The sequence below is a fragment of the Labeo rohita genome, chromosome 20, assembly GCF_022985175.1.
Source record: "Labeo rohita strain BAU-BD-2019 chromosome 20, IGBB_LRoh.1.0, whole genome shotgun sequence".
Lineage (NCBI taxonomy): Eukaryota > Metazoa > Chordata > Actinopteri > Cypriniformes > Cyprinidae > Labeo > Labeo rohita.
The window spans coordinates 29,807,667-29,951,845 of record NC_066888.1 but is presented as its reverse complement, the minus strand read 5'-3'; the positions used below and the strand labels follow the sequence as shown (position 1 = coordinate 29,951,845).

At 35.8% G+C, this 144,179-nt stretch overlaps 2 protein-coding genes across 11 annotated transcripts; both read left to right on the top strand.

The window, feature by feature from the left end:
* Positions 1 to 25,091: 25,091 nt before the first annotated feature.
* tfap2d (transcription factor AP-2 delta (activating enhancer binding protein 2 delta)) lies at positions 25,092 to 121,908 on the top strand. 6 transcript variants are annotated; one of them, XM_051137791.1, is made up of 13 exons: positions 25,092 to 25,217; positions 29,451 to 29,521; positions 32,342 to 32,497; positions 40,619 to 40,671; positions 44,864 to 44,909; positions 53,321 to 53,436; positions 112,838 to 113,335; positions 115,341 to 115,401; positions 118,502 to 118,667; positions 119,656 to 119,774; positions 120,331 to 120,472; positions 120,774 to 120,887; positions 121,102 to 121,908. In XM_051137791.1, the coding sequence occupies exons 7-13, from the start codon at positions 112,871 to 112,873 to the stop codon at positions 121,316 to 121,318; spliced, it is 1,284 nt and encodes a 427-aa protein (XP_050993748.1). In that variant the 5' UTR covers positions 25,092 to 25,217; positions 29,451 to 29,521; positions 32,342 to 32,497; positions 40,619 to 40,671; positions 44,864 to 44,909; positions 53,321 to 53,436; positions 112,838 to 112,870; the 3' UTR covers positions 121,319 to 121,908. The 6 variants fall into 6 exon arrangements, with proteins under 6 accessions (XP_050993748.1, XP_050993746.1, XP_050993747.1 ...); XM_051137789.1 differs by lacking the exon at positions 32,342 to 32,497; XM_051137790.1 differs by lacking the exon at positions 32,342 to 32,497 and having other exon boundaries at positions 25,092 to 25,222.
* A 1,232-nt stretch (positions 121,909 to 123,140) lies between these two features.
* Positions 123,141 to 140,259, top strand: tfap2b (transcription factor AP-2 beta). 5 transcript variants are annotated; one of them, XM_051137796.1, is made up of 9 exons: positions 123,141 to 123,167; positions 123,789 to 123,945; positions 129,005 to 129,460; positions 130,584 to 130,641; positions 130,713 to 130,787; positions 132,165 to 132,384; positions 132,627 to 132,745; positions 133,252 to 133,393; positions 137,691 to 140,258. In XM_051137796.1, the coding sequence occupies exons 2-9, from the start codon at positions 123,943 to 123,945 to the stop codon at positions 137,992 to 137,994; spliced, it is 1,377 nt and encodes a 458-aa protein (XP_050993753.1). In that variant the 5' UTR covers positions 123,141 to 123,167; positions 123,789 to 123,942; the 3' UTR covers positions 137,995 to 140,258. The 5 variants fall into 5 exon arrangements, with proteins under 5 accessions (XP_050993753.1, XP_050993750.1, XP_050993752.1 ...); XM_051137793.1 differs by lacking the exons at positions 123,141 to 123,167; positions 123,789 to 123,945 and adding an exon at positions 126,685 to 126,789 and having other exon boundaries at positions 137,691 to 140,259; XM_051137794.1 differs by lacking the exons at positions 123,141 to 123,167; positions 123,789 to 123,945 and adding an exon at positions 128,295 to 128,633.
* The last annotated feature ends 3,920 nt before the right edge of the window (positions 140,260 to 144,179 follow it).

Genomic DNA, 144,179 nt, shown 5'->3' with positions numbered 1-144,179 from the left:
TCTTTCTTTTGTTTCTTCACAAAATGGGAGCTTTTCCTATTTTGAAGAAGTGATCATTTTATTTAAAATGTTATACACTTGTAATGTACCTAATAATTATATAAACTATATACATATACTATGTATATTATAAGAACTTTATCCACCTTTTTCTACCTGTAAGAGCGGGAAATTTGTACATTTTATGGGTCTGGCTTCTGGTCTAATCTGCGTCCAGTTATTTTTAGCTGTACAAAACAGCTGGTTTTGCAGCTTGATATTGCAAATTGGTGTCTTACCATATTATTGTAATGGATTTTCTTCATTTTGAGCACACTGGTTTGTAGCACAAACAGTTTTACTGTTTACTGCATGTTGTTGTTCTTCTCGTTACTCGCCTATTTCGGCTAGTAAACCGGAAGTCTTGCCCATAAGCTTACTTCGGCGTTAAAGAACAAGGTGGATATGATGCTAAACAGCTTTGTAGTTCGTATTTTTAGCTCTGTTTTTGCAGCACTTTGTTTTTATATGAAGTAAAACAATATATAGTATTTCATTATGACTGTTATTGCAATGAAACTTATTATATTCTAGAGATAATAACATAGCCCTCAGTCATAAGCAGGATATATTTATAATATAATATAATTATTTGAAATTGCCAGTTACGCTTACTTTTGGCATACATTATTTTTTTTCTTTCTTTTGTTTCTTCACAAAATGGGAGCTTTTCCTATTTTGAAGAAGTGATCATTTTATTAAAAATGTTATACACTTGTAATGTACCTAATAATTATATAAACTATATACATATACTATGTGTATTATAAGGACTTTATCCACCTTTTTCTTCCTGTAAGAGCGGGAAATTTGTACATTTTATGGGTCTGGCTTCTGGTCTAATCTGCGTCCAGTTATTTTTAGCTGTACAAAACAGCTGGTTTTGCAGCTTGATATTGCAAATTGGTGTCTTAACTAATTATTATTATGGATTTTCTTAATTTTAAGCACACTGGTTTGTAGCACAAACAGTTTTACTGTTTACTGCATGTTGTTATTCTTCTCATTCCCTATTTCGGCTAGTAAACCGGAAGTCTTGGCCTTAAGCTTACTTCAGCGTTAAAGAAAAAGGTGGATATGATGCTAAACAGCTTTGTAGTTCGTATTTTTAGCTCTATTTTTGCAGCACTTTGTTTTTATATGAAGTAAAACAATATATAGTATTTCATTATGACTGTTATTGCAATGCAACTTATTATATTCTAGAGATAATAACACAGCCTTCAGTCATAAGCAGGATATATTTATAATATAATATAATTATTTGAAATTGCCAGTTATGCTTACATTATTATAATTTGTTTTTCTTTTGTTTCTTCACAAAATGGGAGCTTTTTCTATTTTGAAGAAGTGATCATTTTATTTAAAATGTTATACACTTGTAATGTACCTAATAATTATATAAACTATATACATATGTATATTATAAGGACTTTATGCACCTTTTTCTTCCTGTAAGAGCAGGAAATTTGTACATTTTATGGGTCTGGCTTCTGGTCTAATCTGCGTCCAGTTATTTTTAGCTGTACAAAACAGCTGGTTTTGCAGCTTGATATTGCAAATTGGTGTCTTACCATATTATTGTAATGGATTTTCTTCATTTTGAGCACACTGGTTTGTAGCACAAACAGTTTTACTGTTTACTGCATGTTGTTGTTCTTCTCGTTACTCGCCTATTTCGGCTAGTAAACCGGAAGTCTTGCCCATAAGCTTACTTCGGCGTTAAAGAACAAGGTGGATATGATGCTAAACAGCTTTGTAGTTCGTATTTTTAGCTCTGTTTTTGCAGCACTTTGTTTTTATATGAAGTAAAACAATATATAGTATTTCATTATGACTGTTATTGCAATGCAACTTATTATATTCTAGAGATAATAACATAGCCCTCAGTCATAAGCAGGATATATTTATAATATAATATAATTATTTGAAATGCCAGTTATGCTTACTTTCGGCATACATTATTTTTTTTCTTTCTTTTGTTTCTTCACAAAATGGGAGCTTTTCCTATTTTGAAGAAGTGATCATTTTATTTAAAATGTTACTTGTAATGTACCTAATAATTATATAAACTATATACATATACTATGTATATTATAAGGACTTTATCCACCTTTTTCTACCTGTAAGAGCGGGAAATTTGTACATTTTATGGGTCTGGCTTCTGGTCTAATCTGCGTCCAGTTATGTTTAGCTGTACAAAACAGCTGGTTTTGCAGCTTGATATTGCAAATTGGTGTCTTAACTAATTATTATTATGGATTTTCTTAATTTTGAGCACACTGGTTTGTAGCACAAACATTTTACTGTTTACTGCACGTTGTTGTTCTTCTCGTTCCTCGCCTATTTCGGCTAGTAAACCGGAAGTCTTGCCCATAAGCTTACTTCGGCGTTAAAGAAAAAGGTGGATATGATGCCAAACAGCTTTGTAGTTCGTATTTTTAGCTCTATTTTTGCAGCACTTTGTTTTTATATGAAGTAAAACAATATATAGTATTTCATTATGACTGTTATTGCAATGAAACTTCTTATATTCTAGAGATAATAACATTGCCCTCAGTCATAAGGAGAATAAAGGCGATCTAACGACGGATTGCCTCATATTGGCGCAGCGTTACGTCACGTACAGCGCAAGTTTTGCGCACATTCATAAGCGGGGCGCTGTTTACCGAGTGTGTAATTGTATTCATAAGCACCCAGAGGATCATCCTGCTCCGCCGCGAATCCCTTGGTGTGTAAATAGGAGCGTTTCAACTCCTCAGAAGATGAACTACAAATATCGCCGTTGGACTGAAGCGCAACGGCTTCCCGATCCCATCTGAACGCGCCCCCCACCCTCCCCCTTCCTCACCAACGGTTCCGTTTCATCCCGCCCCCCTTCACGACGCAAGTTGTTTTCCCTCAAATTGCTCGTTTGCCATCATTTCACATTCCGCAAAACGTCGGCTTCATTAAATTATTTTTAAACGAATTAATTCCAATATTTTTCCAAACGAGCGTCACGCCTCTAGCCTACTTCTATATTTGCGTATTAATGTTGTTATTTGTGCAGAAAAAGTTTTTTGGAGCGCTTCAGAGATTTTGAACAGGAGTGAGGTGGAGAGAGAAAAAAAGTGTTTTTATCCAGATGCAAAACGGAGTAAAATGTAAATAGCGGTTGCGTGTCGGTTTTTTTGTTTTAACCTTCAAACGTCGTGAACCCGCGAGACGGGCGCCGCAGCGCGCGCTTTGATCAGCCGCGCGCCTTTTATGCCGTTTGACTGGAGAATGCGCGCGGTGCTGTCGGTACAAATCTGCCTCACACTCCTCACCCCGTCAAACGGAGAGATGGAGGTGAAAGAGAGGGAGAGAGAGAGAGACAGGTGGAGGGAGACACTTTAATCTCGTCCTTCTGCTCGCGCTCGCACCTGCAGAACCTCTTTCGCGCGCTTGAAAGGGGAGCGCGTGCGGCCCCCGCGCGCCTCCACGAGTTTAACGCGCCCGGTTACCGGCTGCCGCTGCGAGGCCACAATAACAAACACAAGCTGTGAAGAGAATAGCATAACATTTTAAAAGCCTCCCGCTCGGGCTCTTGGGAACCGAAGGTAATTGTTTATATAGGATAAATCTGTATTCTAAACCTCGTTTTGTGGGAATTTCCCGTTAGTAAACTGGCGGAGGATATAAAGAAAGAAAATTGTTCAGCTCAGATGTTGATTTTGTAGTTTCATGACTCACTTTCTCAATATTTTGTTTGCATTTGTCTTGGAATGGGTTTCAACAAAAAGTACTATGGTATTCTGTCAGGTAACTTGGAATAGCCTATGTAAACAAATACCAAGATACATAACACACCTTGTTTTTCAATGGGTAGTAAGATGTTTTCTGGTAATGTGTTTGACTTCCTGTTCATAAGCCACTGTAGAAGAATTACAAAGTGCAGTAAACGTTGCACTACAAACCATTGTGATCATAATTAAGATAATACATTAAAATAAATATGGTAAGACACATCAGTTTGCAATATCAAGCAGCAAAATAAGCTGTTTTGTACAGCTAAAAACAGGTAGAAGTATATGACACAGTGTGTGAATTATGCACTGACCTTTGACCCTTTAAAGTCATTTTTCAGTGTTTTTTAACCTAGTAAGCCTTATGGTGGTTAGTACAATTATCTAACTGTCAACCATAAAGAAGTATTTAAATAGTTCAAGTTTCTTGCTATTGTGAAATGTATTTGTAAATCATAAGAACTACTGTTGTTACGATAACCACCTTTTCGCAAGCATTTATTTAGCACACAATAGACTTAATTCTAACTTTTGTGGTTACTAAATTGTTTGAAAACTGTATGCTTAATTTTAACATCACCAACTTGTTTTGACTTTCTTTTCAGGGATTGGAGTCTTAAATGGACGGGTGTTTTGTTCAGCGAGATTGGTTAGTGTGAACTCAGATCAGTTTGTTATCCGAGTCAGGTTTTTATTACACTTACATGAGGGATAGGAATCCAAGATCAGCACTTTCACACTCAACTCACTTGCTTAGTTAATTTATATTTTTACACAGATCAGTTCCTTGTCTACATAATTATTAGAATTAGGCTGTAAAATATACAGTTAAACCAAATATTATGCAGACACCAGATATCATTTTTGATTTTTTTTACTAAAAAAAAGTTCATTTAGTAAACTGTGACATATTATTCCCAAAAATACTTCATATAGTGGACTAGCAGTAAAATTTGGGATCAGAAATTATTCAGACACTTTGACCTGACCATGTTTTGCTTAAGTGTTTTTTCTTTAATTGCTAATGCGACCTTTTACACCACAGACTGAACAAAATTAAGCATTGCTTGGAAATTGGCCAACAAAGTATTGATAGTTGTGTAAATATTGCCATACTAACAGTTAAGGTACATAGCTTTTTATGTATAGCTTTCTATTTTCTCTTAAGTTATCTGACATTATCCAGATGAATTAGTTCTAAGACAGTTTAACTCTGAGTTCTTGTCATATTTTATTAGCATTTTCTAAACTACAGTGAATAAACTGTGATAATGTGAGACATGTTGAAGGTGTCTGAATGCATTTTGGTTTGACTGTATAATCTCTGCCCCTTGTTTATTACATTTTTTGGCTAATTTGATTAGAAGCAAAGTTTAGGTTTAGATCTGTTCAAATCTACACAAAAAGTGCAACAGATTTCCACCGATTCAGTCTGACTGTTCAGATTTCCCTTTTAGAAGCATGCAGAATGCTGATGAACTTCCTAGTCGTTAAAAATCTAGTTTTGCCATTTCTGACAGCATTTACAGCACTGTTATGATATTAATATTGTTTATACCAATTTTCAAAGTCTGTTATATGTGCTGCGCCTCATGCACATTTATTTGCAGTCGACGTGCGATTCGTTGTGCATTTTATCCACAAGTAGTCCTGTACGGTTCATATATTTGACATACCGCAGTGTTTTGCGCATTGTTTCGTTTTGCTCTTACTTTGGAACTTCCTGTCTTCGGCTTGTTTGCCTTAAACACCCCAGAGAGGGAATAAACGATTTTTTCCCCGACTCTAATTTGTAAATTGCATCGATCGCGGCTGGCAGGAGATATGCCGGTGGATTCATACGGAGCGAAGGATTTATTTCATTTTTAACAGGGCGCTGACACAATTCTCATTACCGGACAAAAATCATTAGCAGCTCCACAGCTACATTCAGACAAATCGAGTAACTGTTAATTTTTCCGGCAAGGAGCCATGGGATCCGTGTGTGTGTGTGAGAGAGAAAGAAGGGAAAGTGAAAAAGGGGGGGTTGGATCTGGTGTGAAAAAAATATAATAAATTAAAATGGACGACATGAATTGAGCGCCGAATGTCAAACACTGTCAACAAGATGGCTCTCTGTCACGGGGAGAATTTGAGACATTAACAGCTTCTGTCATTCTGCTGACAAAATGGTAGCAGAGATTTCCCAGGGTGCCGAGATGACTGCTGGCGTTTGTCAACAAGCCGCTGTCAGCGCAGAGAGAGAGAAAGAGCGAGCGGGAGAGAGAAGGCATACACAGTGTCACTGACAGCTACCACACCAACATCCCATGAGTCCTCCTCGCCACCCAGAAAGAGTGCGAGGGGAGAAAGACAAGAACGGATGGAGGAGGAGAAGAGGGAGAGAGAGAGAGAGATGGATGGATGGATAGAAGGAGGGGTGCAGGTCTCTGGTGCACCTTTCATATAAAATTGCAGGAGGAAAATGAGCTGTCACTCCAATTCCCAGGATGCTTTGCTGTTTAGCATAAGTGCGCTGTGTGGGCTGCTGTCGGACAGACTGACTCAGAGAGATAATTAACTAAAGCTGCAGTTTTCCTCCTCTCCTCTCCCTCCCTCCGCCAGACGCCTTCTCCAGCACTCATCTGCATTTTTGCCAGAGGCGAGCGGTTAGCACAGGAGCCGGGTGGAGAGAGGGTAAGAAGCCAATTAGTCAGGTGGATGGATGAATGATTGACAGCAGGCTGCTACCTGAGTCCCACTCTACATTAATGCCACCGTGCTCGGCTCGGCCTCAAACGCGCACCCGTTCCCGTGCACGCGCCGGCCCGAGATCGTCGTCAGCTTCGTGTGCTTCCCGTCCTGTCTGTCTTGCTCTCGTCGAAACCTTTTGTGGCGAGTCTGAGTCTTCTTTTGTACCTTCCCCTCTCTCTCTTAAGCATTTCCCCGGATCTGTTTGTAGGCGTCGTTTAGGATGCCGAGGGCCGTATAACAATCGCGTGAACGTATGGTATGCTCTGTGATCTCACGCTGAGTCTTGACCGATGGAGACGTCTCTCAACAGTTGGAAGTGTTAAATAATGATTCTCATTCTTCAATAGATCAGATGCACTATTTCAGTCCAAATTCATGTCGAGATCGAATCCTGGTGTGAGCGTAAACTTTCACTGAACCGCAGATGTCCTGCGGAGTTCAGTGTGATACGATAAGTCATAATGTGTCTCTGGCTTTGCTGTGCCAGAGATAATTTCAGCCACATTTGTAGCAGACGACTCCTGTCCTGATATGTGACCCTGGACCACAAAACCAGTCATAAGGGTCGATTTTTTTTGAAAATGTATACTTCATCTGAAAGTATAAATAAGCTTTCAATTAATGTATGGTTTGTTAGGATAACACAATATTTGGCTGAGGTACAACTATTTGAAAAATGAAAATGATCCAAATTAAGTTCTTAGCAATTTATATTACTAATCAGAAATTATGTTTTGATACATTTACAGTAAGAAATGTACAAAATATCTTCATGGAACATGATCTTTACTTAATATCCTAATGATTTTTGGCATAAAAGAAAAATCTATAATTTTAACCCATACAATGTACACCCGTGCTACTTATGACTGGTTTTGTGGTCCAGGGTCACATATGGTTAAAATGAAAATAAAAGATCTGTGCACTTAGAAAAAAAAAAAAAAGGTATACAATTTATCACCAGGCCACTTTAGGTACTACCAAGTACACTTCAGGTAATACTGTGTACCTTTAAGATACTAATATGCACCCTGCAGGGGTGAAAAAGGTACAAAAGTGTACCTTTGAAAAAGATGCCGCCCTGGTGACAGCTTTTGCACCTGTTTTTTTTTTTGTTGTAATAGGTTGTAAGGTTGCGTGTAACGTCTAATTTTTGGCTTTCAGAGATGTTTTCAATAGCTATGTTTACGTGCAACCGAATAATCTGTTAATCAGATTAATTAGTAATCGGATTAATGACTCAATCGGATTGAAAAGCCTTTATGTAAACAAAGCAATCAATCCAACTGAGTTTGATCCATGTTGCATTTCAATCAGATTGAAAGAGGCAGTGTAGACCTGAAATAATCCAATCAATAAGAAAAAATCAAGCATGTAAATGCTTGAATCTGACTATTTTTTTCAATCAGATTCAAAAATACCTTGTGCACATGCACAATAATGCATATGTTTGATGTAATTTACATCTTAAACGCATGTGTGTTCATTTACTTCTTACATAATATAAGATGGTCAGTTCAGAAGACTAAATATTTGCTTAAAAAGCTCTTCTGACCTATATGTCAACTTTCTTTATAGATATGTCATCTGGTGACATTATTACGGTGGCTTCTTCAGTATTTAACGTGACACCAGGGTGCTGCACATGTGCTAAAGTTTTGCTCAGAATAGATGTAATGCACATGTAAATGAATATTTGAAATGGATTGCAAAGTGTAGGGTTCATATAAACAACATTCAGAATCTGAAATCAGTTTGGATTCCTTCGGATTGATTACCAAATGATGTATCAGCTGAATGATTGACACCAAGACAACAATACAGGCCACTGAACAGACTGTAAATCCATTTTCATTCACATTAAATTAAACATGGCATCTACGTGAGGCTTGATTTGTAACCTGAGGCTGATGGATACATAAAAACAATTGCGATTAAAAGTAATAGGTTTTAATTTAGACTTGATTCATTGATTAAAATATGTTTCATTTCTTCTTTTTGTCATTTTTTAAATTCATTAATGATATTGCATTCCAAGAAAATGTGGTATTAGTGGTATTATTAACTTTAGCAATCTGAGTAAATTTATAGTGCATACGATGTCTTACTTGGACAAATTGTTTTTGTATATACTTTATATTACTATTTATCTTTCTCATTAAAATGCATGATGAAAGAGAAAAAATTCCATCTCGATTTAGAAATAAGCAACCTATAAAAAAAAGAGTTTTTCTCTATAACGTTTGTGTGTATGTAATGTTCAGTTGCAGTCACCTCTGACAATTAGACATCACATACAACAGAATTCAAGTTATAGTGTGAAATCGATTACATGCATTAACAAAGTCAATATTTAATCAATCGTACGTGTTAATGCATTGCTACTTTGCTACTTTGACAGCCCTAGTTGTGATCGATAAATGTGTTACATAATGCACGGCGTGTTTTCAAACAAGACATTTCTAAGCATCCCTTCTGAATGTGAAGTTTCACACAAAAATGAGGCAATTACTTCAAAAGAGCATTTTTGCTGAGCACAGTGAAGCGTGTCAGCAGAACTGACAGAGCGCAGGTCCGTGTGAGGTCTGGTTCAAAATGGCTGTCAGACAGGGAGACCCAGCGTTTAGTGTCTGTTTATAGACGTTAAGCTAGTGAACGGAGGGAGGAGTGCGGATACTACACCTTAAGGGCATTTTTCCCTCTGGCATTTTACTGGCTGTGGCGTCATACTGCTAGCAGCATCAAAACACCGGCAGCCTCTCTGAGCTGACAAGATGAAGGGAACATTGAGAGGGCCGGCGTGTTTGGTGAGAGAGAACCACCAGCTCAGGAGATACTCAAAGCTGCAATACTGCGCTGGGCTGTTGGCAGACAGTCAGGCCATCGACAGACTTTGGAGCTCTTTTTTATGTGCAAAAAGTATTTTTATATGCAATTTTTGACTGCCAGTTTTTAGAGGTATGGTTCAGATTTGAATAAATAAAGCGTTGAAGTATGAGGGAGGTAAGTCTCCTATAGAGTAGGCCTGAGTAGAGTGTGCAGCTATGACCTTTGACCCCAACAGACCATCTGATATATACCAGACACAAAAATGGCAAGAGTTTAAGTGCTAAAATAACTTTTCATGGTTAATGCATGCTTGGTTAAACCAAAGAATGTTAACTGAAATAAATTAAAATATAAATGATTAAAATATGTTGCTTTAAATATGTTATTTTTTAAATGGAAATATGGATATTTTATTTATAATCATATTTTTTCGGCTTATTTCTGTTAATGTCATAAAACTAGCGAGCTGGGCCACTAGTACCACTGACCAGTGAGTCATTTACGCTGGAACCGCTCCGATTGATTCAAGCGATTCACTAACAAAAAAAAAAAAAAAAAAAACAGATCAACAGAGACATTAATTTTCTAATTTCAATATCGCTTTTAGAAACTCTGAATTAGTTGAACCACTGCATCACAACTTGATTAAATGTTTCGAAGCACTGCAAACCGGATCGCGAATCATTTGATGATTCAGATCGGGACTTTAAATCGCATATCGCCAATCATTTGATTTAGATCGGAACTTCACGTGTCATGAATCATTTGATTCAGACATTCAGAGCTTGTTCGAATCCACGATCTGAAGTGATGGTTCGCGAATCATTTGATTTAGATTGGAATTTCGGAGCAGGTTTGCAGATCTTTTGATTGAGTTTGAGGCTTCAGAGCGTGGATTGCGAATCATTTGATTCAGATCGTTACTTCGGTGCGGTTCGCAAATCATTTCATTTAGACTGGAACTTCGGTGCTGTTTTTTGTGAATCATTTGATTCAGATCAGACCTTCGAATCGCTTATCATTTGATTCAGATTGAGACATGCTGGTTTGCGAATCATTTCAGATCGGGTCTTCGGTGCGGGTTCGCAAATCATTTGATTCAGATCGGGACTTCAAATCACATATCGCAAATCATTTGATTCTTCAGAGCATGTTTGCGAATCTTCTGATTCAGATTGGGATTTAGCATGTATCTCTAACCTTTTTTCTGCTTTCTTTTTATATAAAACAGTACAAAACATTAAAGGCAGTACAGTTATAAAAATAAAACAAGAAAAAACAGAAAGAATACACAAATATAAATCCCTTAACAAAATTAACCGTGGTTTTACTGTAGTAAAAGTGTAGTAACCATGTTTTTAAGCTATGGTTAGTGTAACAAAATCATGGTTTAACATTAGTAAATGTGTTTTTTTTTTTCACTTTCAGAGTAAATGATGAATATAGAGATATAGAGATTTTTTTATTGCTCTAAGATTAACAGAACTTTGGATAGTTTCCATATACTGGTCTAGATCAAACTACCAAAAAAAAAAAAAAAAAGCTAAAAATGTAAATAAAATTGAAAGTTAAGCTATAAAAATAAAAGGCAACTTTAAATATTTATAAAAACTACAAAACAACTTGATTTTACATAATTTTCAGTGAGTTTGTCTGAGGAAGATGTAGAGGTTTGTAGAGGTTTGTAACCTGTTAATTTTATATAAATTTACTTTATTTAGTTGTTTATTATAGAAAATTGAAGTCACGTGTGCTAATTTTCTCTTTCAGTAAGGATTCCTCATCATCTTCTGTACTGGAAACCAAAATGTGACAAAACAAGCCAAGCAGAAAGCGTTGCGTATTTGAGCTGCAAGGTACAGTTTGGTTTGTTTTTCTTGATGCATTTTGCTTTCATAATAAGTTTTCTTCATTTCACCAACTTTCTCTCTTTAGGGAAAGTTGGTGAAATGAACAAAACATACTGATAGATTTACCTATTTTTAAAAAGACAAACAAAAAGTTATGTCTGTTTTTTTATAGCTCAAATAAGGCTAAAAAAGCAACAACAGGGTTTTTTTTCAGCAGTCGGTTGAATAAAATATGCTAAAAGAAGACTGTGAATGCAAGCGGTTCACTGACAAGGTGATAAGAGACTGAATTTTCTTATTTATTATTTTACCTGTAATATAATCTGCAAAACAAGATGTGCTCCAGACGTACGCATGTTTAGATGTTGCTTTCCACAGGCTTCTCTTATCATGTTGTCACTGAATTCCTTGATACCACTGTCTTATCAGAGCTTATTTTATTCATTGGGAAAAACACATAACAATGTTAAGGCATGTTTCTATTTTTTAAAAAGCCAAATCGATTAAAAATTCCTGTTGTTTTTTTTTTTTTTTTTTTTTTTTTTTTTTTTTTTTAAATAAATGGGTTACTGTGGTAACCCGTATTTGTTTTGCCCCGCACTAAAGGAAGTGATATATTCAAAGAAATTCATACTATATTTAGCAAGGATGTATTAAATTGATCAAAGATGATGGTTAAGACATTTATAATGTTACAAAAGAGTTCTGTTTCAAATAAATGTTATTCTTTTCAACTTTCTTCAACTTTTTTTTTTTCTAAAAAAAAAAAAATCAGCAGATTTAGAATTATTTCTGATGGATCATGTGACACTAAAGACTGGAGTATTGATGCTGAAAATTCAGCTTTGCATCACAGGAATAAATTACATTTTAAAATATTTTCAAGTAGAAAACAGTTATTTTGAATTTTAATAATATTTCACAATATTACAGATTTTACTGTATTTTTAATTAAATAAGTGCAGCCTTGGTAAGCAGAAGAAATGTTTTTCAAACACATTTACAATCTTACCGACCTCAAACTTTTGAACAGTAATGTATATCTGATTTTTAAATGTATCCACACATAAAAATGTGATTTTTAGAGAGCTGATCGACACTTTACATGTCAAACATGTGGCTTTTAAAATAAAATGGGCTGTTGTTGACTTCAAAAATACTATTCATATAGTATATATACTTTTTTTTTGTCTTGAATGCTTCATTTACTCTCATGAAGTGTTGGGAAATCTTTATTTCAGTTTGAAACGGTTCATTTTGGTGCCATTTTACTTTTTTGTAGCACCGTTTGTGGTCAGTAAGCCTATTCTGCTCACCAAGGCTGCATTTATTGGATTAAAAATAAAGTAAAATCACTAAAATTATGAAATGTTATTATAATTCAAAGTAACTATTTCTGTTTGAATATATTTTAAAATATAATTTATTTCTGTGATGCAATGCTGGATTTTTAGCATCGTTACTCCTGTCTTCAGTATAACATGATTCTTCAGAAATCATTCTAATATGCTGATTTGCTCAAGAAATGTATAAATAAATAAATATAATAAATAAATAGATTCACATTATATAAAACATGCTTTTGTTGAATTTTACTGTATTTTTAATTAAATAAATGCAGTGTTGGTAAGCAGAAGAGATGTTTTTCAAAAACATTAAAAATCTTACCGACCTTAACCTTTCGAACAGTAATGTATAGCTGATTTTTAAATGTATCCACACATAAAAATGTGATTTTTAGAGAGTTGATCGACACTTTACACGTCAATCACGTGGCTTTTTAAAAATAAAATGGGTTGTTGTTGACTTGAAAATACTATGTTTGTGATCTAACATGGCATAAGTGTTGTATAGATGGTAACCCTTATTTGTAAAAGATTTTACTAATCGAATGAAGTTTTCCATCTAAACATTATCAGGCAGCATCCACAGAGAAGAAGGTGTTTATGAATGAGCCCTAGGTTTTGTGGCCCTTCGGGCTATTATACACACAGCACCTTTTGGTATTTGTGAGAAGGGCAGCCTGTCGGCACCAGGAGAATGGACGAATGACAGCAGGTTTGCTGTTAATAAGATTTTATGAAAAGCAGAAGTAGATGGAAGAGCAGCCGTCATGAGGAGCTCTGCTGAGAGTGATTAACAGGAGGAAACAGACAGACAGCAGGGTTTATTTGCTCTGTGACTGCAATCACAATTGAAAGATGGCAATACTAAAAACACTCAATTTGTTTCAACCCTCATCTGGCCTGAACGAGATGCCTGTGCCAGTCTAGTCTTCCTCTGTCTGTGGAGAATATAAAATGATTTTAGCACTATGACACCTGTCAGGAGGACAGAGACACTGTTATATGAGTATAAAATTGAATCTTTTCAGTCACGGAAGTACAAGGCCAGTAGGAAAGAACGGGATGTTGTTTGTTGCGGAATATGTTGAGGTCAGTGTTGGGAGTAGCCAGCTAAAATAACCATGCTACTGTTTTAACCACATTTGTTTAGCAGTGTGACAGTAGCTCAGCTGTTTTCTTTTCAGAAACCAACTATTTTTAGTATTGATATAACATGACAAAACTCTCAGTTTTCATTGTTGTTTATATCTTGAATTTTCATTTCAGTTTGAAGCAGTTCATTCTGGCGCCAGTTTGCACTGTTCAAATGTTTGTGGTCGGTAAGATTTTAAAAGAAGTCTCTTTTGCGCACCAAGGCTGCATTTATTGGATTAAAAATACAGTAAAATCAGTAATATTATGAAATATTATTCCAATTCAAAATAACTGTTTTCTATTTGAATATATTTTAAAATATAATTTATTTCTGTGATCAAAGCTGAATTTTCAGCATCATTACTCCAGTCTTCAGTGTCACATGATCCTTCAGAAATCATTCTAATATGCTGATTTGCTGCTCACGAAATGTATTAATAAATAAATATAATAAATAAATATAGTCGCATTATATAAAACATGCTCTTGTCAAATGTTCCTTTTACTCTCAAGAAATGTTGGGAAATCTTATTCATTTCAGTTTGTTTTGGTGAAACAGTGTCTCATTTTACTTTTTTGTAGCACTGTTCAAAAGTTTAGGGTCAGTAATATTTTTTGAAAAAGGCTTTTATGTGCACCAAGGGTGCATTTATTTAAAAATACAGTAAAATCAGTAATATTATGAAATATTATTCCAATCCAAAATAACTGTTTTCTATTTGAATATATTTTAAAAATATAATTTATTTCTGGGATGCAATGCTGGATTTTCCGCATCATTACTTCAGTCTTTAGTGTCACATGATTCTTAAGAAATCATTCTAACATGCTGATTTGCTGCACAAGAAATGTATTAATAAATAAACAATATAATAAATAGATTCACATTAGTGTTGGGAAATCTTAGTCATTTCAGTTTGTTTTGGTGAAACGGTTCATTTCAGTGCCAGTGTCTCATTTTACTTTTTTGTAGCACCGTTCAAAAGTTTGTGGTCGGTAAGATTTTTAAAAGAAGTCTCTTCTGCTTACCAAGGCTGCATTTAGTGGATCAAAAATACAGTAAAATCAGTAAAATTATGAAATATTATTCCAATTCAAAGTAACTGTTTTCTATTTGAATATATTTTAAAATGCAATTTATTTTTGTGATGCAAAGCTGAATTTTCAGCATCATTACTCTAGTCTTCAGCGTCACATGATCCTTCAGAAATGTACTTTATACTTTACTATTACTGCTCAAGAAATGTATAAATAAATAGATAAATAAATATAATAAATAAATTTATTTATTTGAAACAGAAATCTTTTGTAACATTATAAATGTCTTTACTGTGACTTTTGTTACATTTAATGCATCCTTTTTTTAAAAAAAAACTTCTGAGATAATATTTATTTAAATACTTTTACTTTTTTAATGACCAGTTTTAAGTTTATGGTCCCAGATTTTAAATATCTGATTGCATAGGTTTAACTACTTAAATTATGAGTAGCTTGTGGCCTGGCAAACTAGTTTCAGGCTTTTCCCCCATTTGGTTCAGTTCGTTCCCCAGCTTGATATCACCTCCCTGTCCCCATTGTACTATTGGGTGTATCGCCGAATACTAGTACAGGCTTTTTACCACTGTAACTAGCTAACCCCTCAGGACGATAAGATGTCAGCATCACTGTTTTATTCATGTTTTGCAGCTTTGGATTTACCACCAGAACTTTACGCGCACTAGCATTTGCCTTCTGCCGATGTATTGATGCAAGAGGGCAATTTATTTGACATGCAGCTTTCAGAAATGCCTTATTATAGTAAAATGGCTATTTTTGCTATAATAAACATGACCTGGGACATGCAATTAAGCAAACAGTCACACATAGCAGTGCATTTCTACACAACCAACTGTAAACAACCATGCCAAACTTCAAAAGTTTTTAAGCAAACTTCAACTGCTTTCAGATCAAACCAAACGATTTGACCTCAAGTCCTAAAGCTCTGGTGTGAAATCACCCTGAAAGTAGCTTCCCCAGCACTGCTTGAGATGATTTAATGTGTGAACCGCCGCTTGGTTGCGGTTTATGTTGTACATACGGTATCTGTCAGTAAATGGGAGTTTGAGCCCCGGTGAAGGAGCTACAGTCACAAGAGCCGAGAGCTGTGAAAGCCTCCGTCGGGACGCGCGCGCACATACACACACTGCGCTGGGACACGGACACCTGCTCAATAACGAGGGAGAGGGAGGAGAGGATGGAGCGATGGTGGATAGACTAAATCCTTTTTTCCATCATTACCTCAGTCCCGGCCCAGCGATGGCTTCTCTTCAGAACACTCTCTGCCTTCTGCTCGTTTAATTAGTCTCAGAGCTGCTCTCTGTCTCGCTCACACACACTTTAGCTCTCAAATACACTTCTCCATCACTCCTGTAACCTTGCCGTACTCTGTTAAGTCAAAACCCTTCCTGTGTTCCCCGCATTTTCTCCATTTCTCCGGCTCCCTTAAGAAGTCGCATTATACAGCAGGATCCAAAAGTCTGAGACCATGTTGGAAATCGGAAATAAACAGCTTTAGGATTTCAAGATTTTAAACAAAGGAAAGTTATGACAAAATTAGAGAAACTGTTTGAGTTTGACTATTAGTTTTAGATATAAATGTAAGTAAATAAGTGTTATTGATCATGTGACTATCTGTAGCGATGGACAGATGATTTTCTTTGCTTTGAAGCTCAAGATGCTCTTTGGAATGTCTCAAATGATGCTGGAGAGTATGACTTCTTTTGGAAAGTCAGACATTTTTCAAAATAATTTTTCACTTAAATGATCTATCTATCTATCTATCTATCTATCTATCTATCTATCTATCTTTCTTTCTCTCTTTCTAACTATCTGTCGTTCTTTCTATCTATCTATCTATCTATCTATCATCTATCGTTCTATCTGTCTATCGTTCTATCATTCTATCATCTATCATTCTATCTATCGTTCTATCTATCTATCTATATATCGTTCTATCTATCTATCGTTCTATCTGTCTATCTATATCGTTCTATCGTTCTATCTATCATTTATCTATCTATCGTTCTATCTATCTGTCTATCTATCTATCTATCTATCTATCTATCTATCTGTCTATCTATCTATCTATCTATCTATCTGTCGTTCTACCATTCTATCTACCTATCTATCTATTGTTCTGTGGTTCTATCTATCGTTCTATCGTTCTATCTATCTGTCTATCTATCTATCTATCTATCTATCTATCTATCTATCTATCGTTCTATCTGTTGCTCTATCTATCGTTCTATCTGCCTGTCTATCTATCTATCTATCTATCTATCTATCTATCTATCTATCTATCTATCTATCTATCTATCTGTCGTTCTACCATTCTATCTACCTATCTATCTATTGTTCTGTGGTTCTATCTATCTATCTATCTATCTATCTATCTATCTATCTATCTATCTATCTATCTATCTATCTATCTGTCTATCTATCGTTCAATCTATCTATCTATTGTTCTATCGTTCTATCTATCTTTCTTTTCTTTCTTTCTGTCGTTCTATCTATCATCTATATATTGTTCTATCTATTTATCTATCTATCTATCTATCTGTATCAATCATTCTGTCAATCTATCTTTCTTTCATTCTTTCTTTCTTTCTTTCTAACTATCTAGCTAGCTATATAGGTTTCTGTCTGTCTGTCTAACATTATTTCTTTCCTTCTATTATTCTTGTCATTTCCTGATGGGCAGTTGTGACTCTCACTTTTACTCTCTTTACTGGCATGATTACATACTATTTTGGCAAAGCATCATTACAGAAAAAACAATGACCGAAAATATAATTAGGTGCCAGAAGTAGCAGTAAAAATAATAACATTCTCTGTTTCTGTCTCTCCGTGTGTCCCTGTGGTTCTGACCTGTCCGTACCCTCTGTTGAGACGGTTCTGTTCAGTAGGAGCATCGTCTGCTCCGGGCCGTCTGACCGCTCACCCCTCATCGCCTGGCCTCCACCTCACTCCACCATCTCTCGAGTTCATCCCTCCATCCGCTGTCATCGCTCTTCACATTCTTTGTTTTCTCGCTGTCAGAAATGCATAATTTTGAAAGTGTTTTGAGCTGTTTTGAATATCTGATGTTTTTAGCATATTATTAGTGCCTGGCGCACAGAGCAAGTGCAGAATGTGAATTTAAATGAGTTTAAAATCTGATCTGAGATCCTGTTTACTGTCGAGCTAAAACATTTAGCGCCTGTGTTCGCTCCGGCACTGCGAGGAAAGTTTGGGTAAATTGTTTAATGTGCAGGGCTGGAGGGAAAAGATCGCGAGCAGAGCGAAAAGCAAACAGAGAGACAGAGCTGCACTCCTTCAGTCTGTCTGTCTCTCCTCTCTGTTCTCTGCGTCTGAAAGAGACGCGCTGGTGTGATAGAGTTCACGCTGACAGCCTGACACCACTCATCTGTCTCCTGAGAGTCAATCATTCCAGACAGGTACCATTACTCAAACACACACACACACACACACACCCCAGCCAGAACGTGCACATGAACACACAACCAACAGGAAAGTCACTCTTTAGCATCTCTCACAATCAAAACAACACCTTGCATGTAAGTCACACACACATGTAGAAATGCATATGTGTAAATGATCACATCACACACATCTAACACAACTCAGATGTAAATAATGCAATTGACTTAACTTCATGAACACACCATTTTATCAAATGAATCTTTTTAGTGGCTCTCTGTGAATAATTTTTGATTAGTATCTAGGGATGATTTGTTAACAAAATGAATTGCTACAAATTTTGATCATTTATTTTTCTTCTGACTGCATTAATAACAGTTTCTCCACAACAGCAGTCTCCCAAGTTTCCTATAATGCAAATCAGATCTCAACAAGATGAGTTTGGGCCTTGTTCAAATTAAATTTGGATTCTGATGACGTTCCTGCAAATTATCATTGCATCAAAATCCATTTGGTATGTTTTGTTTTTATTCTTCATTTTAATTAAAAAGTACAGTGTCATGATGAAATATCAGGTTAGGATAGGTTTGTTTATATAATGCTTTATACAAAGCAGCTTCAAAGCAGCTTTACAGTAAATATTAGTGTGAGCAAATATCCGCTATTATTAGTTATTATAGTGAGCGGTTGATGATTAGTGGTTTTGTATTGCATTGTGGGAGTTCAAAGGGTCTTCATAAACAAAAGTGAGCAACTGAATTCCTTTCACTTTGTTATTATGGGTCATTGATTTTTTTTTAATGCTAAAAATCATTAGGATATTAAGTAAAGATCATGTTTCATGATGATATTTTGTACATTTCCTACCGTAAATATATCATAACTTAATTTTTGATTAGTAACATGCATTGCTAAGAACTTCATTTGGACAACTTGAAGGCGATTTTTTTGCACCCTCAGATTCCAGATTTTCAAATAGTTGTATCTCGGCCAAATATTGGCCTGTCTTAACAAACTATACATGTTAATCATACATAAATCTTAATTTTTAAAAAATGGACCCTTATGACTGTTTTTATGGTCCAGGGTCACAGATGTGACCCTGGACCACAAAACCAGTCTTAAGTCGCTGGGGTATATTTGTAGCAATAGCCAAAAATACATTGTATGGGTCAAAATTCTAGATTTTTCTTTTATGCCAAAAATCATTAGGAAATTAAGTAAAGATCATGTTCCATGAAGATATTTTGTAAATTTCCTACTGTAAATATATCAAAATTTAATTTTTGATTAGTAACTTTAAAGGAGATTTTCTCAATATTTTGATTTTTTTTCAGATTCCATATACTGAAATTGTTGTATCTCGGCCAAATATTGTTCTGTCCTAACAAACCATACATCGATGGAAAGCTTATTTATTCAGCTTTCAGCTGATGTATAATGCTCAATTTCAAAAAAATGACACTTATGACTGGTTTTGTGGTCCAGGGTCACATATTTAAAGAGACCATTTCGCTAGATGTAAACAACACTGGTCCAGAAGCACTTCCTGTTTTTTTGTTTTTTATTTTTTATTTTATTTCACATATACAAATACATCTTAAAGGTGCTAATGTAACATTTTCATCCAGTCAAATGTTATGTTGGTTGTATTTTTTTGTGATATTTGTGTAAAGTTAAAAAAAAAAAAGAAACAGGAAGTGTATCGGGACCAGTATGTTTACATCTGACGAAATGGTCTATATACAGTACAGTCTATACTGATGGAAATTAGATTTTGCTGCTATATTATCAAGGTAGCATTTCAAAACAAGGTGTTATGCCTTTATGTATGGTGTTCACACATATGCCCGTAGGGCATGACCGTAATGAGCAGGGCATAGTTATGTTCTCTTCCTCATTTTTCCTGTATGGTGTAATTTAGCATGACTAAAATGTTGTATTGTCCAGTCGACTTAATGATGAATTAATATGTAATCTCCTTTTAACAGGAGAAGCTTTCAGAATTGTTGTCAACACAATACTTTTATTATAGTGTTAAATCAGTCAAAATCACCAGTGTTATTGCAGTATGGTATTTTGGCGGGAACTGTGGGCACTGTGGTAAAGAGAGAGTGATTGTAAGTCCTCAGCAGATGTCGCTGTTGCCACAGTAATATTGACCGGATGTTTTTTCTCCACGTTCATTAACTTATTTACTACTTCTGCTAGTAGATTTCCCGGTAAAACGACTGTAAACAGACGTTGTGAACGGTAGAGACAGCTTCAGTGCAGCGCAGAGGCGCTTCCGCGGGCTTCCCGCCACCGTGAGTTTCAGCAGGCCTTACCTGTTTCGCGCGCTTAGCTCTTCTGACCCGGAAGCTGCGCGGGTTTAATTATATACGAGCAGCGGTTCGCGCCAGCAGGGGGCGTTACGAGCACACCGTGAACAAGCAAACAAAAAAAGTACTGTGATATTACCATGGTATTCTGTATGTAGATTTAGACCATCATGTATATGCAAGTAGTGTTTTTTTTAATCGTTTATAATATTTGGCCCATGAAATTGCGTTTGTTTTTGCTGACCTATTGTACCAACATAATGCCATGTTTGTTTTATGTACTTTTAAAAGTGGTGCAATGTTACTGCCATGGTATTCTTTAAGAAACGTGGTTTAAAAACATGCTACCACACAGTAACTTTGGTAAGTGAGGATATCAGATAAAAATACATGTTATTTTGATATATAATAGCTTATATTTTTTCAAGGTAGGCCTACATCCAAAGTACATGTCCAAACTCAACCACCTTGTTTCCTTACAATTTTCTGCTGAATGTAGCTAATGCTGACTTTATGATTGTTTTTGCCAATATATCATGCAAAAATGGTATATGCGCTCTAAAATGCTGGGTTAAATAGCTACAACCGAGCACTGGGTGAAGACTGGACAAACCCAGCAACTGGGTTGTTTTGACCTAGTGGTTCTGGGTAGTATTATATAACCCAACTATTTTTTAAAAATTACTTTATGGCTGGTTAAAAATAAAAACAACGTAGGGTAACGTTAAAAATCAGACCAATAATTACTAGAGGCATCAGCAATAATCAAAAGGTGAACATTATTACTTAATTATTATTTATTCAACTTAAATGTTAGTTTATTAAACATATTAGGCTAATGCATTTTAACGTCCAAGGTATTTTGGGTTCATTTTAAGCAAGAAATATGTTTTTTTTAAGCAATAATTGAGTTAAAGAAAACTGCCCAGAAGACTGGGTTAAACATTTAACCCAAGCACTGAGTCAAAACAACCCAGTTGCTGGGTTTGTCAATATTTCACCCAGCACTGGTGAAATAGTGTGAAAACAGTAATCATAAAATACCACAGTAATACTGTGTTCTCTACATTTCTGCAGCCACAGGCCTGGGTGTCTTTACAAAAAAGAGTTCAGCATTCATAACTCACAGTTTCACTGATTGAAATAACAAGACAAGCTTCATCCATCGCTTCCTGCCTCCAGGTGCAGACAGACACCTGAGCATCCTGCATGCCTCCAATACTTTAATTTTAATTAAACGCCTCTCATCACATCACGTGACGGAAACCGAATCTTTTTGTTGTTAGTTTGATATCCAGTGCAGTCAATTCTGTACTTGTTTCTCTGGGCAGCAGAGCTGTGTTCATTAGCGCCGGAGTCAATAGCAGCTCTTAACGCATCTCGCCTCAGATTAAAGGGTTAGTTTAGCATTCAAAGTCTAACGCGTGGGTCAGGACTCGCTGGCTGCCTGGATTACAAGGGTTAACAGTCGACTTAACCGAATCAACTTAACCAGACAATGCAGAGGATTTCTTTCCGCCTGATTATTCTAATATGCTTTAGATGACGGCTGGTGTGAAGAAGACTCTCGCTCTCACGCACGCGGCGCACTAGAAGACCTATAAACTTCCCTATTAGCTGCTTCAGTTAAAATGGCATTTGTGCAGTATTTTATCAGGCAGTTGACAAGTGAATTAGAGTTGGCTGTTAGCGCCGTTGAGCTTTATGACAATAGCCTTAGGGTCTCGCTAAAGATCGCTGCACCGCCCTGCTCAGCCCGCGCCGCTGCGCTCGGCGCGCTAACCGCTGACGCTCAAACCGAAGTGACATGCTGTCATAACAATAGTTTACAAAAACGTGAAGTTCTGCGTTTGGGCAGAAAAAGCCAGGGAGTTTTAACTTCTGCGTCTGTCTCTTTCTCTCTCTTTCCCTCTCGCGACATCCCATTTGCGCTCTGACAGTTTTGGGTGTTTTTATGTGTGCTAATGCTCCGCGCTCTCATCTCCCTCCATACATAAAATGCTAATACAGCGATCGTTATTTGTAAACGGCGCGCGTGTTTGTTTGGCCAGATTGGTTCGGGTTTGCTTTCACAGAACTGTCTCCCTCCATGACTTGTTGTAAAGGTAAATATAGTGAAATATTGAACAATCCAGCAGCACAAAAAATGTACGCGCACCAAAAAAAAAAAGTTTTCTATCTCTCACCAACACACAAAATACATCAAAGAATTGCTCTTTCTTATTGGTATTCTCTGAACACCTCTGAAGGTACTGAGGTCGCAGTGAGGTCTGTAACCCCTCACACACACACACACACACACACACAGGCTTACACAGTCCAAATGAATTCACACACTGTCATACACAAAGACAGACAGATGTATTGTATATTGTGAGTGTGTGTCTATGTGTGTGTGTACCTGGCTGCTCTGTGAAGTCTTTAATGGGATTTTGCCTCGGGCTGTTTTATTAAGATGTTGCTTTCTGCTGCCTGTGCAGCTGACACCATTCCCCCCCCCACCCCAAAGACACACACACACACACACACACATACATACACACACTCCCCCCAGACCCCACCTCCAAACACACACACACACACACACACACACACACTCACTCATCCCTCTGAAATTTCTGCCACACTGCAGTCCTCGCTCTCATTCTGAGGCCTGTGTGTCCATGTGTGCGTATGTGTGAGTCAGGGGTCGTTATTTTGGTGTGTATCTGTTTCTGAACATCTCAGGATCAGTTTAACTATAACTGTTCGTGTGTTTTTGATGGATGAGAGTGTGAATACTTAGGCCTAAATTTAAGATTCATGTATTTGAGTTGCATGTAAAATTTCCATCCATTTGGATTACACAGTTTTAACATAAACAGGCTTGATTTGGTGCATATTTGTCAATCTTTGTAAAAGAAACTGGTCTGATTTCTGTAATAGTACTAATTACACACTAACACACAGTAACCAGGTTTATACGTGACCCTGGACCAAAAAACTAGTCATAAGGGTCATTTGTTTAAAATTGAGATTTATGCATCACCTGAATAAATAAGAAAGCTGAATAAAAAAGATTTCCATTGATGTATGGTTTGTTAGGATGGGACAATATTTGGCTGAGATACATCTATTTGAAAATCTGGAATCTGAGGTTGCAATAAAACCAAAATAATGAGAAAATCACCTTTAAAGTTGTCCAGATGATGTTCTTAGCAATGCATATTACTCATTAAAAATTAAGTTTTGATAAATTTACAGTAGGAGATTTACAAAATATCTTAAGATATAATATCGGGATATATTAAGTTTTTGACATAAAAGAAAAACTGATCATTTTGATCCATACAGTGTATTTTTGGCTATTGCTACAAATAAACCTTGGTACTTAAGACCGGTTTTGTGCTCCAGGGTCACAAATATGCGTCGCATTACGTTTAATAGTTTATGTTAAAGCTGTGTAATCCAAAAAAATGGAAATTTTATATGCAGTTCAAATACATTTATCGTAAATTTAGGCCTAAATATTTCTGTGGTGTGGGTTTAGCTGTATTTGGTGACTGGTTTCTGGTCTGTAGTCACTGTATTTGGCTTTATATAAATCAACTGTGGGCCTAATTTACATAAATATGTTGGTTTACTTAGATATATTTTGTAACAAATTAGCTGATAAACAATAGGGACATTCTCAGTTGTGACAAATATTCATGAATAATTAGCTCTTAAAAGGATCCTTTAAGAATTATAAGTTCAGGGTTTATAGGGTGGTAATAATTAGCATTAAATTTATACTTATAACTAAGTGGTAGTGAGGTCAAATATGAGGTCATACTTTGGATGCAAATTTGCCCGCTAAATCTTACAAAAAAAAAAATTTTACATTTACATTTATGCATTTGTCATAATATGTGGGAATACACACACACACACATTTAAAAAAAGGGTTTAGATTCGTGTGGAATAATTATCGAAGTCTATTATTTCTTTATTTGGATGTTTAAATTAAGTAACTTTAAGTTAAATTAAGTTTTGTTTTTTTGCAAATTTTAGGAGTTTGGGTTTAAGTGCATCTCTAGTGTTTAGAATTAGTCTAATATAAAATTAACAGAATTGTATAATACATCCTCATTTAGATACATTTTCAATATAAATTTCCTTGCTTCAAGTCAAGCTAAACCTGACAAAGCCTCAATGCATTTTTTGTTTTGTTTTTTGGATTTTTTTTTTTTTTTTTTTTTTAAATTGCTGCATTTCACAAATTATTGCAAATTTAATTAAACATCACATTTTGCAGTAGAAAGACTAAAACAGTATTGCATTCTTTTCAAAAAATGAAATGTTTACAGGTAGGGTTAGGTTTAGATAGCTAAGTAAACTGTGTGTGTGTGTCGTCACATGGAGTGGACTTCAAATGACAAAAGCAGCATGCTATGCATGTGAGCATGTGTGTGCATGGCTGCCGTGTCAGGCTGATTGTGCTGTCAGGGTTCGAGACGCTCAATGAGCTTCCTGTTTGTCTCGCTCTGGGCACCATGTTCATCTGCAGACACTGACTGAGTGCCCTGTCTCTCTCTCCCTCTGTCTCTCTCTCTTCTCTGCTGTATCCCTGAGGCCTATAGATTGTGCAGAGCATCCTGCATTCAGCAGCTTAAAGACACCGGGAGAGACTGGAGCGGGGATGGAAAGGAAGGGACACGGCAAAGAGTGACAGGAAGATGGAGGAAGAAAAGAAAAGAGTGCATAACAGGAAAAAAGGTTCAGTTAAGCTCTCTAACACACACACACATACACACACACGGAGCGAGTTTGCTGGACACTGATGCTTTGTGACATCACAGCACTTTGTCTGATATTTTAAATATGAGGTTGAGACCCCGGTCAGGGGCGGAGCTTCAGAACAAACACACACGCACATATAAACAAGAGACAGACTACAGAATGCAATAGTAACCACCCCCTTTTTTAGTGGCTTTGGCTCTAGAAGTTTTTTTTTTTTTTTTTACATTTATTTTGCTTCATGGGGCTTCAAAGTAATAAATCAGCTCAACAAGATCTTAAACTGACATTACAAACTTATATGTGAAATATATTTGAAGATGCAATGCAATGGTCATCCCATATAACCACTGTGAATGATGTAATTGAGTCGAAAATGGCAGTTGAATAAAAAAAAAATATCAGCTTTGATTGACAATTATTCACTGTAATTATAAAAAACATTATTTAATTTTATTTTTTTTAGATATTATTATTATTTTTATGGCCAACTTCAGATAAATAATAAACAAATTCATTTAAATAGTGTCTAAAATAAAATAAATATTTTGTATAAAAAATATAAAAAATACAAGTGGAGAATATTTAAGTTTTTTTTCCAAATTTTCTTTCTTTTTCAATTTTTTTTGTATTCTAGAAAAGTTGTGACTTTTTCTTTTTTTTATTGCACTTTTTTTCTTTTCTTTTTTCTTTTTTTTGATGATTTGTACAGGTGAAAGTTGGTAGTTTTCCTTTACCAAGAGACAGTTTGTGCAAAGTGAAAATAGAAAATATCATAGCTCAGGGTAAAAACTGTAGAAACCAATAGAAAACAAACAAACGTGTGTTTGTGCTGCAGTAATTCACCTGGGACCTTTGATTGACAGCTTGAGGGGGCGGGACTTGGACTGACTGACAGTCATTAAATGTCATTAAGAGCAATTAGCAATTAATACAGAAGTTGCTAATCCATGAAACAGCCGTACTAATGAGCGTATGACAGTGTGCGTGCACACACACACAGTGACTGGTGGAGACTCGTCAGAGGAAGAAACATCAGTCAGTATCGATTGTGCTTTAATTTCTGCAGTCAGCCTTAGGCCTCAATCACACGCCACGTTTACAACTAAAGACACACAAACACACCACATTTAAACAGGAGCTTAGCAGAAACACACACCCATGTGATGCGTCAGACTTTGCATTACTGTTATTCAGTCCATTAGTTTAAATATTGGAGGGAAAACATAATTTTAGAATTCCTTAATAGAAAATTCAAAAGAACAGCATTTATTTGAAATAAATCTTTTATAAATAGATTTTAAATATTATTTAAAAAAAGAAAAAGAAATTACATATCTCCTTACATGGTAGTAATAATGTATAATTATTTATAGTAATAAATAATAATTATTCTATTATTTAATTTTTTATTTATTATTAATTTTGTCACCATTCACCTTTAAAGTGAGTGGTTTTTACCATGATGATTTGACTAAATACATTTCATTATCAAAATGTACAAAAATACAATGATAATAAATATGGTCACTGATAATAAGTGTTTCTTTTAGAGCATCAAATCAGCGTATTAGAATGATCATGTGACACTGAGTGGAGTAATGATGCTGAAAATTCAACATTGCATCACAGGAATAAATTCTATTTTACAATATATTCAAATAGAAAACAGGTATTTTACATTGTAATAATATTTCACAATATTACTGATTTTTTCAAAACTTTATAGATTTTTAAAAAGATTTTTTTTATCAAATAAATGCATCCTTGAGACTTCTTTCAGAAACATTTTAAAAAATGGATCTGTAGTACATATGTGTGTGTGTCAGAGAGACGAAAAAGGGTTTAAGCATAAAAACAATAAGCTGCTTTAACCCTTAAACTGTCACCGTCCCCTCTGTGGGACGCAGTTTACTTCACCATATTACAAATAAATCCTAATCTACTCATGACAAACTATACATCGCTGGAAAGGTCTAAGACTCCTAAATAGATATTTTATGTAGGAAACGTAATAGATTAATATATGTCAAGAGTGCAACTTAAAAAAATCTACATCATAACATGAGTTCTGACCTTTGTCACAAAAGACTTTCTTCGTCGTCTTTTTCCCTATCACGTTTTAGAAATCATAAGAATTATATATAAGTCCAAAACTTAAAATCTCAAAATTCATCCTTTGAAAGGCATTTTAAAATCAGACATTGCATTACCATGGAAAATGTATATCAAAATCATATTACAAAATGTTTTCATTCATGAATTATAAAAATTGAAGTCTGGATAGTGCATTTTTATGTCTGTGTTCAAAAATGGGTGTGATAGTTAAAGGTTTAAATTGTTTTTCCAAAAAAGAAAAAAAAAGTTTTCTGTAAATAAATATCATACATTTTCTCTAATTACAGAAGACACCTACTAAAATGTCATTCAGTGTAACAATCAGGCATATTTACAACAAAAAACAATTTATGACATATTAAAAGATGAATTACTTTCACCCCAAATATTAATTAGCTGTAATACTACGTTTTTAAAAATTTCCTAGGTTTTGCTAATTTGTCAGTAAGATTTTTTCACTCTTTTAAAACACAATAAAACACACAATATGTTCCCTTATTCTTTTATATATTTTAATACGTACAAGTCATGTTGTTTGAATTTGTACATAAATATTGTGTTACACTGAATGACAATGTAACATTATTTTAACCAAATATTGTCATTTTATTCTCCAAAACTTATTTGAAACCTTAAAAGTAGTTACATTTAATGTGCTTTATGGACATAAAATCAGTTTTGTAAATTTCTTTTGATGTGGACATCTTAACATCTTTGACCTGTGTATATATTTATACGTTACAACGGAATCCATAAAATCTATTCAGAATTTTAAATGGACATTTATGCAGTATATTTGTATTTTTAGACTATTTGTATGACAGAGTTGCTCTACGTAAAAAGTGTTCATCCTCACTTCATTTAGGATGCTGCCTATAAACTAGCACACTAGATTTTGGAGTCTCTGGATGGATTTGTATCTTACTATTCATGCCATATAAAGATATTGCAGAAATAGTAGTAGTAGTAGTATGCTTAGCCAGTCTCTCTCCCTTCGTCTCTGGGTCTTTGTCTTTCACTTTGCCTTTCCGCTAGTTTCTGTCAGGATGGTGTGAGTGAAACGGAGGGACGGGAGGAAGAGATGATTACAGCCGCGTAACTTTGGAGCAAAAGGACAGCGAGAGACGTTTCTGAAGCGTTGAAGGAGATCGGCGCGCGAGAGAGGGAGAGGAAGCGAAGGGTCGATTTATCTTATATTGACAGGAGCGGCTTCAAACGATGACCTTGAGGACTAATGAGAGTAAATGAGTGAAATATTTTTCACTTTTAAAAAGTGAAATTATAATCAAATGGAAGCCTGAAAGATGGACTAATGAGCTTCAGCGATGATGAAAAGCGTGCGAGCGAGCGAGCGAGGGATACAGACTGATAGAACGAGAGAGAGAGGGAGGTAGTCGTTTGGCAGAGCCTGCAGTGTCAGGCCCTCACTCCTGCCATCTCATTAGCTGACCTGACGACTGCCTGATTAGAATACGTTTGATGAAAATTTCAAGGATTTTTTCCCCCCTCAACATTCCAAATTTTTTGCTGTGATTTAATAAATATTGCACTACTTTTTTTTCGAGACAGAGAAACTAGGAGGTAATTAATTACGATTAAAGCAGTCTGAAGCGAGTTGATTTACCGTCATTATTCGCCCCGAAATCAACAAATATATTCAAAACGCGGAGACAGAAATGGACAAATATTCAGACGCACACATCCACAAACTAGATGTTATTTCACTCAACACAAACTGAATTTGTACCCTTCGTAATTAATTGACATCTTATTTCAAGCTGTCAAGTTTGTTCTAGATGCTTCGTTCTTTGGTGTTTTCATGCCTGTTTGGAAAACAGCTTCCTGTGCGTTAGTGCCACCAAATGGCTCAAATCTTGTTTGGTTGCATGGCGTTGAATTATTCTTGCTAGGGTGGATTTGATGTTTGTTTGGTGATTTTCTTGTTGAGAATTTAGGTGACCACGAGGAACTGTTGCTTGTTTTTAATGCTCTTTTTAGTAAAGTAAAAACACTAATGTGCCTTTAAAAACTGTTTTTGAATCAGCTGATTCAAAATTTTGTAGAATTCACTGGAAACTTTTTTTTCTCTTTCAGATATTTCCATTTTGCTGAAAACTGCAGGCTTCAATAACCATGTGAACCATCGTGTCTGATCTGTTGTTGAGGTAATCATTTAATATTTATCCACCTTTAAGCAGCACATGAAAACTTCAAACTCACATATCAGCACACAGTCCTTATACACTAACAGTCAAAAGTTTTTGAACAGTAAGATTTTAATGTCTCTTCTCCTCACCAAGTCTGCATTTATTACATCCACAGTATACCAAAACCAGTAAAATTTTTTGAAGTATTTTTACTATTTAAAATAACTGTTTTCTATTTGAATATATTTTAACAGTATACCAAAACCAGTAAAATTTTTTGAAGTATTTTTACTATTTAAAATAACTGTTTTCTATTTGAATATATTTTAAAATGTGTTTTATTTCTGTGATTTCAAAGCTGAATTTTCAGCATCATTACCCCAGTCTTCAGTGTCACAAGATCCTTCAGAAATCATTCTAACATGCTGATTTGATGTTCAAGAAACATTTTTTATTTTTTATCACAGACACACACATGCATTGGGGTCAGTAAAAAATGTATACTTTTTAGAAATTAAAGTGACAGTAATGACATTAATAATGTATCAAAATTTATGTTTCAAATAAATGCAATTTTCTTTTCTTTTTTGTCTAGATTATTTAAAGAATCCTAACAAAAAAGGTAAATATTAAGCAACACAACTGCCACACTGTCAGAAAAAAAAAGGTACAGCGCTGTCGCTGGGGCAGTACCCTAAGGTACAGAGTGAAAAGGTACAAATATGTACTTTTAGAGTACTAATATGTACCTTTAAAGTACCAGTATGTCTCTTTAAGGTACCAGTATGCACTTTCAAAGTACTAAAATGTACCTTTAAGGTGCTAATATCTACTGTTTAGGGGTAGGTAAGGTACAAAGATGTACCTTTTCACTTTTGTACCTTAGGGTACCGCCTCAGTGACAGAACTGTACCTTTTTTTCTGAGAGTGTATGATAATAAGATTTTTTTTGCAAATCAGCAAATTAGAATGATTTCTGAAGGCTCATGTGTTGTTAAGTTAATACTTTTATTAAACAAGGTGCATTGAATTGATCAAAAGGGATAGTAAAGACATTTATAATGTTACAAAAGATTTCTATTTTACATTAATGCTGTTTTTTAACTTTCTGTTCATCAAAGAATCCTGAAATATGGCTAACACAAAAATGTTAAGTAGCCCAACTGTTTTCAACAACAATACCAAATGTTTTCGAGCAGCAAATCAGCATATTAGAATGATTTCGGAAGAATCATGTGACACTAAAGACTGGAGTAATGATGCAGAAAATTCAGCTTTGTATATCAGAAATAAATTTTATGATATATTCAAATAGAAAAATGCAGCTTTGGCGAGCATGAAAGACTTCAAAAGCAGGTCATATGGTATTTTAAAGTGTCCTAATATTGTGTTGGAGTCCCCTACAACAGGTTTAAATGCATGTAAGGTCAGAAAACGTAATTTCCTCAGAATATACATTTAATATTAGAATCATTTTGCAATGATTTCGAAACAATTCATTCAAAGCAGTTCTGAGCTTAAGGTCTGTAAGTCTATTGTGATTGGTCTTTCCGTATAAAATGTAAGTGAATCTATTTTTAGTAAGACAGTAATATTGTGGTTTACCTGAAAACCTAAAACTGCACTAGCACAAATATTAGCACAAAAAAGACATTTTGAGCACTCAGCTGAAAATGTACACATAATGTATTGCAGGTTGTGGTTCGGAGATGCTTGTCAGTCCAAACAAAAAAGGTACAGACTTATCTTTCATGGACAAGCATTTAGCAAATTGCGCACTGAACTCGCCAAGTTTACAGAAGCAGTCCTCTGTAAAATGACAAGCATAGAAAAAAAGGTTTGAATTGTTTTGCTATGGTATCGTAGAAAAAAAATGAATTTTAAATACTGATTCTTCACATCATCTTTCGGCAATGAAAACAAAACTTGCTTTCGCAGGCAGGCAGAAATTATGCTTATATATTACCTAGTGACGTATATAGGTAACAAGATTCGAAAATATGACGACTCGTTAAGACGTTTCAGAGTTGACTCTTTCGTTATTTATCATGCGCTTTTTTGATTAACAGCTTTGCAGACTGTTTACATTGAAGAACAGCTACGTTACAAACTGCAAAAAATATATTTTTTGAAAACCCATTGTAACCCTGGACCACAAAACCAGTCTTAAGTAGCATGGATATTTTTGTAGCAATAGCCAAAAAATACATTGTATGGTTGAAAATGATCACGTTTTATGCAAAAATCATTAGATATTAAGTGAAGAGAATGTTCCATGAAGATATTTTGTACATTTTCTACCATAAATATATCAAAATATAATTTGTGATTAGTAATATGCATTGCTAAGAACTTCATTTGGACAACTTTAAAGGTGATTTTCTCAATATTTTGATTTTTTTGCACCCTCAGATTTTCAAGTAGTTGTAGCTCGGCCAAATATTGTCCTATCCTAACAAAACAACTGTCAGTTGAAAACTTTCAGATGATGTATAAAATAAAATTAAAAATGTACCAGCTTTAAGCTAATTCTGAGGATCAACCCTGAAAACTACACATTGGTTGTTTTGTTTTCATCTTTAAAGCTGAAATGCGCCTTTTCTAACTTTAAAATAGTTTAATTATATGCAGTGGTACTGGCTCAGCCAATGGCGTGGGTTTGGAGGCGGGGCTTTCTCGTTGCTGACGCTGGCATTCGCTTCACCTTTAAATCCATTCTCGATCACAAACACTCCCGATCTGTCCACATCAGCATCCCTCAATCTGTTTCTAGTTCGCCTAAACGGTTTGTTGAGAGCTCAGTAAGCACTCGTTCTCTGGTCCGATTCATTTGTGCAGAGTCAATTCCCTGTGGAAGATCTAGGAGGAGCTGTTTGTTGGGCTGGAGGAACTGCCCTGTGGCGGCTCTTTGAGAGGTTAAGCTGGAGATTGTCATTGCCCAAGGTGAACTGGCTTTCAGTGGTAACCGGGTGGAAACTAGAAAGACGAGTTCAGGTCAGTTATAAATTATAACAGCTCCGTGTGGCGCCACATACACACACGAAAACAATTAATAATAGAAAATATTCTCTCTAATTGCTGGGCTTTAATTAATGAGCCCTAACCTTTGGAGAGAGGGGGAAATTATTCATGTATCCGGTCGAAAATATGAATATGCAAATGGCACCCCTGGAGGACGGCACACAATGACAAACCAATGTCTATATTTTCATATTTTCGTTTGTTTTATTCATCCCCCCGTAGACACGCATGAAAACAGCCGATACGGAAAACAGCCACAGGTGGCGGCAGCTAATGCGCAACTTTCCCGCCAATCCGAACGATCCGTCGCTTTAGTGCGTTTTCCCCTCACATCTAAATCGAGTTCACATAAAAAATAGTTTCCCTGCGTGAGACGAGGTTAAAGTTAAAACGTGACCCTTTTCTGGCCTGAGAGGACGTATGCAGTTACGAACAAACTATTTGACACGATACATCCAGCAGCGTACGTTTACAACCGCCGACACACGCTTCTACAAACACGTACTCGCTGTTTACTAATTCATTTGCGGCAAGAAAATTTCTCTCTTTACTCTCTGGCTGCGGTGTTAAATACCCGGCCTTGAGAAATCAGACCATCAGCCCTCTGAGCAACAGCAGCTGCAGCTAAATTAGTATGCCATTAGCATGTTTTATTTCTTTAGGTGAGGAATTACATTTGAATATTAATTTGACTGCATGTTTAAAGGCAGTGCTTACCGGATCTCCATAAATTAGCTTTAATATGTGGATTAGCCCTTTAGCATCATACGCCGGTGCGAGGGAAGAGACAAGACTAGCATCTGAAGTGAGTGTGTTTCTCTATCTCGGATCGCCACGAGCGGGACATCGGGATCGTGACCCGTCAGGCCCCGCTCCCTAAAGCAGTGTGTGATCGTAACATAATGCGGGTTTGCGCAGCGCTTCTGTCACTGATAGCACTAACGCCTGGAATGCTGTCACAGCTTCAACATTTCAAAGTACTTCAAGCAGGCATGATTGTTTTTGCATACTGTATTGCCAAAACATCTACACACATGCACAGATAAAGTGCCAGTAATTGTTTTAAAAAATATTATTTAAAACATAATTAAGGTTAACGTGATTTAATTAAATGTTTACATTTTAAAAATGTTTTAATTTAATTGTGTTATTTTAGTATCATATTATTTTTATTTTAAAAAAAAATATATTTAGTCTATAGTTATTTATTTTTGCAAAAGTTTTTGAACAGTGAGATTTTTAATGTTTTTTTTAAAGAAGTCTCTTCTGCTCACCAAGCCTGCATTTATTTGATCCAAAGTACAGCAAAAACAATAAAATAACTGTTTTCTATCTAAATATATTTTAAAATGTAATTTATTCTTGTGATTTCAAAGCTGAATTTTTAGCATCATTACTCCAGTCACATGATCCTTCAGAAATCATTCTGATATTCTGATTTGCTGCTCAAAAAACATTTATTATTATTATTTTTTATCCGGGTTTCTTTAATGAATAGAAAGTTCAGAAGAACATTGGCATTTATCTGGAATAGGAATCTTTTGTTACATTATAAATGTCTTTATCATCACTTTAGATCAATTTAAAGCATCCTTGCTAAATAAACGTATTAATTTCTGTAATTGTGAATTACGCTTTTGAATGGTATAGTGTATAATGTTACAAAAGCTTTTTATTCCAGATAAATGCTGATCTTTGGATCTTTCTATTCATCACACAATCCTGAAAAAATGTACTCAACTGTTTTAAATATTGATAATAATAATAATAAATGTTTCTTCAAATCAGCATATTGAATGATTTCTGAAGGATCATGTGACACTGAAGACTGGAGTAATGGTGCTGAAACCTGCATTTTTATAATTCATGAACAAAAACATTTTGTAATATGATTTTAATGTACATTTTCAATGGTAATGCAATGTCTGATTTTAAAATGGTGTTCAAAGGATGAATTTTGAGATTTTAAGTTTTCAACTGATATATAATTTCTTATGATTTCTAAAGCATGATAGGGAAAAAGGCAACAAAGAAAGTCTTTTTGTGACAAAGGTCAGAACTCCTGTTATGATGTAGATTTTTGAGGTGCACTCTTGCCATAAATTAATCTATTACTTTTCCTACATCATTTTTAACACAAAACAGTGGTAAAATATCTAGGAGTCTTAGACCTTTCCAATGATACCTTTCCATGATTAGATTAGGATTTATTTGTAATATGATGAAGTAAACTGAGGCATCAGTTAGGGGGGTTAAAATATATTCACATAGAAAACAGTTATTTGAAATATTAAAAATTGGCTGTTTTTGCTGTACTTTGTATTAAATAAATGCAGGCTCTGAGCAGAAGAGACTTCTTTAAAACATTAAAAATCGTATTGGTTACATCAAGTTGCCTTTGCAGCTGGTTGAAATATAAAACAAACTTTTTTTGTATTTTATTTTAGTTAACCTTTTTTTTATTTTAAGTACCAAAAGGGTTTTTCATGGTTTGGCTGGTGGGTCATCTATTCCTTTAAGTATTTAAATTAGTTGACAGCACCAATAAAATAAAATAAGTGTACACAAATAAAAAAGAACAGAATAATGTAAATAAACTGCATATTTAAGAAGACGTTATAAATTCTATATTGTTTTGCTGTGCAAACAGCTCTTGAATATGATGATCAAAGGGGTTGGTTACTGAGGGCTCAAAAATGAATCTGGCTCCAACAGATGCACAACTGCCCTCCGTCAGTATCACTTGCATTTGATGTTTTTAAAGAGTAAACAGGGTTTGTTGTTGTTTTTTCCCTCTTATTTTTCTAAACTTGTCATGTCATTTTTTTTCTCCAAGCACACGCACATGTCCCGACACGTCTGTGAAAGAGTGCATAATTTGAAAAGCATTACATGCTTTAAGCATTATATTTGTGTTCTGATAAACGTCTTAAAAAAAGCAGACAATATATTCGTAAGCATTGCATCTGCTGATTGCTGTTTAAACGTTCGACAGGGAACATTTTAGCAATGATTTGCAGATTAGCAAACACTCCAAAATTGACGTCTTCCAGATTATCCCATAGCATATATGGAGTAAAACTGTTGGTTTTGTGGGTTTTGTTCATTTTGTCCATGTCCAATTTTACTAAAAATAATTGTAATTAAAAATATTCTAAATGAAAAAATAAATAAATAATAAACATAAAAATGAGGAAAAATAATAACATTTAAAATAATAAATAAACAAAATATAAATATTAGACAAAAGCAAACTTAACTTTAAAAAAACGAGAAATGTTGTCTTGGCACCTAATTAAAATAAAAATGATAAAATGTAAAAAATTAAAATATAATTATTAGATGAAAAACGTAAAAAAAAAATTAATAATAAAAAAAAAAACCTTGAAAAATGAGAAATGTTGCCTTGGCACCTAATTAAAATAAAAATAATAAAATGTAAAAAATTAAAACATAAATTTTAGATGAAAAACTAATAAATATTGCCTAGGCAACTAATTAAAATAAATTACGTTTTAAACGTTAAAAATTAATTAAATTTTAAAAAATTACTAAAACTAAAATGTGCCTAAATAGAAATATAAAAAATAATAAAATGTGCAAAAAAGTTGCCTCAGCAGCTAATTAAAAAAAGTTTGAGTACTAAAATTACTAAAACTGCAATGAGAATAAATTAAAGTTAAATAGAAACAAATAAACTGACAAACAGAACAAATTTACTGAAACCTAAATTAAAATAAGATTTAAATGTGAAAATATAGAAACAAAAGCTAATAAATAATGTAATAATATATAAAATAACACTGATCAGGCTGATAAACATGTATAATATACAGCTGTTCAATAATGATGACTTATTTTACACCAGTGCATCTGAGAAGGAGAATGTGCTTCCACTAGCAATAGCAAGTCTTGCCAAATGGCTTTGATATGAAATAAAAAGCTGGTGTGCATTTTTTTTTAAAGGCCTTTAACGTGTTCCAACGCCACCTTCCTGCTTTAATAGGAAGTACGTCAATACAAAATACAGAAAATGTGAGTAACTATCAGTCTTTACGTAATCATGGCGCCCATTAGCATGCTGGAAACCACAACCTGAGGGGATCGCTGTGGTCAAGGGATGAGACAACAAGCGGTAATGGCTTGAAAGGAAGGTATAATTGGTTATAAAGAAAACAAAGCAAAAGAAAGAGGCAGATGAAGAGCGGCAGACAGCAGTAGAGGGAGCTGAACTAAGGGATAGGAGATATGTCTGGATGAGTGTGTTAGAACCGAGGCCTCGGGCCATTCTGAGAGCGAGAACCGTAACCTGCCTAAGGGAAGAGGGACTAGCCTCTGCTAACACAGGTGAGCGCATGCAGTTTTAATACGGCTGCTGTAAACATCATTATACACCCTTAGCACAGGCTTCAGAAGTATTTACAAGGCGCTAAATATCTCCATCTTTCATGAGGCTTATGAACAGCTTATATAGGTATGAGACTGACTTTTTGTGTGAGGTATAACTTCAGAAAGGCTACATTGTTAAAAATGTTTTTTCAAAGTTGTCAATAAAACATTATTAGAGTAGCTATTTAGTCTTTCTGCTTTAAAATAGGATGTTTACTTGCCATTTCTTTGTAGTTATTTCTGAAATTTACATGCAGTTTCTGAATGACAATTTAAATTCTTTACCAATTTTCTTTCATAGTGGCGATATCTGTATTTTTTGAGGAATATTCTGTTGTAGTTTCTGGCATACAAGTGGGTAAAATTATTTAAAGATTGAGATTTAAAAGTTATTGAATTTACTCATGCCCATGTCATTCAAGATGTTCATGTCTTTCTTTCTTCAGTTGTAAAGAAATTCAGTTTTTGAGGAAAATATTTCAGGAATTATCTCCATATAGTGGACTTCAGTGGTGGCCAATGGGTTGAAGGTCCAAATTGCAGTTTGAATGCAGGTTCAAAAGGAATAAGGGTCTAGCGAAACAATCAATCATTTTCTTAAAGGGGTCATCGGATGCCCATTTTCCACAAGTTGATATGATTCTTTAGGGTCTTAATGAAAAGTCTATAAAAGTCTTGCCAAAAACAGCCCTGCAAAAATAAGGCTGCTTTAAATGCAAATAAGCTCTGCTCGCCCGCCCCTCTCTTCTCTTTGCCTGTTTATTTTGCGTGTTTGCCACTAAATCACTAGCACATTATTTGGAAAGGCGATCGCAAAGATTCATAAAAAACCCTTATACTCACTTCTGCTGTAAGTGAAGCATCACGAATGATTTGCGCGAATATAGATGGATATATGTAGATCGGGAAGTGCATTCCCTTCACAAACAAACTTAATCCACTGCATCTGTAGCAGCTCAGATGTCGGGAGTAAATGACGACCACTACATTCATTATTACATCCAGTAACACAACACCTCAATCACTCGATCGGAGATATTCTTGTCTAACTTACATCCCTGCTCTGGCATCGAAACAAAGAGGGCGGACTGTCAACTATCGTGGGAGTGGCCTCTGTCAGTGTGACGCCACAAAGACAGGCATCTGAGAATGGCTCGATTTGAAAAAGGGGATATTATTTTTACAGATTAATTAAAAACCACAGCATGGATTTTTATCATTATAGGGTAGATTTGTACATACACTGCCAATCAATGTTCAAACGACATGTAAAAGTAAACTTAGCATCCGATGACTTATATACGTTTTAACCACAAATGCTCGTCTTGCACTAGCTCTGCAATGGGCACATTGCGAAATCACGTTGGAAAGGTCAGGCATGGTTAGTCCTTCATCTGTGTACTTTGGTTCATAAAGGTTCATTTTCTCTTCCTACTTCACAATCATCCAGTATCATTGTTTTACCTTTTTTTGCATTTGACTTTCTTTGCACATGCACTTTGTAAACACTGGGTCGATACTTCTGCCTACGTCACGTGTGACTTTTCCAACGTGACTACACTCTAAAAAATGCTGGGTTAAAAACAACTCAACTTGGGTTATTTGGCAACCCAGTGCTGGATAAATATTGGACAGAACACATGCTGAGTTATTTTATTTATTTATTTAACTATTGTTTAAAAAATGATTATATTGCTGGTTTAAAAAATGGAACATAAAAACACACACACAAAATTACTGACATTACAGAACAATCAAAAGATGAACGTTTATTATTAAGCAAGAACACATGGACAGAATACAAGACATTGAATTTATTTGGGTGAATACAGCATAGTTTACAGTATTACATACATTTAAACTTGTTTAACAAGTATTTTAGACATTAAAAACGTAACATTTAAAAGTAGAATTTTAATGTTAGGGTATTCAAGCTTTCTTTGTAATTGCTTTTTACTGAAAAAGCCGGCGAAGGGCTGCTGTTCGCCGGATTAACTGCGAACTTTAGACCGCGGCCTCACGTTTCACTCGTAGCTGAAAGATGCCATGACTTACTCCAAAAACTGGCCATAAACAAAGAGTACTGACATTAGAGAACATATTGTAAGATTAAACTCAGTACAGTAACAAAATAAAATCCATTTATTTTATGCAAGGCAAAAAGCGTTTTCATCCTGCGAAACAACTGCTACTGACACAGCTGACTGACATCTTGTCTTTATGTTGCGTTGCGTAAAATAATACAATTTACAGCACAGTAAAGACTTTATAAATGAAATAAAATGTATACAAACCGCTGAAGAAGCGCAAGTGTTCGGTTCAGTGGCATTGTTTACGTTCTGTGCCGCCAAATGGTTTTCTTTTCACTCAGTGTTGAAACTGGAAGTTTTGGTAAAACATTTAAAAGAAAACTTTTTAAAATCACCAATAGTTTATAAAGCTTTCCTGGAGCTCAAGTGGTAATGCATGAAAGCAACACCAAGATCACAGGTTCAGTTCCCATGGAATATGGTTGTGGTTTGAGGTTTTAGTTTCCAGCATACAAATGTGTAAAGACTGATGGTCAAAGCACGTTTTCTTTTCTTTTTTTCTTTTGTTTATGTATTTCCTGTTAAAACAAAAAGCAACACCAAGATTGTGGGTTCAATTCAGAATAAACAATTCACTTCTGTTAAATGCATAAATGCAAAGGTGATATGCAAATGCATGGATGCTTAAATAAGTTTTCGTATAAGTATCTTAAATAAGTTTTCATCATGAATGTGAACAGGTTGACACAACAAACTACAATTCCCATCATACCCTTTTGCAGCACAAGAATGAGGTTGCTTTCATTGTTAATGAGATTTAATGGAGTTTTTATTTCTGTTTTATTTAAATATCAACATTATTTGAGGAGGCCCTTTTAAAATAATCTTGTAAAACAAGTGAAAAAATAGACACAAATGGCTCAGCTGTTGATATACAATACAGAGCTCAAAAAAAGCTTAGATAATTTGATATCAGAGATTATTATGAGAAATATTTGAGTTCATATTGAGATGTCTGATTTTTGATTGCACTGTTGGTATTTTGTCAGATTTTAATACGGTATTGAGACTTTATTTTAGATTTCTTTGTTCTATACACTGTTTATTAATATTTTAAATTTGCTTGTATTTTTTATTTGAATTTTAGTTGAAGGTTTTAGTATTTGTATTTTTAATAAAATTAGTTTTTAGTAGTTTAAAGCAATTTATTTCTATAAAGTTTTTTTATTTCCATTTCAGTAATTTTAGTACTTCAGTTTAAACTTATTTCAGTTTTCAAGTTTTAGTCATTTTGTTGCATATTTGTCATTTTTATTAGCTTAAATTGTGTTTTTTTTATATTTCTATAAAGCTTAAATTTCCTTTTTAGTTTTAGTAATTTTATTTAAACTTATTTCAGTTAGTTGCCAAGGTAACATTTATAATTATAATGTAGATATATTAAAAATAAATTATGAATATTAGTGAAAAAAACGAGCTTAAAAACTAAATAATTTTCAAATATTTATATATTTTTTCAGCTTGATTTAAATTATCATATTTTAATAGTTTTAGTTAACAACAAGAACACTGCTCTCCAATTGCTTTCTTTTGAATTTCATTGCAGTGTAAGGAAAACAATAATACAGAGATCTCATTAAATTCACACTGTGAATAAATGCATGTTTCTCCACAGGATGAGCTCTGCGGCTTGGGTTTGTGCTGTGGCTGAGCTGGTAAACCCATGAGGTGAGCGGATCCAAAACCCCTGACATGCATGAGAGACGTTTGTTTATCTGCCGCTTCGTCTGTGAGCTTTGCAAGAGCGTTGTTTGAGAAACACACTGGATTGTAATAATAAGCAGGAGTTTTTATGAGATAAACACAGGATTTCCTCAAACCTGACAGGGCTGATTTTAAACATCTTTTTGACTGTCGATTACAGAGATTAAATATTGATAGACAATCCAACGTCAAAGTGTCTCCTCGAGGAAACCTCAGCTCTCGTATAAAGGCCTAAAGAAATTCTCTTATTCCAATTCAAAAACAGTATATCTTGATATTCTTCAGTCTTCAGACAGACTGTATCTGAAATCTCCTCTACACAGTGATGTTTGTTTGATTTAAAGGAAACTTGGGGCACAGAACATACTGTAGATGTGGAAAAATTGATTTTGCAGTAAATCCATCCAATAAACACATGCTCTCATTATTTAGTAATTAGTAAGGCTTGTTAACATTAGCACCTATTGCTTCTAATTAGGTTAAATAGTACAACAACAAATTATACAAAAAATGCTTAGAAACAATTTCATTGCTAGTAAATTTCACAGTCAGTTACAAAGTAACAGCAAGTAACGCATTGATTTAAATGTTACATTTTGAAGTAGAAAAACTGAAATAGTATTTTCTCGTAAAAAACATTTTACTGATTTGATAACTATTTTTTTACAGTGAAAATGTTGTTTCTAAAGTGTTCAGCTTTGACACGTGCATTTACATGTTTTTACTTTTATTAATGCACTTAAGAATTTTTTTAGTTCATGCATTCCCTGGGAATCGAACACAAGACGTTTCTATTGCCAGGCTTTACTGTTTGAACTACAGAAATGCTGTGCCATGGCACTGTTTGTGCATTTGTCCAACAGAATTGATGCCTTAATTTATGCAACTTCTTGAGCTGAGGAGTGCTTTACTTTTCTGAGAGATCAGACTTATGATTTTTGTCTGGCGGACAATAAAGCAGCTGTGAAGTGGACATGAAATCTAGACTACGGAAAGAATTGCTCCAAGAAAATATTGGCATATATTGCAAAATTGTAAAATTTGGTAAATATAGGCATATTTACTCTAATTTATTGGGGTGTTAATGGTGAAGGTGATTACAGAGATGTTTCAAAGATTTATGGGGTCGTTGCAATTAATTTTTAGCCTTGTAAACAATAAAACAAGTGAAAATTTTTTACATTACATATAACTAGTAAAGTAACACATTACTTTTTAATTTACAAGAAAATATCTGTTACTTTTTCAAATAAGTAATGTCAGTTACTTTTTTTCCCCATTTATTGATTGAAAGCTCTCCTGCCCCCATGTTGAGAGAAATTGGGAGTAAGATGTGAAATGTGAACATTTAATTCATCTTATAAAAAACAAATTCAGTATTCCTCAAAATGAATAAAAACAGTGAAATGCAATTCAGAATATGATGCAACCCTGCAATAACTAAATGTTAAATAATACAAATATCCTTTTTTTTGTATTTGTCCCATTTTATTAACCAGTGTCTTTGCTGCTGACCTTCGGTGATCCAATTCAACCATACTAAGCAAAAATTACTCAAGATAAACTAACATTTGTTCTTTTTTTATTATTCCTGAAGAGTGTTGAACTTTCTTCTTCTGTGTTCTACTATACAGATTTACTTTTTTCAGCCCCAGGCTTTTGGTGTAAAAGGGCTTTTACATTTGACGAAAGTAGAACACTTTATATTAAAAACAAACAAGCAAGCCCTGCCCAGATTTAAAAAGTAACGCAAAAGTAATGTAATGCATTACTTTCCATAAAAAGTAACTAAGCAAAGTACACTGTAAAAAAACAATTTGTTGAGTCAACTTAAAATAATTTGTTACCTGGCTGCCTTAAAATTTTAAGTTCAGTCAACTCGAAAAACGTTTATTCAACTTGAAATGTTACGTTGTACTAAGTGACGACTTAGATACTTCAGGTAATTCAACTTAAAATTTTAAGGCCGCTGGGTTACTTACCTTGCTTTTAAATTTAACAAATACAAATGTCTAAGTTGTCACTTAGTACAACTTAACATTTCAACATTTCACTAAACTTATTTGAGTTGACTGAACTTAAAATTTTAAGGCAGCAGGGTAACAAATTATTTTAAGCTGACTCAACAAATTGTGTTTTTTATTAGCAATTTTAGTAGCAATTGGGTGGGTTTTGTTGTGAAAACCTGGCAACCCTGGTTCACAGTGCTTTAACTAATGTTAATAAACACAACTTGTGATTTTAAGTGTGATTCAGTGTAATTAGGTACTTTTTTAGGGAGTAGTGCAAGTATAGCTTATAGATAACCGTAAAGCTAACATATACTCCTAAAGGTGCTTTAAAAGGTTCTTCACATCAGCGCAATATAAGAACCATTTTTGGTTCCACAAAGAACCATTCAGTCAAAGGTTCATTTAACCATCTGTTTCTTACCTTTTTATAATCTGAAGAACCTTTTGCCACAAAGAACCTTTTGTGAAACAGAAACGTTCTTCAGATGTTGAAGGTTCTTTATGGAACCATTTAAACAAAAAAAGTTCTTCTATGGCATTGCGAAGCACCTTTATTTTTAAGAGTGTATTCATACTAAAAGCCAAAAAATGTCAATTTTGATTTCATCATCGTTTTTTTAAATCATTTACGCATCTTCATGTTGTTCTTCTGTGGAAAACAAACTGACTAATTTGAAAAATAACAATTGACAATTCAAAAAAGAACAACTGACTTCCACTGTAGTAAAAAAACTAAACACTAAGACATTTTTTCTTGTGTTCCACAGAAGAAAGAAACTCATACAGGTTTGGAATCACATAAAAGTGAGTGAACATTGTCAGAATGTTAATTTTTGTGTGAACTGTTACTTTAAAGGACCTAGCAACCAATCAAAACCGCTCAGCTTTGTACGCCTAAGCACAACTCATTTTTTTCTCAGAAATTTTTTAAAGTATAATGCTATCGTGTGTTTTTACACACTATATGAAGCATGTGGTATTAGACATTCAAATGCTGCGATTGTGGAGTCAAGGTCTGAACCCTCCCTCGACAGACGCTCTCTCTGCATATGTCATTATCATAATGAGCATGCACGCATAATTTACAGTTTCTTTAACTTTAATTAACACGACCGCAAATAATAATATGAATAATAAATAGCTGCTTTGAATTTAATTTCCTTTTTTTCCCTCTTGCTTTGACTTTTCCACCAGTTGTTTACCACTTTTTTTGGTCCTGTCCAGCAACACACACCTTTATGTGCTATATTGCACTGTTCTCTCCTGCATGTAAGATTTATTCTCACATGTATCTTTAATTCTTCCATCAGAGCAGAGTGCTGTTTGAGTTGAGAGGGAGGCAGGCGGCTCAAAGCAGACGTGTCAAACCAAAGTAACAACCTTAAAAAACGATTTCTCATCAAATTAGGCTGCAGTCCTGTGTCCCACGGTACCTCAAATAAAAAGCAACCATCAATTATGGATATGACCCTCCTTCCTGACTGGAGTTATATATATGTGTGTGTGCGTGTAGCGTTTAGACACTCTCTCTCACTCATATTAGCTGCAGCTCCTCCCAGGTGTGCTGCTGAACATTTAATGACGTCCTCAGGGCAAAACACTTAAGGGTTAACCAGTCCGCAACAGCCCAGAAACACACACTCACACACACACAAACTCCTTTAGACACAAATTGACCCCTCTAGCTTCCTTAGGTCAGTTTGCCCTGGATTGGATATCGGTAGGAAATTTAGCCAGTCAGTTTTAACCATTCTCAACCACAGTCTCCATAACCGAGGCCTTCATGGATAAATCAAGACGGTTATTTTTTGGTAGTGCGGTGTATTGGGATCATACTCATGGCTGGTTGTTCATCTAAAGCTGCATTAAAGGGACAAATGATGCTGTGATTGCTGTGAAGTTTAGACCAGATAAAAATAACAATATATATTAAAATATTAAAATACCAATTTCACAATTGCAGTCATATTACTTGAGGTCATGAATTTTAAATAATTTCACTGCTTTTTAAAAATTTAAATTTTCGTATAATTTTAGAATTTTTATTACAAATTTAAGTTTCAATTCAAAGGCTTTCCAGCATACTCAATATCCCTTTCCATTCCGTTTTCTCTTTCCGGGTTCTGAATGACATCATCCTACAGGAAGTGACATCATTTTGGAGGGAAATCAATGGCAGCACAAACATCAGTAAGTATAGTGGTTGATTTGATTAATTCTGACATGTTTTTTTGGTGTAAATTGGATTATCAGTTGCAATATTGTTTTCAAAATATGAAAAGATTGTTAAAAATTATTTAACTTAAATCATTAAGCTGACGTCTACATTAACAGCCACTGAACAATTGCTAACTTTAGTTGCGTTAGTCAATTATTAGTTTAGAAAATGTATTAAGTGGGCTAAATTTAGTTATATTAGTCAAGTTTTAATTAAGTCTAATATTTTTACGTTTAAGTCTCAAATTATTAGTTAGTTAATTTACTTTGTTAAAATTAGCTAAATCAGCAAACATTTTTTCACAGTTTTGTTTGGTTTATTCCACTTGTATTTATAAATTGGATCAGTAATATTTACATTTATACTAATATAAAATACTGAGTATATTTTCAAAATCAATTTTATGTTGAAAATTTAGTTTATGGTTATGAGTTTTTGTTCATGCTGTTACAGGTTATTTTTTTGCTTACTCATCAATGCATTTAATATATTAAGAAAAAGTTATGTTTAACATGTCAATGCTATGTAGGAGTTTCATACTTTTTATATTGTTTTGTTCAGATTTTCACTACACAAGATTTTTTAACATTTTTAAAACATTTGTTAACTTAAATTAAGTTTGCTGAAGAAATGTTATTTTATTTTATTTTTTATTTAATTTATAAAATTGTTTAATTTCTATATTTAATTTTTATATTATTTTTATTTTATATTTTATACAATTTTTAATTTCTTTTTTTTTATACAATTTTTAATTAATTTTTATTTTTTTTTTTTTTTTTTTTTTATATTATTTTTATTTTATTTTATTACTTTTTTATATTTTAATTTTAATTTTAATTTTAATTTTTATATTTTATTTTATTTTATTTTATTTTATTTTATTTTATTTTATTTTATTTTATTTTCCAACTGGTTTAGATGTGCAATGCTGGTTTATTATTGGTCTGTTAAGTTGGTTATTATTGCAGAAAGGCCAGCATAAAAGTGCTTAAAACATACCGTATGCTGTTAACCAGCAACATGATGGATTTAACTGGTCATTTAAGCTGGTCACTAGCTGCTGTTTCTCAGCCGAGTGAAGCATTACAGTAGCTGATTAGACACTGATTCTCTTAGACATAAACAGACCGTACAGGCTGATCTCAGTCTCTGTCGTGCATTTTTCAAACTTCACCAGTTTTCAGGTTTTCATAAACATCTGCATCAGAGGTCCCATGAGGGCAGGGACATTCAGGAAAGACCAGAACACACACATTTACACACACACTTCGCTTGGCGTGGACGCCCCCCTTTCCATGCTTCCTTCCGCCTGAGTTTCCATAGCAGCATGCAGCGGCCAATCAGATGGCAGGGCCGTAGCACAGACTGGCAGATTTGAGCGCCTGACGCTGACACGGCCCGTCACCGTGGAAACCCCCCTAGGCACTGTAGCGGTGGGGGGGGAGTGTGTGTGTATGTGGGTGTGTGTGTGTGTGTGTGTGTGTTGTCTGGGTGAGCTGGATGCTAAATGGCCTGCTGTCTGTCAGAGCGTTCCCATCATCCTTTGCAGGAGTTCAGTGTTTGTAGTGTGTCATGATCAGCTTTTGAGTGACATTTCACATAGTGAACGATATTTTCGTAAGTAGTTGTGAATCATTGTGTAAATGTGTCGACATCTGTCTGGGAAAAAAAGTCTCAGTGTGCGTGTGTTTGATGTATTAGAGAATTTCATAAAACCTGTCATGTCAAGATCATGTTTCCTCCAAAATCCAAAGGAATGATAAATAACTTGCTTATTATAAGGACCATTCAGGTCAACATTTACATATTATTATAAATTATGATTTAAAAAAATTATAATCATAAAATATATTTGTATATATTAATATATTTTGTTTTTAAATAGAATTATAGTTTTAAGCGTTAAATTGTGTGTGTGTGTGTGTGTATATATATATAGAATTAACCATTAGACTACAGTATTTTAAAATTTTTATTTATATTATTATTATATACTGTACTAATGTAAAAAGAGGAATAAAAAAATATCTAATGACAATAATGGAAATGAAATAAAACATTTATCAAAATATGGAAGTGAGAATTTGGTAATAAAAATATGAGGTGGTAATAAAAATATATATGTGTGTATGTGTGTGTATAACATCTACAATTATATTTTTAGATTTAATAACTATTATTATTATTATTATTATTATTAATAATAATAACAATCATTTATGTGTATTATTATTGTTATTATTATTATTATTATTATTATTATTATCATGGACTGTGGTAATGTAAAAAAAAGAGAGAGAAATGAAAAAAAAAAAAAAAAAAATCTAATGACAACCTTAATGAGAATAATGCAGAAATAAAGTAAAACATTTTTCAGAATATAGAAATATAGAATTTGGTAATAAAAATATTAAGTGGTAATAAAAAATATATATGTGTATGTTTTTAACATCTATAATTCTATATTATTATTTATATTATTATTATTATTATTTTATTATTATTATTATTATGGGAAAAAAATCTAATGAAGGCGATAATGACAATAATGGAAATAAAGTAAAAAAAAATTCAAAATATAGAAATGAGAATTTGGTAATAAAATATATAACGGCTAAATGTAAATGTATATTTTACCAAATTCTTATTACTATGATACCAAAGTTATGTTATTCAAAAACAAAAAATATTACTGCTAAATATTTATATAATACAATAAAAACATGTATTATGAAAAATAAAAATCACTGAGAAAAAGGTGTAAAAGTAAAATATCTAGATGCATTGAGAAATTTGGGGGTTAAATGTGCTTAATTTTATGAAATTAATGCTAACAGTACAATGCAATGCAATGCAACAAAATAAATAAATAATGGTCCTAAAAACAGGTTTCATTTCAAGTGTCATTTCTTACATTTTTGTTTTGATTTTGAGCTGAAATGTGACCTGGATATGGTTTCATGAGATTCACGGGTCTAAATACATGTATGTATGAGAGTGTGTGTGTGTGCATGTGTGGGGGTCTTGAATTGTCAATAATGTCAGATTTTTAGCTGATCGAGGCATCGCTCCGTTTCTCCGTCTCTGTTTATACACGGCTCTCGTCTCTCTGCCAGCATCACTCTCAGCTCATCCTGTCTTTCTGTCATTCTCCATACATCTCCTCAGTCTATACGTTCACTCTATACCCGTCTGCAGAGCACAGCTCACCTGCATTAATTCAACTCGGCTTCATTAAACCTGACCACTGGAGAATAGGAGTCGTTCGCTTTCTGCTGTGTGTGAGGAGCACCGAATTAGTGTTTGCATTTATGTGAGGATTGAGAAAATAATTCATGTGGATACAGTAGGAATGTGTGCTTGTGTGTGTGTGTGTGTGTGTGTGTGTTTGGCTCTTGGCAGCTCATTACAGCTCAGCAGGTAATTGGCCAGACAGGTCGCCCCAAGGAACCCTGGGAACAGAGCTGGGGGGCAGGAAATGAGCAGTGACCGCAGCAGACCACTCCAAAACTCAGTGTGTGTGTGTGTGTGTGTCATGACCACGCTGTTAATCGTACAGTTCATGTTAACAGTGACCACTAACAGATACACACTCATCACACTGCCTTAATAACACACACGCACGCACACTGTTTTTGATTGACAGAGTGCTAGAAATCAATAGAAATCTAGTAATACTTTTATTATATTGATCAAAAGAGACACTAAAGGCATTTATAATGTTATAAAAGCTTAATAAATGCTGTTCCTTTTAACTTTCTATTATCAAAGAATCCTGAAAAAACAGTTTCCACAAAACATTAACCCTATAAAGCCTATTGTATCATATTTGATCATTTCGAAGCGCACAATTGCACACAATCTATTACATGCCTTCTGTCATCTGATTAATAGTTTGTACTTTTTTAGCAAGTAAAAGGCCTTATAGTTAGGTTGTGGTTGCGGTAAAATGTCTTTTTGCTGTGAAATTGTTACTGATTTTTGTCATGTTAATGTAGGAATAACTGGTAACACTTTACAATAAGGTTGTTTAGTTAACATTAGTTAACTACATCAGTTATCACAAACTAAGAATGAACAGTACCTCTATTGGATTTATTAATCTTAATGTTAATTTCAGCATTTACTAATGCATTATTAAAATCACAAGTTGTGTTTATTAACATTAGTTAAAGCACTGTGAACCAGGGTTGCCAGGTTTTCACAACAAAACCCACCCAATTGCTACTAAAATTGCTAATAAAAAACACAATTTGTTGAGTCAGCTTAAAATGATTTGTTACCCTGCTGCTTTAAAATTTTAAGTTCAGTCAACTAAAATAAGTTTAGTTAACTTGAAATGTTAAGTTGTACTAAGTAACAACTTAAATATTTGTGTTTGTTAAACTTAAACTTAATGGGTAAGTAACCCAGCTGCCCTAAAATTTTAAGTTGATTAAACTCAAATATCTAAGTTGTCACTTAGTATAATTTAACATTTCAAGTTGAATACACTTTTTTTTTGAGTTAAATGAACTTAAAATTTTAAGGCAGCCAGGTTACAAATTATTTTAAGTTGACTCAACAAATTGTTTTTTACAGTGTAACCCAATTGCATTTTGAGAGGTCCCCCGTTAAAAATCACATTCTGGGGATAAAATATATGCAGTGTTGGGAAGGTTACTTTGGAAATGCAATAGGTTACAGATTACAAGTAACTCTATTTAAAATGTAATAAGTAGTGTAACTTTTCAATTCTTTTATTAAAGTAATGTAACTTATTATATTTGATTACTTTTTGATTGCATTTGTTAATCATTTTAAAACATTTAAACCAGACAAAGTTAATCTTACAGTAGCACTCAGACTGATTACTGTCAGACTTTATTACTTAAATTAAGATTATAAGTAAGGGATAATATACATCTTTATTTTGCAATTAAAAACTGGCTGGATGTACTTTATCCCACTTATTACACAGATGCTTGCCACAAAAGTAAATAATTAGACACGAAACACTGATCTGAGTTGAAATATTTGAACGCAAAACTTCCATGAAGAAATCAGTTGCTATAGCAAGTGGCAGGTTGACAGAATTAAGAAATTGTATACATAACACTGAATTGAATTTTAATATTTTATTAGCTACCAAATGCAAAGCTTCCACTAAGGAAAAACTATCAAGCATGTAGCGCCGACTTAAGTTGCCCGGAGGAGAAGTCATTCGTTTTTAAAGAGCTGGCAGTTTGGGGCGACGTCAGCGACAACAATGAAGTTGAGCAGAGTTTAACTTTAAGCAAAAAAATGGTGATGATGGCAACTCTAAATGGATGTTCACATGATGCAGTTGAGAAGGAAACCTCCACTGCCCAATAGGTTTTGTCTAAAAACTGTCTTGTTTTGTCTTGACTTCTTTACAAGCCTGCTTGATTGTAATAGTTTGTTGTGGAACAAGGCTTTAACTGCAACAGGGTAAAACACACAATGTTCAAAAGTTTGCAGTCTGTAAGAGTTTTTGAAGGAAATTAATGCTTTTATACAGCAAGAATGCATTAGATTAATTAAAAGTGACAGAAAAATCAGTTTCACATAAATGCTGTTCTTTTGAACTTTCCTTTCATCAAAGAATCTTGAAAACAATGGTTTCCATATAAATGTAAAGCAGCACAACTGTTTTTTAATAATAAATGTTTCTTGAGCAGCAAATCAGCATATTAGAATGATTTCTGAAGGATCATGTGACACTGAAAACTGGCGTAATGATGCGTTGCATCACAAAAATAAATTACATTTAAAAACACATTAAAATACAAAACACGTATTTTAAATCACAATAATATTTCACAATTTTACTGCATTTTTTTCGAATATTTTCTAATAGATGCATCCTTGGTGAGCATGAGACATATTTCAAAAACATTAAAAATCATACAAACCCTAAACTTTTGCTAAACCCTAAAGCTGTGTATTTTCTTACTTTACCCAAAGATCAAATTGAAGCAATTAGAAACTATATTTTTCACAAAGAGGCTTATTTGTAGGACAATTATGCGTTTTTTGCACTATATTATTTTCATGACCGTTAAATTCATTAAATTCTCGTTATTGTAATGCAAATCTCTTTCTCATTTCTGTAATGCAATAATAAATGAAATATCCTGTATGGACACACTTCATTAAAAATCAGTATAATTTAAAGGTAGTACAGAAAAACAAATGAAATAATACATCTTTTTTTCCATTTCATTAATGAAAATGAGATTTTTTGTTCACAGTAAGTAAATGAAAACTGCAGTTTGCAGTATTATAATTGTTCTGAATTATCACTCTTTCATGATTTAATTTTTTCATGTTATTAATCCCATCATCTGAGCTAATTTATTTCTTTGTTTAGCATGTATTTTTGGGATATATTGCAGTACATCTTATTCCAGTTGATGATGCATCATATTCTTATCTTTCGGTCCTTGTTTGCAACAGAATCTGGTCTGAATTGCAGTCCTAATAATGACACGTCATGCTAAAGTTTTAGTTACGTGTCAGTATTCAGATGTGAGAAAGATGTTGAACCAGAGAGTTCACGAAAACTATCAGAGTTTAACTACAAATTTAGTTGTTTTCTTTCTTGCTTTGAAATGAGTTTAAAGTGCTCCGAATCGCCTTCAGGCATGTGATATGAAGGTCAGGGAGGCGTCGAACTGAAAACAGCTAAAAAACTTACAATAAACCATTGTCAGCTCTTTAGAAACTGTTATGAAGAGTCTTTGGTTTATTGCAGGTCATTATTAAACCGCTTCTAATTAGCTGGCCTGTTTATGTCTCGCGTTGAAACGGAGAGTGACGTGTGAAGTTATGTGGCGGTGAGAGTGAGATGATAGCGCCGCTGAGAGACCGCGGAGGGTGACGGCTTCACATTTAATGAAGTTGAACGGCTCTCGCCCCGGGTCATTTGACTGGGTCATTGTGCTCGTATGTTAATGTGGTTAATTAATGGGAGTGTGAGAGGAGCTGCTCTCCTGTGTGTGTATGTGTGTGGGATATATATCCTGGGGCAATGAGGTCGAGCTGTAGTTTTGGGAATGACTGGTGGTGAGTAGTTAAACTCAGGTAGAGTCTTGGCTTAAATTAATGCAGTGTGTGTGTGTGTGTGTGTGTGTGTGTGTGTCCTTTTTCCGCTGGTAATGAGAGTTCCAGTGTTCAACAGTGCATTATTAGAATTCAATCCTTAGTTTATTGGCCAGAAAAAAAGGATCGTTTTTTAAAGTGAAACACTTTAAATGATTTTTAAATATATGTATTAGTTTCTATATATTTATATATTTATATATTTATATATTTATTAGAAATATGTTTAATACTTTTAATTTTATTTTGGATTTATTCAGTCCTTACTTTTTTGGCCAGAAATAATACTCTTTATAGCAAAATAGTTTTTCCATGTTTTTTAAATGTATGTATTAGTTTTATTTTTTATGTATATTTGCATTTTAAATAATATGTATATTTTTAAATATATTTAATACGGTTCATTTTATTTTGATTTAATTCAATCCTTAGATATAAAATATGGAAAATAAAAAATGCTATAAAAACAATCTTGAGAGGAATACTTAGTAAAAAACTTTTTAAATGATTTTTAGAAGTATGTATTACCTTCCCCTTTTCTATTTTTTATGTTTTATTTATATTTTTAGAAATATGTGTAATACTTTTTATTTTGATTTTATTACATCTATGTTTATTGCCTATATAAATGTATTTATTCATTCATTTTTATTTTTTATTTTGAACACACACATATATGTATATATATATATATATATATATATATATATATATATATGTATACTTTTTACAATTTATCTATTTTTTATACTTTAACAATGAAGTTTATTTTCATTTTTTTCATTCCTTAGTTTATTGCCTATGAAAAAAGAATACTTGAACACTTTTAAATGTATTTATTTATATATTTTATGTACTTTTTTAAAATATATATATATTTTTATAAAAAATAATAATAGATTTATTTTAATTTTATTCAGTATTTAGTTTTATTTAAAAATATTTGTATTATAATATTTGTATTGTAATAAATGTATTTTTCATGTTATTAATATTTTTTTATAATATTTATGTGTATATTTTGTAAATATTAATTAATACTTGCAAGCACTGATAATGATGTGTTTTTCACATAAATGTTTAAACATGAGGAGATAATACTGATCCTAACCTTGGGTTTAGTCAAATATATTGATCTGTACAGAGAGGGTTCATTTGTCAGTTTTAGTAGGTCTCTAGTGTTTTAAAAAAACAGATATAAATGTATTTAAAGCCAAAGTGTGTCATTTAGTATCACTAAACGAAATTGTAAAAATAATCTGATGTTTTCAAACAGGTTAATGGAAACTTCCTTCATTCATTGGCATCAATGGCATATTCTGCACATTAACCTAGAAAAGAACAAAGTATCTCACAGCAAAAAATGACACATCTCAGCTTTAAAGGAAGCAGGTAAGTGAAATACCCACACATATGTGCATTTAGCTAGTTCATCACAATTCAGATGCACTCTCAAAAACACACTCACAAACACACGACCCGTCTTGAGTCTGCTAATATTGCTAAGTGTTGTACAAAATCCACTTTCCACGTGTCCGCCCAGATGCTTCAGGCAGAATTGCTGCACGCGTGTGTGTGGGAGACAGATGTGGAGTGACAGGTTGGGTAGATTGGCCCATGAGCAGTAGTCGCCTGTGGCACTGACATCACACACACATACAACACGCTCAGCCTGACTGTGGGCGATTGTGTGTGTCGAGTGGGAGGATTCGCCACCGCACCAAAAAACCACATAATGAAGCCTGACACTCTCAACTGCTGTCGGGGAGAGGGAGGAGCCTGAGTCTCATGTGGACCCGCCCACCAGCACACTGTAAGACTGAGAGGGAGGGGCTTCACTTAGACCTGGCACACATTATGCTGAAAGGGAGGGGTCTCGCTTAGACCCGCCCACCAGCAGACTGTAAGGCTGAGGGGGAGGGGCCTCATATAGGATTACATGGTTTTCACAACAACTAGCCAAAGGCTAAATATCACATTATTGGGGTCGCTTCAACCCGTGGACAGAGCCCAATTCCAAGGGAAAACCGCGGATTTGGCAACACTGACCCCCGCACACTGTAGGCTAAGAGGGAAGAGCCTGAGCCTCATGTGGACCCGCCCACCAGCACAGTGTAAGGCTGAGAGGGAGGGGCCTCAGTTAGACCTGCTTATCAGTGCAATGTGCTGAGAGGGAGGGGCTTCACTTAAACCTGCCCACTTGCCCACTGTAAGGCTGAGGGGGAGGGGCCTTGTACAGGGTTGCCAGGTTTTCAAAACAAAACCGTCCTATTGCTAATTAAAACTAGCCCGAAACTAGCACAATCACGTTTCGGAGGGTGACCCTTGTAAAAATCATGTTCCGGGGGGCAAAATACACGTTTTTTTTGTTGGGGTTCCCCTGTAAAATTTTAATTCCATGGGCTAAATATCACGTTATTTGTGTTGCTTCAACCCGCAGACATGAAAATCAACCTGTGGCAACACTGTTAAAGTAGCCCAATTCCAATTGGACTTGACAACAATGACCCCTGCACACTGTAGGCTAAGAGGGAGGAGCCTGAGCTTCATGTGGATCCACCCACCAGCATACTGTAGGCAGTAAGGGAGGAGCCTCAGTTAGACCCACCCACCAACACACTGTAGGCTGAGAGGGAGCGGCCTAGCTTAGACCCGCACACTGTAATGCTGAGGGGGAGGGGCCTCGTAGGGTTACATGTTGTAAAAATCATGTTCCGGGGGGCAAAATACACGTTTTTTGGTGGGTTCTTCTGGTAAAATTTACATTCTAGGGACTAAATATTACATTTTTAGGGTCACTTCAACCTGTGGACATGAAAAACAACCAGCGGCAACAGTGTTTAAGTAGCCCAATTCTGTAGAAAAACCGCAGACTTGGCAACACTGACCCCTGCACACTGTAGGCTAAGCCTTATGTGGACCCGCCCACCAACAGAATGCAGGCTGAGAGGGAGGAGCCTCCGTTAGACCCACCCACCAGCACACTGTAAGGATGAGGGGAGGGGCCTTGACTAGACCAACACACTGTATGTTAAGAGGGAGGAGCCTGAGCCTCTTGTGGACCCGCCCACCAGCAGACTGTAGGATGAGAGGGAGGGACCTCACTTAGACCCACCCACCCGCACACTGTAAGGCTGAGGAGGTGCCTCGTATAGGGTTGACAGGTTTTCACAACAAAAGCGTCCTATTGCTACTCAAAACTAGCCCAATCGTGTTCCAGGGGGCAAATTACAAATTTTTTGGGAGGGTTTCCCTGGTAAAATTTGCATTTCAAGGGCTAAATATCACGTTAATGGCGTCAACACTGACCACCACACACTGTAGGCTAAGAGGGAGGAGCCTTGTATAGACCCACACGTACTGTAGTGTAAGAGGGAGGAGTCTGAGCCTCATGCAGACCCTTCCATTAGCAGTCTGTAGGCTGAGAGGGAGGAGCCTCACTTAGACCTGCCCACTGACTATCTATGATCTATAGCAGTGGTGTCACTTATAAGAGCTTAGACTTGCTTATGAGACCCACATGACTTGTCATTTGAGACTCGTTTTACTTCTTTATTCTGAGTTAAACTGTAAAAGACCTAACTGAAGTTGATTCAGACAAGCAAGTTATTATATTTGATTTAAGGTTACAAATAATTTTTTTCTTTGAAATAAGGTGCACTGATGAATAATTTTCAATAATGTGTGCAAAAAGTAAATAAAGAAACGTGTGCAAAAAGTAAATAAAGACAGGGTTAAGGATTCAAGTTGACTTACTACACAATTTTTCCTACCAACTGGCAACCCGCGGTGTAGAAATACTATTGGGTAAACTGGAAGTGGGCGGAGTCACACAGACTAAAACAAAAACAGACATTCTAACACATTTCAAAGTAGTATAACTGGCTGTCAGATTGTTTTTAATGTGAACTTAACACATTTCCAAGTCTCCAAACATGGTATTTTTAGGCTTTAGTACAGTCAAAAAATTACATACAGCACCTTTAAATGAAAAGAGAGCGAGGCAGAGGTTACATGTGGTGCCTGAAACTCATCCCTGAGCCGGGTTGGAGGCGTCGTGTAAAAGCCCTGTCACAGCATCACTGGGAAATACACGGCAAACACGCACACTCGCGCCATCCGCTGATCAGAGACACAGACGCGGCCAATTTGCACTTCTAAGCATCTGCCTTAAACCACTGCATGCATGTGTGTGTGTGCGCTTATTTTAAAACAGCATTTCATGAAGCAGAAAATGTACCTGTTAACCTGTTTGACACATCAAAGCGCTCCACTAATAGCTAAACATTTAGCTTCTGAAATGCGAGTGAACAGCTATCGTAGGGTCTGGATTCAGATATCAGCTGCTGCTTTATTAGAGGCCGTACAAACACACATATTGCTTAAAGCATTAGCCCTTCACAGCTGTTTAATGCTAAATTAAAGCAATAGTTCACCCAAAATTAACATTTAGTATCATTTACACTCTCATGTCGTTCTAAGTGAGTTCTGTTATCTTTATTTCTTTTTGCAAAATGCTAAAGGGGAACATATGAAGGCTGTTTTCAATCCTTTTTGCCATGCATTTACAATGAATGGGTATTAAAGCTTTTTAAGACATCAAAAAGATGCAAAAGCAGCGTAAAAGAATCATAAAGTGATTTATATGACTCATACACTATATTCCCAGTCATGCACTAATTTTAAAAAGAAACTGAAAATCTTAACATCTGCACTAAATCTAAATCATGAATGAATTGTTCTTTTGATCAAAACTTAAATCAGTTGGTCCAGTTCAAAAAAGGTGTCTGAATGATTTGTTCATGAATTGAACTGAACCCGTTCTAAAGTTCAGCTCACTCAGTGAAGAGAAAAAATTATCAGTGAATAACATTTATTTCAGATAGTTTTCTGAAAACATAAGTAATTTGAGCAAATTTGATGTCACGTTTATGGTGCTTTTGAGTCCTTTTGGATGCATGAAAACTTCAGCCTTCATTTTAATTGCATGGAAAGCATGCAAATTTCTCGAGATGATATACGAGATGTGGGTGAATAAATAACATGAAAAATAAAAATACATTTTCATTTTGGATGAACTGTCCCTTTAAGAAGACAAGCCATTTTCTTCTGTCTTTTTTTTTTTTTTTGGTTTTTAACATTTTATTTCATAAAAGTTGCCCTGCACATTTTTAATACCTTCAAAAAATTTATACAAATATTAGAGTTTTTATGTGCATTAATGTACACTACCAGTCAAAAGTCTTTTGTAATGTTACAAAAGATTTCTATTGTATAGATAAATGCTGTTCTTCTCAACCTTCTATTTATCAAAGAAACCTAAAAAATTCCACTCAGCTGTTTTCAGCATAATAATAATAATGTATGTTTTTTGAGCAGCAAATCAGAATATTAGAATGATTTCTGAAGGATCATGTGACTGGAGTAATGATGCTAAAAATTCAGTTTTAAAATCACAGGAATAAATTACATTTTAAAATATATTCAAATAGAAAACAGTTTTTTAAATAGTAAAAATATTTTAAAATTTTGCTGTGTTTGCTTTACTTTGGATTAAATAAATACAGGGCTGGTGAGCAAAAGAGACTTCTTTAAAAAAACATTGTTGGCTAAAAAAACTTTTGACTAGTAGTGTATGATGAAATAATTATTAAAAATGATTGAAAGAAATTATTACTTTTATTCAGCTGCATTAAATTGATCTAAAGTCACGGTAAAGACATTTAGAATGTTACGAAGTGTTTCTATTTCAAATAAATGCTGATAATAATCACAAATGTTTCTTGAGCAGCAAGTTAGAATATTAGAATGATTTCTGAAGGATCATGTAACACTAAAGACTGAAGTAGTGATACTGAAAATTCAGCTTTGCATCACAGAAATAAATTACATTTCAGAATGTATTCAAATAGAAAGCACTTATTTTAAATTTTAATATTATTTCACTATTTTTACTGTATTTTTGACCAAATAAATACTGCTTTGGTAAGCAGAAGATACTTCTTTCAAAATATTTGAAAAAATCATTCAAACCCCATTTTGAATGGTAGTGTGTATTTATTTAAGTGCATGTTGTGGTTTTAACAGCTTAATAGTTAAGTTGTATAATATATCTGTATTGTGCACCCTCATATTTATGCCATAGGTAACTGAATTGACAATGTCCCAGTGTTTGGTGAATCAAGGCCATTGATTTGCAGCCACAGTCTTTATTTGCCAAATGATGTCATTCAGCAATCAGTCAAACCTGACCAGATCCAGTCATCCGAACGTCTCTGATCAGCAGCGGCGCCGCGCGGGTCGACACGCGTGTATGTTTCTTTTGTTCTTCCCACGTCTCTCTCAAACCACCCAGAGCGAGCCGGACAGATTGAGTCCAAATGCGGCGCTGAGGCGTTTAAACAGTTACCTGCGCTTAACACAAAAGCGGCGGACTAATTGACAAAGACAGCAAGAAAATAGGATCTGTCTTAGAACATCTCTCTTCCGCCGGCTCCCTCTCTTTCTCTCCCTCTTTTCTTCGGACGGATGAAAGGCCATCATTCCATCATGTGTGGTTAGCGTTTTCTTCGTAGCCTGAAGTGAAACAGGAAGTTCTTAACTGTTCAGTGGCTTTTGCTTGAGGCAAGGTTCTACCCTGCTCTCTCTTTCACTGTCTCTCGCTTTCTTCCCCCACCCTCTAAAACACACACACACACACTCGTAGGGCATCTGCCTTCATAACCATCTATGCTTAATACAGCACATGGTAGAGGAACGTCTCAGCCGAAGCGGCTTCACTGGCTGTTGTTAAACTTCAGAGCTGTTCATGCTCATGCCGAAATGTAGATGTTTTTGCTTAAGAACACAGCTTGCGATTTTACAGATAAAATGTTTGGATATCATTGCGTTAAATAACTAAATATCAAAGCAAGTGTCATCAGCGCTCAAACTCTGCAGGAGGAGGGGAGAGTTGCTTTTTTTCAGAACCGATTTCACTTTTTTGAGCTGTTTTTACAGCTCCTCTCGCAATCATTTTTAGTGCGTTTATGAGGTCAGTTCCTCTCAGTTTCCCAGTGACTGTGATTTTTCTGATTTCCAACAAATCGTATTTTAAGATTTGAGCTCACGGCTCTTCGGTAATATTCATATTAACCTGTCATTTTCTCCTGATTTTAATAGGATTAAATACAGTAGTTTGTCATAAAACTTAAGTCAGTATTTGACAAGCAGTAGAAACTTTTTAGACGTGAAAACTTAAGAAATGCCTTTTTTTGTGAAATGTTTTGCTTAAAAAATATGCTAGTGCAGTTTTCTGTAAAATTCATAATTTATATTTTGTATCAAACCCAGTGACTTTCAGCAATTTTAAGTGTGAGTTTTAATGCTATTTTGTATTTCATATTAATATTAAGTAGTTTAGTAATTTAGTGTAGTCCTTTTTATTTAACTTTTATTTTTTTTAATAATTATTTAATATTTTATATTTGCTTATAATTTGTTTATATATATTTTTATATATCTTGTATAATTTAATGTTACATTTTTATTTAATATTTCTTTAAATATTTTGTGTAATTTAATATTTTTAATTAATATTTCTTTTTAAAATTTATATATTTTTTATTTATTTCAGTTTTAGTCATTTTAGTACTTCAACTAATTCATGTTATATATATATATATATATATATATATATATATGTCTATTATTTATAAATGTTTGTTTATATAAAAACATTTTTTGTTAATTGAAATTATTATTTTATTTTGATTTTTCAAGGCTATAGATAAACACAGACAGACAGAAACAGATGATAGATTTTAAGTGTGACTGAATGCTATTTTGTATTTTTATATTTTAATATTAGTTTAAGTAGTTTAGTAATTTAGTGTAGTACTTTTTCTTATGCCATTTTTAATTGTTTTATATAATTATTTAATATTATATATGTGCATATAATTCTTTAATATTTCATATTTTGTATAATTTTGTATATTTTTATGTAATTATGTAATATTTTCTATTTAATATTTCTTTTTTAAATGTATTTTTTTTTTTATTTCAGTTATAGTAATTTAAGTACTTCAGCTGTGTGTGTATTCATCTAATTCATGTACCATTCATATATACTAAATGTAATAGATTATTTCTATAAAAACATTTTTGTTCATTTACATTATTTTAGTTTTTTTAGGGCTGTAGATAGATAGATAGATAGATAGATAGATAGATAGATAGATAGATTGATAGTCGTATCTGTTTCACCTTAAATGATGAAAATGCACATCTCAAACAGACAAATAAAAAGAGAGTGCATGATAAATATGAAAGAGATTTTGTGAAACAGAACAGTGTGAAAGTAACAATAAAAGACAGATGAGAAAATTGCAAAATTGATAAAGTGAGCAGAGGCCACGGGGTGGAGAAAGGCAGGAGAAGAGAACGAGTGTTCAGTGTGTGTGTGGGGCTGCATTGAGATTCTTGGCCTGTATCTGTTGGCAGTGGGGTGTGAGCTGAGATCTGCTGCATAATTGTGAAACCGCAGGGACTGCAGCTCTGACCAGCCTGTCAAAACATCATGACAATCGTCCCTCACCGCACAGCAGACAGGCCGGAGAGAGAGAGAGACAGCGAGAGGGTGTCAGCGTTTTGACTGATATACCAGCTGAGAAGTTATAATTACGATCTCTCTCTGACATTTGTAATCTAAGCGCGCGCACACACACACGGATCCTGTGGACTGTGGTTCTTGTGGAGCTTGTGGGGGTGTGCTGGTCTGTACGGGAGTGCTTTAGCCGCTAGGCTGGGTAGCGATTTCCACGCCGCTGCGTTTTGAGGCTAATTAGTTTGGATATTAACGGGACGAAACCCCAAGCAGCTTCTAAATGTCACCCGCTCTCCCCACAGACACAAACACACGCCGGTTCACGCTCTTTGCCCCGTTCCACCGCCCCCCAGAAAAGCGCCGCGGGGAAAACCAAGAAAAAGCCAAGAAGTGCTGGCGCTGGGTCACGGCGACGTGTGGAATAGCAAAGCTGTGTCACTGCGCTCGGCATACTGGGAGCACTGGAGTGAGCCGAGAGAGCCTTCATCACACAGACAGACAGACAGACAGAGAGACGCTGGGGCTTTAAAGGTGAATTTTACCCAGAAATCAAATTGCTGGATTTTCCTTGATGTGTTGAAAAGTTACTTTCAGCTGCGGGATCATGTTGTGACGCACAAAACACCTTCAGCAGACACACAAACCCAACAAACTCTCATCAGTTTACACATGTCATCTATCTATCTATCTATCTATCTATCTATCATTCTATCATATATCTATTTATCTATCGCTCTATCATTCTGTCATTCTATCTGTCGTTCTGTCTATCGTTCTATGATTACATCTATCTATCTATCTATCTATCTATCTATCTATCTATCTATCTATCGTTCTATCGTTCTATCGTTCTGTCGTTCTGTCGTTCTATCCTTCAATGGTTACATCTATCTATCTATCTATCTATCATCTATCTATCTATCGTTTTAGCGTTCTGTCGTTCTATCATTCTATTACTCTATCATTACATCTATGTATGTACGTATGTATGTATGTATATATCTATCTATCTATCGTTCTGTCATTCTGTCATTCTATCTGTCATTCTATCGTTCAATGATTACATCTATCTATTGTTCTGTCATTCATTGATTACATCTATCTATCTATCTATCTATCGTTCTGTCATTCTATCATTCTATCTGTCATTCTATCGTTCAATGATTACATCTATCTATCGTTCTATCTATCTATCGTTCTGTCATTCTATCATTCTATCTGTCATTCTATCGTTCAATGATTACATCTATCTATCTATCGTTCTATCATTCTATCACTCAATCATTACATCTATGTAAGTATCTATCTATCTATCTATCTATCTATTCATCTATCATTCTATCGTTCTGTTGTTCTATCCAATTTTCTGTCGGTCCATCCATTTATTGTTCTATATATCATTCTGTCGTTCCGTCAATCCATCATTCTATGTAGAATTCTATCATTACGCCGATTCATCCGTCCATCCATCCATTGTTCTGTCTGATTACGTCTATCTATCTAGCATCATTTTATCATTCTATCTAGATTTCTATCATTCTATCCATCTATCATCTGTTGTTTTATCCTTTCATCCATATTTCAACAGTATGAGGTCTATAAATCTTCAAACTTTTTAAACTTCAAACAAGGCTTTGTCAAATCAACATTTAAAGTCTGTTTTGACAAACGTTGCTTTTCTCGTTATATAAAACATTTATATGAATTTCTTTGAATTCATTTTGATTATTTTTTCTTACTTTTTTCCCTTTTAATTTGAGTTAGCAACTCTGCATCCTGTTTGCTACCTCAATTCAAATTCAGGAACTGAAGTGTACTTTAAAAGTCATTCTCAATACTGAATAGCACATAACTCGATCGATTCCACTCACTTTATTTTCCTTGGCTAACTAAAATATATATTTACAAATGTGTGTGAATTGATTGCTGTGAATCATACTTGTTTTATTTTTGACTTCTGACTCAATGGCAGCTCATGATGGCATAAAGATGTTCTCAGTACTATGAATAAGAATTGTAAACACAGACCACAGTACGCCAAGTTTGTTTGTGGGCAGGTTGTGGCGAAACAGTCAGTTTTGTTGTAGTTTGTGTAACTCTCAAGTCTGTGGAAAAAAGATATATGGCCACAGAGATGAAGGTGAAGAGAGAGTGAATGCAGGAAACCATGAGACACTGCTAGCATGTGAATGCACTGCTGTAACAGACATAAAGACACAGTGTCTGTGTGCATAAGTTATTTTATATATTGAGGTTGGAGATAGAGAGAGAAAGAGCGAGCGTTTGACACAGAGGTCACCTTTATCTCATCTGGGAAAAGCGTCTTCACAGGGATCCTCTGCAGCAAGGGATTGTGGGTTTTGTGGCCATCCAGAATACCGAATGTAGCAGCACAAACCTTGAAACGCACCCAGAGGAAAGTGTTACTGCTCAGAGGTTGCTCTTTCATACCTCAGGAGACGTCAAAGTAAAGATTCATTTTAGGAATCAACTGTGTCTCAGATGTTTCTCCTAACAGACTCAACCTGTGGAAATACAAAAAGTGTGAGCTATAAAAATTAAAATAGAAATCTTGTGATTTACCTTGATAAGAAATGTTTGTGCTCATAATGAACTTTGATTTCAGTCTGAGACTTTTTTGAGATCTAGATGCATATGAGATTACTGTGGTCTTTTCTTAAGAGAAACATCTGAGCAGTAGGAGATTTCAAGTCTCATCTTGCTCTCCACAAAATCTCATTGCCATTAAGGAGCAACAATTGAGACATTGTTGAGATCATTTTTGAAACTGTAGAGAAGATGCGTGTGGGAATACTGTGGTATTTTTCTACGGAGAAACGTTTGAGAAACATTTCATTGCTGGAAATGAGCAACAATTGAGACATTGCTGAAATGTCTTTTGAAACTCTACAGGAGATGCACGTGAGATTACTGTAGTTTTTTTCTTAGAAAACATATGGAAAACATGAAATTTCAATTTTAAGTCTCAGTTTGCTCTCTATAAAATCCTCATTGCTGTCAAGGAGCAACAATTGAGAAATTGTTGAGTTCTAGATGAGACGCATGTAAGATTACTGTGGTCTTTTTCTTTTGAGAAACATCTGAGAAAAGGGAGATTTTAATTTCTGGCCTCAATTTGCTCTCCATAAAATCTCATTGCTGTTGAGGACCAACAGTTGAGACATTGTTAAAATCTTTTTTTTGAAACTCTAGCGGAGATGTATGTGAGATTACAGCAATCTTTTAGAAGAAATGTCTGAGAAGATTTAAATGTCAAGTCTCTGTTTGCTCTCTATAAAATCTCATTGCTGTCTAGGAGCTACAATTGAGACATTGTTGAGATCTCTTTTGAAACTCTACAGGAGATGCATGTGAGATTATTGTGTTCTTTTTCTTAGAAGAAACATCCGAAAAACAATTTCAAGTCTCAATGCTGTCAGAGAGCTACAATTGTGACATTGTTGAGATTTATAGAGATGAATGTGTGATTACTATGGGCTTTTTTAGGAGAAACATCTGAGAAATGGGAGATTGCAATTTCAATCTCAATTTGCTTTCCGTAAAATCTCACTGCTGTTGAGGAGCAACGATTGAGACAACATTGAGATGTCTTTTGAAACTCTACAGGAGATGCATGTGAGATTACTGTAGTTTTTTCTTAGGAAACATATGAAAAACATGAAATTTCAATTTTAAGTCTCAGTTTGCTCTCTATAAAATCCTCATTGCTGTCAAGGAGCAACAATTGAGACATTGATGAAATCTTTTTTTTGAAACTCTAGAGGAGATGTATGTGAGATTACAGCAGTCTTTTAGAAGAAATGTCTAAGAAGTAGAAGATTTAAATGTGAAGTCTCTGTTTGCTCTCTATAAAATCTCATTGCTGTCTAGGAGCTACAATTGAGACATTATTGGGATCTCTTTTGAAACTCTAAAGGAGATGCATGCAAGATTAATGTTGTCTTTTTCAGGAGAAACATCTAGGAAACAGGGGATTTGAATTTCAAGTCTCAGTTTGCTCTCCAGAAAATCTCATTGTTGCCATGAAGCAACAATTGAGACGTGGTGGAGATATGTGGGAGGCATGTGAGATTACTGCAGTCTTTTTCTTAGAAGAAAAGTCTGAAAAGTTGGCGATTTCAAGTTTCAATTTGCCTTACATTACAGTTTTTCTCAGTCGCTTTGGTGCATTTCTCACAACACTATTTACATTTGCACAACATTTACTTCAACCTCCACAACATTTAGTCATTTGTGCACATCATAGTAGCAGTTTCTCATTCCTTCCAACAAATTGCAAATGCTTTTGGACATGCATCAATTGCTTTCATACAACTCTCTGCTGTTTTATAACATTATCATTTGCTTATGTCATGTCAGTCAAAATTAACTAAACTTGTGAATGCTGAATAGTCATTCCATATAAAACTAATAGTCCTCATTTCATTGCTTGAGTCATTACATACAAAAATGTTGAACTAGTTGTCAAAATCTGTCAAGCAAATTTTATAAAAAATTTTAAATCTTTTTTTTCCTGAAAATGTCTTCTAAATTGAACAATTTCTGCAAATGTGCATGAATGATTTACATACCTATATGTTGTAGGTTCAGTTCCAATATGTACTGCAATATTGTTTACAATTGTGCACAGCTCTACCCAAAGGGAGTTTATGTTTGTTGTAAATAAGGGTGTATTTATTCGTTTGCACAATGCTTTGAATAAATTAGAATTGCAAAGAGCATATGAAGTAAAAATGTGAAACATACATATTCAGTGTCTTGTACTCAGATACCTCACTAAATACAGTAATGTCTAGCTTTACTGTAGTTTTCAAATGGCTGTGCAAATAGTATATAGTGCTGTCTTGAGCATTTTCAGGAAGTGTCACCAAAATCTGACTTTTTTGCATAGGAAAAAATTTACAGAGTAAACTGTCATAATGAAAACATGACAAAGCCATTTGACTATCTTGTTCATAAACAATGGTGTCAGGACTTTTCATCTTGATGACACTGACACTTTCATTGACATGAATACTTGCTTTTGAGGAATGAGCTATCCATTTTGAGCAAGTGACACGCTTTTGCAGGTTATCAACTAGGTTTTGCAGTTTGTACTAATTGTTTTGTGAAATGCATTAACTGTTGTGCAAATGTAAATAGTGTTGTGAGAAATGCACCAAAGCGACTGAGAAAAACTGTAAATCTCATTGCTGTCAATGAGCAACAATTGAGACATTGCTGAGAAGTCTTTGAAACTCTAGAGGAGATGCATGTGATTTTACTGTGGTCTTTTTATATGGAGAAACTTTTGAGAAGTAGAACTCTAAAAGAGATGCATGTGATATTGCTCTGGACTTTTTCTGAGAAGCTCAGATCTTTCTCCTAATACACTCTGCTCTAAAGTGCTCAGTATGAACTCAAACATTTCTCATAAAGTTAAATGACACGATTTTAATTTTTATAGCGCTATACAAAAATTTCAGTCTGTTAGGTGTAACATCTAAAAACCAGGAGGTTTTGATTTTAATTCTCAATTGGTTCTCCATAAAATCTCATTGCTGTTGTGGAGCTACAATTGAGACATTGTTGAGATCTCTTTTGAAAGTGTAGAGGAGGTGCATGTGAGATTATTGTGGTCTTTTTCAAGAGAAACATCTAGGAAGCAGGGGATTTGAATTTCAAATCTCAGTTTGCTCTTCAGAAGATCTCATTGCTGCCATGGAGCGGCAACTGAGACGTGGTGGAGATATCTTTTGAAACTCAAGAGGAGATGCATGTGAGATTACTGCAGTCTTTTTCTTGGAAGAAAAGTCTAAAAAGTTGGCGATTTCAAGTCTCAATTTGCCTTACATTAAATCTCATTGCTGTCAGTGAGTAACAATTGAGACATTGCTGAGAAGTCTTTGAAACTCTAGAGAAGTTGCATGTGATTTTACTGTGGTCTTTTCACGTGGAGAAACTTTTGAGAAGTAGAACTCTAGAAGAGATGCATGTGAGATTGCTGTGGTCTTTTTTTTGGAGAATTGTCAAAGAAACAGGAGATTTTACTTTCAATTCTCAATCTGCTCTCCATAAAATCTTATTGCTGTTGAGGGGCAAAAACTGAGACATTGTTGAGATGTCTTTTAAAACTCTAGAGGAGATCCATGTAAGATTACCGCTGTCTTTTTCTGAGAAGCTCGTCTGAGGAGAAGCTGGAAATCAATGCTCAGTATGAACTCAGACATGTCTAAGAAGTAGATGATTTAAATGTGAAGTTTGCTGTCCGTAATCCGTCTTATTGTTGTTGAGGAGCAACAAGTGAGACACTGAAGAGATCCCATCTGTGAGTTGTCTTTCCTGTGGACACACACACACATATTTTTTCTTGAGGTGTGTGCTTATGCCGTGTGCTGTTTTGTTTACATCAGTGTGTTTTATAAGCTCCGAATATAAACACAGATCTTGCAGTTTGTTTTTATTTGCGAGAACGACAGAGATGATGAAATGATATCATAAAAGTGCCGGTGTGTGTGTGTGTGTGTGTGTGTGCGAGTGTGTGAGGCAACGATCAGAGCTGGAATGGCTGTTTGTATTAATATTCCCTCAGGTGTGAAAGAGAAGAGATAAAATCAGATGTGGCTCTGATGTTACGCCTCCTGATAAACTGATATAATTAAAAATAAATATAAACCTTCTATTTCCCTCCGTGCCGCAGGCCATGGAAGTGTGAGGTAGATTTCCTTTGAATGCAGGGATGGTAATTTCTCTAAAATCATCAAATCTGACAACAAAGAAATGAAGATCTCCAGCGCTGCGCACGCGGGTTTCTCTCTCTCTCTTTCACAGTTACTCGTTTCTCTCTCACACACACTCAAACATTCACAGAGGCCTTGAAACGCTTCCAAATTGGGCTATAAAATCACAGCTTTGAAAATTAGAGTTAGAATTTAGAAATGAGAGAGGTCCTTTCAAAGATGTCTTTTATGCTCAACAGGGCTGTGTTTATTTAATAAGAATTCATCTATAATTCTGAAATATTATTACAATTTAAAATAACTGTTTTCTATTGGAGTACATTTTAAAATGTAATTTATTTCTGTGATGCAAAACTGAATTTTCAGCATCATTACTCCAGTCTGCAGTGTCACATGATCCTTCAGAAATCATTCTAATATGCTGATTTGCTGCTTAAGAAATTATTCTTATCATTTGGTATATTTCATAATGTTATAAGTTTGTATTAGAATATGGTCTTGTAAGCCCTATTCGGATTGTGCGTGTTTGTTGGGTGTCTGTAAAATCTGCATGTCATCCATATTTCTCGGTTATCACGGTCAACCATAATGCTTTCAGGAGTGAATGATAATTTAGGGAATTAGGCCAGTATTTAAATTCCCAAATGCTCATTACCTGCAAAAATGTCAGAGAGCAACCCTACGGCACTTAGTAGTGGTCAAAAAAGATTTTTAAAATGACTTTTGGGCCAATTCCTCCATGTTAACACAGAGATGGCGATTCGGGCAGAAATTCAATTACCAAACAGTAGATAATTCAGCTGGGAATTTACTCCTGGCTGGTGGAGAAAAACAGACTGATTCCCATTAAGATGGCAAAAACTAAGATTATCATCTGCAAATGCTAAAATTACATCATGTGTCTATGTAAACAATTAGAGTTTGTGTTTACATGAAGAAATTGGCCCATCTAAATATAAATCTGCTGAAAGTAATCTTGATGTAAAAGTAAAAATGCCCCTAAAATCATAAACACATAAAAAAGATCTTTTCATTGAACAGTTCTTAAAAGAACATTTTAAAAATTTAAAGAACCTTTAGTGGAATGGAAAGATTCTGTGGATTTTAAAAGGTTCCTCACGGAACCATCGATGTCAATAAGAAGCTTTATTTTTAATAGCATAGGAGGCAACTATTGCACCCGTATTGCAAAAATAATTCAATTAATTTCTGACACTGGCTTTTTATGATCCAAAATTCTGACACAAATCCGTTCCGGCACAAATGCGTTCTCCTCATTTACATGCACGCTCATTTAAATATCCACTCATTCTCATTAAGGGCTGCAGCAGGCCGATCATGTGACCTCGCTGTCCGTCAAAGGCATCTCTGAGTTAATCACCCTCTCCATGCTGGTTTCTTCTTTTTTTCCTGTCTCTCTCTCTCTCTTTCTCTTCCTTCTCTGTGTTTTTTCCAGCTTCCCTTTAGAGAAAGTTTCAAGAAGTTTCTATAAATTAATAAAGATCTGGTGCTGTATGAAGCCGATCTGGCTTTGAACGGGAGCGTATTGATCTCACAGGTGAAGCAGGGATCAGCACTTCAAACGGAATGCGTTGTTCCAGAGGAGAGTTTGGAATGGCAGGCGTGCTCCCATCTGAAAGCCACAGGAACCCACCAAACCCACACAACGGGTCATACGACAGAGACAATGGCCACATTTTGTGTTTCACATGTTTTAGCTAAACACATTGTAAGGGAAGAGTCGAGCTGTATAAATGAGCGAGGTTTTGTTGTTGCCAGTTAGTTCTGCTCCATTCATGTGATTGGATGAGCGGCATTCAGAGAGTATGGATATTTCATAAACTTTCTATCACTTTACTACTGCTTTTGGAACTATTTTGGCAGAACAACCAAACCAAATATCTGTCTGTTTAGTAATATTTTCGATTTGGTTTCACTGACAATTGAGTTGAACACTATTGTCTTCTGTAGAGCTGCTTTAAATCGAATTCATTCATAATTGAAACATTTTCCAACATCGACAACATTAAATTGAGTTGAGCTGCTTTTGACTACTGTTTTCAGTTGAGCTGCTTATCGCTGAATTGAACTTCTTTCATAATTGATTGACTTTACACAAATAGTAAACTGAACTGAATTAACACTGAACTAAATTTGGAACTATTTGCTTTGGTGGAACGAATATAATCAAAATTTCTGGCCGTACACTCTTACACTCTAATTTTGTTGAATTTGACATTGATATTTGATGAATTTTGCATCATCTATTTGATTACGGTTTATTACTGTGAATCTACACTGAAACAATCTCTATTATACAAAGCAATATACAAACTATAGAAGCCCGTTTCCACCACTGAATAAAAAGTGAAAAAAAGTTATTGCGAATTGTGTGATATAAAGTCACGACGGCAAAAAATAGACGGAATATGCGAGATAACTTTTCTTGCAAATGCAAGTTTGTATCTCGCAATTTTGACTTTTTTTCTCACAATTGTGAGGTTATATCTCACAACTCTGATTTTATTTCTCAGAACTGCAAATTTTATGTTTCGCCATTCGGACTTTAACTCACAATTGCGAGTTTATATCATGCAATTATTAGAAAAATGTAGATTTGCAAGGTTATATCTTGCAATTCTGACTTTAAAACTCGCAATTGTGAGTTTTTATCATGCAATTATGAGAAAAAAACTTAGATTTGCAAGTTTATATCTTGCAGTTCTGACTGTATGACCCGCAATTACGAGTTTATATCTTGCAATTATGAGAAAAAATGTAGATTTGCAAGGTTATATCTTGCAATTCTGACATTATAACTTGCAATTGCGAGTTTTTATCATGCAATTATGAGAAAAAACAGATTTGCGAGTTTATATCTCGCAATTCTGACTATAGCTCAAAATTACGAGTTTGTATCACACAATTCTGAGAAAAAAATTGGATTTGTGAGTTTATATCTCGCAATTCTGACTTTATAACTCGCAATTGCGAGTGTATATCACGCAATTATGAGAAAAAAGCTTAGATTTACGAGTTTATATCTTGCAATTCTGACTTTATAACTCGCAATTGCAAGTTTTTATCATGCAATTATGAGAAAAAACTTACATTTGCGAGTTTATATCTCGCAATTCTGAGTATAACTTGCAATTGCGCGTTTATATCATGCAATTATGAGAAAAAACTTAGATTTGCGAGTTTATATCTTGCAATTCTGACTGTATAACTCAGTCAAAAAATTTGTATTATTTCTAAGAAAAAGTTGTGAATTTGTGAGTTTATGTCTCGCAATTCTAACTTTATAACCTGCAATTGCTAGTTTATATGATGCAATTCTAAGGAAAACTTTGATCTGCGAGTTTCTATCTCGCAATTCTAAGAAAAAGTTGGTTTTACGCAATTCTGAGGAAAAAGTCAGAATTGTGAGATAAAAAGTTGGCGTAACTGGGGTGGAAACAGGCTTCCATAATAAATAAAGGTGACGACTTTAAAATTAAGGATCTTTTTTGGCATTTATGATTTAACATTTACAGAATCTTTCCATGATTCATAAGAAGAACTGTTTTTGGTTCCATAAAGAACCTTTTATTAAACTGCTCTTTAAAGAACCATTATTTTCTTAGTGTGAAGAACATGTGAATAATCTACAGAACATTTTCCCCTATAAGAACCTTTTGTGGAATTGCAAGATTCCATGGATGCTAAAAGTTCCTCATGGAACCATAAGAACTTTTGTTTTCAAGTGTTCTGTTGCATCAGTTGAAGGTCCTTCATAGTAGAAAAACATTCTTCATGCTAGGAAAAAAATTATTTAAGAACCGTTTACTGAAAGATTCTTTAAAGAAGTGGCTGTGAAAACCCCCTTATTTTTAAGAGTGTATTGTGTCTTTAAGTGTCAATATTAACGTTTAACTGTTTAGTGTGATATTACTTAACACTCGGCGTCTGTGTGTGGGTTATTCGTGTGTGAGCCGGTTTCGTCTCTGAGCCGTGTAAGATGATGATTCTAATTAAAAGCGTAATGTAGGAGAGTTTCCTCTGTTTGACTTCAGCTGCAGGGAACAAATCCCACAGTTAATCCAACCCGAGCGCACCGCCAGCGGCCTCACAGGAGTGTGTGTGTGTGCATGTTCTTCTCTGTCTCTGTAGAGCTGAAAGAAAGGACAGTGATGGCATACACCTGATCCACCTGCTGTGTCACATGGAGTATGTGCCTGTGTGTCGTCTGATGTGTATTGCATGTAAACATGGCAAGCGCTTTTCGCAATCACACGCTTTAATCTGATTGGCTGATTTGCACAAGGGTGTGCTGGTTTACATCAGTCCGTCTGGAAAAGTTGTCTGTGCAAGTTCCCCGGTTGCTAAAACGAGCCTTCTGAGGAAGACCTACTTGCTGGATTTGCCAAAGTTTGCGGGGTTCACGACATCAACTCTTTGAAAGTGTAAGTCGGATGCCCTTGTTCAGACAGGCAGATTCTTTTTTTCTGACATATTCAATTATAATCTGTTTAGTTGGTTGTAGCTTGAACAGCAGTAAACCACATGAAAATCAGATGTTTACAAACCAGATCCGAACCTCAACCAGCATGCACATCGTCATTTGGGACATGATGTGTAACATCCAAGCAACAAGACAAGATCTGCAATGTTGAACATACCTATATGTTTTTGTTAGATTCCCTCGTGAAAAAGTACTATATTTAAAATGCATTTATTTCATACTAAGTAAAGTTCAAATCTATTACCATATTTATAAAAATTAAAATGATAATTAATTATAAAAATTATAATTAAACTTTAATTATATATATATATATATATATATATATATATATTCCTAAATAGTATATCTTTAGTTGGACTTCAGCACTACTTCCACACAGTTAAAGTGCATTAAATGCAAAATTAGCAGTTCCAATTTAGCAAACTTTAAATACTAAAAGTACAGTTACAGGGTATTTTTATTAAATACTAAATATATAAATGTATTTGTAGTAAACTTAGCATGAAATAAATGTATTTTAAATATTTTTAGTATATTTATTTGTCACTAGAGTATTACTGTGATTTGAGTCATAAGTAAATGTTTTCGTACTGATGATGCTCAATTGCGAATCATTTTGACTGAATGATTTAAAAGAATCAGTTCATGAGAATCATTTGTTCACTTAAATCATTCATTTACACTGTTGTTGCTATTTCAGTTTTTAAAAAGTTCTCAGTTAATCTAAGTTCTCAATCAGGGTTATTATAGTTAACTAAACCTGAAACTAAAACCGGAAAAAGAAAAAGAAAATAAATAAATAAAAGAAATGTTAACAGACAATTAATTTTTAATTTAAATTACATATTAAATTAATTAAATTAAATATGAAAAACATAAATTTATTTCTCATTTTTGTTTTTGTACTAAAAATAACTGAAACTAAAACTTAAAAAAATAACTATACAGACATATAAAAACTAATAAAAATGACAAAAACAACATTATTAAAACATAAACTAAAATGGAAATCACAAATAAAAATATAATAATAAAAAAAATCATAATAAAACTAACCCAACCATAACTATCACTATTACTGTATGCATGTCTTTGATTAATAAAACACACTAGAACAGAAATGCACTAAATGTCTGTGTTTAAAAACTGCTACCAAAACACACACACACACACACCTGGCAGTAAGTGACATGTTCCTCTGCCGCTCTTGTGTGTGTGTGCTCGCTCAGATCTCGCTGTTCAGGTAACTGTTGTTTTGCTGCATACGCATGTTTACTCGTTTTCCTCTCCCTCCTCCTGTGGCAGGCCTGTCATCCCTCGCTCCGTGTTAAAAGCGCTCTGAGAGGCAGCTAATGCTGCTCAACAACACGCCTGAGCTTTGAAGAGACACACACACGCGTGGTCCGGGTTGCATCCTCGCTGCCACAGTTAGTCTCACACACACACAAAGCGCTGGTCTCCAATTACTGCTTCCTCCATTGTTTCTTGTTGATCGGCCGAGCCTTGATGGCATGTCACTGAGAGACTATGGGTGTGTGTGTGTGCGTTTGTCCCCGGTTTGTGCTGACAGACGGCCAATTTATGCTGCAGTTACCCAGCATGCATCTGTGGATTAATCAGTGATCGCATTTGCATAAATCAGCGGTGGAGGCGGGCCTTTGCGCAGAATCGTGCTCGTGGGTTGGCTGAGTGGATCCGGGGGGGTCTGATTTGATTGGTTGATCTGGCTGTCAGTATTTGTGTTGCCCTGCAGGTCCCCCCTCCCTCACAGTAGTGTGCAAACCGCACACACACACACACGCGCTCACAGACGGAATAGGCCTCCTGTCAGAGGCTCGTTTGGAATTCCCTTTAAAGCCGGACGGAGCGTCTGTACCTGTCAGAATGCCTGAGAAGAGATCTCTGTGACTGACTCATACACACACGCGCCGGGCTGTACCTCACCCACCCTCCAGACAAATGCCTTCATCTAACACTTCAGAGAGAACCGGCCAGCCAGAGGAGAGGAGAGGAGAGAGGAGGATAGGAGAGGAGCAGAAATATTTAAGTCCATAACAAGTCTGACATTATTGACCCTTTAATTGAGTGTGTGAATCTGCGATTCATTGTGCTGCGGAATTAAGCATAGCTTGGGAGACTTAATGGTGCTTAAAAGTGCTTAAGTATCAAATTTTCCTCAGATTGTTTCCTTAAAATTACTTTGGGAAAAAAATAATACTTTCATTCGAAAAGGGTGCATTTAAAGGAGAAGTTCACTTCCAGAACAAAAAATTTACAGATAATGTACTCACCCCCTTATCATCCAAGATGTTCATGTCTTTCTTTCTTCAGTCGGAAAGAAATTGTGTTTTTTGAGAAAGACATTTCAGGATTTTTCTCCATATAATGGACTGACATGGTGCCCCAACTTTGAACTTCCAAAATGCAGTTTAAATGCGGTTGTAAATGATCCTAGCTGAGGAAGAAGGGTCTTATCAGGTGAAATGATCGGTTATTTTCATTAAAAAATATATAATTTCTATACTTTTTAATGTCAAACAGTCATTTTGCTCTGCCTGAACGCTTTTTTTTTCTGGTTGAATACAGTTAGGGTATCTCGAAAAACTCCCTTCTCACATTCTCCCTCAACTTCAAAATCGTCCTACATCGCTGTTTTACCTTTTTTTTTGTTAAGGGTGTTTGATCTTCTTTGCATGTTCACTTTGCAAAGACTGTGTCGGTACTTCTGTAGCGATGTAGGATGATTCTGAAATGATTTTTGAAGTTGAGGGAGAAAATACGATGGGAGTTTTTCGGCATACCCTAACTATCTTGAACCAGAATATACAGAGTTCAGGCAGAGGAAACCAAAACAAGCTTTTGAGGTTGAAAAGTATTAAAACTGTATTTTTAAAAATGAAAACAACCGATTGTTTCGCTAGATAAGACCCTTCTTCCTCAGCTGGGATCCTTTACAACCACATTTGGGAGTGTTTAAAGCTGCATTTAAACTGCATTTTGGAATTTCAAAATCGGGGGCACCATAGAAGTCCATTATATGGAGAAAAATGTTTCCTCAGAAAACATAATTTCTTTACAACTGAAGAGAACAAAGACATTTTGGATGACAAGGGGGATGAGTACATTATCTGTAAATTTTTGTCTTCTCCTTTAAATCAAGCAAAAGTGACTGTAAAGTCATTTATAATGTTAAAAAATATTATAAATAAATAAATGCTGTTCATCAACTTTAAATTAATTTAAGAATCCTGAATACAAATTACGGCTAACAGGGAACATTCTCCGAACATTAAAGATTCTTTCAAAGTTATAAAGAAACATTCTTACAGTAACATTAATAGAAAGTTCATTTAATCTGTTTTTTTTACTACTTGTTTCAGAATGTTCAGAGAACTTTCAAAAGTAACATTTCCATAATGTTTGCAAAATGAATAAATGGAATGTTCCTTTAACATTTATGTAAACATTTAAAAAACTGGACATTTTGAATGTTTAGAGAACATTCAGAAATAACGTTTTCTAAATTTGAGAACATTAGCATGGCTTTCTTGAGATGTATTAGTTTCGACAAATATATACGGCAGCTGTTTTCAACATTGATAATAATAAGAAATATTTCTTGAGAAGCAAATTAGCATATTAGAATGATTCCTGAAGGATCATGTGACATTTAAGACTGGAGTAATGATACTGAATATTCAGCTTTGCATTGCTGGAATAAGTTACATTTGAAGCATATTCAAATAGAAAACAGTAACAGTGAATTGTAACAAATATGCTATATTTTTGATCAAATAAATGCCGCTTTGATTAGCAGAAGGACTTCTTTCAAAACTATTAACATCTTACTGACCCCACACTTTTGAACAGTACTGTGGATGGTGTACTTTAGAAGTTCAGAGTTACAGTATGAACTGAATGTGGACTGCAGCTCAGATCATTTGGTCTAAAGAGAATTTGATGAGAAATGTTAGAGCTGAAATTGAAATCTCTTATTTTTTATTGCAGAGTTTTATTGCTCAGTGGATGCTTTTTCATAGCTCAGGAGTTCTTTTGGAACTTTGTCTTGAATGGTTTTAAGAAAATGCATTAGTATTTGAATAATATAAATAATAGGCAGACATGAGATGCCGTGGGCTTTTATTTTAGTTATGTTTCATTTAAGTATCAGTTTTCTGTCAGATGTTTCTCATAATTTTCCTTAGGAAATTAAAATAAAATGATATATTAGTTGGCATACAGTAAGATAAAATGAATTTGAATTGAATAGCTCATTTGATCTTATGAGAATGTTACAAGAAATCTTTGAGTTCATTTTGCAATGGTAGGCACTGGCAATTTAGCTAATCTGAGCACAGTTTGAGACATTTTTGAAATCCTCGGTATCTCTGGAGGAAAATCAGCAGCACATTTTAATTACTCTCCGTTAAATATCATTGCTTTCGAAGAGCAACAGTCAAGACAATTTGAGATATAAAGCTCTTGTGTGCCTCTTGTTTCTCAGCAGACTCTGTGAAAGCTGTAGATCAGGTGTTGTACAGGTTTGTTGTGCAGATTCTCAATTAGCTGGGCTGCTGTTCTGGGCAGCACTGCAGTAGGGCAACAGAACAAAGACAGATGCACTGTGGGATACCAAGTACTCAACACACACACATAGACACACCGTGCCCAAATAAACACCGAATATGTGTGTTTCTCTGCACCAAAGAGAATGAGGCTGTTTTCTTTTCTTTGTGTGTGTGTGTTGTTAGGTCTGACATGAAATGTGTATTTCAGTGTAACTCTAAAAGTAGAACTACATTTATTTGCTGAAAAGAACCTGAGTGGTATTTGTATGCAAAACTCGATACAATATTGCTATGATGTTATGGATGGTTGCTAGTTATTGCCAGGGTATTTATAAATATTCTATAGTTTCTGAGTGGTTGCCACTGCATTGCTATGTGAGTTTGAGGTGTTCTGAGTGGTTTCTAGGGTGTTTCTATCTTAATTGTTGCCAGGGTGTTTCTATGTATTTTCTGATATGTTCTAAGTCGTTTCCAGGGTGTTGTTATCTTAATCGTTGTCAGGGTGTAGCTATGTAGTTTCAGATGTGTTCTGAGTGGTTTCTAGGGTGTTGCTATCTTAATTGTTGCCAGGGTGTTGCTATGATTTTCTGATGTGTTCTGAGTGCTTTCTAGGGTGTTGCTATCCTAATCATTGCCAGGGTCTAGCTATGTAGTTTGTAATAAGTTCTAAGTGGTTTCCAGGGTGTTGCTATATATTTCCTGATGTGATCTGACTGGTTTCCAGGGTGTTGCTATCTTAATCATTGGCAAGGTGTTGCTATGTCTTGTCTGAGGTGTTTTGAGTGGTTTCTAGGGTGTTGCTATCTTAATTGTTGCCTGGGTCTAGATATGTTGTTTATGATAAGTTCTAAATGGTTTTCAGGGTGTTGCTATATATTTTCTGATTTGTTCTGACTGGTTTCCAGGGTGTTGCTATGTATTTTCCGAGGTGTTCTGAGTGGTTTCTAGAGTGTTGCTATCTTAATTGTTGTCAGGGTGTTGCTATGTAGTTTCTGTAGTGTTCTGAGTGGTTTCTAGGGTAATGCTATGTATTTTTAATTTGTTCTGACTGGTTTCCAGGGTGTTGCTATCTTAATTGTTGCCAGGGTGTTGCTATGATTTTCTGATGTCTTCTGAGTGCTTTCTAGGGTGTTGCTATGTAGTTTGTAATAAGTTCTAAGTGATTTCCAGGGTGTTGCTATATATTTTCTGATGTGTTCTGACTGGTTTCCAAGGTGTTGCTATCTTAATCGTTGTCAAGGTGTTGCTATGTCTTGTCTGAGGTGTTTTGAGTGATTTCTAGGGTGTTGCTATCTTAATTGTTGCCTGGGTCTAGCTATGTAGTTTATGATAAGTTCTAAATGGTTTTCAGGGTGTTGCAATATATTTTCTGATTTGTTCTGACTGGTTTCCAGGGTGTTGCTGTGTATTTTCCGAGGTGTTCTGAGTGGTTTCTAGGGTGTTGCTATCTTAATCATTGTCAGGGTGTTGCTATGTAGTTTCTGTAGTGTTCTGAGTGGTTTCTAGGGTAATGCTATGTATTTTTAATTTGTTCTGACTGGTTTCCAGGGTGTTGCTATCTTAATTGTTGTCAGGGTGTTGCTATGTATTGTCTGAGGTGTTTTGAGTGGTTTCTAGGATGTTGCTAACTTAATTGTTGCCAAGGTCTAGATATGTTGTTTATGATAAGTTCCAAGTGGTTTTCAGGGTGTTGCTATATATTTTCTGATTTGTTCTGACTGGTTTCCAGGGTGTTGCTATGTATTTTTCAATGTGTTCTGAGTGGTTTCTAGGGTGTTGCTATCTTAATTGTTGTCAGGGTGTTTCTATGTAGTTTATGAAGTGTTCTGAGTGGTTTCTAGGATAATGCTATGTATTTCTGAGGTGTTTTGAGTGGTTTCTAGGGTGTTGCTATCTTAATTGTTGCCAGGGTGTAGCTATGTAGTTTCTAAAGTGTTCTGAATCATTTCCCAGATGTTTTTCTGAGTGGTTTCCAGGATGTTTCCATCTTAATCATTGTCAGGGTGCTGCTAAGTGGTTTCCAGAGTGTCGCTATGTATTTTCTGAGGTGTTCTGAGTGGTTTCCAGGGTGTTGCTATGTGGTTGCCAGGGTGTTGCTGTGTGTTTCCTGAGGTGTTCTAAATCATTGCCAGGGTGTTGTAATGGGTTTTTTTCAGGTGTTCGAAGAGGTTGCCAGGGTGTTCTATCTTAGTCATTGCCAGGGTGTTGCTATGTAGTTTCTGAGGTGCTCTAATTGGTTGCCATTGTGTTGCTATGTAGTTTCTAAGTAGTAGCTACTGTGTTGTTGTGTAGTTTTTGAGGTGTTCTGAGGTGTTCTCAGGGCGTGCTAGGTGGTTTCCTAATTATTCTAAGTGGTTGCCAGGGTGTTGCTATGTATTTTCTGAGGTGTTCTAAGTGATCACCTGGGTGTTGCTATGTAGTTTCTGAGTGGTTGCTAAGGTGTTGCTGTGTAGTGTCTGAATTGTTCTGAATCATCACCAGGGTGTTGCTATGTAATTTCTGGGGTGTTTTGGGTGGTTGCTATGGTGTTGCTAGGTGGTTGTTTACTGGCCCAAATCAGCCAGTTCACCCTAAAGTCTTTTTTCCCTCAAGGAATTCCTTTGGGCATTTTATCACCCACCTAGCAAAAATATGCTTCTGATCATAACCTAGAAAACAGCCCTAATTAAATAACCATCATAATCCGTCATTCACAATAAATCAGTGTTTGATGTAGCTTATGAAACGGATCACCATCTCCATGTGAAAATCTTACAGGTTTGGGGTGTAACAAACACACATGAACACACACTGATTGAGTTTGCAGGAGTTTGGATTGAATTTGAAGGTGTTATTGCAAACAGAGATTTGAATTTCCATCCGGAGCAGCAAATAGGAAATGAGACCAATAACCTTGACTGGCATTTGCTCCTGTGTGTGTGCGCGCGTGTTTTATATGCATGAGGATTCTTTCATTTGTGTTTTATTTGCGCTCTTCGGTTGGGGAGATAAAGCTATTAATATATATGGCGATGAGAGGAGAGAGGCTGTGGCATATGCCTGCAAGCAAGAATATTAAAACTAAGAGAACTATAGTGATATCCAGCCCAGGAGTACACACACACACACACACACACACACACACACACACACGCACATGAGTCATTTAGGAGACACGGACAATCTGGTGCTGGTTATTGTCGTGTGTAATCGATTTGCTCGGCTTTCTTAGATCTTAGGTCTGAGTTTTCCATAGGCCTCACATGATCTGACTCTCTCTCTATCTCTCCCAAGATAAAAGTAGCTTTATTGACATTATAAAAAACAAACAAAAAAACTGTAAGTTGGCAATTAATTATATTTTATATGTAAACATTTTAAATCTAATTTACGATTCACTATATATAGAAATGTTTGAAAGCATTTTATGCCTGTTGCATGTGTCATTATAAATCACAAATTATATTAAGAATTATTTGTAATTACATTACAAAGTATTAAAAAATATAAATAAATATATGTTGCTCTATCATAAGTTGTTTTGGATAAAAGCTTACATAAATGTAAATGTATTTTTATTATTAAATATATGTATTTTTATTAGTAATAATAATAACAATAAATCTACAAAATAAATAAATGCATAAAGGTATATTTTTTATTGTAAGTGTTATTGTAAAGTGTTTATTTGTTTGTAAGTGTCTGCATAAAAATTGCATACATGCAAATTTACTGTATTTATTATTATTATTATTATTAATGATAAATGGATGTATTCATGTATATTTTGCATTGTTAAATCTTTTGTCTAATTTTGGTGTTATACTAATTAAAAAAAAAAAATAATAATAATATAAATGATAACCAGAATTAATAAATAATGCAATGCAACAGGCATGAAATGCTTTGGTGGGAAAAATATAAATAGTACAACAAAATGCATTTAAAAGTAATAACAAAAGTAATTTAGAGTTTTACTCTAAACTCACTTTTCTTAATCAAAGATTCTCAGAGTTTATGTATTTATTCCACTTATTTCTTCATCCTTGTTAAAAATGTGTTTTGAATGTCTGTGTATATTTTGATCTGATAGATTGAAGTATATGCTGCTGTTAACATTCATAACTCAAAGTCACTGAAGTATGAGTGAGTGTGTGTGTGTGTGTGTGTGTGTGTGTGTATGTGATGAGGAGAGCATGTGGTGTTATAGAGGGATTAGTGTTTTAATGAGGGGGTGTGGCCAGGGTGGGCGGGGTCAGCCATTGCCTCAGGCAAAGAGCAGAGGGTCACACACACACACACTGGGATGGACACACTCAGGGGGCCTCAATTAGAGAATGGAGGATAATTCCCCCCACCTGATACCTGCTGTTGTCCCGCGCTGTCCTTTTTCTGTTTTTCTTTCTTTTCTCTTTCTTTTACCATCTTACTTTACCCCTCTTTACCCTTGTACTGTCTGTCTGTCTGTCTGTCTGTCTGTCTGTCTGTATGCCTGTTTTCTCTTCTGCTCATGAAGACTGCTGCGTTTGTTTAATCCGAAATACAGCAAAACAGTAAAATTTAGATTTTTTTTTACTATTTAAAATAAATGTTTTCTATTTGAATATATTTTAAAATGTAATTTATTCCTGTGATCAAAGCTGAATTTTTAGCATCATTACTCCAGTCACATGATCATTTAGAAATCATTCTAATATTCTGATTTGCTGCTTAAAAAACATTCATTATTATTATTATTATGTTGAAAACAACTGAGTAGAATTTTTACAGGTTTCTTTGATGAATAGAAAGTTCAGAAGAACAGCATTTACCTGAAATCTTTTGTAATATTATAAATGACTTCATCATCACTTTTGATCAATTTAAAGCATCTTTGCTAAATAAAAGTATTGATTTCTATAATTGTATACATTTTATAAATAAATTATACTCACTCTAAGCTTTTAAATGGTATAGTGTATAATGTTACAAAGCTTTCTATTTCAGATAAATACTGATCTTTAGATCTTTCTATTCATCAAAGATTCCTGAAAAAATGTACTTTTAAAAATGTGTTTTAAATATTGATAACATTGATAATAATAATAATTGTTTCTGGAGCAGTCAATCAGCATATCAGAATGAAGGATCTTGTGACCCTGAAGACTGGAGTAATGATGTTGAAAATTCAGCTTTGACCACAGAAATAAATTACATTTTAAAATATATTCAAATAGAAAGCAGTTATTTTAAATAGTAAAACTATTCACAATATTACTGCTTTTGCTGTATTTTGGATCAGATAAATCCAGGCTTTGGTGAGCAGAAGAGACTTCTTAAAAAAACATTAAAATCTTACTGCTGAAAAACTTTTAACTGGTAGTGTATAGGATTATTTCATATAAATATACAGAGTATAAATATACACAGTGTATATTATTCAAACTTAACAGTCAGTCTGAATGTGATCAAGTTCATTATAGATCAAGTGTCTATATCTGTGTGTCTACAATGTTACAGGATATTTTATGTTCACTTCATAGTTTTTATTCAATGTTTTGGTGTTTTGCTGATAATTTTAATGAACGTAACAAGTCAAGTTCATACAGGTGTCCTAGAAGTATAACCACAGGTGTAATTCATCAGATCAACTATCAACATATTGATGATTGCTGTGGATATGGATATTAAGTATTACTGTGAGAATGAATTATGTGGATAGATTATCTTTAATTTACTAACATGGGATTTTCGCCGTGGTATAATTTACAATATCTAGTTCAGATTTATCAAAATCAGATTTATTAATTAGACACTGAAAAATGTCTATAAAAGTGTGTGTGTGTGTGTGTGTGTGTATCTTTGTGCGTTTCCTCATTTGCATGTCTGTTATCTCAGGTTTCTTTGAATTGTTTCCGTCCCTCTGGAGTTTGTGTTTGAAACCCTCCCAGATTCTGTTCCTCTCCTTCCTTTATTCTCTCTGTAACTCTCTCTTTCTCTCCCTCCTCCATCTTTCCAGGTCTCTCTCTCTCTGCTCTCGCTTTGCACCTGTTTCCCGCTCTGAACAGCTGCTAATTGGGTGAATCTAATTAGTGATTACCCATAAACCTCAGCGGCGTTTGATAGGTTTGTTCTCCGACCCGTAAAATAATCCATCACTTATATGTTTGTGTTTGCTCGCCGATACAGTCCCTGTATCGGCGAGTAGGAAAATGTATTTTAACGTCAAAACATATCCATATCACCTTTAACTCATGTGTCAGTACTCTCAAACCAGTTAAACTCATTGTCTTCCTCCCAAAATATATCACAAAATTGTCGTTACTCTGATCATTGTTGTTTTCTGATGGGGTCCTTTAAAGTTCAAAGGTCACCAAGGGGAAATGCAGCATCTGACCTTCACTTGACCCTCATTCCAAACATTCCAAACTCCCTTAAATTCCAAAATCAACTCAATTAGCCATTCAAATCACTGAAGTATTACAATAAAATAAAATGCAAAATAAATGTTCTTCATTATGTTTTTGCATATAGATAGATAGATATAAAATAGTAAATTCAAGTAATTTCAAGTAAATTAAAAGTTATTAAAAATTGATTATATTAGTTTTTGCAATTGTTGTTGATGCACAATCCCTTTAAATATCGATGTGATAAATATTGTTATTCTTTTTAGAATTTACACAATTTTACAATTTAAATATATTTAATATATTTATAATATATTATATATAATATATTTATTAAATATATCATATTTTTATCTTTTAAGTTTTTTTGTATTTGTTCATACAGTGAAATTCAGTGAAGTCCAATTCTTTTTTGAATATCTGTTGTTGTACGTCACAGAAGAAAGTCAGTCAGACTGTTTGAGATCAACATGAGGTTGAGTAAAATAGTTTTCATTTTTTATTTTTAAATCCTTTCTTAAAAATTAAGACTAAAAGAAATGCTTATTTTAAACCCTACTACTGTACCTTGTTCTACAGCATCAATCTGTACACATTATTATACTCATGTATTTTAATCAGTATCGTTGTGATATGATTAAACCAGCTCTTGAGAGACACCACAGCCTGCGATTTCTGTGGGAGAGAACTGCGTTACGCACAGCAAAGCATGATGGGACGGATAAAACAGAGACTATTAATCCAGAATGCCCCAAATGAGAAGGAGCGAGCGAGCGAGAGTTTTAAGACTCGTTTTGCTACAGGAAGCTGTCACAGACGTTTACTTTCGTGCCGTTTGCTGCAACAACTTTCTTCCATAAGCCCCCGTGACCCCAGAGACAAACTCACTACGCCTCCATACCCTAAATAACTACAGATTAAAATTTTACACACTCTCTCCCTCTCATGTTCTGACAAAGAGCAGTGTTGGCCTGTCATCTCCGATCTCATCTGCTGAGGAGACATCGCTGTGCCATCGCTCCTCAGTAAACACAAACACACACTCACAAATGCGTTCAGACACGCTTGTGCAAACCTTCATTATTCTGAACGCATGCATCATGCTGAACACACACGGAATTGTAAAAACACTTTAATAAAACCAAAAAAATTGGAGAGTTTAGTGAGATTCCCCTAGCGTAAAATACATTTATGTCATGGTAAGTGTACTAGAAATACATTTACATATTATGTACTTAAATGCAATGCAATTGTACTTTTAGTAAACTGGTATATTTAAAGTCTGTTAAATTGAAACAAATAACTTCAATTGTGCAGAAGTTGTGCTTAAGTCCAACTGAAGATATACTTAAGTATATATGATTGTGCTAAATTGGAACTATTGCAAGTCAGGTACACTTTTAATAAAGACTGATATTATTTAAATATCACACAATCCTAATCAATAGTGACATTAAAACATATTTTAAGCTTAATATTTAGAAATGTGCATTGTGCACAAATAGTACTCCAAATAAAGTTTAATTACAACTTTTTTCAATAATTTTTATATCAGTAAGTTTCAAGTGATATGTCAGTATGCAATTTAAATCTATTGCTTTTTTACTCTGTATTAATTATATATTGATGCACCATTTTACATTGCATGGCAAATGTAAACAACCATGAACTATATTAGTAAAATTTATTTTGATTATATTTAATCATGCATTTAACTGTTTATTCAACAATATGTGCAAAAAAGTGCATTTGCATCAAAAACGTTCAACCCTTGTGCTGTGCTGAGAATCTTTTACCTTATTTGTTTTTCCCAGTAAAAAATGATCAGCATTTTAAACTTTTAACTTTTAACTTGCAAATCTCTCATTATGCTACATTATCACGAAATCTATTTTGTCAGCTTGTTTTCTTTCAATTAGCACAGATTTTGTATTTCTCTTTGGAGCTGATTGATCATAGGCCTCATTCATCTGAGCTTATGCATCTCTGTTTTTGAGTGAGAAAAGGCATTATTTGTAGGTAATTTTGGCATTGAACACTCTAAAACATAAGCATAGGTGCATATGTTCATATCAGTAAGGCATACGATCAATCAGTTCTAAAAAGAAATGCAAAATATGTGCTAACTGAAAGAAAACAAGTTGACAAAAATATTAAATCCAAGATTTGCTGTTAATATAGCATAATAAAAGATTTATAAGCAATTTTTAAATAGGAAGTTGGCAAGTTGTTATACCCCGAATGAATAAAGTCAGAAAGATTTACTCTGATGTGACATTAAGTAGCATTTTTTGGGAAAAAGAAAGTCCTCTCCAGGTCAAAATGACCAGAATTCAACATGAGGGTTAAGTATAAGTTAAAGACATCTAATATAAAGCTTTTTATGTACTTTCATTAGTGCTTAAGCTAAAATCTCTGTAGTTGTAGATGATCATATTCAGTATTTTTGTGAACATATTGGCTAGCGTTTGAAGGTCATTTAGGTCAATGAATGTGTTTGTTTAGTCAACAGATCGACTTGTCCTTATAAAGTTTTGCTGACTCCTGTCACTGTTCATTCTAATGCAGATGTATAGATTTATAGATGAGAAGAGATCTTTATGTTTAATTTATCACTTCTCTCATCCTCTTGCTCTCTTCTCAATGTCTGTAATTTTTTGTAATCATAAAGATGAAAGCACTGATGATTTTTGCCCTTAAGTATAAACAGAACTGGCTGACGACATCAATATCCACAAATTTAAACAAACGGGAGGAGCAGCAAACTTCACAAAAGTGCCTCTTCAGCATGTGTGTGTTTGTGCGACGCGCGAAGTGTGTAACTGACCAATTAGACTACAAATTAGACCGAAATCAAGGCTCGAGCGGGATCTTGATCGATAAAATGTTTTTTTTAAACCCTGGGACGTTCAAAATCTCACTCTAGGCCGAAAGTGAAATGAGAGTGAAACTGATTTCAAATGGAAACAGACATCAGAGTGGTTCAGACGCACATGCACACAAATTCACTGTGACGTTCAAATGAAGTTGACTCTGCTGGGACGGCGCTCTGCTCTGTCGTGGAAATAAAGACGCGACGATAACAAACTCAATAAAACACGAGTACAAGAGAAACAAATAAACATAAAAGACAGAGAAAGTGTTTTAGGGTAAGGGACATAACCTAAAAAAAAAAAACAACACAACTCTGTGTGTTTGTGTGTGTATGCGTGTGCAGAAATTGATTGCTCTTTGCTAGTCTGCAATGTCTCAAGACATTGTGAATGGTTCCTTATCCAGCTCAATAACAATAAAACAGAAAGTCTTCAGATAAATAAGTGCCTTGCGCGGGAGGATCAGGCCATTCTCTTTATTTTTACTGTTGTTTGTCCATCACGCTCGCTTTTTTTTCCGTGGTTCATTACTCCTTCTGTCAATGGCTTTAATTTTCCACTTCTCTGCCCTGACACACAGTGAATGACTTGCACTGGGCTTCATTGTCATCGCCTGTCTAAAAAAACATGCAACTCATGCGACTGGACATAAATGTGAGTTTATGTAAGTTTGGGTATATTTAAATATGACAAAGCTGTCCTTTGTCAAAGGCAAAAAATGATTAATAAATAATAGCATTTTACATTTTTTACACAGGGTATGGTTTGTTTAGAGTCAGTTATCAGTTAGTTAAAAGCTTTTTTTTTTCTGAATTCAGTATTTCAAAATAAAATATTAATATTTTTGCCAACTAACAGGTGAACACAATAAAACCAAACTGGATAGATGTTTTTGAAAGACGTGTCAAGCCTGCATTTATTTTTTCGAAAAATACAGCAAAAACAGTCAAATTATGAAATATTATTACAATTTCAAAAAAATGTTTTCTATTTGAATATATTTAAAAATTTAATTTATTCCTGCGATGCAAACCTGAATTTTCAGCATCATTAATAGTCTCTAGTGTCACATGATCCTTCAGAAATCATTCTGATATGCTGATTTGCTGCTCAAGAAACATTTCATATTATTATCAATGCTGAAAACAACTGTGCTGCTTTATATTTTTGTGGAAACAAGGATTCTTAGATGGATGGAAGGTTCAAACACCAGCATTTATTTAAAAAATAAACCTTTTGTAACATAAATGTTTTGCAGAATAATCAATTAATTTCTTAGTATTTCAAAACACCAGCATTTATTTTAAAAATAAACCTTTTGAAACGTAAATGTTGTGCTGAATAATTAATTCATTTCTTAGTATTTCTTTGTTTTTTTTTTATTATTAATTTCTTTTCAAAATGTTTGTAGCTTTATCCACCTTTAACACGGAAGTAAGCCTACGGGCGAGACTTTCGGTTCATTAGCCACTATAGGGAAAAAACGAGAAGAATAGCGACGTGCAGTAAACAGTAAAACTGTTTGCACTACAAACCAGGGTTTTCATAATTAAGATACTTCAAAATAATATGGTAAGACACACCAATTTGGAATATCACGCCGCAAAACAAGCGGTTTTGTACAGCTAAAAATAGCTGTATGCGGGTGAGACCAGAAGCCACACCCATCAAATTTACAAATGGCCCCGCCCACTCTTAGTTGAAAGATAAGATGGTATTTTTAAAAACATATTTTGTTTTTCCTTTAATATTGTAGTAGTAATTTAGAATGTTAAATGAACTGTATCTTTCCCTTGATCAAAACTGTGAAAAGGGGTTTCAATCTATACCGAAACTGAATTTCAACCGTAAACCCTCCGTCGGAAATCCACATGACAGCTATAGCCCCAGTTCCCCCTTACAAATAACAATGTAAGTCTACAGTTAGTCCTCATTATCCAGATAAGCGGGTTTGCATCGGTTCGGTGTAAGAGGAGCTGGCGTTGTCTGTTTTAAAACGGTTATTGCGTTTAAAAGAAGACGAGGGGAAAGCGCGGGAGAAGCGAAATGCAGGGAGACAGGTGTTGGCAAAGAGCAAGCGAATGAAACATGAGGTGAGACAGACGGGCCGAGGAGGGGAGAGCAGGTAGAGAGACAGATATTCTCTCATTCTCATTCATTCAGAGCAGATCTGATAAACACACGCGCGACCTCTCCGGCTGTACAGAGGGAAAGAAAAGAGCGGCTCTCTCCTCCCGCTAACTTGTCACATCGCATCCGCGCTGATGGGGGGGAGGGGTCAGGGTTGGGGCGTCGCCTGAGGGCTCGTCGCCGAGCAACAAAAGACCACTCAGCTCGCGTTAGCCCTCCCGTCGGCCAATCAGGACTGACGGAACTCGGGCGCGGTCCGCTGCTAGCCTTCAAATGCTAAGTGCTTCATTAGCCACCTTTCATATCGCCGTCGCCCCCGGCAACCCACTTTACACTCGCCATCCCTGGGAGCGCGGCAAAACTTCAGACCGCCGTCAGGCCACACACGCACACACACATATATACTGTCATCAGTGAATATTGTGGTTTGCAGAAACGCTCACAGTCACACAATCACAACGCTGAATTCATCACGCGCGCCCGTGACAGCAGAGTACAGCGTGAATTTGTTGTTATGAGTGTGTAATGTGGTTAGACATCACCGTGTATGTGTGTGTGTGGCCTGAAGCTCAGCAGATGCCTGAAGCCTCTCCTGTCAGGATGGAGAGATCGGACGGAGAGGGAAACAGGAGAGAGCAGCTCCATCGGGGTACGGCTGTCTGTGTGTGTGTATTTCCTGTTATCTTCCTCTCAATGTCCTCCTCTTCCTCAGTATGTCATGGTGAAACCTTGAGTCAAACATGCTGTCTTTCCTCGGGACTGAATTCACACTGAAACCAGAGAAAGCAGCAGCACTTATACAGCAATAACAAAAAAGTAGCCTAACATTATTTTTGGAGGTGTACAGTGTGGTATTTTTTTAAAAAATACAGTGGTATATGAACAGAAGTTGTTCAACTGTACATTGCAAACAAAAAGGGTTAAATCTAGTAACTAGTTTTTCTTCCAGGACTGAACAAAAATTGTTTATTATACAAAAAGTAAACAAAATTGTGCTTGGAATTAAATTCTGAAATGTATTAAACTGACAAAACCATATGTAAAATGATTAACGTGACATAATCTGAATAGGAATTGAATAGGAAAAATGACAATTCTGAAAAAAACTGATTAAATATATTAATTTTAGAGAAATTACCAAGTTACAGGTCAGTTTGCACCAAAATACTGTAGCGTTTGATTGGATGTGCAACCTTTGACATCATAAACGAGAGATATGGTAAGCGCTTTCTCCTGTCATATAACATTTGGTAAGTCTAAATATTTTTAAATCCTGAATTTGCAGAATTGAAGGATTAGTTTTAGCATTTTAATATTTAGTATGTTAGATTTGATTGTTTAAAAGAACATTCCAGGTTGAGTACATCCTATAACTAAAATCTTTGGCCTGATGTTGATTACCACATAAAGTAATTTTGACCTGTCAATCAATTTTGAGTTTGTGAATGAAACAAAAATATATATTGGAAAAAATGGGGTAGGCCTTTTGTTGTATTTAACCCAGAATATGCTATTAATGGAAAGAAAAGAATAGAAAACAACGTCATGTATCTACAGCATCTACACATTTATTTTCTTCATTTTTACAGATTAGTGCTAGTTGTTTTAGCCTGTTGATTGTTCCTCTGCTGTTTATTGGCTTGGGTTTAATACATTTAATACTTTACATCTGTCTGACATTATCTAAACCTTCGGTCAGCTGAATAAATAAGCTTTCCACTGATGTGTGATTTCTGAGGACAATATTTGGCTGAGATACAACTATTTGAAAATATGGAATCTGAGGAAGCCAAAAATCTAAATACTGAGAAAATCGCCTTTAAAGTTGTCCAAATTAAGTTCTTAGCAATGCATATTACTATATCAAAATTAAAGTTTTGATATATACGGTAGGAAATTTGCTAATACTTTAACGGGACATGATATTTACTTGATATCCTAATGATTTTTGGCATAAAAGAAAAATCGGTCATTTTGACCCATACAGTGTATTTTTGACTGTTGCTACAAATATACTTGTGTTATTTAAGACTGGTTTTGTGGTCCAGGGTCACATATTCTTTTGGCATATTTGTTTAAATTAAAGTTCTGGGTTAATTATGACAGTGTCCAAAATCTTATGTTCATATAACCTTTGACTGAGATAAACATTTATTTTCTGTCTGAGACAGAGAACTCAACCACAAGACGTGACCTCTAAATTGGACTGTTTAATTACTCAATGCAGTGAAGTTAGAGTAGTCGAGCGATGATGTAAGAATAACCACTTGCATTGCGATTGACAGAATGAGATGAACACGCTCAGTCTTTTTGTTTTTAGAAACAAGAAACGAGTTGAAATGAGTCTGTGGTTGTTGTCAGAACTCGGATACAGAACACTTCTTCAATATGAGATGTGTTTTCTGGGTAATTTGTCAGAGGTTTTGTGTTCATGTCTGTCTAGAATATGATGAAGAAATGCTTGAAGTGTTTAATAGGCCCGAACTGAGTGTGTGTGTGTGTGTGTGCAAGTGTGAAAGAGGGTCAGTCATACTGTATTCCCAGTGCTCCCTCTAGTGGACTGATTGTTTTACAGCTCAGTCAACAATCTCAGTGTCACTCACAGACTCTCATATGCCAGAGCACAAGCTCATTTAGCTTTTTTAAATGAAAACTGGCTTTTTGAATATGTTTGTTTTTATTATTTTTTCATGTAAAGCCATAAAGTCATTATAAACTTTTGCATTATTTGTAGAATAAAAAATATTTACTTCATGAATCATTTTTGCATTGACAGCATCTCCAAATTAGGAATGTTTTTGTCAGATTTCACTAACGTCTACAGACAGTTTTGTGCCAGAAGAGCTAAACAAACCCACACACACATTACACTGTGATTTTTGTCACATACATGTTTTTATTGTTACATTACATTTATACATTATATGTGATGAGTCTCTGTGTTTGTAGTGCTATAGAATAGTTTTGCATTTGTATATAGTGTTGTATGTGTAACTGTGAGTGTGTGTGTCAGTGTGTTTATATTTCTGTGTGTGTGTGAGTGATTCTGTTCCCCTGTGTTGGCCTGAGGGCACCTTCACTTCACAATTAATAGAGAGAGTCTCATGGGAGTTTCAGTCTCCCTCTTTTACATTAAACCTTCCTCTCCTCTTCCCTCCATCCCCCTCTTCTCTTCTCTTCTCATTTTTGACTCATTTATTTTCTTCTTTTTGTCTCATCATTTTTTCAAGTCACTGCTCTTCTACTTTTTTCTCGTCTCATCTCTTCTCTGTTCTCATTTAGTCTCTTATTTCGTTTCTTCCAGTTTTTTCTTCAATTTTCAGCTCATCTTTTCTCATCTCTTCTTTCTCACGTAATTTCTTTCATTTTTTCACACATCATCTCATGTCTCATCTCTTCTCATTTTGTCTCTCCCATTCCCATTTCAGCATTTCTTTAGTTTCTTCACATTTTGTTTCATTTGTCATTTTCAGCTTGTCTTTTACGTCTTTTCTTTTATTAACAATCTGTTATATTTTTATCCCTTCTCTTATTTCTTCTCTTCCATTCTCATTCCAGTTCTTATGTAGTTTTTTCTTAAATTTTATCTCATCTTTTCTCAACTTCTCTCTATTTTTTCCCCTTGTCTCTTCCTTCATTTCTTAGGTTTCTTATTCTTATTTCTTATTTCTTATTCTCTGCTCATTTCTTTTCTACTCTCTTTCTCATCTCATTTCAATTTATCTCTTTATCATTTTCTTGTTTTTTCCTCATCTCTTTTCATTTAACCTGTTCCTTTGTCTTCTTTTCGTGTTTCGTCTCATAACTCCCATCCTCTTCTCTGCTTTTATTTCATCTCTGTTTTTTCTTGCCTTGTCTCTTCTCGGCTCATTTTGTTCTCTTCATGCTCTTCTTGTCTTTTTTTTCCTTTCATTTAATCTTCTCACTTCATCTCTTCTCTACAATTTTCAGTTTTTGTTTCTTCTCAGGTTTTCATTTCTTATGTCTTGTCTTCTTGTCTCATTTCTGTTCTATACTTATTTTAGTCTCTAAATTATTTCTATATATTTCATTTATTCTCATTTTGTCTGCTCATTTTTCTAATCTCTTTGTTCTTTCTCATTTTTGTCTCTTCTCTTATTTTCTTACTTTCTCTGCTTAATTTTCTTGCCTCTTCCCATTTCGCCCTTCTTCGTCTTCTTACAATTTTCTTTTCTCTCATTTTCTTGTTTCTTCTCTTTTCTTCTCATCTCCTCTCATTTCATTTGCTCCTTTGTCTTGTCTAATCTCGTCTCATTTGTTCTTGTCTTATTTTAAATCTCTAAAATCAGAAGAGAACAATATTTTAACTCCAGAATGTCATGAATTTCACCCTCCCACAAAACACACAACACCACACAACTAAAGAATGTGACAGGCCACATCACACATCCTCATTTTTTGCATGCATGTATAAAAAAAAAAAAAACACCTTTTCAGCTTCCGTGTGTCTCTGTAGGACGCCTGTGTCTCACCTGCACTGCGTAAGTTTGCGTGTTATACTATATTAAAGCGCACGCAAAACCTTTTGGTTTATTTAGATAAAGACATTCCCAAAACCGCACAGACGGATCTCCTCAGAACAGAATAAAATCTCAGGGAGCGTTTGATAAGGAAAGGAATGAGGAGAACTCCTCCTCTTTAAATGATTGCATCACCTTGTCTTCCACCCCGTTCTCTTTTTCCCGCTCTCTGCCTCTTGATATCTCTTTAAATCCGGAGAGAACTGAAGATTTCATTTCTTCCTCCATATGTAATCAACATCAAACGCGCGCGCGCACTTTGTCTCACCCGCGACGACACTTTCGATCACCGTGCGCAGCCTCACCTGTGCCATCAATTAGAGTGTCTCTCCGCACAATGCATTATGGGAAGGAGTTCAGAGCTGTCAGGCATCATGAAGTGTTTCGGTGCACGCACGCAGCAGGAGTAATGCGAGGCGTCTGCGGTGTCAAGCGTTCTGTTTAATGTGATTCTCTCTCTAGTACGCCGCATGTGTAGCTTTCTGCAGCTGCTGTTTACCATGCAATAATACAACAAGTGTGTGTTTGAAGTGTGACTGCGCTGTGCTCTTGCGCGGGCAGAAGGGGACGGCATGTCACCGCTCATAAACTCATTTTAGGCTCAAACCGTGTCTTGTTAAGAAAGACATTGTGTTACTGTGTTTGACCTAGAGCTGGTTAGATTGATAGAGTGAGTTTAATCCTGCAGGTGCAGGTGATTCGGAGAGTCTTTCGTAACGGTGTGCAACATAATACTGCTAAGGGTCAAAGTCAGGAGTACCTTATTTTGCAACGTGGAAGTAATCTTTTTTTGTGAATGTGTGTGAGACTTCCATTCATTAGCCTTTCTAGATAAACAGCTAGAAAACAAAACAAGTTCTGTAAACAGTAAAACAATTTATGCTACAAACCAGTGTGTTTATGATTACAGTAATGCATTAGGAAAACAGTGAACGGTGATTAATATGCTTTTAAAGTGGTAAATATAGGAGGAATATGTCTGAGTGATTTATATGTGCCAGATTTCCTGCTGCCAGCTGGTGGCGCTATGACTATAACTGCATATTGTCATGTAGATGTCTTCAGGTGAAGACTCTATGAAGTTTGGTCAGATTAAACATGGCATGTTCGAGTTAGTGTAAAACATGACATATCCTGCTGCCAACAGGTGGCGCTATAATTATAACTGAATATTGGCCTTTAGATGTGTTCAGGCCAGGACTCTTACCAAAGATGTGAAGTCCGGTGCAGATTGGACACTGCATGTTTTACTTGGTATAAAACATGACATTTCCTGTTGCCAACAGGTGGCGCCATAACTGTAACTTCTATTGCGCTATATTGTCATGTAGATGTCTTCAGGTGAAGACTCTTACCAAACATGTGAAGTCCGGTGCAGATTGCATGTATAAGTTAGTGTAAAACAAGTAATTTCCTGTTGGCAGCAGGTGGCGCTATGATTATAACGGAATATTGGTCTTTAGATGTGTTCAGGCCAAGACTCTTATCGAATGGGTGATGTTTGGAGCAGATCAAACATTGTATGGCTGAGTTATAACAACTTTCTTTTTAATGGCGAAATATCGAACTTTGTCAGGCCGCCACGGACACGCCCTTCAACGATAACTCAAGATCTTCATAATTTAATGCCGCAAAGGCCTTTAGAGTAAACTGACCAAATATATTGCTGTTTGCTGTTTCATGGCGAGATGTTGAAGTTTGTCAGGCCGCCACGGACACGCCCTTTAAAGAAAACTCAAGATCTTCACAATTTAACGTCACAAAGGGCTTTAGATAAACTGATCTGTTTAAATCTCTAGGAGATGTTTGTTTAAATAAAACGCCTGAAACACAAAAATTGCAGAGAACATAACAGACTTCCTGTTGGTGTGTTACATGTTTTGTAAATGTATGTGAAACATAGCTCGAGGGGCACTTCGTTTAAATTTTATAGGTGGCACTATCGAGTCATTTTGCCACACCCACTTCTGAATCCCATAGCAGATGTAAATTTTCACCACTTTTGGCATGTGTGAAGTTTAGTGAGTTTTCAAGCATGTTTAGACCCTTAAAAATGCAGTTCATTTTGGAGAAGAAGAAGAAACTGAGCAATTCCAATAGGGTCCTCGCATCATAATATTAAGCAGCACAGTGGACTGTTATTGTACAGCTAAAATGACGAAGCGAATGACACCGGAATTCTCACACATTCAGTTTATAAATCTGCTGTTAAGGCGGATCACTTTATATACATACTCCACAAATTTAGAGATTTTGTTCTGTCTACCAATATAATGTTACAGGAGACCATTACTGGCCTAATTTTAATGATGGTTTTGTCAGTCCCTGTTTACTTTTTAATAAGTTTGGGTCGTTTGTGAATGATGGATAGGTACATGTTATAATAACTTTCTCTGAAACAAATTTCACTCTTCAGCTGAATTTACCTACACCACACAGCTCTTTGATGGGCCTTTCTGATGTCTTTCCATAATTTAATGCATTAGTAATAAATCAAATTAACTGTAGTGAATAGCAAATAAAAAAAGATATAATAGCTTATAGAAGCATTACCATTATGGTAAATAAGGATGTTCATGAGGTGAAGTTGAACTTCGGCGTCCATGTCCTGGTCATCTTAGTGTTGAGGCTCAAATAATGATTCCTAAAATTCAAAATAGAAACTTATAAAATAATAGTTTTCCAAACTCTCATTTAGTCTCTGCCTGGCAAGAAATGCCATCTTTCACCTGTTTTTTTTTTTATTTGCTGAATTGTTGAAATTCCTAAAATGGAAATAAAATGTTGTGAATGTCATGTTGACTTTAATTCAGTGGTTCTCAAGCTCCTTGTTGTCTAACACAACATTCGAAGATAGTTCCTCTGGTATTTCTGTTGTAATTATGGCAGCGTTACTTGTTTTTAACTTTTTATGAAGTTTTCATATTTAAACATTTCAAATTACAATTTATTTTGTGAGTCTAAGATTCTGATTTTGTACACGTATAGTTATTGCAGGGAAAAATAAATAGATTGTACACTCTGAAAAATGCTGGTTAAAATACAACCCAGTGCTGGGTGAAATATGGATAAACCCAGCATCTGGGCTGTTTTGACCCAGCAATTGGGTTAATTGTTTAACCCATCTTTCTAGGTAGTTTTATTTATCTAAACTATTGTTTAAAAATTACTATATGGCTGGCTTAAAAAGAGGTTGTAAATTAAAAATCAGACACATAATTACCAATGGCATCAGCAATAATCAAATGTGATCATTTATTATATAATTTATAATAAATTATATTATATATAATTATTATATTGTTATTATTATTTATTAATAAGCTATTTCAAAATGTTTATTAATTTTTTTATTCAACTTATTAATAAATGTTCATTCACAACCTATTTTGGGTTAAGCAAGAAATGTTGTAATTTGTTAAGCAAGAGTTAAATAAAACTACCCAGAAGGCTGGGTTAAACATTTAATCCGACCACTGGGTCAAAACAGCCCAGTCATTGGGTGTTTTAACCCAAAATTTTAGAGTGTAAATTTTACATCTTCATTTTTCATGTTTTTAACAAGTTTTTATGAATTGGTTTGCAATATAAGTAATTTTAGGTCATCCTGTGGCCCCTTTGAAAGTTGGCTGAGGTTTTGACCACCTGGTTAAGAACCACTGTTCTCATCCACTTCTGCTCTTCTTAAAGCAGCTATTTAAAGCTTGAACTTGTTGACATATTCATTTCAGTCCCAAAACAGGTAAAACACGTTTTAATATCTGTCAACATTGTCCAGAAATGTTGTTTAGAATAAACTCTACAGCTCATTTGTGGGAACCAGACAGCTCTTACAAACATTCACCATAGCAACTATGGTTTCTGCCAAAATACCACATAAATCTATGAGGTGCCACGTAGGATTTAAATCAAACTTAGCTTATCAATACATACATAAAACACGTGCATATACACCTAGAAATTACTTGCATATACATGTATACTGTTGGATGTTCAAAATATATATATGAAATACATGTGCACACTAATATGAAATCCATACCAATACATCTTTTATTAGTAATGAATACATACACACTTGTGAATAACTTGTATATACATTTAACTTAACGCATGCATACACTAATAGACACTCGCTTATACGTATAAACTTGATCCATGCATATACACCTACAACAACACACACATATACATATAAACTCGCTGCATGCAGACACACCTGTACATACTCGCATATACATATAAACTTGATCCATGCATATACACCTAAAAACACTCGCACATACATATAAACTCGTTGCGTGCATATACACCCATAAAACACTCACGCAAACATACAAAATAAATTTCAGGTAAGACGCATGCTTGAGTTGTGTATATACATATATGCAAGTGATTTCATATGTGGATGTGCGTGAACTTTTCAGTGCAAACGGAAGGCATTGCATCTTACCTGAAATTTTTTTTGTATGTTTGCGTGAGTGTTTTATGGGTGTATATGCATGGATCAAGTTTATACGTATAAGCAAGTGTCTATTAGCGTATGTATGCGTTAAGTTTATATGTATATACAAGTTATTCACATGTGTATGTATTCATTACTAATAAAAGATATATTGGTATGGATTTCATATTAGTGTGCACGTGTATTTCATATATATATTTTGAACATCCAACAGTATACATGTATATGCAAGTAATTTCTAGGTGTATATGCACGTGTTTTATGTATGTATTGATAAGCGAAGTTTGATTTAAATCCTACGTGGCGCCTCATATAATCACTACAGTCACTGTGTGTTACTATAGTAAAACAATTCTTGTTACAAAACTTGTTATTAGCCACAACTGTCGTCTGATTAAATGCATTTTACACTGTTGAATGCAGAATCCATAAAAAAAATGTATTAGTGGTTATACATTAGTAACAATCGCAGTTTTGTTGGAAACTATGCTTATGCTCACCAAGGCTGCATTTATTTGACCAAAAACACATTAAAAACAGAAAAATTATTACAATGTAAAATAGCAGTTTTGTATGTAAAATGTAAAATGTAAAACGCAGAAGGAATTGCGAAATCCAGTCATAAAAATTGAATTTACTGAATAACACGGAATGTCATGGAATTTGTCAAAGTTTGAATGAATTAATCAAAAGTAGGTCATTACACTTAAATCAAACCGCAATATGGACTAGTATCTGTATATATTACGCCGCAAAAATAGCATTTAAATGTGAATCCTGCATGTTCTGTGTGTCTCTGTTTTAATAAATGGAGCAGACGAGCGGTTTTGTTTACTACACACACTGAAGCGTGCGTGAGGCTCGTGGTGATTTCAGTGTCTGTAGTCTCACTAAATGAGGACATAAATACATGAACAATATCTGCTGAGAGTCACTTAATGAGCATTTGACCGTTCCATATTAGGAAAACTAGTGTTATATCATATACAGAAATGTAAATGTAAAGGTAAACATGGCAACCCGTCAAAAAAAAAAAAAGTGGTTTAGACATTGTGCCACATATATATTACCTACTATTACTACTACTACTAAAATGAAACAAACATTATTTTTTATGGTATAATCACACATAATTTCTTCCATGTTTTAATTTTAATAGTAAATTCCCCTTTGTTTGCCAAAAAAAAAAAAGTTTGCTTAATTTTCAATAATTAAAACATAAATTAAATTAATGTTTTGTGCCTTCATTTGATAACCAGAACATTTTAAATACACAACACAGAATTTCTGAGGGTAAAAAAAAAAACGTTCATAAGGCAATTTTAAAAAAAAAAAAAAAAATTAAGTATGCATTCAAATAATTAGACATGCTAAAACACGGGATTTGATAACAATAAAACATATGGTGGGAAAAAATAAAACATTTTATAGGGCCCTAAACATGTCATTTTGTTAAACCTTTTATTGATTGATGTGAAACTGTATAAGTTTCATGATTTTAATTAATTAGACATGCTCTTTGATTAATAACATTTAATTTAACCATTAAAAAGGAGTTGAGAAAAAATAAAACTGGAAAAAGAAAATCCAGAAAGATTAAAGATTAAAGATAAAGAGTCCAGAAAAATTAAAACAGAATTTGGAAAATGGATTTCATAGGGCCCTACCTATCAGTGCTGAAAGCCGTTGTGCTGCTTTATATTTTTGGATGTAGTGATACATTTGTATTGTTTCAAGTTCAATAGAACAGCATTTATTTAAAATAAAAATCTTTTCATTTTGAGTTTTTTTACTGTCACTTTTGATTAGTTTAATGTGTCCTTGCTGAATAAAATGAATTTCTTTCAAGGAAAGACTCCCCCAAACTGATATTGTACACTAAAATTTAGTATTTTATGTTTCTGATGGTTGGGAGTTCTTCATATCACCTTGTCAGGTTGTACTGCAGTAATATAGTCACAGTATTTACTGAGTGTGTGAGAGTGTGTGTTTAAACTGAGATTGACTGATAGAGGCTTCAGGGAATTTGCTCATGGCTTTTGCCTGTAACCTTTATATGAAACCAGGTTTTGATTTGAAGCGTCTCGCTAACACCCGTGACACTGCATTTCAGGAATGAGTTTGCAGAGTGTTCCTGCAAAAGCCAGACGTGTGTCTCGTCAGACAGTCGGGCGTTTAGGTTCTCTCGTTTGCATCGGGCGGCTGAGAGTTTTCACGCTGTGCGTGTGAGAATGTGATATTGTCTCTGTGTCGAGTGGGAAGGTCTGCGGCGCGTAATTAGAATATGGGCTCCTGTGTTGTGACTGGCTTCTTTGAGCGAGCTCACCTGTGTGCTTCCTGCTCATTAGCATTCTCATGCATATTAATAAGGAGCAGAGGCGCAGCACGCCCTAGCTTGGCCGCAGGGCATCATGGGAGATTACTTGCATGAGTAATCCCGCTGGCTGGAGTTGGTCCAGAACTCCACAGCTGTCCGTCAAAGCGCAGGCGGGCAGAAGGGCATCAGGGTGTGGCGGGGCAGGGCAGTAAAGGGCTAGCGTTTAGCATGGGCTTAGCATTAGCTCATGGGGGAGGAAGCGAGTCTCCTTTTGCATCGTAATGAGAGGGGTTTTTATGGCGGTTTTGCTGATTAGCTTCTAGTTCAGGAGTTTGCTCTCTAAATGTCTAAAACTAACGCTGTATGCAGTCTGACGTCTTCAGTTTCTTTCAACATGTAATTGTACCTGTTGCTGACATCTCAGATTTATTAGTGCAAGAAGAAATGTCTACAAAAGCATGTCGCTGAGGTGATAGAATCCTTAAAAATATTTTCTCCAAGGCTGCATTTATTTGACTAAAAACACAGTAAAAACAGTAATATTGTGAAATATTTTTACGGCTTAAAATATCTGTTTTTTTATTTAAACATTTTTTAAAATGTAATTTATTCCAGTGATGCAAAACTGAATTTTTAGCATCATTACTCCAGTCTTCAGTGCCACATGATCCTTCAGAAGATCATTCTAATATGCTATTTTGCTGGTCAAGAAACATTAATTGTCATTAATGTTGAAGTTGGAAAACTTTATTTTAGAATAGAATGGAATGGTTTAAAAGAACAGCATTTATTTGAAATAGAAATGTTTTGTAATGTCTTGTCACTTTTGTTCAATTTAATGTATCCTTGCTAAATCTTTAAAAAATCTACTGACTTCAAACTTTTGAATGGTAACTTGTGGCTTTTATTCATCTTAAAAGTGATCCTCTTGCAACATATTTCAATATCAAAGTTGCATGATATTTTTCAAACAGAAAACTAAACAGACTTTTTATGCTGATTTTGCTTTCTTTTTTGAAAGTTTTAGTTGCAATTCATTGCAAATGCGTGGAAATAATGACCATGACAATTCTTCATATTTTCTCCTTTTTGCTTCACAGAAGATAGAAAAGTCATATGGATGGTTTGGAACGTCTCACAAGTAAGTAAAAAATGTATTTAGTAAAAAACATTATATATAATAACAGAATCATATTGTGTTATGTTGCTTTACCCTTTAACTGTCACTCCCAATTTTGAACACAGATGTAAAAATGCACTATCCAAACTGAATTTTTTATAATTCATGAATGAAAATATGATTTTGATGTACATTTTCCATGGTGATTTTAAAATGGCTTTCAAAGGATGATTTTTGAAATTTTAAGTTTTCAACTGATATATAATTTCTTATGATTTCTAAAGCATGATATGGCAACGAAGAAGGTCTTTTGTTGATGTAGTTGTAGTTTGTTGATGTTGATGTAGATTTTTGAGGTGCACTCTTAATGTATATTGGTCTGTTACTTTTCCTACATAATTTGTAACACAAAAATACGGTAAAATCCCTATTTAGGAGACTTAGACCTTTCCAACACTATATAGTTTGTCATGATTAGATTAGGATTTTCTTGTAATATGGTGAAGTAAACTTAGGTGTCCACTGGCACAGGTGACGGTTAAGAGGTTAAAGGGTTAGTTCACCCAAAAATACAAATTCTGCCATTAATTACTCACATCATGTCTTTTCAATCCCATAAGACCATTATTTATCTTCAGAACACAAATTAAGATATTTCTGATGAAATCCAAGAGTTGGCCCTGCATAGACAGCAATGCAACTGAAACATTTTATGGCCCAGAAAGATAGTAAGGACATCTATAAAATAGACCATGTGACATCAGTAGTTCAGTCATAATTTTATGAAGCTACAAGAATACTTTTTGTGTGCAAAGAAAACTGCTAACGACTTGGACAACATGGACTATGTTAATGATGTTCTTACTACCTTTCTGGGCCATAAAATGTGTCAGTTGCATTGCTATCTATGCAGGGTCAGAAAGCTTTTGGATTTCATCTAAAATATAATTTGTGTTATGAAGATCAACAAAGGTCTTACGGGTTTGGAACGACATGAGGGTGAGTAATCAATGACAAAATTTTCATTTTAGGATGAACTATGTCTTTAAATGTGATGACACATGTTGCTTCATTTCTCAAAACCCACACAAGAAACTATGTCATGGAGGCCGAAGTCTTTTGTAATATAACACCTCCATGGTATAATATCCAGCAGTGGCATCAAGGGAAGGGACACTTTTCATTATCCAAAATCAAGTCCCCACATTTCTTTTTTTCTTATTGAACATTCAGTTTTTTGAAAATGTTACCTTACGTAAGTCAAATGGGTTGCAAATGCTGATTCATGTTGACTTGGCATTTTCATTTTCAGTCATGTTTCCATTCATTCCTTCAGTTTTCATTCTAAAGCAGCCAAATCAAATAAACAAAAGATTTTTGCTTCATCACTTGATAGAAAACAACACAAGGTCAAGTGCACACAAGTGCAAATGTCTTTATTTATCCATGTTTATCTCCATGGCACAGAAAAGAGATTGCACATTTGCTGGAATTAAATGTTTGGTTGCAGAAGAGCAGTATTGATCTGTCCTGCTCCAGCACTCTGAAGTCTATTAGTGTTTCCACATCATCAAACATATGAAAGTGTATGCCAAATATATGTGTGTGTGTGTGTGTGTGTGTGTGAGAGAGAGAGAGAGAGAGAGAGAGAGAGAGAGTGAGACGTAGGGAGCACAGTGGGGTTCACATACTGTGTGAATACTAATTCAGCTCTCTTGGCAGGTCAGGGTCCCTCTCCTCTCGACATTTACCCATCTGCACCGCAGCACACACTCTCACACACAGCTCCTGTGGATTACCTAGGCCGCAGGACAGAGCCGTTTCTATGGAAACCTCATAGCAGGCCGCATGAGTTAACCATACACCTCTTGTAAAGTCTATCCTCCAGGAGTGTGTGTGTGTATGTGAAGCACACAGCGCTATGTGAACTGCACACCGACCTGTCACTCAGGTAATTACTGTATTCTTTAATGAAGGACAGAAAGACCTGCGTTCTTTTCACTGTTACACATGGGAAACACCTCAGTGTGAACTTTTTACTCATTTGAAACGCATTAAGCAGGCATATAGGAGCAGATTACAAAACATTCATGTTCAAAAGCTTTTGAAAGAAGTATTTTCTGCTTACCAAGGCTGCATTTATTTGACCAAAATTACAGTAAAAACAATATTGTGAAATATTTATATATTTTAAAATGTAATTTATTCCTGTGAGTCAAAGCTGAAAATCATTTTAATATGCTGATTTGCTAATCAAGAAACATTTTTGATATTACCAATGCTGAAAACAGCACAGCAGTTGTCTATTATTTTTGTGGAAACCACGAAATTTTTTTACGATTGATTGATGAATAGAAAGTTCAAAAGAACAGCATTTATTTGAAATCGAAAACTAAAGACAAAAGTGTCTTTACTGTCACTTTTGATCAATTTAATGCATAAAGGGATGTCTGAATAGCGAATCCGTGTATGGAAAGGCACAAATAACGCGTTCTATGGAGCCACTAAAGGGACTAATTACAAATGACATGACAAAAATTGTTGTTAGTAACGTAATCTATTACATTATACATTTTAGGTAATATAATAAGAGTAATTTTCGATTACTTTTAGATTACTTTTGACCTAACTCATTTATCACATTGATTTAAATAGGATAATATTGACATAAACATTTTTATTGACATAAAAATACAAAGAGTAAGAAAATACACTGCATTTGTTGTTATTAACTAAATGAAGCACATTAAACATTACATTAAATCAAGGTTTCCCAAACTGAGTTTAATGAAACACTTAGAATTAATCATAAAGTCAATTAATCGTAAGTCATAAACATGTTACATTAAAATAAATCGTTTTAAAATTAATCAAGCTTAAAAAACTACAAAAAATGAAATATTCTTTGGAAATGTAATAGGTTACAGATTAGAAGTTACTCTATTTAAAATGTATTAAGTAGTGTAACTTTTCAATTACTTTATTAAAGTAATATAACTTATTACATTTGATTACTTTCTGATTACTTTTCTACATTTCTAATATTTTCAACTGTTAATCATTTTGAAACATTTAAAGCAGGCAGAGTTAACCTACAGCAGCAAACAACACTAATTACTGTCAGACTTACAAAATCTTTTATCACCTGAATTAAGATTATAATAAGTAAAGGATAATATACGTCTTTATTTTGCGATAACAACTGGCTGGATGTACATTATCCCACTTATTACACAGCTGCTTGCCTCAAAAGTAAATAATTAGACACGAAATACTGAGTTTAAATATTTGAACGCAAAGCTTCCATGAAGAAATCAGTTTCTAGCAAGTGGCAAGTTCAAACTAGATGGACATTTAAGGGATACGGTGCAGTCATACCACTTTTATTACACAACATTTCACCACATAAATAATTAAGTACTAGTACTTACTAGGGTTGTCAAAAGGTACCGAGTTCGGTACTTTCGGTACTGAAATTTTAAAAACGTCCATTTCCCGCAAAGGTTCCACGAAAAAGCGCTGTTGAGCAGATTTTTAAACATCGCTGATTGGCCATAGTGTTCACGCGCTCAACAGACATGACTGTGATTGGCTGTCAATGACCAATCGATTCACGCTCCTCACCGAGCGCTCACATATAAGCACAACCAGAGCGTTTTAAAGCCTCGTCTGTCAGCGGATCAGTCTATATGCAGGTGTATTAGGGATCCGCTGACATACATGGCCATTCTCAGATGCCTGTCGGTGTGGCATCACACCGACAGAGGCCGCTCTCACAATAGTTGATTGACATGAGCATCTTACCTTACCTTATCTTACCTTAGACCCGCCTTAAATTAGCTGTAACAGTCCGACCTCCTTTGTTTCGATGCCGGAGCTGGGATGAAAATTAGACAAGAATATCTCCGATTGAGCAATTGAGGTGTTGTGTTGCTGGATGTAATAATGAACATAGTGGTCGTCATTTACTCCCGACATCTGAGCTGCTGAAGATGCAATGGATTACGTTTGTTTGTGAAGGGAATGCGCCTCCCGATCTACATATATCCGTCTATATTCACACAAATCATTTGTGATCCAGCTTCACTTACAGCAGAAGTGAGTATAAGGGTTTTTTATGAATCTTTGTGATCGCCTTTCCTAATAACGTGCTAGTTAGCAAGTTTAGCAGCTAAACGCAGCTAAAAGCGGCTAAAGTAAACAGGCTCGTCACTCCACAGAGAGAAGAGAGGGGCGGGGCGAGCAGAGCTCATTAACATTTAAAGCAACCTCGACCAGAACAAGATGATTTTTGTAGAGCTGATTTTGGAAAGGTAAAAAGGGTGTTAAAGAATCATATCAACTTGTGGAAAATGGGCATCCGATGACCCCTTTAAAGCACAGCCACACAAATTCAGACTTAACACCTTTTATTTACTTTGGGATCATTCTGAGTTAAATACAGATTTAAAATCATTACAAGAAATAGTTTAATAGTTATGATACTGGTTTTGAAATCAAATGTTTGCATAGGTATGACAGGAAACACTGGCATCTAACAATGCCTTGGAAAAAAACAATCTTAAAAAATAACGTATATGCATAAACCCAAACAGGAGATAAAAACAGTTTTCCAATAAGCATGTGTTCTGTTCTGTGTCCTAAACTCCTGAAACATTGCTGTCTCATTTTAGAGCATTCAATGCAATTAAATAAAGAAGTCAATTAAATCTGTGTGTGTTCGGTGTGTAAAAAAATTCAGATCAGATTCAGATTGAGTAACCCCTTTGTAATCATTAACATTTTCAAAAGTAACTAATTTAATTACACATTTTTTCTCAGTAACTGTAACTAATTACAGTGACATTTATTTTGTAATTAAATTACATAATTCTGTTGCATGTAACTAGTTGCTCCCCAACACTGTGTATATTGTAGTGGATTACATTAGCATGTAACACAACATGGACACCGTAATATAAAGTAAAACCCGAAAGTTAGCTGAGAGCATGTTGGTTCATTTCTAGTGGCAGAACAGAAAAGGAAAATATTTTGAAGATGGACGTTGTCATTTAAAGCCTTCTCAGCCATCTGATATTGTGTATGTTGGAGAAACGGTGTTAACGTCTGTACGAGACGGGGTGTATTACAGAGTATCTGACATTGAGTGTGTGCTTGTGTGTGTGTAGGTTACCATATGATTGACAGGTGAGCAGAGTCTCAGTGCTCTGGGCTTCATAATCAGCAGCTTTATTCCGAGCACAAAGGATTGTGGGAAGAGAGGGATGAGAGAAGCCGAGAAGTGCAGAATAGTAAAATTCCCGGAGGAGAGGAGGGGTTGCCTTCTCTCCTTTGTTTATTTCTTTGCTTTCCTTTGAACAGGTTCTCAGTGTGTGTGTTTTTGGGAGTGCAGGTAGTGTATTTGGTGTATTTTTGAGTATGTGCGCAACTCGCTGTGTGTGTTTTGAAACGAGTGTTGTTCTCATTATGACTGATAGATCAAAAGCGCGATTAATTTCTGAGCACGTCTTCCCTGGTGCTGTTGCTCCAGCTGTTCAGTGCTCCTCATGCCGATAAAACAGAAGCTCTGATTGGACGAGCTCTTAGTCAGTCAATCAAACGGGTGGGTGTGTTCATGTGGCGGGGCTTAGTGATATTTTTGCATCCAAGATGTTTTTCCTGCATTATTTTAATGTTTTCTGAGTTTTATAAAACATTAGTAAGGATATGTGAAATTTGTTTCATGTAAACTCCAATTTGAAAATACTTGTAGAATGTTTAAAAACCCAGTTTTCTTACTTAATGAGGTGAAGCACCACAATTTAACTTCCTCGGATTAATCGCTTTTGCTTGTTTTGGATGAACGAATAACTGCAAAATGAAGAAAATGTGTAATTTCCGCACTGGACCATTAGTGAGCTGATGCTACTGCGGCTCAAACTTTTCATCCTCTCCGGGCAGCTGCGTTTTTCCAGTGAAGGTTTTATTCAAGGCGGCGTTTCTCAGAACTGCTGCTGAAACTCATTTACTTCAGCTCCAGGAAGTCAATAGCATCAGTGCTTTTTCCTCTCTTCTTTTTCTTTTCTCTCTTTCGTCAGAACTACTTAGTATGTTCACAACGTTCCTTGGCCATCAGTCTGTTTATCTGCCTTTTCTTTGCATCTTTCTTCCCAGTTCTCTCCGTCTGTCCATGTGTTTCAGGAAGGGTTTTACAATCACAAATAAACACCAACTTTGAGTGATTGTTCATAAATAGAAACAAAATAAATCCCAAATCGTTTTCAGTAAAACTTTTGTTGTAAGAGCCTTTGACTCGCTCTCCTAGTTTTCCTGCTTAGAAGATGCTGCATTTACAATATCCGAGCTTTCTTTCTGTGTTCTTTGCATTTTTGTGCAGTCGTATAAGTGATTTTCTCTTGTTTTGCCTGCTGATTAAGCTCATATCCATAAACAAAACGACCACGTTTAACAGATTACAAAGGAATTACACGATCAAAGAGCAAAAGTCAGGATGTATAAGGGTGTGGGAGAGAGAGCGAGTGAGTGTGTGAGTGAGAAGGAGATTGTTTGTGTGTGAAGAAGAGAGAAAGAGATACACCTCTTGCCCTGCTCTATCTGATATCGGAATCCATTTTGTGCTGAATGAACGTAACAGCTAATCCCGCCCTCTGGTACAGGCCTCAGGGTCTCTGACACACTCACACACACACACATAGCAGACACACTATGCATTTACATGCATTCAAAGAACCATCATTTTGTTGCATTCCAACATGTTTTTATAAATGCATACTGTTTTGTGAATGAATACTGACTGATTTGCACTAAATAATGTGTGCTCAGGAGGCCAGGTTGCCCTACAAAATGCACTAGATGCCAAGTTTAGTTCTTTATTTAAAGTAGCATGCTATTTACTCTAAAATAAAACTTCACTGACATATGCAACACCGAGTATTGTCCATTCCATTTGGATTTCAGTGAAAAATTGTGATTGAATCAGTTCAAGTTGAATCAGATTTGATCAGTTTAAAACTAGACACATTGTCACTTTATGGAAGCTAAACAGATTAACAATACAGTACAGAATATAAGATGTAATGTAATGTTTGTTTATTGGCTTTACTGTCATGATATGTGGATAAATTGTAAAAATGATATGTGGATACATTGCAAAACACGACTGATAGCTGTAGGATGAATTATAAATTTAGGGATCTAACCATAAACAACAACTAACTGTTTAATTGATAGTTTGTGTTGTTTTGTTGAATAAGCTTGTTAAATAACCTCCTCTAAGAAGGATAAGCAAGCAGTAATGACAGATAATCTAGATTACATGAAATTGGATTAAACTGCATCTGGATTAAAAATCCAGAAAACCCTTCAGTCACTGAAAAGCCCATTCAACATGAAAGCAGGCTGGTAATTTAATACAAGTGAGTTTTCCTCTCTGTGTAGCTCTGCCTCTGGTAAACATAATGGAGTATTGGAGTATCCATTTTCATGCCAAAGATGGAGTTTAGTATGACTTTTGACGGTCAACTCCACAAGCCGCCCTCTACAGGTTGAGTGTTTTTATTTTTTTTTAAGAAAAAGGGCATTTAAATTAAGAAGTATCTGAGAAATGTTGTGGTTAATGTGAAATGTTGGAATGATGTTGAAGCCTTACGTTGCTATAAAACGGACAGGAGCATCGCGATCATAAGTTTGGTGAATTCACCGGAGCGTAACGCTCCGTTTGTAACGGATCTTTGACTCGGAACTAATGGAGAAATGAGACGGAAACAAATGATGACAGAAGTTAAAGACTGTGTCAACGAGCAGAATCTTGTTGGCCTATATAGAATGTATTACTTTAATTTATCAGAAATGACAAGCTCGATGAAAAATAATGCTTTTAGACAGGTATTTTCTGTAACTAAATATTAGTAGGCATATTTTACCAAACTTTCTATGTAAATTTATTAGCTATGTGAATTATTGTTATTATTATTTTTTATATTTATGTTAGGCTGTAAAAACGATTTTGAGGCCTTCATTACGGTTTGTGTGTGCGCGCGTTCATGTGTGTCAGAGCTCTACCGTTATTTTGGCAGATTGTTCTTTTAATTAACGCTCATTTTGCGCGCATCTGGCACGTGTATAGATTTAAATTAATTTTTAAAATTCAGCTTAGTTCACTCAAGGAAAAATAATACACTGGAGGTCAGTGGTGTTTGTTTACAGGGCGAAATGAATTTGCAGTTGGTCATTTGTCAAGACACCACATTTGCCTCATTTTTGACAGATCTAGTTCAAATCCTCTCGTACGTTTTTGATCAACAGTTTAAGTGATTACAGTCTTTCACTGACCATTTATTGATTCTACTTATAGAAAGCTAACGAAAAGGACCGAACAGTCCAGCCGGAGTCCTCATCGTGATTTTTTTTATTTTGTAATTTTTTGTAAGGTAAATATGTCTAATCACATTGTCTTTTTACAGTTAACTTTCTATGGCATAAATTGAGCGAGATTTAGGTTGCTATCTGTTTAACACCTAATAAAATTAACCTAAATTTTTCGTTTTTCCCAACAGAGAGAAAATTAATTTAGTGCACTTCATTAAATACACCAAACACACCCAGAGCTGAAACTGACGCTGCGCCCCTCCCCCTCGAAATCTATTAGCATATAAAACTGCCTGTGTGTGTGTGTGTGTGTGTGTGTGTGTGTGTGGTAAATGTAGGTCACATCGATGAGGACTGCTCATACTTTGTAATTAAAATTATCTCGTAAACACCTTATTCCTTGTTTTACAGTGTAGAGAGCCGTTAATAACGGACGCCGACACCATATTGAGCTTCACTCACTCATTCTCAACTAGATGAACTTCATTTGGCCAGTTGTCAAATACACATTCAGTGTAAGACAAACATTATTTTCAACATCAAGTGTATGAACTTAAGATTTATTTTCTGTCACTAACATATTTTTTTAGATTCACTTGTTTACTGATGTCAAACTTTGTATTTAGAAAAAAGCAACGCTCTGGCAAACTTTTTGAGAGCGTCGATTTTTTTCATTAAAAAATCTTTTTTATCAGCAAGGTTTATAAACAAATGTTTTGAACGATCACCTAATAATAAGATATTCTTAACTAACTGAACTGCTCGTAAATTAGTCATCGTAAAATTGCAAAATAACTCTAAAGTTGGATAAATTCACCGTTTACACAGAGATATTGATATCAGTTATTTCTACTAGTGTTTTCGTTTTTTAAACTTTATTGGTAATCGTAACTTCTGTTAATCTGTCATTGTTTGATCTTGATCTTGCATAATGGTTCCAAATTAATTCAGGTTTAAGAGTCACCAGCATATTTGTCTTAGTTTATGATTGTTGCTGCTCCAAATGACAGTTCTTATGATCTGGTGGCAGCCAGCTGCCAGTCACAGTTTGCGACGCTTTTAATCCAATGTTAAATCAATTACAGTCAACTCTGGGCCAAACTACACTGGGACGGACACCTCCTCTAAAGTTTCATTTTGCATCTGTTATTTTTATTCCAAATTTTCTATGGATTGGTGGTGGATTTACGTGGTGGAACCATCTCGAGGAGCATCCAGACCGAACAGATGGACTCGAGCCCTGACCGGTATAGCGTGCATATGTGCATCCGCTGCTTTGCGCGTTAAGCCCTATTAAGACCGTCTACCGTGCAACTGGTGCTTCGCTCAATCCCGCGAGCACTCACAGACTACACAAGCGAAAGCTTCTAATCCCTCACGTGAGAGGACGGGTTCTCTCGCGCTCACATCGTGTAATTTACAGTCTGCCTGGAGGCCTTAGATATATATCTGAAACCAGACCGTCTTATTTCGTAAGAGCCTCCTGCTGGGCCATTCATTTCCACAGTCACCTCTAGACATTTAAAGTGCACTTACAGCACAACAACCAGCCCATTTTATTACATTTTTCTGTTTTTGGTATTCAGCATTGAGTATACAAACCATTTGTTGGCTAGCTATAATTTGGCTAGCCTAAATTCGCTGCGGTTTTTGTTAGCCTAGCTGATTAGCCTACATCGTGCTACGTTAATCTGAATTCATCTTGGGTCCTCAAGGATCGTATATTTCCTTTCTGTTCGTTTTCCAGAGAAACAGAGAGAGAGAAAGAGCCAATGATGTAGGCCTGCTAGCTCAATAATATGTGTACTTAAAATAACATCAGCCGTTTTAGCTCGCCCATTAAATGAAAATAAAATGAGGCTTCCCTTCTCTCACGTTGTTTTCCGCGTAAAACATTTATGAAGTGGAATACGTCAGTATATGTGTATGTTTGTGAGAGGATCCTCCCTTTGCTCGAGACACCGGGCGCTCGAGGCGTCTCCGTCCGCCCTTCTCATGCACGAGGGCGCGAGCCCGCGGTAATGGCGGTAATTTGGGTTAAATAAGGGTAGCGTCAGCTTTTTAAACACTTAAAAACTGCCAAAGCTCTCGTAGACACAAAAACCTAAAGACTGGAGTATTTTGCTGCTGGGGAGGGAGGAGACATTCAGAAACACAGAACGAGACGAGTGACTGGGACTCACTTAAACACACACATTCACATTTGCACATGAGCAAAAAGTCGTACTCATAAAGTGTTAAACGTCATTAGAGGGTTTTATTTTCATTGAAACAATATGTAGAGCTATTCATATTTTGGGTTTTTTTACATGCTATGGGTAAAACGGATGTCCGCGTCTTTTCATGCACCTGTGTGGCTCCTAAAGCGTAAATTTGACCGACAGGCTGATTTGAGCGATGACCCCCCACGCGCGCCCCACTCATCATCCTAAACGTGCACAAAACACTTCCAGCGTGGGTCAGACCGTCACTGTCCCGGTTCGGTTAGCGGTGAACAGAACAGAAGCAATAAATGTTGATTGGATTGGCTGCAAGAGTTAAACTGAATCAAAATTGACCATGCAGCACCGATTTGTTCAAAAGCCATTACTAAACTCCCTAAAGTATCTAAAATAGGCTACTAAATGAATTAAAAAATAATGTGGTCGAATTATTGTATGCAACTGATGAAAATGTGGTATTAATAGGGTATTTGTATTGCATAGCATTAAAACAGTCTTAGATTTAAAAAAAAAATCTTCTGCTGTTTAATGTTTTGGGCAGCATTATTTCCAAACAAATTGTTCGATTGTAATTTAAAAAATGCATTGTGCGATGATAAAAAAGAAAACGTAAAATGCAAATATTCGTTCTACCATATCTGCAATTAATTTTGCTTTCATGCAAGTGCCTCTCATTCAGTTAAATAGAAATTAAAATATCTGATTGAAACAGATTAAGACCACACTATGAAGCAGTGAAATAATAAAACAAAACGTTTAATCGTGCAATCGAAATTACAGTGACACAATACACCGAGTGAAACTTACGTGTTGCTGAAAAAAATCCAAAAAGCAGGTAAATGGTAAAGCCGCGAGGAAAACAGAGACAAATAAAACTGGCCCTGCTAAAGAAAGCACAAACGACCTTAAAGAAATGTCCACAAAAATCATCAAAAATGTTGAAAGCGCACTTGGTTCCTTATTAGGCGAAGATACAATATTTATTCCGTGTCTCCAGGGATGAGGCTGCTCTCTCTATTGTCCTCCCTTTCCTCAATGCTGATGCTTAATTTTCAAAACTTCTATATTACCAAGGGACCTACGACATCAGCCGGAGAAATACCCAGCAAGTACAAAATCCGAGCCAGGGAGCGCTTTGTGCAGAGGGGAGGCATTTCAGCCGCTTTTACCGACTGCGCGAGGCGACATTTCATTTTCACGCGCTATTTTGGGGATTTTTTTCTTTCATTCGTCCAACAGCGCGAGGAAATCGGGTTATTGGATCGCGAGAATGTCAGCCACATTTCCGGGACTGGTGCACGATGCGGAGGTATTTAAATTTCATTTCTTATCACCTCACAAAAATCGTTTAATTTCATTAAATTTAGCGTAGCATCGCATGGCGGGAAATTACGATCATTTTGCACAGCGGAATGGAAGTTAAGACTTCTGAGAGGAGTTGATAAAATATAGCCTACCATGTGTTTATTTCTACTGAAACTGCCTATTACTGCTTGTAGTTTTTTTCGTGGCGAATATGCCTCTGCAGAGTTCATGTAAAAGTCTCTACCGTGATTGGAACCATTTGCTCGTTCTTTTTATACGTTTATAATAATAATTATTGGAAGTGCGGACTATCGTGTCTTGTGCTTACCTGCAGTGAAACGGGCGTAGATTGTTGGCACAAAACGGCTTTTAATAGCGTTTGCACGGATGTAGTAATAATAATATAGTCAAATAACACACTCCGTGGCAAATGATAGACAAGTGAGGGAGGAAAAAAACGCTGTGAGCTCGTGGAGCAGTTTGCAGTGTGTTTCACGCACTCCCTCCCAGGCACGGAGAGATGACATCGCCGTCAGGTACTTTTCTAAAGACACTTTGAGCTGCTGTGTGTGTTTGTGTGTTTGGGGAAGGTTTGAGTTTCCGCCGCGTGAGAAATGCGCGCGGATCGCTGCGAGCGCGTGTAAATGACATCCCTCATATTTTTCTCTTTTTTCCCCGCACAGATACGTCACGACGGATCAAACAGCTACCGTTTGATGCAACTCGGATGCTTGGAATCTGTGGCCAACTCGTCTGTCGCTTACTCTTCATCGTCTCCGCTTACATACCCAGCTACCGGAACCGAATTTGCCTCCCCGTATTTTCCCACGAACCACCAGTACACGCCCTTACACCACCAGTCCTTCCACTACGAGTTCCAGCACAGCCACCCGGCCGTGAACCCGGACGCGTACTCGTTAAACTCTCTCCATCACTCGCAGCAGTATTACCAGCAGCTCCATCACGGCGAACCGGCGGACTTCATCAATATTCACAACGCTCGGGCGCTCAAGTCCTCGTGCCTGGACGAGCAGCGGCGGGAACTGGGCTGCCTGGACGCGTACCGCAGGCATGACCTGTCAATCATGAGCCACGGCTCTCAGTACGGCATGCACCCCGAGCAAAGACTGCTGCCCGGGGCGGGTCTGGGGCTGCCGCCACCGGGGGCCGATGACCTACAGGTACACCTCACCGGCATTTCTACCGTTCAAGCACAAAATACACACACTCAACGTGTCACCACCGTCTCACACGCAGGCTGCAGAGAAGTTGACGCCTTCAGGGATGTTGTATAGACACTTTCACTACCCGAACAGAAGAAATGATTGCCCGAGGGCTTCGCCAAAAAACCTTAGACGTCAGGAGAGACTGAAAGAAAAAAAAATCGAGGCCGAGCGATCACTTCTTTTCGGCCTCTTCGATTAATTTAATAACGACCAATACATTAATATTTCGAAATAGCTCATAAAATAAACCGAAACACACGGGGGGGAAATCACAACGGAAAAAAACCCTCTGCTTTGCAAAAATGCATTATTTCCCAACATGTGAAATAAGACTTTATTTTAAAACGTTTGGAAGCACCATCTTTTCAGTTGATTTAACTGGTGGATTTGACATATTTAATATAGTGAATATTGAGAAGTCTGAATTCGGTTGCGCGTATGTCGGGCCTCGCTGCTGTAAAGCCGCTGTTTCTTTTTCCTCCGTTAAAAGGCGGATTAAGGGCTTGAAAAAGTGCGAACAAAAGGCAAATCCTCCGCAGTAGAGCACCGTAGTTTATCCAATTTAGGACTTAATGTCAATCAACTGGTTATTTATGCACAGACATCTGAAACAGCTCAAGTTTAACCGGTGAGTCAAAAATATGTTAAAATCAAAATAATTATACAATCCTTTTAATCCTTCGGTGCGACAGTGAAATTGAATAGATAAAATGTATTTGAGAGAAAAAAAATCTAGGTAGCAGATTATATTTTATATTTTGGATCATTGCGTAGAAAGAAAATTGTAATAGTAAATTGAGTATTTAAATGATAACATCGACGTAATCCAATTTATAGAATTAATAGAAACTGATTCTTCTAAAGATCAGATAATAGTACTGACTAACTAATATAAAATGTGTAGTAAATATGAACATTTTATTGCTTTGACTAATAATAAAGTAATAATAATAATAATTGTTGAATAATTAATTTTTGATTTGGCCGTCATGTTTTACAGGGCCTATTTAAATAACTTGCATCAGCAATATAGCGTGTTTTCTATTTTTTTTATTTTTTATTTTGCAATAGCATAATTTGCCAGAAAACATTCGTGAACTGTTTTATGCTATTTTAGCACAGATGCAATTTTGCAATAGGCAAAATTTCATCACTTTAAATTGATAAATAAAATAATAGAGTAGTATAAACTTTAGACGTGTTTATAACAAAAATCGCACGGATTAATTTTGGTATTTCTGTCGCGTGTTTAGGACGACAAAAAAAGGCCCACAGGAGAACAGACACAAAAAACACAGAAAGCAACACATACGTCCCGTGAAAAGGTTTTGGACCTTTCTTTGGTGCTGAATGAAACCGTGCGCTCGGTGAAGGCCGTGGAACAGATGCGGTCAGTCTCGTGCGCACAAGCGCATCTTTGAGCCGCTAAACAGATTTGGCACGCGGAACAATAGAAGCTGCCGCACCTTTAACACGCACACGCGTAATTTATGCCTGATCCGACGGGTTTGTATATTGATTTTATAATCACTTTAACTGCGGGGAAAAGAAAAATAGAGCATGAGTTTGTTAAAGGGTTATAAGAGCACGCCAGTATGGTGTCAGTATGGATGTGAGCGTGTGTGGGTGCAATATGTGTGCGCTATTTTTTTTTTCTTTGAGACTGTGTGTCTGACTTGGCCTCCAGACTGGTCGTGGCTCGTGAGACGGATTAACTCTTTTCTTTTGATGCCATCCAGTGTTCCTTTGGCTGATGACATCACTGATAAGAGAAAGTAAAATAATCTGTTGGCTTGACATCATAATGTAACAGGTTCCGTTACCACTGCAACTTTACCTGTAGCCACGTGGTCTGTTTAATGTGTCAAACATTCCTCGTCAAACACAAATACTGATCACAGTGTGTAAGATTAGTTTATTAATGATTATGAAGTTCATATATGTGTGTATGTGTGTTTAGGGATCTGTAGACGCACAATGCGGACTCGTGTTAAATGGACAAGGTGGAGTGATTCGGAGAGGTAAGGTCACAACGCACACACATAAATAGAGAGCAAAAGAAGCACACGCTAATTTATTTATTTATTTTTTAATGTTTTAATCTTTTATTCATATCTATTTTTTTTCACTAACGTCAGTCTCGTTAACTCTAATTTGATTTCTTATTTTATAATTACAAGAGACTAAAGTAAACACGGAAAAATATCACCATTTACATCAACTTTTTTATTTTTGTATATTTAATAGCCTACGTACTACTTTCGAGTGACAAGAAAATGATTTAATATTTACCATTAGCATTTTAGCCTCTTAATTTAAAAATACTAAAATTATTGTTGGTTTTATTCATATATGAATTTAAAAAATATATATTGTTTTAAACCAACACAGAAATAGCAATATTTGAATAAAAATTCAGGGAAATAATTTCTTTTTAAATGTAGTTTCCTTTCAAATGGAAATGCATTCATGTAAAAGTCAATCAACAGGCCTACTGCTTTCATTGTTAAATTATTACTTTTACTGAAAAAAAAAGAGAGATAAATAAAAAATAAATGCAACGAATAAATAATAAACATTTCAGTGTCGGCAGGAAAAAAATAGCCTAATTAAATGCATATTGTATTTACATATTGGATGCAACCATTTTTATTGTTTTTATTATTTCCTCAGGCAAAAGGTGCAAATTCATATTATCTTTTAAGTATTATGTGGGCTATTATTCTGAAAACGTTACAAAGGCAAATCTCAGTTGTTTACAATTATTATTAATATTGGTGTTTTTGTTGTCCTGCTGGTGTTTTTTTTTTTTTTAATGAATATTACTTGTATTGAAATTAATGTTATGTTTTTTCTCAAAGCTTGTTTACTATTTTAGTATCTTTCTAGTTAACGTCGCAGTTCGGAGGAAATGGATTAATTAATTAGTCAGAGACTGCATAATTAAGGAGCTAAATCTGTTTCAGAAGTTCACACCCCGATAAAACATACATTTCTCAAGGTCATTCTCCGCTGAGGGCCGTTGAAGAGAATCTCAGAAGAATTTCGGTATTCTCAGTCTGTCTGCCGCTGTATTTTGTAAAATCGCGCGTCTTGTGCGGATGAATTGAATCGTGTTCCACGTTTCTTAATATTTTCTTAATATCAGTCGCATCTTTGTCTGTCTCTTCAAAACGGCGGCGGATCGACACACATGTGGAGTTTACCATAAAGCGAACGGTGTCTCGGGCGCTTAATTTTTAATAAACTCTGTCTAGGTGTTGGGCTCGCCATCACTTCCAGTTAATGGTGTGCAGGATTTAGCCGCGAGCTCCGCCGCTCCAACCATCACAACCAATAATCATTGCTTTACCTCGCGCTCCGGTATCGATAGCTTCTCGCGCCTCGGGCGCACGCTTTGATATGTTAATGCCGCGCGGCTCCAAATTCAGTGGAGATCATATTAATGTTGTTCACACTGACTGCAGCTTTGGCTTCGTTGAATATTCAGATAACCTTTTTCAAAAGAAATCAGTCAAGAAACGAGGATCCTACTTAGAAAAGTCGTCTGTGTTTTAATCATGATTATCCCTCTTAGCTTTCAGGAATTTGATCAAGCGTCACCCCGCCTTTACACGCGCGCGCACACACACGCACCGCATCTTCCTCTCGCTGCGCGCGCTCTCGCTCACGCGCGCTCGCGTGTGTGTGTTTTGGATGATGAGCGTGAGGCGCGCGCCGTAAACACACACCACCGCTACAGTTGAAATAGAAACAGAATGACATTTGGCCTATGTCTTTTTTTCTTTAATTTTCGTGGCAAACTCGCAAAAAGCGCTTGATTCGCTTTGTGATCGCTCGCGCGCTGCCTCGGGCTACTCTCCCTCGCGCTTAAATACCCGCTATCGCCTCTGGGCCCGGCGCGCGCGACCAGACTACCGGCAATAGCTCTTTTTCAATTGCCCTTGGCAACATAAAATACAAACTACTTTGAATCAAAACATTTTGGGTGGAATTAATGTGAAGTGAACTTGCATGCTAGCAGAGATCTTGGGTTTGTCAGAGCGCTTTAGGGTGACTGATGAGGAGCAGGTTAGAGGCCCGCTAGCCAGAAAACTCCTTCAGGAACACACACATTCACAAACGCAGACACAAATACACACACATGGCTAAATAAGGTAGCCGACCCATTGATTCCAGCTCAGGCTGAACTTGTAATCTTTCGCAGTTGTTCTAGGCGTAGTATGGATCTGACATACAGTCCTTAATAAATAAACACATAATATTTAATATGCAATTAGATGTGCAAAATCTTGTGTACAAAACATGATTATTCATACAGGTGGTCGACAAGTATTTGAATTTTAGCAGATTTTTAATAAGTTGCATGCATGCCTGTTCATATTTAACTACATGAAGTACTTGCACTTTTTGAATTCATGTGACTCTGGATCACAAAACCAGCCATAAGGGTCAATTGTTTTTTTAATTGAGATTTATGTACCATCTGAAAGCTGAATAAGCTTTCCACTGATGTATGATTTGTTAGGATAGGAAAATATTTAGCCACTACCACTATTAGAAAATCTGGAATCTGAGGGTGCAAAAAAAAAAATCTAAATGTTGAGAAAAACGACTTTAAAGTTGTCCAAATGAAATTCTTAGCAATGCATATTACTAATCAAAAATGAAGTTTTGATATGTGTATCTTCATGGAACATGATCTTTACTTAATACCCTAATGATTTTTTGGCATAAAAGAAAAAATGGATCATTTTGACCCATACAATGTATTGTTGCTACAAATATACCCGTGCTACTTACGACTGGTTTTGTGGTCCATGGTCACATTTGTCATGACCTATTAAAATTAACCAAAACATTTGAACTACCTACGGTGCATAAGCTTGTTTATGCATTCATATATATTTTAAGGTTATGGACACACACTCATATACAAATGCACAGCTTCAATGCATGCTTTTCAAAATCAAAATTGAATCGTTTTGAATATAATCTTTATTCAATTTTTTTGAAGCTTGCATCTTGATGATTTTCTCATTTGTGCCCACAAACAGAGCATACAAGCGCTGTCGCCGGTCATTTCCTAAGGTTTGACGTGTTGTTTGTTGTTGTGTACAGGTGGCACGTGTGTAGTGAACCCTACAGACCTGTTCTGCTCTGTACCAGGAAGACTTTCTCTACTCAGCTCTACCTCAAAGTACAAAGTCACCATCGCTGAAGTCAAACGCCGCCTGTCTCCTCCAGAGTGTCTCAATGCCTCACTTCTCGGTGGGATATTAAGAAGGTAGGAGATGCACTTTAAACGCATTAAACTCATAAATCAGAATGCACAACTGGAAGCATGAAATTCTGAATCAAAAAAGCTGTTTGTTGGCACGCGTTTACCTGCATTCACTCAGAAATTGCGAATTTAGCAAAGAACTCCATGCATGTTTTTTCCTAACTCCAGATATCCTTGAATTCACGGACTAGAAGGGGTGAATTCAACTACAATTATTAAAGCAAAATAATTTCACAAGGCATTGAAATATGAGCAATGAAAATGAAGGAAGGCCTTTTTTAAAATTTTTAGTTCACTGGAAAAAACAAAACGCAAGACAGAAAGAGGAAAAAGGGATGGCACATTGAGTCCTGGACACTTAATCCAGAGATAAAAAAGAGAATGTGGCTGGATGTGTGAGAGAGAGAGATGGAAAGGGAATGAGAACAGTGAAGCTGAGGTTCCATTATTGATGAGGGACACAGACTGGAGAGCAGAAATGAGGCCAGTGACGAGAAGAGAGGAGAAACACACACACACATACACGCACATTCACTCGCTCACTCGTTTTAAACACAGGACAACACATGCTGGTAAAGCTCAGGTTCATTAACGCCTGCGGAAACAAAGGAATCGGCAGAAAAACATTCAGAAATTCAGTCTATATAATGGGTAATATAGTATAGTGGTTGTTTGAATAAATATTTGATTATTCTTTATACACATTATAGTCTGAATGAAGCTAATGCATGGGCAAAATAATCATTGCGGTCATGTTTAGTCCTAAATATTTTTTAAATCTCATCTTGAAAAATGTAAGGACTTGTTTTAGTTACACATAGCTCTGAACAGTTGTCATGTGCTCACTTGAAAATGCAGGTTTGTAGAGTGTTTAGGTTTAATAATGTAAAAGTGCTTTGGAAAAAAAAGACTGTGAGAAGGATATGAAATGTGACATGTGAATTGCATGCAAGCGTGTTGCTGATGGACTTTCTCCATCTGTGTGGGTCAGGGCCAAGTCAAAGAACGGTGGCCGATGCCTCAGGGAGAAACTGGACAGGTTGGGACTCAATCTCCCAGCAGGCCGCAGGAAAGCGGCGAACGTCACGCTGCTGACCTCTTTAGTGGAAGGTATGGACTGGTTTGTGCTTTTTTAATAATGCCGGCTCTTGTTTATCAAGTTCGTGGCCGTTTTCAGATGCGTGAATTTGTTTCTGACATACTGCTCTGATTTGATGCTAGATGGCTCATTTTATGAATTTGGTCTGTTGAAGTGTTTTAAAGGAAGCAGTTTTACTTTGAGATAAAATATGATGCAAAATATGAGCAACTTGTTTACATCTTCATCCTGTTTTATTTCATATCTAGTCTTTAGGACCTGTTGAATGCATTTTGGCAATTCAACAGGTTGTAACCGTAATATTGATGCGTCCGGTTTAGTTTCTTCATATTTGTTGTGGATGAGCTCTTATTAAGATTGAAACAAATCTATTCTGGCATAAAAGAAAAAGTCTGAAATATTTTTAGTCTACAGACAAAATCTCTATTACTCAAGGGAAGAGTTTAAAAATTAGAATGGTGTGAGACAGATTGATGCAACATCTATGCAATTTTTTAGGCAGCATTTAGAGAATGAACTGATTTCCCGGCTCCCTTCATCCCTCATCTTCCTCCTCTGTGTTTGTAGGGGAAGCGCTACATCTGGCTCGGGACTTTGGTTACACCTGTGAGACAGAGTTTCCCACCAAAGTGGTCGGGGAGCATCTCGCCCGCCAGCACACGGAACCAAAGGAACAGAACGCGCGCAAGAAAATGGTGCTGGCCACCAAGTAAGATGGACATAAGACATTAAGATATTCAAACTCTTGAATAATACATTTCTAAATGAGACCTTCATATGCACCAAATATGAATTATCTAGTGCAGTTTGGCTACAAAAGAACTTATCTTGCACCTTAGAGAATGAGGTTTTATTATTGGAGGAAAGAATGCGTGTTTGCATGCGTGTAACATATGAAAACTAAGATCTCATTAAATTTCCTTTATGCATTAATTATGAGGAACGCTGCTTTGGTTTTCGTTTTGGAGATGCGTCCTTGTAACTGTTTGAATTCCTGTGTGTCTCCGCAGGCAGATCTGTAAGGAATTTCAGGATTTGTTAAGTCAGGATCGATCTCCACTCGGTTCCTCTAGACCAACACCTATTTTGGATTTGGACATTCAGAGACATCTAACACACTTCAGGTACAAAGCTGAAACCTGCATACAAAAATAGAACAAACATCCACTTGATTTTGCAATGCACAGGTGTAAGACTTCATATTCATTAGCTGATGCAAATAACAAAGTGCAGTAAATTGCAAAACTATTTGCACTGAAAGCCAATGACAATGGAAGTCTCACAGTTACTAATAAGGTGGATACTGTTATTAATCACCATTTTTCTTATCTTTTTTAGTCTGATCACGCATGGATTCGGTACGCCGGCGATTTGCGCGGCTCTTAGCACCTTTCAAACGATTCTCAGTGAAATGCTTAATTACCTGGAGAAACACTCAGCCAATAAGAGCACAGGAACGCCGGACAGCAACCAGATCAACTCCAACTCGGACAAAACACTGCGCAAAACCACCGAGGTACCGACGAAAGACGGTAAAATCGAGAAGACAGAATGACTCTGACGCAGGAGTGGCCACTTTCCCACTTCCTGATGGGCGGGCCTCGTTCAGGGCGTGGCTACTAGGGGCGGGGTTACAGGGTTTTTATTCCATATGCGTTTATTTATATAACTGGCATAACTTCCTATGACCTCAGCTTTCCCTGTACGAGAGTCTGTCTGTATGTACAAACCAGTCACGTCATTCCCACTGCCCGACGAACACGAACCATTTCCGTTATTTTCTAAGTTATTGAAGAAGTTATTTTGCCTAAAGTTTGTCTGTATGTAATTAGTTTAAATAATGATTTTAAAAATGCAATATCTTTTATTAAAAAAAGACTCACATTCCATTTCTGGCAAGACCTGATTTGAGGTCAGTTTGAGACTGTAAATTATTACAGGTAACTTTCCCTGTTAGTTACTGTATATTGTGCATGTTAAACTTTGTACACCATCTAAAACTGACATTCCCCACTGTTGTTCCAGAACACAAACTCTTGACTGCATTTGTAAAAAAGTTATATATAAATATATAAATTCAATCTTTTCTTGTAGGCTTTGAACTACATATATGAAATAACCCTACATGCAAACTACTGGTGTTCAATAAAGCATATTGCTCAAAGTCTTATATTAACTCACCTGAGTGGACTTGAATTCATGTGCTGCTTCCTGAATGTGAATCATATTTCATGTGCATTTGCATTGGATCTGACACTGACAACACCTTATTGATTAATATTGATGCATACTTCAACCTAACAACCTGTGCAGCGAAAAAATCTTGCACTCACCTGCTTCTGTTCATGTTAAATAAGTTTTTTCCTCATCTTATTTCTGGAGATCTATCCGTGTTATTCGTCAATGCAAAAGTAAGACTTCTGGTTTATTAGCCACTATACGAGAATAATAACAACATGCAACCAACTGCAAAACTGTTTGCTCTACAAACCAGTGTGTTCATAATTGATAAAGATAAAGATAGTACATTAAAATAATATGGTACGACACACCAATTTGCAAAAAAACAGCAAAACAAGCTGTTTTGTACAGCTAAAAATAGCTGGACGCCACAGGAAGCCAGACCAATAAAAATTACAAATGGCCGCGCCCGCTCTTACTGGAAAAAATAAGGTGGATAGTACCTTCCTACAGCACCTTTTAAGTGATACTGACGACCTTGATTAGCTGTTTTAGGTTTGTTAGATTTGTAAATAAACGCTGCAAGCAAGAACTTGCTTTAATTCATTCACACAGAATAAAAATACCCAGTAAACTCATTCAACTTAAAACGCCGAGGAAAATACTGACAGAACTGAGAGCGAACAGAATCTATCAGCTATTTATACAATTATTGCATTGTATTAATTTTAAAAACAACCACAATGCGGCTAAACTTTATTCTTTGGGCTATTATTATTGAATACATTTAGAAAAAATGGTTGATGTAGAATAAATAAGCACAGAACAGATCATTAACAGCAGAGAAAGACCAACACGCTGCTGCACCGGAAGGCTTTGCAAAGTCAATAACTGACTGACAGATCGATGCGAAGCTTTGCACAAGATAAAAGCGATTCGCATTCATATTCAAATTTTTTGTAGGAAACCGCTGTCTGATCTCAGCTACTGAGAAAGTTTCAATAATCAGCGACTAGTCAACGTTAACGAACGTAGCCTAAATAGCCTATCCCAATAACACCATCTTAGAAAAACCCAAACAGCCTTGACGCATAATTAGCGCATTTATTGATCACGAGTGTGTTTTATCAGCTTGGGCAGTTCTAATGCATGTGTGACGTTCAATACATAAAGTTCTGTTTTCATTTAACACGCTAAGACATCGACTCGGCCTAGTTTACTCGGTTAGTAATTAATTACAAGTTCAAAAAGTAAAATGCAAATGAAAAGTCCTCATGAGAAAATACGGAGAAGCCAGGCTACTCACAACCAAAACAATTGGCACTTATGCTATGTAAACAAACATCCATTTTCAGAGTAAATTATTTCTCAGCCGATCAAGTCTGGCTGTTCCAGCCTAGCGGTTCTGAGTTAAACAATCATAAATAATAGACACTGCAACTTTATTCCGACAAAACAAAGGACTAAATATATTTTTACACGCATACATTAGATGTTGATGTTGTATGCTATAATCATTGCTTTTGAATTAGTTTACTAACACGAATCAACGACATTAGCACATTTACGTAGCTCCCTATCTAGTACCATCGATTTTCCTTGTATTTATGGAAAGCTAATTAGCACAACTATTCACATTTAAAATACAGGCTAATTATAATAAAAAATGTTAGGCCTGTTATACTTTATGAATCTTGTTTACGAGTAAAGACATTCACGAATGTCACCAAAAAGTTGTTTTATTCAGATTTTGCTAACTTCTACACAAAATTCCACACAGAGAAAATTCTGAAGGTCTGATGGGAAACGTTTTTATGAAAAGTGTTTATTATTTTTTTTACAAGTCATCGTGCAATCTTGAAGGATCTAAAGCATCTGGACTGGATCTGGTTTATCATGGTTTAAGACTTTCTTTCCTCTACTACTGAAAGTCTTCCACAGGAACTCAATGGATGTTTATCACGTTACTCGCACGCCATCTTGTGGCCAGCTTGTGTAATGGTAGGTAATGATTGCGTTCACGCACATACGTCAGTTTATAAGTACTCACATATTGTTTTTACTAGGTATGCACATTTTAATTTTAGTACAAAAAAAAAGCACACCTAATATGTCATTATATATTCTCTTTATGCTTTGAAAATGTGACATGCTATTACAATGACAAAGATGTGTTTGTGCACACTTGTATTACAGTGTGTGTTTATGTGTTTTTGTGTTCTGTGAGAATTTTAATGTTGAATTCTAATCAAAGTCTGTGCAGAATGAGCCTACTTTCTCTCAAACTGTTTGGACATCTGTCATGGCCTCTAGACATGCCCAGAGTGAGCATGAGTGTGTGTGTTTGGCTCTGGCATTTTCTCAGTGGCAGCGGGGCTGCTGAAACATTAATCGCAGATTATTTTCACTCTTCCATACGTCAAGCAGCATCTTAATGGCCAATGAAACAGATCTGAGAAACTGGATTAAAACTGGGTCATGATCAGTTAGTCTCTCAGTGTGAGGGACAAAAATGTTCCACAGTGCACATTTAGTTGCTTTGAATTTAGCTGTTTTTTGGAAAATATTGGGAGATGTAGTTAAAAATAATGACAATACAAATCAATTATCAGTAACAACATTGGAAAACTGTGCATTTCTAGTGACCCAGTGACCTCTTGTGTGAGAAGAGGGAATTGTGTCATCTCTACATGAACGGAAACACTGGATCACCGGCAATTGTCCGCAATACTGCAAAATCTTAGTATGTTAATATGCCTTTAAATATATTAGTCTCCAATGTTTAAGTTAAACTGTAAGAATTATAAATTAAACTGTAAGTTCTTGTGATGAATTTCTTATTTAACCAATAATTACGGCACTGAAATTATTTACATTAATTGGAATAAAACATCATTTCAATAATTATTCAATATATATATATATATATATTTTCCTGAGCAATAACAGTGTTCGAGTTTAGACTTAGATTCAGGTTAAGGCTTTAAGTTTTTTGTCTTCAGAAATTGATAATGAAATAAACTTACTGTAAGAAACAGATATTTGCTGGAGTAAAAGCTCTTGCCCATGCTTATAACTTTCCATCAGTTTACATGTATTTTAGTGTTTTTGTTTTTTATTTATTTATTTAATTGTGTATGTTTGCAAGGACTTTTGGTTTGGGGACTTTTTGTCCGCATTTTCAGGTAAGCTTTTGCTGTTGTCTAACTTAGGTCTTTGGAGGAATTGTGTGTTTTTGCACAGTATTAAATGCAATTTTGCAGAAATCACCCAAAAACACGGTAATACGTTGTTGGCAAATGGTGACCCTTTTCTAAATGTTTAAATAAATATTGGTAAACTAACGTTTTGACTACGGGTCAGGTCTTGTTCCCAAATACATCCTTAAAGTAAGTTTAAAGAAAAAAATTAAAAGTAAATTCATGTTTGTTTTTATTTGCGTGGTAATTCAGGTCATTGCAGTGCTGAAAATAAAAACTAATTTCACGGTACCGCGTTAAGAACGGTTTTGATCAAACTTGGGATGACTTGATTCGCTTTCAGATTCTCTCTCTCTTTTGTATTTTATTTTATTTGACTGTGAAAAGTGTTTGCTTTAGTTCTGATTTACAGTTATTAATCACTTTGCGGTGTAATTTAATAATTCCTTTAAGAAAAATGAAGATTTTAAAAAATGCTTAGCGACGTCACAATTCATTCCACTCTGCGTAAGAATGAATTCCGTTCCAATTTACCGCCCAATAATCACGTTTAACTCGAAAACAGTTTGTTCCTATGGAACTTCCTTTACAGTTCATCTGAGTTAGCAACAGTAGCTAAGGGGTGGGGCTTAGTGAAGGGTCAGTTACAGGCAGGTGTGTTGGAGCAGGGCTGGGACTAAACTCTGCAGAAGCTGGATTGAGCACCGCGGTTTTTGTGGATGTCAGCCATTTCAGAAACAGGAAGTATCACGAAAACACTAAGTTTAATAAAACTGTTTGACCTCGTCTTAAACCAAGCTAAAACGTTTTGCAATTCTACTTTAAGTCAACCTGAAACGAACTTTAACCTGAAGCGAGCTTTTTGTTTTCTTTTCGGTGTTTAAGTGTATGTTTGACAATGACCAGCAGGGGGCGCACTGGACTGCCTCTCATCACTACATGGCTGCAATTGTATTGGGTCGCGTATAAGAAGCAGCTGTGGACATCTGACCTCGCTTTCTTGCGAGTGTCTTTGAGGTAATGTTTGCTTACAGCAATAACGAAGATTTGTAGCAAAAACTGAGCGATCAAATTCTCTCGTTTCACTTATTTGGTGAATAAACAGTTGCGGTTGCACCTCATATACAAAGTTTACCAGCGGATCATCGCCTTTTCCAACAGTTTATTGACTTTGCAAGGATGACTTTTTAAATCGAAACTATTGGTTATTTTAGCTTATGTGATTTTGGTTTAATACTTTTTGTTCTGTTTCCTTTAAATCCGTGCTTACACGTTGACTCGGTCTTGTAAAATGGCAGACTGCGTTTGTTAAGCGTTCACTTCATCTGCAGTTGATGATGGAGCTGGAGTCTCAGCGAATCCCCCCGCAGCAGCTTTACATACAACCCAAAGTCAACACACTTAACATTAGACATTCACTGTATCAACGGCGTTACAGCACACACACGCAGACAAACACCGTAAAGGGGAATCGGGAATTTTTCTGTGAGCTTTACGTTTTCGGTGAGTGAGTGAGAGAGAGAGAGAGGGAGAGAGAGAGTTGAGATCTTCACTCTTCACATGAATGCACTCGTTATACAGGGATCAGCGCGCGAACATGCTGTGGAAACTGGTGGAAAATGTCAAGTATGAAGATATATACGAGGTAACGAGAAGACAAACTGCATCCGCAACTGTTTTTTCACTGTATGGTTTATATAGCGACAAAAATTGCGTTGCATTTGATCGTGTTTTATTTTAAAAAAAAATATATTTGGTCTCTTATTAATTTATGCTGCTTATTGCAATAAGAAAAAAATAGCAAATGCTAAACATATGATTTAGAAGCATTCTGTCATATTCATGCTAATTCGTTTGTTCACCAATTGCTTATGTAATTCTTGTATGAACAATTATTTTAGCAAGTTACTTTATTTCCTTTAAAAGTATTTTTTGATTTAAATTTTGGTTTGCATTGGAGTTTTTAATATTATAACTGTACAAATGATCAAAAATTGTAAAAAAAAAAATCTAATTTCTTTGTCAAAAAAAATCGAGGCACGTTTTTTACACGTTTATATTGTTTTTTTGTTTTTTTGTTCATTTGTTTTTTTAAGTAATAGAATTAGCTTTAAAACTAAGAGGAAATGGAACATCTCAATATTTATATGCATTGAAAAACTTCTGGCATTATTTTTCTTGAGAGCCTGTCATCGATGTATTAATAAGAGAATCACATCTACAAAAGGAGAGGACGCAGTGTCACGCGTGGGAGTCCCGTGGATTCCCCTGAATGAGCTCGAACTCGTGGGAGAGACTCGTGGTGGTTTTTGGAAAAGCCTCGCGGGATGCCGACCTAGAGAGTCACACATGGCTTTTCTCTCACAGTCACCGTCACGCGTGTAATTAAACACTTCGACCCCAGCCCGTGAAATCGACCATTATACGAGCTGTTTAATGGGGCACCATTAGTGGAGGACTTTAAACTGTCACCCGATGCAGAAAACATTTTTTTTTAAATCTGTTTATGCTTTTTTTTTTTTTTTAAAGCTTCAACTCTTTTCAGACATTTGTTAGAGCGGTTTAACCGCTATAAGTGTTTTATCATATTAGAGTAGTATCGTTATTGTGAAGTTAATGTTTTAGTTTATCTCAGAGGTGGGCCTGGTTAAACACACATGCATGTAAATCTATGGTGAGTATGGAATAACAAGGGTAAAGTTGTGGTGAATGTGGAATAGAGGCTCAAAATTACGCCTTTTGTCAGGTTGTAGAAGTATGGCTTCTTTTTATCATTTAAATGAAGTGTCTAACATTAGTACTCTATATGGTGGAATCCAATTTCGCTATTGTGAGTAATCGTGAGAATAGCTATGGTGAGTATGATGTAGTGGTTTAATGCATATTAAAGTATGTGAGTATATAGTGCTTGTGAATGAGGCCTCTGTCCATCTGCCTGTTCAAAGCAGCTGATTCCGGCGATTCGTTTGTTCTGGCTGGAGATAAATGGACTGTGCACACACAACAATAACATAAAAGACAACAATAGCAAAAGAAAGAGGTCCGGACCCGTGCATGCCGGACCTCAAACAGAGAGGGGAATAAAACAGAGCACGAGTGTTTCCTCCTCCTGAATGAACGTCACTTACAGCAGCAGCGCCTTCACGCTCCGCTGCTCCCCACTGCTTTAAGTATTCCCGCAATATTAGAGGAGTCATGAATAACAATTATTCTGAGGAGGTGTAGCGAGGCGAACGGACGGAGCACCGCACTCTGGATCAGAGCGCCGGATCGGGAAGAACAGAACCGAGACCTGGAGGAACAGAGTTCTGTAGGAGAAGCTATTTGAGCTGAAAAAAAGCAAGTTTTTTGCTCCGTGCGGTCATGAGGAGTTAAGAAAGGAGCGCGTTTTTCTTCAGGCGAGCGTGTGTCGTGTTGTCGCGTGTCCTTCTGCTCTAAACGAGCTCGCGTTTTTTCGTCCAGATGTTAGTGCACACGTATTCCTCCACGGTGAGTCTGGGAACCCAGAAAAAATTCTTTTTTTTTTTTTTGTAGCTGCGTTGTAAAAAGGTGGCTTGCGGTTTTGCTTATTACGTTTCGAGCTCAGTAACTTAAACCCTGCGTTTATACCTTGTTTTAGATGTTTAATGGAGTTACTACACATGAATCAGTCAGAAAATACAAATATTTTGAAAGCTTTTGTACTTTCTTGAATCACCGCGGGCGGTTATATGTAGCCACCACTAAATAGTCTTTCGATGTTGTTTGATTCGATCCAGTAGCTATTCTTTAAAACATCCAAAAACTCAATTTTTTATTTATTTTTAATAAGAACATTCAAACGGTTGGTTTGTAATCGTATATTCTTTTCTTGTTTGAAGGACCGCCATGATGGGGTACCGAGCCACAGTTCCAGACTGTCCCAGCTGGGTTCGGTCTCTCAGGGTCCGTACTCCAGCGCTCCGCCGCTCTCTCACACACCATCCTCGGACTTCCAACCGCCGTACTTTCCCCCGCCGTACCAGCCGCTGCCGTATCACCAGAGTCAGGACCCGTACTCACACGTCAGTGACCCGTACTCTCTGAACGCTCTTCACCAGCCCCAGCAGCACCCGTGGGGCTCCCGTCAGCGGCAGGACGTGGGCACGGAGAGCGGAGCTTTACTGCCGCAGCCTCGAGCCTCTTTACCGCAGCTCTCGGGTCTGGACCCCCGGCGGGACTACTCGACCGTGCGCCGACCGGACGTGCTGCTCCACTCCACGCATCACGGGCTCGAGGCGGGGATGGGAGACGGTCTTTCCCTTCATGGCCTGGCGCACGGCATGGAAGATGTGCAGGTTGGTAACGATTTTTAGTTTTTGGCTTGGACAGTAACCTCTTTTGTGGAGACAGAAATTGCACAAAGACGTGGAATAAATAATTTAGAATTTTTAAGTTTCTTTAACGAATTCATTAAATTTATTTATTTTTTTATCTAGTATTTTAAACAATTGAAGTATCTCTGTATGACATAATTATGTATATTTTCATGGTGTTTTTCGACCTGTCGACATTTTCTGAAATACGTTACAAACATTTTAACAATAGACAATAACAATGAATCTTTATCATAAATATATTTAGTAATAGTAGTACATCTTAATATTTAGAATATCCTAAAGGCTTCCTTTTTATCAGAAATAATATTCTGTTGTCGTTGTGAATCCATTTTTGTTTTTGAGACTATATTTTTACTGTAGAAATAATTTTAAACGCATTACAGTTAGGCCTGTGTTGAGGAGAGCTGCTGTTGTTAACTTAAAATTACTGTTGCAGTGATCAAAAATGAAAACTTCACAAACAGCAAATCTGTTAAGTAATCGCCTGCTCAGTTCACTTTTCTAACCATCTGTTTTTGATCAATATATCTCTGCACACATCATATCTAATTTCGTCAATTGACAAGTTTATCCGTACTCTAAATTTCAAGATAAGGCCTGTCCCCGTTCAGCTGACTGAACAATGATTGTTTGCCTCTCTTCCCAAAATGATTTTAAAACGTAACTGACATCGGGCTTGTTTTTATCTCTTCAAAAAAAAAAAAGATTTTTAGTTTTTTAATTGATTTTGTTTCAGTGAAGTCCACGGTTACTGACAATACCGTTAGGAAAATTCATTCAGAAAACTTGCATGGAAAAAAACAAACATTTTAGACGAATTGTTAGTGAAATCAATAGCATGAGACCTAAGCTTAATTAAAAAGTTCTTTCTTTTTTTTTTACTAACGTTCACCATTTTCATTTGGATGGGGTTTTTTTTCTTCCTGGACTGGAAATTTGTTTTATTTATTTATTTTTGTCAGTGACCCCGGTGGAATCTACTGGTATTTTCATAAACAGAAGGTCATTGTCTTGAATATTTATACCTGGCTGTAGCTTTTGTTCAAAAGTTAAATGTTTTCTCATTATGCTGCCGTTTTAGGCTGTGGATGACGTAAACAACGGAATGAACATCCTGGATCAGTCAGTCATTAAAAAAGGTAAATGAAAAAATGGCTGGAAGAATTATGCAGAGCTGTATTTAATATTGTGATATTCATATTTTTCAAAGATCAGTGGGTTTTGGAAAAAGTGCCGATAAGAAGGAATTACCGTTTCATGGATTTGGGGCAAAAAGTCATTTCAGGTGAATACACCTTAGCACACCTTTTTACGCATGCGCTGAAGCACATCTGGTATTCAAATGATGTCACCTGCCTATTTTCTTAACCTTGGACGCCCAGCCAAAGCAAGAGGAATTGGAGGCCATTGCATATTTTAGAATCATAGCGTCCTACCGGTATAACTGAACTGTTTATTTGAATTACTACAAAGAATTCAGTGTTGTTATAATAATCGACCAGTTTAACCTCTAGCCTATTGTAGGCTTAAGTTATTATCAGCTCTCTCTCTCTTTTTTATTTAATTCACTTAAACATTAGCACAAATTCCAGATTTTCCAGCCTATCTTTGGGAACATGGCTGTGTAAAATAGACGTTTAAGCACCACTTTGTTGATAGGCTATAATTTCTCCACGGAGGTTTTGACATATTTACTTTGCGATAAGGCCTTCATGCAGTCAGTAAGATCTCCAGCAACACTCCCTGGGCTCGTGTTAATATTTGTCCGTTATGAGGGGACGTTTGCCGGTAATTTAGTTAACGGAACACGGGCCTCCCAGAAGAGAAGGCCTTTAAGTGGCCGCTGTGATGGATGGTTTTCTGAGCGCAGATCTCGTCAGCTCGTTTAGAGCTCGTTTTCTCTATTATCCCCTGTAGAGATCTCCGCGGGCACGAGCGCTCGTTACCCCATTAGCGCTTAAGTTAGTAGACGTCGTTTGACGGTCAGCTTCTGAGTTTGTGTGTGGAGGGGAGGGGGGTGATTTGAAAAATAGGTGGTTAATGTTATTAATGTTATTGTCCATCACCAATCGATAATATAATAAATTAGCGTAGTAAATAGTGTTGAAATGTCATCGTGGAAACAAAAGCTGACAGGAAAATGTAACTGAATTTAATAAAGCTAAGAAAGTGTAACGCTAGCATTTTAATCACGTTGGAAACTGCTAAACATTACCGCGCAAATTGAACCATGTTTATATTTTGCAACGCCGTTGATATATTGGCAACATGTTGAGATAAAATAATAAATTATATAAAAAACATAAAATATAAAATACTACAGGCATTTGGACGAATCTTGCTTTCTTTCTATTGAACGTGGAATTAACGTATGAAAGCAGGAGCACGCGCTGGCAGCTCCGGGCGCGTGTGGGGTGACCCGGGCCAGCCGAGGGCTCGAGCTCACGGCGCTTTTATGTGCCAAGATTTCACATTACATAATATTCTCACAGGCCTGGGCTGTCTGTAACTAGTCTTAAACATCACTTTAAAATAATAACACCTCTTGTTTTATCGCTATAGTGTCAGCGATAGCATACACAGTGTTAAACGCTCGACCAAATAATCAAGTAAGTCTGTATTATAGCACGTAACTAAATTTTCTGTCTGATCCTGTCACCAGTTCCAGTTCCACACAAGAGCGTCGCTTCCCTGATGATGAACAAAGACGGTCTAATCGGCGGGATCACCGTGAACGTCAACGAGGTCTTCTGCTCGGTGCCCGGACGCTTGTCGCTTCTTAGCTCCACATCCAAATATAAAGTGACGGTTGGCGAGGTCCAGCGGCGCCTCTCTCCGCCAGAGTGCCTGAACGCTTCTCTGCTTGGCGGGGTTCTACGGAGGTGAGGGCATCGATATATCAGCCAGAATCCACATTATAAGCAGACCAGAGGTCAAGGGATTAAAGACAAAAAATGACATTTAAACATCTGCAATTTCTGATTGCGTTTTTTGTTTCCGAAAGAAAGTTTTTAATACTCCTGCCAATAGCTGATTTCAAATGTTCACTTTTTATTGTGTGTTCATTCCTTTGCTGTCAATCCGTCATAAAACACGTCTCTTATTATTTCTTCGTTTTCCTCAGAGCGAAATCGAAAAATGGCGGGAGATCACTGAGGGAAAAGCTGGAGAAAATCGGCTTGAATTTGCCCGCGGGGAGACGCAAAGCAGCGAATGTCACTTTACTGACGTCTCTAGTAGAAGGTAAAGCAGGACATCTGATTCTTATTTAGATGTTTTTAACACAGTGTTTAGACCTTTCAAGTGAGGAAAACAATGGTCAATTATAACAAAAAACGAGTTCGATTAAAAAAAACGCATTTATTGTTTATCAGTTTAATCGTGGATCTCGAATACATTTTATGCCTAAAATGAAAATTTGAATTTACGAATGAACCACGAACATGTTAAATGCAGTTTTATTGCATTGGGAGTTTGTCTTATCTGATTTGTCTTCCTTAGGCGGTGCAAATAGTTAACAGATGCAGAAGCAGTAAAACGACATTTTAACCAGTACAGCTAATTTCATATAATTATTGTTGTGACTGTCGGATTGTTTCTGCACCGCAATCTTTCATTTGCTTAATAGGCTGTCTCTCCCTCCAGTTCAGTTGCAGCTACAGTTGTAATTTAGTAGAGAAATATTTTAAGCGAAGATGTGGAGTAGCCTAATTCCATTGTACCATACTGTGTTTATTTTTCATTTCCAGGAGAAGCTGTTCATTTGGCTCGGGACTTTGGCTACATTTGCGAAACTGAATTTCCCACAAAGGCCGTGTCTGAATATCTGAACAGACAGCATACGGATCCAAACGAACTGCATTCACGAAAGAACATGCTGCTCGCCACAAAGTACGTATCACAATGTATTTCTTTGCGTGTTTAAGTGTGTTTCATGCATTCGTTGCTTTCGTTTGGAAGCTGGTATAACAGCTTGCCGCCTTCATCTGAACAAATGTGTAGCCACATTTCGAGGTGAATGTTGAATCCATCACGGATTGCCGGGGAGTGTGTCGTTTTGATAGCTGTCCGCTTACTGCCTGGTGCGTTTTGACACGTTTAGCTGGTTTCTAATGAGGCAGTTCAGGTCCAGCAGAAACACGCGTCTCTTATCCATCTCAGCCTGGCACCGAGCTAGAAACTCATTATATTTAAGTGAAATGTTTCAAGTCTTAAAGTGCCAGCTTTCCCCTTGAAGTTTTGCCTAAGGTCATCCCTCCTCCCTCGCCTCTCCTTTCACAGTCTGTCTGTCAAAGTCCCGTCAGTCAGCCCGCGCCCCCGCCCCTGCACGCGCCTCGGGCACTCGCGTTCTGTCGCTCTGGAATGAGAAGGAGAGCGAGAGAGAGGCGCGCTGCGCTCTCCCGACTGGACAACAAGACTGTTTGTGGTTCTGAGACGCGAAAGCGAATGTGGGTCAAAATCTGACAAGTCCAGACAACTGCAGATGCCGCAGCAGGGCTCTGCAACGCTGCCAGTTGGAGGCATTTGAACTGTTTGTCACAAATGACCTTTTGGAGATTGAAGTATGATCGTTTGCTCAGATTCTTATTTGAGATTACATTGCGCCTCGAAGCATTATTATGAACATGACACAAGCAGTTTTGGGTGCATGCTGTTAAAACAATAAGAATTTAATATAAATTCAAATATTTTTTCATGCATTTGGAAAAATCTCGAAATTAATTGATTCTACATTAACCTTGCAAGTTTCAGACATCATAATTATCTTGCTGATCTTATCATTATTGGATGTTTGCTTTGGTCACAATACTCACAAGGTCCAGATATTTAAACTGTAAGCAGGCATTTTCAGAGAAACACGGAGGTCAAATGTTGAGAGGTCATTAGTATGTCAGGCCATCTGGGCACAGGGCTGAAAGTGCCTGTATTTTTTCTATATGATTCCCCAAAGCAAGAAAAGCATGAATATTGAGAGCACTACCTCTTTCAGGAAGTAAAACATGCTGAGAATGGAATATTCCCCAGTAATAACAGATAAAGACACTCTCCCAGTAGACTGGAAGGTAAATTGATGGCTTTATTCTAATTGATGGGCTTTGCTCTCAGAAGCAGAAATATGCAGTCTTTGCTCTGAGAATTTCAAGTTCTGGATCTCTTCATATGTATGGACAGGGAACACTGGAGAGTTTCATTTAACTTAGACGTCAGCCTTTTTTAAAAATTGTAAAAATATTTTTGGAGACCTTTTGCTCGCAGTGTGAATGGGGGATGAGAAACATGCATTTTACCCATGATTCCCAGGGACAGCACAGATTTTGCAAGCTTGAACCTGTCAGAGCACCTGTTATCCAAGTGTTTTTTCAAGATAATTATGAGGCATCTTAAGCAATCACATCATCATTGTGTGAGAACGTGGGTCTGACGTGAACTTTTGTAATATTTTGTTTTACTGTTTGATCTCTGAGAGCCTAACATATCAAAAGTTTTTATTTAATATTTTTTCATTTTATCAATTTCATCATAAATGTCCAAATGCTGAAGTCACAGTGTTTGTAATTTATGGATGAGGGTTTTCAGAGTTGCATTGGCTTTGATATTATGTATGAGTTCTTTATAATCAATATTTCACAGTAAGTTAAAAGAATATGTAGATTTATATATAAAGAAATAAGTAGGAATATCCATGGCAGTAAGTTGACGGTTCTTTTCAGCTTCTTTTGTGGGAAAAAGGGCTTTTTTTAATAGAATCGTGGTTGATGTCTTTTCCAGTTGACTGTTTAATTCAACTTATGACTTAAATTCATTTCTTGAAAAATGTATGCTGTAATCCATGAGCGAGCAGGTCGCTTTTCCTTAACTGATACAGAAGATCAAGCACGTACCTTCTGATGTATGTTCTGATAAATGTGAATGAAGAATTTGTCATGCTTGATGTGCCATGAAAAAATGTCATGACATTCTCTGATTGGATCACAGTTGTGAGATGGTAAAGGAATTAGATAGGACACAGTTAGAGGGATTGATCCTAAAACCCACCTGACTAGTCTTGCTATAGGCAGAGCATGTCTAGACCCCACACTGTCCCATTAGCAGAATGTTGTGCAATTATTGGCATGTTGTCGAAGTTGTTTTTCTGTAGAATAAGGAGTAAAATGTAGTTCCTCCTGTGACCTTGCGCAAACAGTCAACACAAGACAAGCAACAATAAACACAACATACATAAACAGTAAACAGTACAAACAATGTTATCAGACAGCATGTATGAAATTTAGTGCAAAATTACATAGTTGAAAGGAGCATTGACTTTTACGTCACTACTAATTGTGACTTAGGTAATTTTTGTTCCTGAGTATTAGAAACACACCTTTAGCGCCAAATTAGCCGTTAATTTTTCATTTAGAGCAACTGTATGTATTTTTATTTGTGTGACTTTAGAGCCTTCTACAGTTAAGTAAGTGGAATTCATTGTCGTAAAATACCCCAGTGTCTAATTACAGTGTATAGCTGTACGCTAGAGTTGCACAATTTTGGATAAATTGAGAATCACAATTTTTTGTTTGAAATAGAGATCATGATTCTCCCACAGTTTTGAACTGAGCAAAATAGCATGTAATTTACTAGAGGCTGTGACAAAATATTAATTGCTGCAGTCTACTAAAAAAATTTATTATTTGAATGAATTATTTAAAAAAAAAAATAGGTTGAATGAATGATTCAATGACTCACTCACACATACTTCACTTGTTCCATTACTGAATGAATCAGAATTTTTGAATGAATCTCTTGAATGAATGATTCAGTGACATAAATTTCAAATAAATGGTCATTTTTTCGCCACCTAGTGGCGAAACAATGTAATTAACAAACCTTATTTGAAGCGCCAATTTGAAGCGAAAATTGCTTTCAAAAGATGATTTGCTCTATTTCAGTAGCTACCATAGACATTTAACCCTGTACTTCTTTGATAATATGAATGACTGTAAGACAGAAATAAAAGTGTGTGGTTGAAAAGACTGTTTGTGAAGCGGTTTCGTACCTAAATATGATAACTGCTCTTTCTGTGTCAGCCACAGTGCGAATACAGATTTGAATGTTCCAGTAGGAATTTTTCATAGGGTTATTAGACTAAGACAAATCGTTGTCATTTAGAAATAAGAGCATCAGCGTTTGAATCAAGGTCGCAATCTTTTAACGATTACCTAATCATGCAGCTCTACTTTACACGCGCATTTGTTGCTGCCATTTTTACAGAATTTTGTTGCGGCTCACCAAACTTAAAAACTCCCAGAACGGATGTTTGGGAAAGAAACAGAAGTCATTCAAAGTCATTAAAAGTCATTATACCATCAGAATGATTTTGAAACCGATATTTCAATTATGTGATAACCGATATCACTGTGGTCGACACTTCTGGCAAGAGTGCATTGTTATTAATTAGAAATTGTGGATTCTCTGTGATAATGGAGACTAACAAAATTCTGAGGTTCATTTGTCTCTCTTCTGCAAATATTCATGCTACAATAAAGTGTAATTTACGGTCCAGTCCATCACAGGTAGTAGAGCCCATAAAATACATATATAGCCTACTTTATTTCACCTTATTTTTCCTGTAAGAGTGGGCACGGCCATTTGTAAATTTAATGTGTTTGGCTTCCGGTCTCATCGGCGTCCAGCTAGTTTTGCCTGATATTGCAAACTAGTGTGTCTTACCATGCTAATTTAGTCTATTATCTTAAGTATGAACACAGTGGTTTGTAGTGCAAACGGTTTTACCGTTTACTGCACTTCGTTATTCTTCTCATAATTTCTTTACGGCGCTCATGAACCGGAAGTCTCCCACATTACCTGAAAACATTGAAAAATAAGGTGGATATAATCAATGCAATTCATTAGAAATTAGGTTCTCAGTCTAATTATTCATATAAAGATTACAAGTCAAAACCTATATTTCTTTAAAACACGTACACTCTTAAAAATGAAGGTTACAAAGGGAGGTTTTTACAGCAGTGCAATAGAAAAATCATTTTGGGTTCCACAAAGAACCTTTCAGCAGTTCTTAAAATAACATTTGAAGAACATTTTAAATATCTAAAAAACTTTTTTCCACTGTAATGGACATTCTTGAGTTTTGTATTTTTGAGATTGAAAATTCTGGGCTTCATCTTCGTCTCTTTTGTTCTCTTCTCAGGCAATTGTGTAAGGAGTTCACAGACCTGTTGGCTCAAGATCGCACTCCATTAGGAAACTCTCGGCCTACGCCCATCCTGGAGCCAGGAATCCAGAGCTGCCTGTCACACTTTAGCTTCATCACACACGGTTTTGGTTCTCCAGCCATCTGCGCCGCCCTCACGGCTTTGCAGAATTACCTGACTGAAGCCCTTAAAGGCCTCGACAAGATGTTCCTGAACAACCCCACCCCCAACCGACACACACCTGCAGACGGACCCGGCTCCAAAGGAGCTGGAGAGAAAGAGGAAAAACACAGGAAATGAACTGTGGAAATACGATATCAAGGAAGGCGAGTCATTGGAGATGTTCAGAGATTCTATAAACTCAAGTTTTATGACATTGCGTTTTACATTCTGGGTCGAAGGTGGCGAGCGGACAACAGATCATGGGAAAACGAAAGGAACGACACGATAAAACAGACTGGAGGACACGAGTCTGCTGTGATACGTTCACCATCTTCATCTCATTCGTGTGCGAGTGTGAAAATATTCGAGGAGTGTTTGTGAGTGTGTTTTCGTGTATCAAAGTATGACATTTTACATGACGTTAGACGCAGGCTGTCCTTTACACACATGCTCATCAATCTGATACCTAATATTTGAGTGTTCATCAGTGTAATGGCCAGCACACAGGAGGATGGGTTTGCTTGGGATACTGGTGGAGACACTTTTAACTGCTATATTTAATTATACTTATTATACAAAATTATAGGTGCACATTTCTGAAGTATGAAGTACATTCCATTCAATCTTCACCAAAATTACACCTACAGTAAAACAATCAGCATCTGTCCATAAAAGTAAAACTGGTTGTAAAGAATTTGCTCCACATTAGATTTGAAAGAGACAGAATATTCAAATGTAAGAGTTTTTATTGCATTTAAATTAAGTGTTAGCCAAAAAGAGGCTGTGAATGTGCAACTATTTGTGCTTCAGCAACTATGACAGATTCACCATCTGACAGCCTATAAAATACACATATACTTTACATTATCACAGCAATTCATCAAAAATTAAGTTATCAGATTACAAGCCAAATTTGAAGACTCTGAGACATTCTTAAAACACCTGGGGCAATATTCAGAATAGCTTGTCTACTAAATGAACGGGAGAATTTTGTATTTTTGGTTGTATTTCTTTGTATTTGAAACTGCTATTGCTTGTGCTGTCTTGGCCATTTGGTTGTGAAAATGTGAGGACATTTTCAGTAAGTTCCTTTTGACATGGCAATCATCTTAACTGACCGATTGAATCAACCATTTCACTGATAATTCATCTCGTTTATGTATTTTCTTTTTTTTTTTTTTCTAAATATATGATAACATTTACACAGAGCTAAATCAACATAGGACAAAGAAATATTGTTTATTGGTTTTACAACCCTACATCAGCTAAATGGAAGCTTGCTTTGACCAGAAAAAAAGAGACTTTTTTTGAAAAAGGGTCCCGGATTTGTGCGCTTTCTCATAGGTTGCATAGAACTGAGGTGACCGCGCGTGCTGGAACACGGCCACGCGCAGCCTTTCCCGTGCTCACCTCAACAGTCGTGAGTGCGCACTTTCTCAGCTCCGCAAGCTGGATTAATAGCCTGTCTGTCAAAGTTAATATTTGGTTAACTGTGTGAGGAAGGTTCTTTTATTTATGTTTGTATATATTTATTTATGCTTAATTTAATGGGCGTTTGTACATAGGAATAGACTGGGTCGTCTATCTGTGACTGTCTCTGTGCGTGGGTGAACGCTTGTTTTAGATAGCATCTTGTATTTTTGTTTCATAGATACGGTGTTATGTGGTGAAGGCTAGAAGTTGGTTCTTGTCTGGTGATTTTCATTTACCTCGAAATAAGAATAAATCGTGTGTTTTATTGTAGTTGTTGCTGTGTGGTGAGCCCCTGATGTTCTTGTCATATTAACATAGACTACGCATGAAACATTTCAGAAGCGTTTCAAAATAAGTTTTAATTAAAAAGTGCCTAAATTCCACATAACTAAAATTAAATATCAGATAAATAAAATGCTTACGTAATCATATACCATTAGTCCATGTAATTATTTTATTTGCATGAAAGTTATTTTTTTAGAGAGGCGAGACGTCAGGCTCCTACCCCAAAGGCAGCATCTTTTAGGTTAACATAAAGAAAAAGGACAACAGTAATATTTGCCACTAATAGTTGTTGAATAATCAATAATAATCACGGAGTTAAATTAATAATCATAAACCTCCAAAATACATGTTTTTACCCAAATAAAAAAATGTTTGTAAAGAAAGATGCGACGATCTTATTCCTGTGATATTTCTTCAGCTAACATTGTTAATCCATCTGTAACAGAACCAATGAATATGTAAACAAATAAATTGTAGTCAATTATGTCAGTGCTGTTAGTATTAAAAATATTTGACACAATAGGCCTAACTAGTATAGACCAGCAATGGATTAAAGCGTCATTTATTCGCATCCAGGATTATTTTAACATTGAAACCAATGTCAAAATGTAAAAATGTGTCATTGAAAGACCAATATTTACCTAACATCATTTTGAATATTATCATTATTATATAAACATCTCGTAATGTTTTCATGATCACACTGACTCATACTGCAATCAGCAGAACGGATATCAACAAAACTCGGAAATGAAAAACGGAAATGAGAATTCTGATTCTGCATTTTCCCGTCTCGTTTTAAGGCTAGCAAAGAACGCCAAAATTTATCGAAAGCAATCCCTTGAAGGCGTGTGTCCGCGGTCGCGGCAGTAAAGTGAACTCATATCCCGGCCGCAGGTCAGACCCCCGCGAGTCCCCGCGCTGGTGTATTTAATGCGGAGGAGCGCGTGGCCCGCGGGTTCCGTCGCGTGACTCGTCATGCGTGAAGTATTGTGACCCAGGTGCAGCACCCGCATGTCCGCGAGCGACGTGGATCTCTACGAGATTCAGAGATTTCTCTTCAGCAGGAAGAAAAAAAAAAAAAAAAAAAAAAAAAAAAAAGACTAGCCTCGCTCTCACCCACGGGACCTGAAACAACACAAGCCGAGATCTTTCATCCTTCCCTCCAACTCGGTTCTCATTACCTCTAAAAAAAAAAAGAAAAGAAAACCGATACAAAAACCCATAAGACCAAACCAATAACATCGCTGCTTTTATACTCGATAATTATTGACTGTTATTATTTTTAATCATAAACATCTAAAATCAGTAGACGTTTTTTCCAAGGATAAAAAATAAAATGTGCACCAACAAAATGCCCTATGGGCTATACTGCTAATTAGACCCAACTCCTTGATTTTATCAAACAACTGAAACCATTTTGAGCTCTTTTATCCAAAGATGTAACCGAAAAAAACATGATTGGTTAAGCGTGAGACATAGGCCTATATAGCTAAAAGTTTAATAATCTTGTCACTGGTCTCGAATTTATAAACAAAAGAGGGAAGAGTAAAACACAAAGGTCTTAAAAAACAAGGACAAGACATACAATATCGAATAAAAATGTGTTTGTTCGACTTCAACTTGAATCGGTTTGAGACTTTCAGACTCCGGCCTCCCAAGACTAAATGTTTAAAACCTTGTAGTGAAAAGTACCTTTTCCATCATCTTATTTTTGCGGGGATGAGAGGACGGAGAAGAGCTTTGTCTGAGCGCAGGTCCCTCTGCTCGCTGTCACGCAATGGACTGTAAAAATGGTTTATCCAGACACGCGCCGGGCGCGCGTAATTCCCGCTCGAGGCGGGATGACCGCGGGCAGCGCGGGCCTAACTGATCAACCTGGATATTTCATTATTCATTAATTTACTGTTTAACAAATCCCGCTCATTATCGCGGGAGCGGCTGGCAGGATCCGACCGTTCGGCGGCAGTTGGTGTCAGGCGTGGAGAATTGGCCCATTTGATCCTGAGCTGTTTTTTTCCCTCTGTGTGTGTGTATTATTATTATAGGCTATTCAACATCCCGAAACAGCTCGAGATCGTCATGAATAATAAGCAGCGCGCTAGCTTGTCAAAGCCCGTTGAGCGTGACACAGCCTGTGGAAAAATCGAGGCGTTTTTAATATAACCCCCCACTTCAGTCACTATTTGGGAAAAGACAAAACAACACGCTGATAAACAAACGGAAATATGCGATTACTACGTCAATGACACGCGTCCACATTGGACTAGGGGACATCAAAAGCAGAAGTGTCTCATCAGACAGTTTAAAGGTTGGGTAAGCGATTATTTTGGAATACCAAACACATGCCCCAACTACCTGACAGATAGCACTGAAATAAGTGTCCTGAGATATCACACCTACCTGTGTCAAAGCCGTAGGCTCTGTAAACAAAAACTGAGGGAGCGGCCCGCCTTTTTGCAGCCAATCAAAAAACTTCAGCCTATCGCAAACGCGCTCTGTCTGTCACTCATTTTAAGTCTTCCGTTTGCTCAAGTTCTTTTGAAGAATGTAGTTATTTAACAACAAGGAGTTTAATTTCTGATCTAAGTTATCAAAGCATTTTACAGCACTTTCAATAATACAACACAACAATATTAGGTTTTGTCATCTTTCTCTTTGCTAATATTTACTAACATCTGCAAGGTGTCCAATGCGTCACAAATGAATTGCGATATAAACTGAACTGTTTTCAGTTATTCACTTTTAACCTCTTTTTCTATAGTCTGGGCTTTACATTAAATACTTCAAATGTCAAAATAAGTAAGTAAAAAATAAGTAAAAAAAATAACAACAACAACAAAAAAAACGTCTAAATTTGATCTAATTATCAAGACAGTTAATGGTTTTGCCAGTGTCCTTGTGATGAGAATCTTAGCCTATATTAGTGGTAATTAATGAAGTAATCAAAATACCATTTAAAGGTAATTTGTTTAAATGTAAATGGGATTGTTTTATATAATAAAATATGAACATACAAATTAAGTATTAAAATTATTTACAAAATGTCAAATAATCACACGAGTATGTAAATAAAGCCTTTAAGAAATTACTGAAAACATACAGTCAAACCAAACTTCAGACACCTTCAACATTACTCACATTATGATAGTTTATTCGCTATAGTTTAGAAAATGGCAAAAAAAACATGACAAGAACTCAAGTTAAACTGTGTCAGTACAAATTCATCTTGATATTGTCAGATAACTTTGATTTAACTTTAACGTTTTTCACTGGTAGTCCACTGTATAAAGAATTTTTGGGTATAATATGTCACAGTTTGCTTTATTTTGCTATCCTCACTTACATAAATGAACTATAGTGTCCTGCACCCTAGTAAAAAAATATCCAAAAAATAAATATTTGGTGTCTGAATAATTTTTGGTTTGGCTGTACTTCATTTGCAAGCACTTAATATTAGCCATAACAACAAAAATAAGCAAAGAAAACTTTCTTTTCTCTCCTACTGCTATGATTTACTTTTGAAACTCTATATTGCAACACTGTTGGCTCCTGTGATAAATTGCTTGTGAGTTTCCTCATTTGTAAGTCGCTTTGGATAACAGCATCTACTAAATGATTAAATGTAAATGTAGGCCTCTTACAGTAGTGAATGGTTAATCATTGTCATCTTTCATTAACTGAGCTTGCTGTCGTTAATGGTGGTAGCGCACGGTCTCTGTATGCATAACTTCAGTTCTGTTTAATGCTTCATTGAATCAAAACACCTCCCATGACCTCTTCATTCACTGCTGCTTTTACCTTTTTTAGCTCTTCCGTCCACACTGAGGTTCACTGAGAGTTTCAAAGCAAAGCGCATGAACATATTGAGGTGCTCACTCCAGGTAATGTATTTGATTTAAGATTCTTCAAGGGTGACTTGCCTTTGCTTTTCTTTGTTTTGCATTGAAGTTTGTCTGTAAGCAGAAAGAGAGAACAGGCTATAAATGTACAAGATTTCAGCTCCTCTCCAGGTAGCAAACACTCATAAATACACACGCGGTATAATGCCTAGCAAGGCAGGACTGGTTTTATTTGATGTGTGTTTGTGGTTTTGGCTCATTGGGTTTGTGTGAGTAAATGATTGATTATGTTTGGCTTTGATGTTTCCTCTAACACACACACACACTCTCATAAACAAGCTTACAGTCTTTTTCTCCTCAAACTTGCTCTGACTCTTTCTGTTCACTTGTCATCCTATTCAGCATCTCAACTGATACACAGTCAACAAACATTCCTCTATTTATTGTCACAACTTTGTGGAATTACCAGGAAAAAACAAATGAATTCCCCTCAAAAATTTACACTTCTAAATATAAAGGTTCCAAAAGGGGGTTTTCGCACCATTTTTGGTTCCCCAAAGAACGTTTCACTAAACAGTTCTTCAAAGAACCATTTTTTCTCCAAGCGTGAAGAACATTTTAATAATCAAAATATTTTTTTTTTACTACTATGAAGAACGTTTTGTGGAATTTAAAGGTTCTATAGATGTTAAAGGTTCTTCGTGGAATCATCAATGCCAGTAA

Bases quoted from the DNA above. Each gene is read 5' to 3' on its own strand.
- tfap2d (XM_051137787.1), top strand. From the start codon at position 88,343: ATGTGGTTAGACATCACCGTGTATGTGTGTGTGTGGCCTGAAGCTCAG. The intron at 115,402-118,501 runs GTAAGGTCACAA...TGTTGTGTACAG, and splicing joins AGGTGGAGTGATTCGGAGAG to GTGGCACGTGTGTAGTGAAC. The intron at 118,668-119,655 runs GTAGGAGATGCA...TGTGTGGGTCAG, and splicing joins CTCGGTGGGATATTAAGAAG to GGCCAAGTCAAAGAACGGTG.
- tfap2b (XM_051137793.1), top strand. From the start codon at position 126,709: ATGCACTCGTTATACAGGGATCAGCGCGCGAACATGCTGTGGAAACTG. The intron at 126,790-129,004 runs GTAACGAGAAGA...TCTTGTTTGAAG, and splicing joins AGTATGAAGATATATACGAG to GACCGCCATGATGGGGTACC. The intron at 129,461-130,583 runs GTTGGTAACGAT...CTGCCGTTTTAG, and splicing joins ACGGCATGGAAGATGTGCAG to GCTGTGGATGACGTAAACAA.